Consider the following 138,658-nt stretch of genomic DNA (forward strand, 5'->3'; position numbering starts at 1 on the left):
CACATTCATATGGCCTTAAATACATATTCCAATTTAATACACCCATTATATATGACACACGGCACATCTGGCTTAACACTTCGGAGTCCATGAGTTCGACTCTTACAGTATTAATGAAGACACAAGGCAAATCCAGCCTCTCTCGCTTATCATGCAACTGACACCATTATATTTTCCCCTTTATTATATACCAGGCACCCACGTCGTGTATTAAAACACATTTTAATCTCTCTATCAGGCTAATCTTGCCTTTTTCTCGTAAATTCGTAACAATACCAATTAGCTAGTCTTCTTTGCCGATCTAAAAGATACTAGTTCAACGGTCACGCTGGTTACAACTGCCATAGACTCCTATAAACATGCTACATGCTTTAAAAAAAACGTTCCCTACTGTGCAGCCTTCTTAATAAAAGAGTCTAGATCTTGTTAAAAAAGACTGGAACACACAGTTACCTCTTGACATACGTATCCTCACCTACACCTAATCATTTCCATCTTTCCCATCTAATGAAAAGGAAATAAAATAATATATAAGAAACAATCAATCAATCAATCAATCAATACTGATCTGCATTTAGGGCAGTCTCCCAGGTGGCAGATTCCCTATCTGTTGCTTTCCTAGCCTTTTCCTAAATGATTACAAAGAAATTGGAAATTTATTGAACGTCTCCCTTGGCAAGTTATTCCAATCCCTAACTCCCCTTCCTATAAATGAATATTTGCCCCAGTTTGTCCTCTTGAATTCCAACTTTATCTTCATATTGTGATCTTTCCTACTTTTATAAACGCCATTCAAACTTATTCGTCTACTAATGTCATTCCACAGGGTTTAAACATGCATCTTCCCTGAAACATGACATTAATCTATATAAATAAAATTGTAGGGGGTCCGCTGTCTGTAATTTCTTTTGTTTTGCCAATTTTTCAGATATTTATCCGTTTTAGGTCAACTCAAGACCGAATCGGTGGTTTTTACGTTTCGTGTCTGTTTGTTTGTCTGTTTGTCTGTCTGTTTGTCTGTTTGTCTGTTCCGCCATCACGTCGAAACGGCTGAAAAGATCTCAACCAAACTTCATATTTAGATTATACTCATCCCGGGGAAGGTTTCGATATGCATATCATTTTAAAATCTTTGAATACACGGGGGGTTTATAGGAAAACCAGAATGGTTTTTCCACCATCACGTCGAAACGTCTGGATAGATTTCAACCAAACTTCATATTTACAGTATACTTATCTCGGGGAAGGTTTCGATATGCATATCATTTTAAAATCTTTCAATACACGGGGTGTTTATACGAAAGCCAGGATGGTTTTTTCACCATCACGTCGAAACGGCTAAATAGATCTCAACCAAACTTCATATTTAGAGTATGCTCATCCAGGGGAAGGTTTCTATGTGCATATCATTTTAAAATATTTCAATAGATGGGGGGTTTATAGGAAAACCAGAATGGTTTTCCTCCATTTTCTCTTATACTATTGATTTTCTGTAAACTTCGTTTACCGTACGTGAAACGTCTCTTCATTATAAACAACTTTCGTTATGTTCATAATTGACCTTACTCTTCACATGACGGAGAAATTTACAATTTTCTGCTGGTACCATGCTCTGCATTGAGTGACCGACAGACCGACAACGTCCCCCTGTGGGTGGGGGCGGTAGAATAACACCCACGGTATCCCCTGCCTGTCGTAAGAGTCGACTAAAAGGGGCTCCAGGGGGTCTGAACTTTGGAGCGTGGGTTGGCGGCCACGGGGTCCTCAGCTGAGTCCTGGCATTGCTTCCACTTACTTGTGCCAGGCTCCTCACTTTCATCTATCCTATCCGACCTCCCTTGGTCAACTCTTGTTCTTTTCCGACCCCGACGCTATTAGGTTTGCGAGGGCTAGGGAGTCTTTCATTTTCACGCCTTTCGTGGCCCTTGTCTTCCTTTGGCCGATATCTTCATTTTTCGAAGTGTCGGGTCCCTTCCATTTTTTCCCTCTGATTAGTGTTAGATAGAGGATGGTTGCCTACTTGTACTTCCTCTTAAAACAATAATCACCACCACCACCAGACCGACAACGAACCTACAGGTTACCATGGCAACGTCTCTGACTGCATGCCAGCAGGGAAGTAATGTATTGCCATTGTCCTCATCATGCCTTTAAATTCGTGGTTGTTCCTTGGGTAGAAGGCAAGAGAGGTGTAAATCGGCCATTCTGCGGGATAATGGCGGAATATCGTTGGAGGTTATAACCGTTCTCGAACAGCTTCAGTAGTAACACCATTAGTAATCTTATATGTTTACCTAAGAATCCCTGCGCCTAATTTGCTCCTCTGTTACGGCTTTCTTATATCCATAACTCACACCAGCATAATTTATTGAGGGGCATAAGTAAGAGCAATACATTCACTTGGTATTTACATATTTGTCGTCATCCGGCTCTCCTCAGTTATTATAATCTATTTTCCATTAATGTCAGATTTCTTAACTATTATTTTCTTCCTTAATTACTCCGTATGTATGTTGATTGATTGATTGATTGATTGATTGATTGATTGATTGATTGATTGAATCCCAGCAGAAAGGCGTAATTGTTCAATACAATCCTCCACATTCGGTTGGCCTCAGGAACGGCATACGATCTTAAAATTGGGCCAACTCCCGAGATCTCTCAAACATAAGAACACAAGTCGGATGAGAGAAGAGAGTGGTGATGGTGCTGATTTTTGTTTCAAGAGGAACTACAACGGGGCAACCATCCTATATTAACAGTAATCAGTGACAAAAATGGAAGGAATCCGACTCTTCCGAAATTAAGTTATCCGCGAAGGGCGTGGAAATGAGGCCTCGAATGTTCTAATGCCGTCGGAGTCTGCAAAGAACAAGAATAGACCACGGAAGTTCGGATAATATAGCTAAAGTGAGGAGCGTGGCATAAGTAAGTGCACCTAAGGGTCCGTGGTCGCGAGCCCACTCTGCCAAGTTAAGGACCCCTGGGGCGATTTCAGTCACCTGTTACGACAGGCAGGGAATAACCCGGATGTATTCCTCCCCCGCCCCCTCCCACCTTCACCACGCAACAGGCGGTTCACAGAAACGAACTACGATGCACACGCTACGCAAAATACAGTAGGCCACTATATACACCAACAGCAATATAAGGAAAGAAATTACGTACAGATGTTACATGGAAATCTTTCCTTTATAAGAGAGACGCCTATAAACAAAGAAATAAGATACATGTGCGGTTGTGTGCTACACAGTCACGGTGCTCCTGTGGGGAAAACCAACATCTACTGCGCAACCAATCTGGGCCACCCGTGAGTCACAGGCAACAGCTACTTCGGTCAGCTTCAGCAGTCTATATCATCCATGTCGATAAGCGTAACCGAAATCAATATTGCTCTGAGCAAAAGGAACTTGACTGCTTAATGGTATTCACACTGGTGGCGCTTAGTTCTTCTCTGTATTACATTGTTACTTTCTAACTGAGATTGTTAACATATCTATGTGAGTGTTCATGTCAGTTGTTGCGTTTAAAAATATCTGAAATATTGTTTCCTGTTTCAGAAGCGTTGCGACGGTACGTTAATTTATTTTTACTTTAGAAATTTTCGGATACTCTAATTTCATTGGGAACCGCTGCATCTGAAATTCTCTTCTGGGCGGGGTTTGTGGTTGTTATTTGGAAGCATTTTGCGGCCTTTCCCTTTCTTTTGCCGATATCTTCATTCTTCGAAGTATCGGATCTCTTTCAATTTCGTTCTGATTAGTGATAAGGCAGGATTGTTGAGGAGTTGTCCTTCCTTTTGAAACAATCACCAATACGGCCATTTCAATTCTGTTGCTGATTGCGATTTTTAACCCCTTTGTGGACTTTATCTTCCTTTTCCGATATCTTCATTCTTCGAAGTATCGCATCTCTTCATATTTCGTTCTGATTAGTGTTAACAGAAGATTGTTGCGCATTTGTACTACCTCTCGAAACAATAATCACAACTACCTCTATTTTGTTGACTATTACCCCTTAGTACTTCCTGCCTTCCCAGTTTCTGCTCTGGGAGGGGTTTCTGTTTTTGTTATTTTCGAGCTCATTGCGGCCCTTCCCTTTATTTTGCCGATAACTTCATTCTTCGAAGTATCGGATCTCTTTCAGTTTTCTTCTGATTAGTGTTAATAGAGGATAGTTGCCCCGTTGTACGTCCTGTTAAAACAATAATCACCAGCACCACCGTCACCAACAGAAAATAATCACCACCACATGCACTTTGCTGCCCATTACAGAGTTACTGATTGGGTTTCGACACTTTTGTGACTGTTCCTTTGACCATGCCTGCTAGGAAGCGAATTAACATTGGACGGTCCATATCAAAAGCTAAAAAAGTTAAGATATTGAGGGCTTCCGAGACTGCTTCAGACCGCGAGGCCAGAATCAATGCAGACAGACTGAGGAAGAGCACTCACCGTGATTCGGAGAGTGCTTCTGAGCGCGAGGCCAGGCTTAGCTCACAGAGAGCACGCCAGTCCACATCTAGGGCGTCTGAGAGTGCTTCAGACCGCGAGGCCAGACTTAGCTCACAGAGAGCACGCCAGTCCACATCTAGGGCGTCTGAGAGTGCTTCAGACCGCGAGGCCAGACTTAGCTCACAGAGAGCACGCCAGTCCACATCTAGGGCGTCTGAGAGTGCTTCAGACCGCGAGGCCAGACTCAGTGCAGACAGACTGAGGAAGAGCACTCACCGTGATGCGGAGACTGCTTCTGAGCGCGAGGCCAGACTCAATGCAGACAGACTGAGGAAGATCACTCACCGTGATTCGGAGACTGCTTCTGAGCGCGAGGCCAGGCTTAGCTCACAGAGAATACGCCAGTCCACATCTAGGGCGTCTGAGAGTGCTTCAGACCGCGAGGCCAGACTCAGTGCAGACAGACTGAGGAAGAGCACTCACCGTGATTCGGAGACTGCTTCTGAGCGCGAGGCCAGGCTTAGCTCACAGAGAGCACGCCAGTCCACATCTAGGGCGTCTGAGAGTGCTTCAGACCGCGAGGCCAGACTCAGTGCAGACAGACTGAGGAAGAGCACTCACCGTGATTCGGAGAGTGCTTCTGAGCGCGAGGCCAGGCTTAGCTCACAGAGAACACGCCAGTCCACATCTAGGGCGTCTGAGAGTGCTTCAGACCGCGAGGTCAGACTCAGTGCAGACAGACTGAGGAAGAGCACTCACCGTGATTCGGAGACTGCTTCTGAGCGCGAGGCCAGGCTTAGCTCACAGAGAACACGCCAATCCACATCTAGGGCGTCTGAGACTGCTTCAGACCGCGAAGCCAGACTCAATGCAGACAGACTGAGGAAGAGCACTGACCGTGATTCGGAGACTGCTTCTGAGCGCGAGGCCAGGCTTCGCTCACAGAGAGCACGCCAGTCCACATCTAGGGCTTCTGAGACTGCTTCAGACCGCGAGGCAAGACTCAGATCGCAAAGATTTAGACAGATGCGTTTAAGAGAAACAGAATCAGAGGATCAGCGGATGGCTCGAATGGAGCATGACAGAGAGCACCATTCCCTCATACGCGAAAACCTAGCTGCGGAGGAATATTCTCAGGCGTTAACACAACGACGAAGTACCTACGCATCGTTAAACGAAATGCAAAATGTCCAGCAGGAAGAGAAAAGACAACGTGCAGCAGAAAGACGTTCATAAGAGACCACTGATGAATATCTCAGACGGTTAGATGAAGATAGAGTGAGACATGCCAATGTTAGAGAATTACATTCAACGTCAATTGAATCTAGGTGTCCTAATATGATTCCATGGCATGAAAAGCAGCGAAGTGCATATGCTTATAACCCTCTTATCGACTACCATCCAAGAGCCCATATAGGGTCTTTGAGTAAAGTGTGCCCTTTCTGTAGGGCTCTCAAATGGAAGCAAGAGCCAGAGGGAATGTGCTGCTCTTCCGGAAAAATTAAATTAAATCATCTAACTCCTCTACCGGAACTTCTTATTTCTCTGTTAAATGGGACGCATACTGACTCTCGCCATTTCCTTCAGTTTGTGCGAGCCTACAACAGCGCATTCCAAATGACAAGCTTCGGAGCTACTAAAGTAGTGGAAGGAAATTTTATGCCAACATTCAAAATTCAAGGACAAGTATACCACTTAATAGGTTCACTTCTCCCTGCAAACAATGAAAATTCTAAATATCTTCAAATATATTTCATTGCAGACCACAAAGCACAGGTAGATCAAAGAACAGCAATAATACCAAATTTAAAAACCCATTTAGTTAATGATTTGCAGGGCATGTTACATGATGTGAACCCATATGTCAAGGAACTGAAGACACTTCTAGAGACAATGCCGGACGGTGACACCCACAAGATTGTGATCCACGCCGACCGAGTTCCTGCTGGTGAGCACAGAGGCTGTTATAATCAGCCGACAACAAACGAGATAGCTGTCATATTGGTTGGACACGAATGTGATAAGCGAGACATCGTGCTTCGGACAAGAGACCAGGGCCTGAGACGAATATCTGAAACCCACCGATCATACGACGCTCTTCAATATCCCCTGATGTTCCCTCGTGGAGATGATGGCTACCACTTCCTACTGTACCACGTAGACCCACGAACCGGAGAACTAAAGACCCCTCTCAAGAAAACATCTTCTCTTCAGTTTTATTCTTATCGTATAATGATAAGACAAGGCGAGGTAAACTACTTACATTGTTACCGTCAACTGTCCAATCAGTTCTGGGTAGACATGTATGCTAAAATAGAGACTGAAAGGTTAGTCTATATCAGAACACACCAAAGGGAATTAAGGGCTGAGAGCTACATTCACCTTAAAGACGCCCTGAGGAAGGACGAGGGTAACATGGCAGATTTGGGACGGTTAGTCATTTTACCGTCCACTTTCACTGGAGGACCCCGATATATGCACGAGCGATCTCAAGATGCACTCTGTTATGTGCGAAAATACTCATGTCCAGATCTTTTTATTACAGCTACAACTAATCCAAAATGGGAAGAAATTGGTAATGCCGTATATAATGGTCAGTCAGCGAATGATCGTCACGACATTATTACACGTGTATTTCACATGAAATTAAAATCTCTCATGGACTTACTAACCAGAGAACAAATATTTGGGCCAACTCTTTGTTTTATGTACTCTGTTGAATGGCAAAAGCGTGGCTTGCCTCACGCCCACATATTATTATGGCTTGAGGACAAGATACGACCCGTCGATATTGATAAGGTTATTAGTGCTGAATTTCCAGATCCTGATAAAGATCCACAGCTTTTTAACATAGTTAAATATCACATGGTCCATGGACCATGCGGATCTTTCAACGTAGGCTCACCATGTATGAAAGGTGGACGATGCTCAAAACGATACCCACGAGCATTCGTCAATGAAACTGTCACAGGGAACGATGGGTACCCATCCTACAAGCGCAGGATTCCTTCTATGGGTGGCTTCACTGCACGCCTTATGATAAATGGACAGGATATGGAAGTGGATAATAGATGGATAGTGCCATACTGTCCTGTTTTGTCTAGGGTATTCAAAACACACATCAATGTTGAATACTGTAGCAGTGTTAAGTCCATCAAATACATCTGTAAGTACATCAACAAAGGAAGCGATCAGGCAGTCTTAGGTTTGCAAGACAAAAATGATGAAGTGTGCCAGTATCAGAGCGGAAGGTACATATCCAGCTCAGAAGCAGTTTGGCGAATTCTTTCATTTCCTATCCATGAAAGGTATCCTCCAGTAATGCATTTAGATGTTCATCTACAAAACTTTCAAAGAATTGTCTTTACTGCAGAAACGGCTCATGACATAGTAGAAAATCCACGTAACACCACCTTAATGGCATTCTTTAACTTATGTCAGACAGATGATTTTGCCAAGACACTGTTGTATGAAGACGTTCCCTCTTACTATACGTATAACAAACAGCAAGGTACCTTTGTAAGAAGAAAGAAAGGAGTACCTGTGGTAGCATTTTCGGGCGTTAGAAAGCAGCACGTAATTAGCCGAGTGTATGCAGTCCATCCTAATAATTCCGAGTGCTTCTATTTACGCATGCTTCTGTTCACTTTCAGGGGACCAACATCCTTCACTGACCTTCGCACCGTCAATGGCATACTTCACCCTACATATCGGAGTGCATGCAAAGCCCATGGATTACTCCTGGATGACTCTCAATGGGAAGAGACACTGAAGGAGGCGATAGTTTCACAAAGCCCAGCAAAACTTCGCCGGCTTTTTGGCATATTGTTAGTCTTTTGCAGTCTCTCTGATCCGTTGGATCTGTGGAACAAATATAAGGAGAGCCTAGCAGAAGATTTCTTACGACAACTTTCCCGCTGTAACGACGGTACTGCTCATGAAATGATCGCCCATGTGGAAGACAGATGTCTTCAAGACCTCGAAGAATACGTTCTATCGATTGGCGGTCAGCCTTTGAACATTTACGGCCTTTCTTCCCCTCAGATCTTACAAACGTTAAATGCTGACTATCTCAGGGAAACAAATTACGATAAAGAAGCGTTAAGGTCTTTTGTTCTATTAAATGAACCAAAACTTACAGATGAACAGACTGTAGTATATCGGGAAATATTAAACTGTGTTAGAAATAAGGAAAGTAGAATGTTTTTCTTAGACGCTCCGGGCGGAACTGGAAAAACATTCCTGATTAACTTACTGTTGTCTAAGATCAGACAGGATAGTAAGATTGCTGTAGCAGTAGCCTCTTCGGGGATCGCAGCCACTCTTTTACCCGGTGGCAAAACTGCTCACTCGATGTTTAAAGTGCCTATAGATCTTGACTGCACAGAGTCACCAATATGTAACATCACAAAACAAAGTAAGATATCCAAGGTTCTGCAAGACTGCAGTCTTATAATTTGGGATGAATGCAGTATGGCTCACAGAAAGGCGATTGAAGCAGTTGACCGAACGCTGCGGGACATCCGAAACAGTGATAACTTCTTTGGAGGTGTCCCTATCCTCTTTTCTGGTGATTTTCGTCAAACGTTACCGGTTGTTCCAAGAGGGAGCAGAGCAGATGAAGTGAACGCTTCATTAAGGAGATCATCACTTTGGCCAAATATCAAAAAACTGTCTCTGACACAGAATATGAGGGTACATCTAGGTGGTGATGAAAACATACATACATTCACTGAAATATTGTTGTCGATTGGGAACGGCTCACTGGGAGACAGTAACGGGATCATTACTCTTTCTGATGAATTTTGTTTGTCGCTTTCTAACCTCGAAGCTCTCATTTCATCGGTGTACCCGGACGTAGAAAATATTAGGAGCAAACCCATCTCATGGCTCTGCTGCAGAGCGATCTTAACTCCAACTAATGAACAAGCGGCGTACATTAATTCGACTATCCTCACAATGTTCCACGGCGAGGAGACAGTTTATACGTCTGTCAATGAAGTAATCAACTCTGACGACGCAGTTCACTATCCTCCTGAGTTCCTGAATTCTATAACGGCTCCGGGGCTTCCATCGCACAAAATTACCTTAAAGATCGGCGCACCAATCATACTCATGCGCAATCTCAGCCCACCTAATTTGTGCAATGGGACAAGACTTCAGGTAAACGCCCTCCACAAACATGTGATAGAGGCAACTATCATGACTGGATGCGGTGAAGGAGAGTCAGTTCTTATCCCGCGGATACCACTAATCCCAACCAATTACCCGTTTGAGTTCAAGCGTCTGCAGTTTCCAGTCAGCCTCTGCTTTGCGATGACTATTAATAAATCCCAAGGCCAGACGTTGAGTATTGCTGGACTTGACCTCAGATCACCCTGCTTTTCCCACGGGCAACTGTACGTCGCATGTTCCCGAGTCAGCAGCAGCAAGTCCCTGTTTATATGTGCACCAGAAAATAAAACACGAAACATTGTTTATCAAGAGGTTCTTCAATGACTCTGTTCTTCCTTCGCTTCAGTACGTGTACTGGTGACAAATTAAATGAAATTGATCCCATAAACGAATAGACTCGGAATTATGGGAAGATCATCAGTGTTACTTAATTTTTCCAAGCACACTATTGATTATCTGGAAGTAGAAATGGGGGCATGCCAACATAATGAAAACTGGCCAAATCGACACTGACTGGGAATAGGGAAGAAGACCTACGTTAAAATGGGAATTCTTCGAATTGACTGCGATTGGCCCTAGGTAAGGGGGTCTGCCCTTAAAATGAAAACTCTCGAGCTTGATTGACACTGGTGGTAGGCAAGGGGGAGTGCTATTATAATTAAAACTCCTCAACTCGATTGTGAATTGCAGTAGGTAAGGGGCTTGCTATTATAAAAATCCTTCCCAATTCGACTATGACTGGAAATAGGAAAGGAGATCGGCCGTTATAATAGCAACTTCAAACTCGACTGTGACTAGCACTGGTAAACTCTACCAGCATTGATGATGAAAACTCCCCATTTTGAATGTGACTGGTAGTAGGCAAGGGGAACTGCTACTATAATTAAAACTCCTCAACTCGATTGTGACTCGCAGTAGGCAAGTGGGACTACCATTATAACCAAACCTCGCCAATTACACTATGACTGAATATAGGAAAGAGGGCTGTGGCTACCGATAGGCAAGTGGGCCGGCCATTATAATGAAACCTGCGCAAGTCCATTGTGACAGGCAATAAGAGAAAGTATGCCTGACATCATAACTAAAGGGTGTATTCTGCCAGAAGGCAGGTCCGAACCTCCGCAGAGGTGTGCCTGAGCCGGAGTTTACGTACGGTAGGGTGGCCAGTCCCTTTCCGCTCCTCCATTCCCTTAACCCCCACCAACAGCGCGTGGCAACCCATCCAAATCTTGACCACGTCCAATGTTGCTTAACTTCGGAGATCTCACGGGATCCGGTGCTTCAACACGGCTACGGCCGTTGGCTGTCATCATAACCAAAGCTGCTCAAATCTACTGTCTGTAGCGGTAGGGAACCTTCCACCTCGACTGTGACTGGCAATAGGCAAGAGGATCTGCCACTGTAATGAAAATACCCCACGTCGGTTGTGACTGGCAGAAGGTAAGGGGGCCTGCCAATATAATTTTAACTCCTCAACTCAATGTTTTTCGCAGTAGACAAACTGGAATAATATTACAATGAAAACTGTCCAACTTCGTTGTGACTGCCAATACGCAAGGGAGCCTGGCAATATAATCAAAACACGATAACCGGAAATAGGAAAGAAGATCTGCCGTTATCATGGGAACCCCCAAATTGACTGGGTTTGGCAGTAGCAAGGGGACCTACTTTTATAACCCACACTCCCGAACACATTTTTGATTGGTAATAGGCAAGAAGGCTTGACATTGTCATGAAAAGTCGCCAACTTGATACTAACTGGCCATAGGCAAGCGGAAATGCCATTTCAATGAAAACTTCGCAAATCAACAGTAACTGGGGATAGCAAAGACGACCTATAATGATAATGGGAACCTTGAAATTCGATTGTGACCGCCTGCCCACCAGTGGGCCTGCCATTATATTGAAGAACCCTAAATACATTTCGCTAACAGTAGACAAATGGGCCTTATTTTCTAACCGAAACTTTCCAACTCATCTGACTGGGAATAGCAAAAATGATCTACCGTAATAACGGAAACCCTCCACCTCGACTGTGACCGGCACTAAGTAAGCAACCGAGCTCGATAGCTGCAGTCGCTTAGGTGCGGCCAGTATCCAGTAATCGGGGGATAGTGGGTTCGAGCCTCACTGTCGGCAGCCCTGAAGATGGTTTTCCGTGGTTTCCCATTTTCACACCAGGCAAAAGCCGGGGCTGTATCTTAATTAAGGCCACGGCCGCTTCCTTTCACTTCCTAGGCCTTTCCTATCCCTTCATCGCCATAAGACATATCTGTGTCGGTGCGACCTAAAGCAAATAGCAAAAAAATAAGTAAGCAGAACTGTCATTATAATTAAAACTCCCAACTCGACTCTGACTTCTACTCGAACTCCCCAATTGGACTAATACTGTCGGTAGACAAGGCCGCTTGCCATTATAGTTAAAACTCCCCAACTGATTATCATTGGAAAAAGGAAACAAGATATCCCATTGTAATGGGAACTCTCCAACTCGACAGCGACTGGAAGTACACACGGTGGCCTGGCATTAAAACGGAAAAACTCCATCACGTTTTTGATTGCTAACACCCAAGGCCACCTGCGATTTCATGATACTTCCCCAACTACACTATGACTGGAAATAGGGAAGGTATTTTCATTATAATGGCACGTTCCCTTTACTACTGTCAGTCGCAGTCGAATTCGAGTGATATCATGATGCCGTGTCATAAGAGGCGACTACAAGCCACCTCAGGGGCTGTTAAGTAGGGAGTATGGGTTGGCGATCGCGGGGCCTTAGCTGAGTCCTGACATTGCTTCTGTTTCCTTGTGCTAGGCTTCTCACTTTCATCTATCCTTTTCGACCTCCCTTGGTCAACTTTCGTTCTATTTCAACTCGCACGGTATTACGTGTGGAGGCCTTTCATTTTCACGCCCTTTGTGGCGAGGGGGGGAGTGATATATACAAATAATCGAAAATAGTGTCGAATCCATAGATTTCGGGGTCGCTGACATGAATACTGACACTTCGGATTTTTTAAAGTTCAACTTCAGCCCCCTTTGCGGTGGGGGCGTACAAATATAACCTACTATGTGGAAAAAGTACTGTGGGAGCAAGACGCCCCTAGAACCCCTCGGTAGGGGGGTGAAATATAATATATATATTAATAAATTGAAGTCGCTTTGGAGCGATCTATACACACTGTAATACATATATGTAAAAATTAAGGTATAAAAACGAGACTCACCTAAGGGTCCGTGGTCGCGAGCCCACCCTGCCAAGTTACGGGCCTACTCACTGCCTTTACAGTAGTTTACGGAGGAATCCGTATACAATGTAGAGTACCGTACCGAAGCACGGGTACATTTGCTAGTCTATATAAATAAAATTGTAGGGGGTCTGCTGTCTGTAATTTCTTTTTTTGCCAATTTTTCAGATATTTATCCGTTTTAGGTCAACTCAAGACCGAATCGGTGGTTTTTACGTTTCGTGTCTGTTTGTTTGTCTGTTTGTCTGTTTGTCTGTTTGTCTGTTTGTCTGTCTGTTTGTCTGTTTGTCTGTTCCAACATCACGTCGAAACGGCTGGATAAATCTCAACCAAACTTCATATTTAGAGTATACTCATCCCGGGGAAGGTTTCGATATATATATCATTTTAAAATCTTTGAATATTCGGGGGGTTTATAGGAAAACCAGAATGGTTTTTCCACCATCACGTCGAAACGGCTGGATAGATCTCAACCAAACTTCATATTTAGAGTATACTCATCCCGGGGAAGGTTTTGATATGCATATCATTTTAAAATCTTTGAATACACGGGGGGTTTATAGGAAAACCAGAATGGTTTTTCCGCCATCACGTCGAAACGGCTGGATAGATCTCAACCAAACGTCATATTTGGAGTATACTCATACCGGGGAAGGTTGCAATATGCATATCATTTTAAAATCTTTGAACAGACGGGGGGTTTATAGGAAAACTAGAATGGTTTTCCTCCATTTTCTCTTATACTATTGATTTTCTGTAAACTTCATTTACCGTACGTGAAACGCCTCTTCACTATAAACAACTTTCGTTATGTTCATAATTTACCTTACTCTTCACATGACGGAGAAATTTACAATTTTCCGCTAGTATCATGCTCTGCATTGAGTGACCGACAGACCGACAACGAACCTACAGGTTACCATGGCAACGTCTCTGACTGCATGCCAGCAGCGAAGTAACGTATTGCCATTTTCCTCATCATGCTTTTAAATTCGTGGTTGTTCCTTGGGTAGAAGGAAACGGAGGCGTCAATCGACCTATCTGCGGGATATTGGCAGAATATCGTTGGATGTTATAACCGCCCTCGAATAGATTAAATAATAACACCATTAGTCATCTTCTTATTATTTGTTTACCTAGGAATCACTGGACCTAAATTTCTCCTCTGTTACCGCTTTATTATATCCATAACTCACACTAGCATAATTTATTGAGGGGCATTTGATTTTCCAATACATTAACTTGGCATTTACATATTTGTCGTTATCCGGCTGTCCTCAGTTATAATCCATTTTCTATTACTTTCAACTTTCTTAACTGTATTATTTTATTCCTTAATTACGCCGATGTACGCGAGTGCTACAAACTACTGGATGTATTTCCACCAGGACTCATATTTAGAATACACCTGTCCTTGATAGGTTTTAGGGCAAATATTGTTTCTAAATCCCTGAACTGACTGGGATTTATATGAAACCGAAACAGTGATTTTGCACTTCCACAAAATATACACAACCAACGTTAATTTAAATCTACCTGCCTTGGTAGAAATTAATTTCTAAACCTTTTTTTTCCTCATGTGCATCATTTCGATACGAGGATTAATACGGGAGATATCAATAACGGACCGTTTTTCTGTACAAGTCCCATCGGACTTAACTCACGAGCGGGTGCGTGTAAACCGTATTCCTTACAACTTGAAAACTACTGAAGACATTCGAACCAAAATTTATATTTAGCATCCACCTGTCCAAAGGTAGGTTTTAAACGTAAATAACATTTCATGTTCCGGAATGGACTGGCGGTTTATAGGGAACCGAAATGGTGATTTTACTCTTCCACAATATATACAGAACAAGACCAACCTGACTGGAAATCGACCAAACGTGATGGAATTCCACCTCTAAAGCTTTTTATTCATGTGCATTTTTTCGTCAGGAGGATTAATAAGGGAGATATCATGAATGGTCACTTTTGCAGCGGACATAGCCCAAAAGGTGTTTTACATGGAGCAGATTCCTTATCCATATAAATCAAATCGTAACGACTGTGTGCCTCTACCCTGACTATTTTGGCGAAATTTTCGTACAGCTTTCCGTTTAAGGGGTAATAATGACCATCTGCATAATTTTTGGTTTAGTTTCCTGAAAGTCCTAATTATTACCCGCCTCGCCCAAAATTCAGATTGCGGCATAATCTGCCAGAAGAAAAAGAAGATAATTGAAATTTGACAAAATTATACGTTTTAGCCTGTAACGAACGGAAAACATCCAAGATCATTAATTTTTTCATTTTTATTCCCGAAGAATATCGAAATATGCAGGCAATTTTCATGATGGTGCAGACCTTCGGAAATTCCTATCACATAACGGATTGCACAATCTCCGTTCAATTTGGAATGATCTACAACCTTGGTCTTATGACTTTTTGCTGTATCTGTATCCCTTTTACGTTTGATTTTTCTCTATTAATCGATGTTAAGTCAATTTGGAATTTTCACATGCATAATTCATACTTTCGATTACTTATATGAAATACTGAATCATCAAACTCTTCACGAAAATTGGCCCACCCAGTAGCCATATGTGAGCCAAATGTTATGTATGTAGCTGTCACATAATTATCCGAAAAGTAATGTAATGTGAGATAATCTTACAAAAACGTTACCCTGTTCCACGTTTCTAACTCAATCTGACCCAAGAATAGATGACATATCATAGGACCAGCCATTTAGGCCACTAAATCCGGCGTGTCTTATGGTATAATCCTTTGTCGATATGATGTACGTTTAATAGCAGTTAATCTGTAAATGAAGGTCTTCAATATTGTAAACACGCATATACTTTCGTATGTCGATCTATATATATTCACTGATGTCGATTTGTAGCGATCGAGAAAGGGTGGGTCTGCTATTGTAATCAGTACTCCCCACACCGACTTTGACTGGCAGTATGAAAGGGTTCCTTCTCCAACTCCTGTGTACCTGTCATTAGTAAGGAAGGCCTACAATTGTAATGAATAGTTCACTTCTCGATTTGACTCGCAGAAGGCAAGTGAGCATGCACCCGATTGTGTTTGGCTGTAGGCAAGGGTAGCTGCCCTTATAAACGAATTTATCCATCTAAAATGTGACTGGTATTAGGCATAGTGGCCTGCTATTTTGATGGAAACTCACCAAATTTGTGTGACTGGCAGTAAGCTGGCTGGAAGTAGGAAAATGGGCCTGGCATTATAATGATAACTGCACAACTCAATTTCGAGTGATAGTAGGGTAATTGCCTGCTATTATAATAAAAACTCCTCAACTGTAATCTGTCTGGAAGTAGGAAAGGGGGGCTGCCATTTTAACGAAAACTCCCCAAATCGATTCTGTCCGCGTAGTAGGCAATGGGGCCTGCAATTATAATGTAAACTTCCCAACTCGATTGTGAATGGCAGTAGGCAAGTGAGCCTGCCGTTATATCACAAATCCATAACAAACACTTTACATTGGAAACAACGTACGGGGACCTCCCCATGCTCTTTCTCGGATAATGCTAAGAGACATGCAATTTTAAAACAATCTTATTTACTGCATGTACACTATTTACTTTGATATTCGAATACAATGTAGAATACCGTAGCGAAGCACGGGTACATTCGCTAGTCTATAATAAGAAAACACAGCTCAGCCATAAAGGACTGACATTGATAGTTATACTACTATAGGATCGAATTAGCCTAATTTTTTCTATCTAAACATGCCTAAAAAGTTTTAAGATGAACTTATCTGGTTTTGTCTCAGCTCCTTCATGGTTCCAGGCAGCTGTGTCTGAAAAATTACGCCATTATAGAAACAAAGTGCATGGCGTTACCAAATACACTGCAGGTTCTTTCTTCTTCCATCATCTTTGAAATGTGGTGCTTCGCACACACCATTAAGTTGAACCGAAACGATAAGGACGATTCGCACACGTACTTCGCGTTACCGGACGCGTACCGATCACAATATTTGCACTATACAGATGCAAATTACATATACGGGTTTGGAAATATCGATAGTAACTATCGTCTTAGTTATAGTCAAATCCCGTGCCACAACCGCACTCTGGCATACTGCATCATCATACATGATCTTATATGTATATAGCACAGGTAATTGCTTTCTTACTATACAATACACTTTCGTAATTACATTATAATCACTTGCATTTAGGTAATGTATTCTCATGAAATTACGTTTCAGCTTTCACAAAATTATGTATACTTGTTTGATTAAAACTCGTCACTGTAAAAGTTACTTTCATACAACACTGGCTGAATATAAGGAACACCGACCCGCACGCTTATCAACTTCAAGACAGAGTGAGCTTCCCATCTCCAGAGACTGCTACGTTCACCAAACTTCCGGTATCAGTAATATCATCGGGGATTTCACTGATGTGATGACGCCATGGCTCGGCTGCTTGCTCTGTAAAGCGCTGACTCAATAGAAATATATTAATTATATTATTAGTTCAGAATTAAGTACTGCAACTGTCTACAGGTAGTTTTTAATGTCTAACTTGCTTCTATTTCATATCAAAAACGTGGAGTATGGCTTTATAACAGATTGCCTAATAAAATGAAGAGTAGTGCAGCACTGTAAATCTCAAAGTTGGTAAGACTGACTTCATTTGTTCTGTAGATCCCTTCATTCCGCAATATCGCTTCCAGGGCTGTGATTGGTCTTTTTTTGAATCGGCCGCTCTCAAACACTCTCGTAAATTCCCCGATTGAACCATACGGAATACCCAAGATGCTCGCTGTTGCTATGAAAGATAAGAAGTTAATTCTGAAGCCACGAGCTGCCGGGATACTGCATTACGCAACTTCTATATTGCACCATGACTCCTTCTTGTATTAAATGCACAATATTACATCATATTACCTAATTACTATTTGGGGCATATATGATATGGCACAATACATACATACATACATACATATATATATATACATCATCATTATAGACCGTTATGCCTTTCAGCTTACATGTCTGCAACCCTTTGTGAATTTAGTAAATGTCGCGACAGTCCTCTATTTGCAACTAGTGCTGTGGCCTCATTTACACTAGTTCTATATCTCTTATCTTTAAATCGTTCGAAACTGAGTCTATCCTTTGTCATCTTGGTCTCCCTGTACTTCTCTTACCCTCCATAACCTAGTCCATTATTCTCCTAGGTAACCTATCCTCCTTCATTCGCCTCGCATGACCCCACTACCGAAGCCGGTTTATGCGTACAGCTTTATCGATCGAGTTCATTCCTAACTAAGCTGTTATCTCCTCATTACGAGTACACTCCTGCTATTGGTCCCATCTGCTTGCACCAGCAATCATTCTCACTACTTTCATGTCTATTACTTCTATCCTGAGCCCACCCAACTTTCGCTCCCGTAAAGCAAAATTGGTCTGAAAACAGACCGATGTAAAGATAGTTTCGTCTGGGAGCTGACTTCCTTCTTACAGAATACTGTTGATCGCAACTGCGAGCTCACTGCATTAGCTTTACTGCACCTTGATTCAATCTCACTTACTATATTACCATCCTGGGAGAACACACATCCTAAATACTTGAAGTGTTCTACGTGTTCCAGCTTTGTACCACCAATCTGATATTCAATTCTGTTGAATTTCTTACCTACTGACATCAATTTAGTCTTCGAAAGACTAGTTTTCATACTGTACTCATTGCACCTATTTCCAAGCTGCAAAATATTAAACTTCAGGCTTTCGGCACAATCTGCCATTAAGACCAAGTCGTCAGCTTAGGCCTGACTGCTTACTACATTTCCACCTAAATAAATTCCTCCCTCCCACTTTATACCTTCCAGCAGATGATCCATGTGAACTACGAACAACAAAGGTGAAATATTACATCCTTGTCTAACCCCTGTAAGTACCCTGAAACCAGAACTCATTCTACCATCGGGCCGATGACCTTCGATGTTAGGCCCCTTTAAACAACAAGCATCATCATCATCATCATTCTACCATCAATTCTCACTGCAGCCCAATTGTCAACATTAATGCCTTTGATGGCTTTCAATGATGTACCCTTGATCCCATAGTCCCCCAGTATGGTGAACATCTTTTCCCTCAGCACTCTGTCATATGATTCCTCTAGATCTACGAAAAACACAACTATTTATTCCTCTCGTAGCAATTTTTAATTACCTGGTGAGTACTGAAAATCTGATCCTGACAGCTTCTCTGTGGTCTGAAACCACACTGGTTTTCATCCAACTTCCTCTCAACCACTGATGGCACCCTCCCTTCCAAGATGCCAGTGAATAGTTTGCCTGGTATACTAATCAATGAGATACCTCGATAGTTGTTGCAATCCTTCCTGTTCCCTTGCTTACAGATAGGAACAATTACTGCTTTTGTCCAATCTGAAGGTACGTTACCAACACTCCATGCTAATCTTATTATTCTATGAAGCCATTTAATCCCTGCATTCCCACTATACTTCACATTTTCTGTTCTAATTGCATCTACTCCTGCTTCTTTATGATGATAGAGTTTATATACTATCCTTTTCACTTCCTCAAGCGTAATTTCACTAACATTTTCCTCCTCTCTATGAGCTCCGTTGTTCGCGACACCACCACGAAGATTTCCTTTTACTTTGAGAAGATTTTCAAAATATTCCCTTCACCTGCCCAGTGATTGCCTTGGATCTATTATGAGTTCACCTGAATTACCCGAAATACTGTTCATTTCGTTTTTACTCCCCTTCCTAAGATTATTTATTATTGTCTAGAAATATTTTCCTGTTGATTGACCTAACATTTCCAGGTTATTACCAACATCTTCCCACGACTTCTTTTTTGATTCAACAACTATTTGTTTCGCTCTGTTTCTATCATCTACGTCTGCATCAGCCCTTGTTTGGAGCTATTTCTGATACGCCTTCTTGTTACGTTTACAAGATGCTCTCACTTCATCATTCCACCAAGATGTTCGTTTTTCCCATCTTTACACACAGTTGTTCCTAGGCATTTCCTTGCTGTTGCTACTGCAGCATTCCTGTATGCCACCCATTTTCTTTCTATATCCTGAACCTGTTCACTGTCCACTGTTCGGAACTTCTCACCAATTATATCCATGTATTTCTGTCTAGTTTCCACGTCCTGGATATTTTCTACCCTTATTCGTTTGCAGACTCTCTACAAAACAATAATCAAACCAGTACTTATTTATGGGAGTGAGGCATGTGTATTGACTGAGGCCACAGAGAGGAGATTAAATGTGTGGGAATGGAAAGTACTGAGGAAGATATTTGGACCAGTGAAGGAGGGAGATTTATGGAGAATCAGAACAAATGAAGAAATAACATTATTATAAGGAGACGGACTTGATGACCTCAGTCAAAATGAGACGAATTGGATGGCTGGGGCATGTGCAACGGATGGAGGAGGGAAGACTTCCAAGGAAGGCACTGACAGGGCACCCTGTGGGCAGGCCCCGGATGAGATGGCTGGAGGATGTGGAGACTGATCTGAGAACCGTTCGAGTCAGGAGGTGATGTAGGCGTGCTGAAGACCGGGACAACTTGAGAACTGTGGTCAAGGAGGCCAAGGTCCCAAACAAAGCACACAAGTACGGGGTCAAAAAGCTTTCAAACTTTGCTGTGCAAAAGGTTACACCTGGTATATAATAATATATCTAGGAAAGGTAAGACATGGAGGAAGATCTGTCCCAACAAGCGTAGTTATGAAACTTGCCGAAGATTTGCTAATTTACTGATAATTACTAAACGGGCTTGGAGTTAGCTACGACACTGCTTGATCAACAGACGCATCTTTTGGAAAATCCGAGAAAAAAATAGGAAAGGTATACCAAAAGAAGTTGTTGAGAAGAAACTGTAGAAAGGTGAAGTGATTGCGAAGGAGAATGAAAAAGGCGTAAATGTCCTCAAAAGGAAGGATAAAAGCGACATGCTTATGTTGTCGACAATACACAGTGATGAAACTGTTCGCACTTAAAATGGTTTAATTTTTCGGTAATGACGGAACTACACTTTTAAACCGGTACCACAGTCTCAGTTATAATAATTTATTCCGCTACAACACAGAAAAATATACGAACAAGATTAAATCAAATCTGCTCAAGTAGAGCTTGGAAAATATCAAACAGCACAAGTGATAACAAGTGAGCTTTTTCGGAACTGAATTGTTTGAGGGTTACTACACCTACTTATTAGCTTTATACATTGATGTCAAACAAATGTGTGATAAAAGTTAAAAGTTGAGCAAAATTTGTGCTTAATACGCTCTTAGATGCACTACACATCAACAAAGCATAATTTTATATTTAAAATATGATATTTTGCTATTAATTTTCATGGCTGTGATTAATTTTAAATAATTTGGGGAGGGTCTTTTGTGAAGTGTGTGTCGCGGTGTTGCGAGAGACGGCAAGGTCAAGCATTGTTTACAACTGATGATGATGTTTGTTGTTTAAAGGGGCCTAACATCGAGGTCATCGGCCCTCGTTTTTTCTTTGCGAAGAGTGTGCTGGGCCCTTTATGGGGACCCGGCAGAATGAAAATCGGCAAAAAATGGCATTTTTACTTTTTCATTCCATAAAAATCTGGAGACATTCTCCTTTCATTGGAGCTATCATTCATGGTCATATCTTAATTATAAGTGCTTTGTATTGCGTTTCCAAGACAACACTGCATGGGCGCGGTAATATTATCTGCCGGGAGATCTCGTTGTTGACAACGACAATACACGTTTCCTTGGCTCCCTCCTCATTTTCCCGCACAGTGGTGGTATATGTGTGTAGATGCAACATAATGGGTATTTGTGAAATTTGCTAGCCCATTCGGAGATAAGTGTAATGGAAGCAATAAGACCAGTATTTAGAGATCTAGCAGAGCCACAACTTCTTGAAAAGTGCCTTCATGGACGAACCCAGAACCCCAACGAGAGTGTTAATAATTTGATTTGGACCCGAATTCCAAAGAGAGTGTTTGTAGAGGTCAGTACCTTGCATTTTGGATTGTACGATGCTGTGGCTACATATAATGAAGGTAACATCGTAAAGTGTAAAACCTTAGAAAAATTGGGAATCTCTCCAGAGTATCACATGATAACAAGTATGAAGAAAATCGATTGTGAACGGAAAAGGAAGGTTGAAAGTGCAGAAAAGGACTGTAGAAAAACTGTCAAGACAAACTAAGAGAGCTGTGAGAAGAAGACTAGAGAATGAGATGCAAGACAACCCAGATGATCCATCAAATGGGGCAGGGTTACATTGAAAAACTTTGAAGGCTTTTTTCTGCAAGTTCACTTTTTTCTGCACAAAAGGGACATTTTCTCAAAACCTATTTAGTATACAATCTTGAAACTTTCAGATATTACATAAAGTCATTATATACACACTTTAACACGATGTTTTTGGAGAAAAGTGTTTAGTACAGAAACAAGGGGCTAAAAAGTGAGCGATTTTTTTTCCAAAAAATGTTGCACTGAATAGAAAAATTAAAAAATGGACGAATATCTCTAATGAATAAACCCCTATGTTAAAACACGCAAGAAGGTATAAAGAAAGCATGAGAAAAAATGAAGCCTTTAGAATGAACCGTTTCTGAGATAAATGTACCTAAACACAGTAAATTTAACATTATAGATATAGACCCTACCGGGTCCCCTTAAAGGCTCGGGCAAGGGAGGATTGCAGGCCCTGCAGGCCCTAATATTACGCCTCTGAGCCTCGTGCTTCCTTCGGATTTTGCCATTGTAGAAGGAGTGTTGTTTTAAATGAATCACACTCATGGTTAATGTGTTCACGCAGTGCAGTGCAGCGATGTGCCTACAGCTTTTTCAAAGTATCCTGTCTTGTATTCGCATTCTCCAGTCAACAAATATCTGTAGGAATCGATCTGTAAATAGCATGGCGCATAATTAGCATCGGTATTACTTTTGTTAAGAAACTACTATCCCTAATATGTGATTAACGATGAAATCCGAATAATATAATACCGTTATAAAAAGCTCACAAGCCTCCGTGGCTCAGACGGCAGCGCGTCGGCCTCTCACCACTGGATATCGTGGTTCAAATCCCTGTCGCTGTATGTGAGTTTTTTGCTGGACAAAGCGGAGGCGGGACAGGTTTTTCTCTCGGTACTCCGGTTTTCCCTATCATCTTTCATTTCGTCAGCCTCTGTGGTGTAGTGGTTAGTGTGATTAGCTACCACCCCCGGAGGCCCGGGTTCGATTCCCGGCTCTGCCACGAAATTTGAAAATGGTACGAGGGCTGGAACGCGGTCCACTCAGCTTCGGAGGTCAACTGAGTAGAGGTGGGTTCGATTCCCACCTCAGCCATCCTGGAAGTGGTTTTCCGTGGTCTCCCACTTCTCCTCCGGGCAAATGCCGGGATGGTATCTAACTTAAGGCCACGGCCGCTTCCTTCCCTCTTCCTTGTCTATCACTTCCAAACTTCCTATCCCCCACCAAGGCCCCTGTTCAGCATAGCAAGTGAGGCCGCCTGAGCGAGTTACTGGTCATCCTCCCCAGTTTTATCCCCCGACCCAGAGTCTGAAGCTCCAGAACACTGCCTTTAACGTTGTAGAGGTGGGATCCCTCGCTGAGTCCGAAGGAAAAACAAACCCTGGGGGGTAAACAGATTAAGAAGAAGATCTTTCATTCCAGCAACACACTCGATTATCATTTCATAGCATTTATCAGTCATTAGTAAATCGCTTTGAGAGTGACGACCCTATTGCACTAATAGCCTATACATGGTTCATTCATTACATCCCTGACTCGGTCAATGACTGGAAAACAGGTTATAGGTTTTCACATAAAAAGCCCACATTCAGTTTTACAGGGCACGGCGGCTTATTGATGCTTGTTTCCCTGAAATATTTTCTAATGATATAAATCTCACACTTCTTGTACGTTGGTTATATCGTTGCTACTTGCCAGCAGTTCCCCTTAATAAAAGTAGATCATCTGATGTAGCCTCGGTCCCAGTTTATTTTTCGAAATCCTACGAACACAACAGTCGAAGACGTTCTCCAGTCCGGCAGCTGTCACACCAACTGTGTATTAGCGCTTCTGTTAGGAACGGTACGCTAGGTAACACCCATTCGCATGCTCCCTATACCCATGTGCTGTTTCGGGGGCTTTGCGTCATCTCCTCTGCCATTCTTATCGTACGATTAGTAAATATTACACTTAATATAAAAAGTGTGTGTATCAGTGCATGAGATAAGAAATCACAGCTGTTCAAGAATCAAACGTCAATTGCATCATATTGATTAATAATATGGATAAAGTATAATTAAGGAGAGATTTCACAATTCTTAAGATCCATAAAATTATCAATTTTGAGTTATTGGTGTATCCTTTTGTTTTAGCATCAGCTGAATTCATTGGCGTAGTCGAAAGTTAGCTAAACTTAACATTTGGTGACGTAAAAGTTGGAAGAATTTACGGAGGTTTAACAAAACTTAACACCTACTGACGACGGGTTTTTTACAGAAGTGAACATCTACACTGCACTTTATGAACCTTGATATCTATATATTTAAAGTTAAATCGCATTTGCACTGAACCACTACATAAATGAACTGGAAAATAATTTGAAGAAGGAAAAGAAAAAGAACCATATCCTATGACTATTCTCGGATTCATGTGCCTCACAGAACAAGAATCTACAGCAGGGCCTCTCAGGGTGCATGCGCTTGGTGCATGCACTGTGCACGGTGCAAAAGACGACTTCGCTTGGTTGACCAGAGTGCAGACCCACCACTCCTCGATTTGGAGCAATAGCGCTGTCTCTCTCTTTCCCCACGCCTGTCTCGCTCTCTCCCCCTGTCTCACTCTTCCTCACTTGCTGCGTAGCGCTCCAAATCCGAGCCGAATTGAGCCGAGCTTAGCCGAGTAAACCAGAGATGAAGCGTTGGTCCGAGCCGTGCCGAGCGGGAGCGATGCACAGTGCACGGAGCTCTTGCGCCTCGATTTCCACGCGTGAGATTTTGGGCGTTTGAGAAGCCCTGTTCTACAGTATTGTCTATTATCACGAAAACAGTAGATACTTCTACTCTTCTCAAGAAGATTCTCCATTTTCTTCCATCGGAGGTCACAGTTACTTTCCTCCAGACCGCATCTTTTGAAATATGTAGAAGGAGTATCGAAGAACAGACACGATCACTATACCATCAGAATATCATGCGATATTAGGAAAACATGGGAAGTGCCTTATTCTCGATGGAGACAAGCAAATATTTGATTTTATATCTAAATCTCAGGAACTTTTGAAGAAGAAGCTTCCATTCAAAATAACTGACATCCGTGAAAACAACACATGCAGGGTTCAGTACTGAAGTTGAAGTTCTTATGCCGAGAATAAGTAAAGAAAAGACCATTCATATAGCTGTAAAACTTCCATTAATAAATCACGTTAGTGAAAAAAAGAGTGAGAAGTTACTAAAGTGTTTCGATGTGCCTTCACAAGAAGCGTTAAGATTTTATGATGACGTGTGTCGGGATTGTCAGAAGAATGGTGAGGATAAAAGCAGCGTCTGTGTATTTTGATGAAGAAACTTCATGTGAGTTGATAATATTGTGTTTATCAGTGAAGTGCGCTGTTATTTTAAAACTTTATTACTGACAATATTTTTGGACAATTAATCAATAATACACCTGAACAGAGGCATATGAATGCCTGAGATTTATTATTCTTCCTTTTATTGCAGAATATGCTTTAAATGTCTAAGGATGGTAGGGTTTCCTTGAAAAATCTTGACTAAGGAATTTAGAAACTGATAATAGAAGTACGTAGATGTTGGCTTTTTTAAAAAAATTGTTGATTTTAGGGTTTATTTAGAGACAGTATTTAGTTATAAAAACATTTAAAATATCCACAATCTATTCCATTTATATCCTTTTCTTTAAAATTATATTCGCTGCAAAAGTACTGTGTTTCATTTTTGAGTTAATTTAAAAATTCTCTCCTTTTGTACTACTTTTGTAGATGTCAAGTTTTGTGAGCCCCCTCCCCACCTCAATTATATTAGAATACATTTTTGCATTTAATTATTCCAGCTGTAAGGCGAATATGCAAGTATATTCTACACATTTATCTTCTTCTTCTTTATCTGTTTACCCTCCAGGGTCAGTTCTTCTCTCGGACTCAGCGAGGGATCCCACCTCTACCGCCTCATGGGCAGTGTCCTGGAGCTTCAGACTCTGGGTCGGGGGATACAACTGGGGAGGATGACCAGTACCTCGCCCAGGCGGCCTCACCTGCTATGCTGAACAGGGGCCTTGTGGAGGGATGGGAAGATTGGATGAGACAGGCAAGGAAGAGGGAAGGAAGCGGCCGTGGCCTTAAGTTAGGTAACATCCCGGCATTTGCCTGGAGGAGAAGTGGGAAACGACGGAAAACCACTTGCAGGATGGTTGAGGTGGGAATCGAACCCATCTCTACTCAGTTGACCTCCCGAGGCTGAGTGCACCCCGTTCCAGCCCTCGTACCACTTTTCAAAGTTCGTGGCAGAGCCAGGAATCGAACCCTGGCCTCCGGGGGTGGCAGCTAATCACACTACAGAGGCGGGCCTCTACTCATTTATATCAAAATATAATTTTCTAATAGTTACTGTAACGTGATAAGACGAATAATGCCAAACGCTTACTAGTACGTGCTGGTTATCTTTAAATTACTGGTCAAGGTCAATATGATTTAAGCGGCAGATATTCGCTGTATTCTCCTAGCAGCGACTGAGCAGTTCAGAGCCATCTCCAGCCTGGGCAAGTACGTTGCAAACACACGTATGTACTGTACACAATACTACTACTACTACTACTACTACTACTACTACTACTACTACTACTACTACTACTACTACTACTACCACAAATAATAATAATAGTAATAATAATAATAATAATAATAATAATGATATAATACCGCTACCAAGCCCACTGTTATGGTTGAACTTGACCGATTGCAATGAAACGTGATCGATGTTCACTTAAGATATCAAAACTTGAAGTTCAGTAATCATTATTCGAATAAATATTATTCACAGACACTAAAAATTACTAATTTGTTACTCTAGTTTTAAAGGGAACGTGGTGTACCGAATGTTCATCGATTGATATCAGACTTGTAGGGATGATCGATTAGGGTATAAAAGCATAGCATAAGAGAATGAGTGTCTATGATCAGGAATCCGGCAAATTACCTGTTTATTCTAACGAAATATTATATCAGTAGCATGCACGTTTATACATACTGTAGATGACCAATATTTCATGTTGCATGATATTTTAGTTAATGACGTATCCAAGACGTTGCAGAGGGTAGAACAATGTAGAATTTCTGTTTTAGAATTTTTTTAAAGTCGCTCCGACACAAATACGGCTTACGACGACGACGGACTAGGAAAGGCCGAGCAGTGGGAAGGAAGCGACTGTGGCCTTAATTAAGATGCAACACCAGCATTTGCCTAGTGTGAAAATGGGAAACCACGGAAAACCATATTCAGGGGTACGAACCCTCTATCTCCCGGATGCAAGCTCACAACTTGCCTGGTGAATAAGGTAGAATACTGACGATTAATAAGGACTGTTGGACTAGACAAAACTGTGATTGAATTGGTGGCAACATTTCTAGGAAACAGAACTCATAGATTTAGAATAAGTGAGGCAATATTTGATCTCATATAATTATTAAGGGGGCGTTCCCCAACGCAGTATTACTGGACCTTCATGTCTTCTTACTTACATAAATAATATACCTAAAGAACTGGAATTATATTAAGGCTTTTTGCTCATGATGTTATAGCCTACTGTATAGAGAAATAGAGTTACTGCAGGATTGTGAACGAATGCTAAATGATCTCGAAAAACTTGTGAGATGAACAGCACACAACGATATGATGGTAAACGGGGTGAAATGTCAAGTTATAAGAGTCACCAAGGGGAATAGTTCCCTAAGTTTTAATTTCTGTGTTGATGGATATAAAGTACATCGAGGAGATCACCTTAAGTGCCTAGGTGTTAATGTAAAGGGAGATGTTCATTGGAGTAATCATATTAACGAGGTTGTAAGTTTACAGATCTCTTCATTTGGGTATGAGGGTATTCAGGGTTTGTAGTAAGGATGTAAAAAGAAGACATATAAGTCACTGGTATGAGCCCACTTAGAGTATGGTTACAGTGTACGGGTCCCTCACCAGGATTACTTGATTCGAGAACTGGGAAAGATCCAAAAGAAAGCAGCACGGTTTGCTCTGGATCATTTCCGACAGAAGAATTGTGTTACAAATACCCATGATGCAATATTTGCGCAGGGAAGAACGAGCTGCTCAACTAAGCGGTGTGTTCGGGGCAGCTTATCAGTGAAGGGATAGTGCGGAATGACATTAGCAGGCGAGAGTAAGCTTGAACAGAGCTTTTTAGAAGTAGGAAGGATCATAATATGATGAAAAAGTGGGAGTTCAAAAAGTAAAATTGGTGTAAATATTCGTTCGTTTTATGTAGAGGAATAAGGGGTTGGAGTTCGATACATTTTCAACTTATTTGAAATCATTTAAGAAAAGACTACGTAGACAATTGCTAGGTAATCTGCCAGTTGGGCGACAGCCGTAAATGCAGATTACTTTTAAAACCACCGGGCGAGTTGGCCGTGTGGTTAGAAGCGCGCAGCTGTGAGCTCGCATCCGGGAGATAGTGGGTTCGAACCCCACTGTCGGCAGCCCTGAAGATGATTTTCCGTGGTTACCCATTTTCACATCAGGCAAATGCTGGGGATGTACCTTAATTAAGGCAACGGACGCTTCCTTCCCATTCCTAGGCCTTTCCTCTCCCATCGTCGCCATAAGACCTATCTGTGTCGGTGCGACGTAAAGCAACAAGAAAAAAACAACTTTTAAAACCATTATATTTTGATGTTTTCATATAGTGGACGTGTTATCAAAGTAGGTTAGTACAGCGTGAAATTCTGTTCGTGTTGCCAAAATTCCGCTTTATGTATACATTGTTTAACGTAACATTAAAATAGAATTATTGGTATATTTCTACAGTGCATACGCAAGATCGTACTATACGCCATCATCTACTAACTGCTTCAAGCCGCCCAGCAATTTTTCCGGCAGTTAATTGAAACACTACTTTTTATTTTACGGCAAAAGATTACAGCCATTATATTTTGGAAAACTGCTTGAGTTGACCGTGCGGTTAGGGGCGCGCAGCTGTGAGCTCGCATTAGGGAGATAGTTCGTTCGAACCCCACTGTTTCCCATTTTAACACCAGGAAAATGCTGGGGTTGGACCTTTATCAAGGCCATGGCCGCTTCTGTCGCCATAAGAGCTATCTATGCCGGTGCGACGTAAAGCCGGTCGCAAAAAAAAAGAAAAAAAGAAAAAGTGATCATTCACCCAACATTGATTGAAATCTGTCAGGTTAAACCCAAACAGTTCACTTCTAAATGTTCGACAACATTAGTGCTTGGTAGACCAGTGAACCTTAAATCTATCAACAAACTTCTGTAAGAAGCAACACTTTACTGATACAGGATAAGATAGGATTCTAGTTTTCCGATTCCAGTGGTTGGTTAAGATTTTTTTTTCGCGAGTTGCTTTACGTCGCACCGACACAGATAGGTCTTATACGCAACGATGGGACAGGAAGGGGCTAGGAGCGGGAAGGAAGCGGCCGTGGCCTTAATTAAGGTACAGCCCCAGCATTTACCTGGTGTGAAAATGGGAAACTACGGAAAACCATCTTCAGGGCTGCCAACAGTGGGGTTCGAACCCACTATCTCCAGAATACTGGACACTGGCCGCACTTAAGCGACTGCAGCTATCGAGCTGGATGAGAGTAGGTTGTTAATATGATCAGTATTCATTTCCAATCTCATGAAGACTATGTATCCGATTAGGATTGTCACATCTGAACCGATATCAAGAATTATTTCTGACCAGTAGGCGGACTCTGTGCGTGTCTCCAATGGCAGAAGCGCTGGCCTTCTGAATCCAAGTTGGTGGGTTCAATCCCAGCTTAGTCCGGTGATATTGCTTGCGCTCTTATACACCACTCACGTGTCGACAGATTTAAGAACTACAGTGGCACAATTCAGGCATCTCAGAGTCTTTGAAAAACATAGATGTAGACAGTGGTACTTAAAAACCTATAATATTAATTAAATCTGACAAATTGTACATTATAGGCTCGAGGGAGCGTTTTTAAATCGGGGTAATAAAATGCAAGATACTCTAATCAGCATATTCACACGATAAAAAAATCAGTTCCTGGTTAAAATTCTGCTACCTCTGTATCTTTTAAGACAGACATACTGGGTAGTTGATTGAGGGACGGTCGGAAGTATTATTATTATTATTATTATTATTATTATTATTATTATTATTATTATTATTATTATTATTATTATTATTATTATTATTATTATTATTATATAATTCGCTGGGGCCATCAAGGACCACGTTAAGTCTTGTTGCATTTGACACTGAACTTGGCCTTCTTTAGAGCCCAAATTTCCCTCATTCTTTGTGAGTGGGCCTGCTTACGCTCCTCTGTCCAAGGGGCACCGTGTCTTCTCTTCGGTTGCTCGTCTCAGTTTAGCCCGTTCGTCAATATTTTCTTGCGGAAGAGATCTCTGTTAAGGGCGTCTTCAGCTGAGATATGTAGCATTTGCAGGTCTTCTTTGGTATTTCTAAACCAGGGAATTGTGGTTTTGGGGTTTGAATCAAAAAAGTGAAAGATTTCTTTAGTTAACTTTCTTCCGTCCATTTTTTCAGATGAACGTAAAATCGTGCCCGTCTTTTTCTGATTGTGTCGGCAATTTTCTCTATTTTGCTGTAGACTTCCTTGTTGGATCTCTTTTAATGGATTCGATTTCTGTACTTTGATCCCAAGATTCCTCTCACAATTTTGCGTTCTCTTTTCTCCAGTTCTTCAAGGAGTCCTTTGTTGGCATTTAGAGACAGGGTTTCGGCTGCATATAGAACTACTGGCTTCAGAACTGCTTCATAGTGACGTATCTTGGTGTTTTGGGAAAGGCATTATTATTATTATTATTATTATTATTATTATTATTATTATTATTATTATTATTATTATTATTATTATTATTATTATTAACAGTTGCCCTGTTGTTTGGCTCCTTGTCTGAGTGGTGACTGTCTAGGCTTTCGGTCCTCGTGGCCACGGCCATATCGGGGGATCCTAAACGGTTAACTCCATTTACCCATGGAGTGTTGGTTTTTGCCGTCCCCAACATTACTGCAACTCATATATCTCACACACTACTACACTCCACTTTCCGTGGTTTCCCATTTTCACACCAGACAAATGCTGGGGCTGAACCTTAATTAAGGCCACGGCCGCTTCCTTCCAACTACTAGGCCTTTCCTATCCCATCGTCGCCATAAGACCTATCTGCGTCGGTGAGACGTAAAGCCACTAGCAAAAAAAAACTACACTCCACCATGTACACACGCTTTTTCTTATGCATGACAGACGTCACCCAACCCCGTGAGAGAGTTCGCCGTACAATCACTCCGCAAGGCTAGCAATAGGCACACGAAAGTAAATATTATCGTCCTATTCTAACATTTTATGTCACAGAATCGCATCTTTAGACATACCTTTCTCATAATCTGTTAAGATTTTTACAGAAGTAGGCCCTTATTCGGTTAAAATTTGCTTACTTCGTCGGCTATGTTTTAACGTTTGTTCTTGCCCTTATTTATTTCTTTTGGGCTATATGATTTTAGACTTGTCTACATCGTGCATTTAGAAACCACTGTATGTTTTAATAACAAGTTCAGAAACTGCTGTACAGATTCACAGGCAGATACTTTGTTGCATCTGCTTTACTTTAGAGATTTAAGGTGTTGAGGCAATGAGTTTCCTGTAACTGAGCAAGTATGGTCATAAACTGTGGTATTTCGCCATGCGAAATATCTTTGGTGAAGAATTTGTGGTTTACCCGACCAAATTAATTAAAAATCAGCCATAGATCGCCCGAGATTTCGCGATTCGTGATGTTTGCTCTGGCAGGGTGAAATAAGAACTTCGAAATTGACACACATGTAGTCTACATTGAGTGGCTGCCTGGCCGAGGCGGTAAAGGCGTGCTCGGTTCGCCCGGAAGGACGTAGGTTCGATTCCCCGTCAGGAAGTCGTAAACTTTAAGAAACGAGATTTCCACTTCCGGAGGTGCATATGGCCCTTGAGGTTCACTCAGCCTACACCAAAAATAAGTACCAGGTTAATTCCTGGGGGCAAAGGCGGCCGGGCGTAGAGCTAATCACTCTGCCCCATTACGTGCCGAGGTTAACAATGGTGGAAACCTTTACCTTCCACTCCTCCAAGGGCCTTCATGGCCTGTACGGAGGTGACTTTGCTTTGCTTGCTTGCTTAGACTAGATTGCGTGAAATCGAAATGTTAGTACACGGTAGCTGAGGACATATTTTTTATTATTATTATTATTATTATTATTATTATTGTTATTATCATTATTATTAACAGATATACAGGATGAAGCGAAATTCGCGCACTCGGGCGTCGTAGCGCGACTCCTCACATGCCAGCAATAAAAAAGTATCTAACAAAACTTCGTCCTGCGAGTATATCCGGCAGAAAAAGGACGTTGAAGAGTGGAAATCTGGCAACATTGTAACCACATGTAGGGTAACTTACCTATGTCAGCACACATTAGTCGTGCTCTACAGTGAGCGCAGTGGATAGAGTTTGGGTTAGCATGCATGGGGTCGAGCGGTCGATCCTGAGTTGAGGCGTATGTTTTTTTAATTCGTAAATGTAGTCCAGTTACCCTACATGTGGTTACAGTGTTGCCAGACTGCCACTCTTCAACGTCCTTTTTCTGCCAGATATACTCGCAGGACGAAGTTTTGTGAGAAACATGCCCGAGTGCGCGAATATCGCTTCATCCTGTAGAGTGGGACCAAGGTGGAAACAAATCGAATTTCACGAAAGAGAAAATTTGGCCGAAGCTCTATATGTGTCCTACACTAAATGAGCCGTAGAAATGTCTAGAAATGACGCAGTGAAGTATGTCTATGAAATATTTGCTCTATGATATGGGGTTAAGTGGTGTAGTGGTTAGCGTGTTTAGCTGCCACCCCCGGAGGCCCGGGTTCGATTCCCGGCTCTGCCACGAAATTTGAAAAGTGGTATGAGGGCTGAAACGGGGTCAACTCAGCCTCGGGAGGTCAACTGAGTAGAGGTGGGTTCGATTCCCACCTCAGCCATCCTGGAAGTGGTTTTCCGTGGTTTCCCACTTCTCCTCCAGGCGAATGCCGGGATGGTACCTAACATAAGGCCACGGCCGCTTCCTTCCCTCTTCCTTGCCTATCCCCTTCAATCTTCCCATCCCTCCACAAGGCCCCCGTTCAGCATAGCAGGTGAGGCCGCCTGGGCGAGGTACTGGTCATTCTCCCCAGTCGTATCCCCGACCAAGAGTCTGAAGCTCCAGGACACTGCCCTTGAGGCGGTAGAGGTGGGATCCCTCGCTGTGTCCGAGGGAAAAGCCGACCCTGGAGGGTAAACAGATGATGATGATGATGATGATATGGGGTTAAATGAGTTGAAAGTAGATAATGATACGCTAAACGCAATGTAAAATTTCTGTAAGTTATACGCAAACATGGCCTGAATTTAGGCTACCGAAATTCCTTTCAAAGAAAGTATTTAATAAAGTACAATGGACACGGAAAATATGAACGCACTTCACATACATGAGAAAGAAACTTGAAACCAAAACCAATTCTCTTTGAATAATTCATACCTATACAAAAACCGAGTGAGTTCGCCGTGCGGTTGGGAGCTCGCAGCTATGAGCTTGCATTCGGGAGATAATGGATTCGAACCCCATTGTCGGTAGCCATAAAATGGTTTTCCATGGTCTCCAATTTTCACACCAGGCAAATGCAGAGGCTGTACCTTACTTAAGTCTAGGGCCGCTTCTTTCCCACTCCTAGCCATTTACTATTCCATCGTCCCCATAACACCTATCTGTGTCGGTGCGATGTAAAGCCAATTTAAAAAGAAAACATACACTAAACAAAATCTAAGAACTTAATATTTTTAGATTATAAAATGTCGAAGCTTGATCGGAATTGTTTTAAATTTAACGTAAGCTATGTGTTTATGGTCCCTTTACATATCGGTAAATCATAAAAATATACACGTCCCTTTCTGCAATCGTGTAATCACTGTGTCCATATGTAACACATAAAATATATCACCCAAAGTTTTCCCATTGAGACTTCAAAGAAAAGTCCTTCACAAATCATGCACCTAGCATTTTGGTCGTGCGAGTTATTTTAAGCTTGCTACTCTCCACGTTTAGGAAAGGTTCGTTTAGGGCTTGTGCAATGATTCTAAGGACTCTTGGTCCCTTTTCGAACAGCGTTTTCCTGTTGATGACACTTCGTCACTGGTTGACGCTCTTCCTCCATTTTGTGATTGTAAAATTCTGATATTTTCTTGAGAAGAATCCCGTGTTTCTTTCATTAGCTACTCGACTGGCTTAAAAATTCTACGTTTTCTTGAAGAAGTCCCTTTAAATTGTTCATTCAATGACATAGAGAAAGCTTCATTGAATGATATTTCAACGATACAAGCTAGCCAGTAATTATACCACCCTTCCTGCCAGTAATCGGACCCACTGTATCAGCACAGTTTCAGATGCGTCGTTCATTACTAATAATTATTTAGTTAATATAATAATTTCGTGTGGCTATTTCTAGCCGGCTGCAGCCCTTGTAAGGCAGACCCTCCGATGAGGGTGGGCGGCATCTGCCATGTGTAGGTAACTGCGTGTTATTGTGGTGGAGGATAGTGTTATGTGTGGTTTGTGAGTTGCAGGGATGTTGGGGACAGCACAAACACCCAGCCCCCGAGCCATTGGAATTAACCAATGAAGGTTAACATCCCCGACCCGGCCGGGAATCCAACCCGGGACCCTCTGAACCGAAGGCCAATACGCTGACCATTCAGCCAACGAGTCGGACATTTAGTTAATGTGCGTACTGTATGCTCAGTAATCACATCGAAGGTTGGTTGAATACTCTACAGCTCTGTCATTAGCTGTAATAGATGATCTGGGAGTCACTGATAAGGCATGCTTGGGAAATGAGGAGGGAGTAGTTTCCAGTTGCTTTCCTCGCTGATCCGAAAATTGCTATTACGTATCAGTCTGCTAAACCCGCTGAAATGCAGGCACCAACCGACCCTACCAGAGACCGGGCGAGTTGGCCGTGCGGTTAGGGGCGCACAGCTTTGAGCTTGCATCCGGGAGATAGTGGGTTCGAACCCCATTGTCGGCAGCCCTGAAGATGATTTTCCGTGGTTTCTCCATTTTCACACCAATCATATCCTGGGGCTGTACCTTAATTAAGGCCACGGCCGCTTACTTCACACTCCTAACCCTTTCTTATCCCATCGTCGCCATAAGACCTATCTGTGTCAGCGCGAAAAAAGGAGAGACATTTTCACATCATTCATATCGGGGACCGACTGCATAATATGATCTCACTAGCATCGCTCACAACCCAGTCACTTTCATTTGTGGAAGTCGAGGAAGGACTGACACAGGCTCAGTGAAAGTAACAACTTTGTTGTAACCCATACCAGAAGACAGAGTCACTGTAAACACTAGATTTCTCCAGCTGGCCATGGACGGAAATAAATTAGCTATGTTCACTCCAGAACAAAAATAAAACTTCGACATATCTTTAACTACTTTTACGGTTTTACGGATTTCTTCGACGTGCCAGTAAATCTATTGATACTAGGTTGGGAATACAATGAGACTGAGCAGAGAAATAACCCGTCAACTTGAGTTCAGGAAGTCGGCGCTTCTACTGTTTGAACGATTCAGCACAAGGCAGGCACACTCTTGGTTGATGAACAGAATATCTGCTTAGTAATGAACTACTGAATGTGTGTTCTTCTTTATCGCATCAGCCTTCACTCAGTGACTCTGAGGATCGTAGAGAACAGTTGATGTTCTTCAGATTAATGAGCACTTGCATTATCTCTAAAGATGGACTTATGCAACATCCGCACAGACACCGGGAGAGGTCAGGGGGGGGTCTCCTCCCTCATCGCGCTCACTTGTTTCTCTCCCTGGTCGCTTTCTGCGTGAGGTCATGTGATATGAGACAGCACTCGCCGGTCCTTATTACCGCTACAGTCGAAAATGGCAATAACTTCTGAAACATTCATGCAAATAATATCCTGACAAGGTTATTGTAATCCTTATACAATACTGGAAGAGGTCAAACAATTTATGTAGGTGAGAACTCGAGGGTAATATGGAAATATTTATTTAATTTTAAGGAGTTATATTTTTTACAGCAGACTGTAGCATAAAATCGCTTCTAGAGGCCAGCCGGTTGGAAATAAGTATGTGCCATCGCGGACTTTTTTTGTTGTAGAGGTTTCTATGCTCTATAATTTGTACGCTTACACTTGGGGTCTATCGTTGATGGTTCACGCAGCGTAAGCCAAGAAAGCAAGTGACCGACCGACCGACATTTTTGTCTCTTTCTACGTATTTACTGTAAGTTATATCGGATCACGGATACATAATAATTTTATAGTGGTTCACTTCGTGAACAGTGTTCATGTTGTCAGTATCTGAAGTAAAACCATTGTACTGATTAAAATGCAGTCGACACATTATGGAAATACCTGCGCACTTCCCTGATAGGAAGAGACCCCACCACCGTAAGGAGTCGAAAAAAGCACTCGGAGTTAATCACTTCGTCCTCTGATTAGGGGAAAGACGTCGAGTTTTCATCTACATCCATGAATGCGATGTTGATTTTGGTGTTAAAGTTTAAAAGTGTTTCGCCGCTTAAATAATTATTGGGAGAATAGAACAGTGGACCTTAGAAACTGGCTTTGGTTTTTCAACTGCACAGACCTTTGTTGTTCCCTTCTGCCGGAAGCGCACTCTTCACCCCCATTTTAAGGTTTCCTTTTTAGGGCGGATGGGGAGAGGTTGTAGAGTGGCTTTTCCTATAAGTTGACACATACCGATTTCTTGGTCTCCTTTCCGAAAGTAAATCATTGTGTGAGCCACATGTGCATAAATGCACTAAAAAACTGAATATTTTGAAGTTTCTTAGCGGCACTAAGTGGAGCTGCTGACACGTTGCTCCTACGATTGTATGCGGCACACATCTGATCGAGGTTAGACTACGGTAGTGCAGCATATGGATCATCAAGACAAGGCGTCCTTGTGAAACTGAAGAGCATCAACCGTTGCGGAGTTACGTAGGCAACGACAAAATTCCGTACTAGCAGCATTACCAGCCAGCTCGCTGAATGTGATGTGCTGCCTCTCCATCCGAGGAGCCAACAAAGGCTATTTTTTTATGCTGGTTCTCTTCGCCAGATGTTTCATTCCAGTCTTCTATCTATGTCATACTTTCATCTGTGTGTACTCCCGTTGTTATGCGACTGATTCTGATGTTTCCGTCAGCTTCCGCTTCGAACGCTAGCACTGGACAGCGTCCGATGAGCCATCTGGTGACGAATGAACATACCACTTCTACTTCTATTACAAAGTCTAAATTCAAACCTCATTCCTTGAGAAGCCTTTCTCGTGAACAGTCGAGATTTTCTTCTGATGACGCAGAGCAAAGTTCTCTGTGAAAAGCAAAGAATTTCGTCTTATTTTCTTGACACAATATAAGCCTGAAAGCCTATATCATGTCTATAAGTACGGGCCATGAAGGCATTAATGACAATAGTAAAAATAGTCAAATGTAATTCCTGTATCGAATTTAATGATTTGCGATAAAATACTGCTCTTTCTCAATTTTCAGGTGACTCGGAACTAAGAGATGGGAGTATTCTATTCTCTTCTATTCTATTCTATTCTATTCTGACCGGCCATGCTATAGCAACACACTTCTACTTGCTGAAAGGAGAAGTCCCTTCACCGCTGTGAAATTGCGGCGGCCATCTCGTACAACTAGGGGCCGATGACCTATGTTAGGCCCCATAAACAACAAACATCGTAATCATCGTCATCATCATCACCACCATCATCATCATCATCACAGCCTAAGTTACATATCAAGATGGAAGAAGTACGCAGAGTATATTTTCTGTAGTAATGTAACGAGAGGTCCAGAATTTATCTAAAGAGAATCTGGACGTCGAGCTATATTTTTGACTATTAAAAATAATTAAAACACTGAATAAGTAATAAAAAAACATAATGTAGAAATCGAATGCTCGGGTATTAATAAAATATACAGAGGATATGTCCTTTCTGAAAGTATTACTGTGTGGTAGTTTTGAAATTATCTCTTCGGGCCGTATATGAACATGCTCCTGAGCATGTCCAATACAATACTGTGAAAAGAGACATTTATAGCATTCTGCAAATCTTGTACTTTGATTATACACCATAATGATTGACAGGGTTGCAAATGTTAGAACTGCATGACAACTATGGTAATGTAGATGAACCACGACCAAACCAGCGACGTAGGAATTGGGTATTGTGAAGCATTATGTTGTTATACATTTATACCATATGATAGGAGAGGAGAAGTCCCCTCACCGCTGTGTACTTGCGGCGGCCATCTGGTACAATTAGGAGTCGATGAGCTAGATATTAGGCCCCATAAACAAGCATCATCATCATCATCATCATCATCATCATCATCATCATCATCATCATCATCATCATCACAACCTGAATTACTTATTCAGATGCGAGAAATACTTAAAGTGTATTTTTTGTAGTAATATAATGAGAGGTCCAGAATTTATCTAGAGAGAATCTGGACGTCGAAATATACAGAGTATATTTATGCAACCCAACTAACGTGTGACATGGTTATAATGTGGATATTCCCCTGCAGGCGTACTCTGTAGTACTAATGTCCAGTGAGCACATTTTGCACGCGATTGTGAAGCCTACAGACAGGTTATATCGTCCGCTCGCAAAACATAACGCTTTGAAATCATGTAGTGACATCCTTTGACCATGTAAGTATGGCAATGTGTCGTGTCTCATGGCCGTGTGTAATGAAGAGCGAAATCAATGTATAAAACTAGGTAACAGTGCAGTAATTAATGTCTTAAACGCCGAAACGGATGGCTTATGTACTCTGCTCTCGTCATACTAACAGTATGTTCTCAGCAGCGTAGCGTAGTGGATGTGGTTAGGCGTTAGCCTAACAATCGACAAAATGTGCCATCGGCGGTTGGAATCCTACATCTTTCAAATATTTTTGTATCGGTATTATATTTGAATACGTAAACACAGGTCCATGTTTCCACATTCAAACAGTAGAATGTCGCTGTTATTCATCTTGTGCCCTGCGCATACTCCGCTGGTTAGGGCCTGAATGTACTGTAATCTCTGCTGTAATTCGGCATGTTTTCGACATAGGAATACGTTGACGTGCTCCTCATTTATAGAGAAGCAAGATAAAACGCGTGCGAGGCACTACGTCTGTACCAGGAACAGTATCCCGACAGGCGACAGCCGGCTGCTGCGACATTCTGCCGGGTTGAAAGACGCCTAAGGACAAAATGCCTGATTTCCAAGCAGCCACCAGTCCGCGATAGGCATGTTCCATCGGTTGAAACAGAAGAGGCCATTCTGAAGGCAGCTCGTAATAATCTACACATCAGTACAAGGGCGACTGCACAACAGATGAACACCATCCAACCGTCCGTTTGGCGAATAATCCATGAACATAAATTTCACCGGTACCATCTTAAGCTACACCAAGAGCTCCACTGGCGGGATTTCGGAGCTAGACTGGAGTTCTGTCGGTGGTTATTGGGCATGTTGAACAATGATGCAGTATTCGTATCGCACATCTTGTTCTCGGACGAATCGCGCTTCTACAATAATGGGAACGTCAATCGCCACAACATGCGCTCTTGGAGTCCCGACAACCCTCACTGGGTGTGGCCCATCATGTACGATGAGGAGTGAACGGGTGGTGTGGAATCTTGGGGCATCGCCTGATTGGACCTTATTTCTTTGAGGGCCATTGGACAGGTCCACTCTTCCTACACCTTCTGCGCAAGGAACTCCCACTGCTGCTGGAGGATGTGGCCTTGCACGATCGTTTGACGATGTGGTTGCAACAGAATGGAGCTCCGCCACATTCCTCTTTACCCGTTCGTAACCATCTGAACACGGAACTGCCAGAAAAACGGATAAGACGAGGATGCCCTGATTCTTGGCCCGCAAAATCGCCGGATTTAACGCCGTTAGACTTATTCTTGTGGGGACATTTCAAGAACGTCTTTTACACTCAAGCGCCGAAAAGCCCCGACCAGCTCCGGCAACTCATCACGGACACGTGGAAAAATTCAGCGCACAAGACGTTCTACTGGACACCGGGCCCAAATGTGCATAAAGAAAAACGGTCATCACATCGAGAATTTGAAGCGATAAAACATTGTCAGGGCAGTTGCATTCTTATTATTTCCGGTCCGTATGTGTCCTGCATGTTAACTATTCTCCGGACCACCTTTTGAGCAGACTAAAGCGGAAGTGACGTCATTGTCTCCTCACACTGGCCGTGGTTGCCAAATGAGCCGGCGCGCAATTCAAAGTTGTACTCCACCATTATAATACAGCACAGCTCACGGATTGAATCTCGAATGAATGTAAAATAATGAATACATTAACGTATGCGTGTTAGAATCCCATACAGTTTTTTAACTGCTTACATCTTTAAACAATAAATTTACTGAATTGCATTTTAAATGTGAAAACTTACTATCTGTTTTCCAGTCAATGACCGCGTCAGGGATGGAATAAATAAAGCCCCATCTTGCGGCGAGGATAGGCTGCCGAAGCCTGTCTCACTCATCTGGGACAATGATTAATGACTGGCAGATGAGATTAAATGATACGGGAGAGTAGTGCTGGAATGAAAGATGACAGGGAAAACCGGAGTACCCGGAGAAAAACCTGTCCCGCCTCCGCTTTGTCTCACATGGAGTGACCGGGATTTGAACCACGGAACACAGCGGTGAGAGGCCAACGCGCTGCCACCTGAGCCATGGAGGCTTTCACAATTTTAACCTACTAACTACAGTTTCACGCTTAAAGCATTGCGGACGAATTCTTTTGACATAAACAGTAAGCATTACATTCATTAAATCATTACTATTATTATTATTATTATTATTATTATTATTATTATTATTATTATTATTATTATTATTATTGAGAATATATATATATTGAACCCATGACCTTTGTGCCCTAAGAACATTATGCATAATATGACAATTAAACCTAAAGTTGGATTCTTGATAGCATGGAGTTGACACGTGACGAGGGGGTGATTACCTTCGGTCCCACGCTCTGGGGTACGTGACGTCAACCACACGTGTCGACGGCGGAAGAATCTCAAGTCATTTTTATGAACTATTTCAAACCGCGTGTACATGGCGTGACCACGCCAAGTCAAAAAAATATAGTGCCTATCAAAGGAGGTCAATCATCTCACAAATCGAACCCGTAAAAATTTTAAATGTCCGTGAACACTACCGCCAGAAATGTAGCAAGCATGTAGTCACTTTCAAAACTCTTGAAATTGCAGTTTAGGTAAGTCAGAAAATGTATAGAAATTTTCTTGGCGGCAAAGGGAGAGATCCGAAGAGAGGGGGTAACTGCTATAAATATGAAGGGACGCCATGACGAAGCTTCCTTCTCCGGCATTTGTGATACAAAGCGGACGAAAATTTGTTGAGCTGCTCTGCGAAAGCAAACCAACGAAAGTAGACTGAGCTCAACTGCAGAATTTAGCCATTGCGGCTAAATCTTGACTCCATGAGGAGATAGTTTTCTTGAGTGAAATAATTATACCAGATAGGACGGTCAAAGTACTGAATAAATTCTAATGTGATTAAGTAATTCGTGTGCGGAAATAATTATAGTCCATCGTGTGCGTTCAAGCAAACAAGTGAAGGGTATTTTCTTTTTTTTAATGCTTTATTCCAGGAAACCTGAAGAAATAATAATAAATTGTGAAGCCATGAATGTAAAAATGGCTAAATAAAATGCCAGGGTCGCAGGTGAGCCCTAAGACGAATACTGGCATGAAGACATGAGGTAGGTGACTTTCCATCTTACTACCTCTTATATCCTGTCTCGTGATTTCTTAAAGTGTATTTGAATGGGGATATACGACGCAGTGGTCACCCTACTAAGTTTTGTAAATGTGAGAGTACGACTAAAAGAGTCATTTGTTTTATTTCCACTTGGATAAATTTTTGAAGTCTTGCGAGTGCCGTATAGTGTTGTAAAAGTTATTGAATAGGGTTCCGAAGTGATATCACGTCCAATGTAGATCGTCATCCATGTGAGTGTACTGCCTATATTTTGTGATGTCAAATTAAGATGTTCATTCGACGTAAAATTCTTCTGTCTGCAATTTGACGTTAATAATAATAATAATCCATGGTCACTCATTTTCAATCGAGTGGAAGCGCGCTGTCGGGTGAGAGCCAAGGGTGATGAATTTGGTCACGGAGAGAAACTTTTTTTTTTAAATGCCAATTTTAAACCGTGTCTGACTGACAATAAAAGATCTAGTAGAATGTTTCAGTCATTTCTCGTAAAAATCAAGTTATTAAATACGATATCATTTATGCGAAGTTATTCATGATTAATGCATTGTGCGATATTAGACGTCGGGATTTCTAGTGGGGATTTTATTCCAGTTCTTGGTCGATGATAATTGTGGAGCTGGGAAACAGAGGTTAGTTTTGTGAACCAGGTTGGACCTGTCATTGAAGCCGGGACATGGAAGCCCGAGGAATGATTTATATGAGTTGAGATGAGATGTGCGAATCAGGTTATAGTCCTGTCATTTGAAGCCGGGACATGATAGCCCGAGGAATATTTTATAATGTTGGGAATGGAAAGAAATTCATAGAAATCCATAGCGGTATCAATTGGCGACGCGTATAGTTAATGTGGGCATCTTGAAGCATAATCTGTGTATTTTGTTGGTTAGAATATCGTATTTGTTTAATTATGTCGGCAGAGTTTAAAGGGAGCATTTGGAGAAGTCAGTCAACTGTGAATAAACCAGGTGGTTCCTGTAACTGCCAAGCGAGCTTGGGGGGATGAGAGAGCTCAGCTATGATAGCGGGAAAGGAGTGGACTTGAGATTGTACTGTAATTCTCGGCCAGGGGAAACGTTAAAATGCTGGATTTAGTTGAAATTCATAGCCGGTAATGATCTGAGTATTGTGAAATACTGTAATTGGGGATGTAATGAACTTTTGAAATCACGAACTTTGAGTATAAGGAACAGAGTAACCCAATTTCAGGGTTGTCCAAAATATAGAGCGATGGTCGTGATGATCGGTTTGTCTGTGAGGGGTGTGCAAAATTCATAATGGTAATGACGAGATATGACATCGTAATTATATGGCGAGTTGTTTGGTTTGTGCGTAGATTATTAGGATATCCAAGTGTTAATAACGGTTAGGACTAGATTAGATTTTTAAGCATGATATCACGAGATAGGATATATATAGCTGGACATGAATGATGTAACAATTCTTTTCCAGCCAGATAAACATCGCAATATTGAACTCACATCACAGCTGCGTAGGAATTTGTGAAGAAACCAGAGTCCGCGGAGATAAAATTTACTGATCTTTAACATTTCGTTAAATCATTTAAATTTATTTAATTATTAAATTCAGTGAAACCGCATTTTGAAATAACTTTAATCAAGCGAATAACTTGGAGATGCATTCTGGAAATTTTAGTTTGTTTTCTGGGGAATGTTAACATGTAAAGTAACGATTAAGGGGACATATCCGAAGGAAATGGATTTTTCTGCCACTAAGTTTGTGAGCATTGCTATTGTTGTAATTATTGAACTTTGAATGATTGAGCAGTGAATGTGCTGGGGATAGTAAAGTGGAACTTTGGTCATAAACCGATGTAACTTAAGTGTGTTTAGCCTTCAGCCTAGAAACTTGGATGGTCAGGGGGTCATCAACCTCAGTGACTTAGATTAGGGCCATATGCCATTGTAGCATCATTTCCTTGCGGTCATCATCCACAATGACTTTAAAGTAACTTAGAAGATTAGATGTCGGTCCATGACATAGACGCAGGTCACATCGATTCAATTAAGGGTCCATGCCGTAGAACCACTGTGTGGCACACACCGATTGGACGGCCTTAATTATACTCAGAGTCCAGAGTTCGTGTTACGAGGGCTGGACCATAACGAATCACTATGATGGTACATGTGGTCTCACGTGGAAGCCGAATTTAAGGATTTCCAGACTTTCCTTTCTTAAATGATTAATAATTGAGACAATGGTTTCTAGTAAGAATGCCCATCAGGCAATTACGTTAAAGTCTCACACCAGTGTTCTGACATTTATGTAAAAATGATTGTGGTGTCCAGTGGACACAATTGACTTCTATGATACCATTGACATGCTTCAGAATTTTCCTGAATAAATAGGAATCTTTTAAACAGACCTTTCATTCCGGTAGATAGATTAGAATTAATGAACCCTACCTTTACCTCTGCAAGTGACGAAGAACCCGAAACGACCCAAGAGACAGATCTCATGAACTTTGCTGATAGGTAAGGAAGGTAGGTACCCCTCAATATGGACCTAAAGGGTTCAATATATTATTTAATTATTATTCACTATTATTATCTAAATATATGGCCTGATTCCTGATAGAAATGAGCTGCTACTCACGGGCGATTTATGAATAAGCGAGAGAAGTGAAGATTATGTACTACAAATTATTATTATTATTATTATTATCATTATTATTATTATTATTATTATTGCCGCCTCTGTGGTGTAGTGGTTAGCGTGATTAGCTGCCACCCCCGGAGGTCCGGGTTCGATTCCCGGCTCTGCCACGAAATTTGAAAAGTGGTACGACAGCTGGAACGGGGTCCACTCTTCGGGAGGTCAACTGAGTAGAGGTGGGTTCGATTCCCACCTCAGCTATCCTCGAAGTGGTTTTCCGTGGTTTCCCACTTCACCTCCAGGCGAATGCCGGGATGGCACCTAACTTAAGGCCACGGCCGCTTCCTTCCCTCATCCTTGTCTATCCCTTCCAATCTTCCCATTCCCCTACAAGGCCCCTGTTCACCATAGCAGGTGAGGCCGCCTGGGCGAGGTACTGGTCATACTCCCCAGTTGTATCCCCCGACCAAGAGTCTGAAGCTCCAGGACACTGCCCTTGAGGCGGTAGAGGTGGGATTCCTCGCTGAGTCCGAGGGAAAAGCCGAACCTGGAGGGTAAACAGATGATGATGATGATGATGATGATGATGATGATGATGATGATGATTATTATTATTTGCTTTACGTCCCACTAACTACTCTTTTACGGTTTTCGGAGACGCCGAGGCGCCGGAATTTAGTCCCGCAGGAGTTCTTTTACGTGCCAGTAAATCTACCGACATGAGGCTGTCGTATTTGAGCACCTTCAAATACCATCGGACTGAGCCAGGATCGAACCTGCCAAGTTGGGGTCAGAAGACCAGCGCCTTAACCGTCTGAGCCACTCAGCCCGGCATTTTTATTATTATTATTATTATTATTATTATTATTATTATTATTATTATTATTATTATTATTATTATTATTATTATTATTATTACAATCGTCATGCAGGAGGTTTCAACGTCAGCTTACCTTGTTCCGCAGTAATTCATCTGTGTCACTATCGAGTGGCTGTACACCCAAGTCGGAATCAGAGCCGGGGTCAGCACACGAGGTAAACTAATCCCGCCGTCAATACTATTCGCTCGGAAATGGTTATAATCAGACAGTATCATATTTCTCTAGCCGGACGTAAAAATCTTGCGTTTCTTCTTCAACTGATAACAGTCTGGTGAATTTTTGTTCGGATCCATTGCACAATAATATCCAATAACGAGTAAGAAGAAACCTACAAACGTACAACAGACTACAAGAATTATGAATTAGCACACAATACGCACATACACTGTTTTTGTAAAAGCGAAGCACATTGATAAATTTCTCTCACTGCTGTTTGAAACAGACTATGTTTGGAACTGCACCCACGTGTGAATAAGTATGGCAGCTCCGCATTGACTGCACCATTGCCAAAACTTGCTCTGAGTTGCGCACCCCCCTTGCCCCCTCACCTACCGTGTGACAACACCGTAGGCGCTTCCCCTGTCGCCCGCGCCATCCCCTGGTCTATACACTCACTTCCGCTTTAGTCTGCTCAAAAGGTGGTCCGGAGAATAGTAGGCCCTTCTTAGGACAACAAACACATTCATTCACACACAATTTGCATTGAAGCAGGTACTGAACTTACATTACGTGCAGTAAGTTTTAAACAAATATTTGAAAAGAATGGAATCTTTGCCCCGGACTCGAATCTCCCACCTCAAACGTAAGCCCTTTCCGCCGCGCCTTTACTAACTACGCTACGGTTCCGTACGGCACACTGTGCAGCTTATAGCAAGAATTAGGTTTACTGCGGTCACATTATCAATTTAGTGTTTCATCAGCGTGTCGAGTTCATATGACCTAGAAGGCACACCCATGCCTTCCACTGTTTAATAGGAGTATAATATTACGGTGTACTATCATGGCGAGTCGTTAAATATCAAGATACCCGGTTATGTTGTCTGAGCATACCGGCAGGGCAGATGTTTTCAGGACGGAATTAATATTGCAGATTGCATGAATCTATCTTAGAAGGAGCGGCTGAATCACATGCATACATTTTTATCATATACGTTAATCGACTTCAGCGTTTAGTCTTCAATCCTCTGTAAATTAGGTAAGTGTCTGGACAATCCTCTTTTGCAACTAGCTCTGTGGCCTCATTTATATTCACGCCTCTCGTATTTTAAAAAATTAGTCTAACCATCGTCACCTTGGTCTCCCTGTAATTCTCATACCCTCGCTGATCAGGTCCATACATTTATTGTTCTGGTATTTGTATTCAAACTTTGTTTGATGATGACGGTGCTAGTTGTGTAAAGGGGCCTGACATTTGGGTCATCGGCGCCTAATGGTACGAAATGAGACGAAATGCAATGACAATTTAAAAGTCCAACATTCATCCATTCACCAGAACTCGAAACGTGAGGATGAAAAATGAATGGATGAATACTAATTTAAAACAATCAGTGGATCTGACCACCGAGCTCGATAGCTGCAGTCGCTTAAGTGCGGCCAGTATCCAGTAATCGGGAGATAGTGGGTTCGAGCCCCACTGTCGGCAGCCCTGAAGATGGTTTTCACACCAGGCAAATGCCGGGGCTGTACCTTAATTAAGGCCACGGCCGCTTCCTTCCAATTCCTAGGCCTTCCCTATCCCATCGTCGCCATAAGGCATATCTGTGTCGGTGCGACGTAAAGCAAAAAAAAAAAAAAAAAAAAAAAAAAGTGGATCTGACCCTCAATGCCTCACCTTCCCAGAAACAATATTACTGACCAAAGGGACTGCTTCCAAAGCGTAATCCTAAATCGATGATGCTTGTTGTCTAAAAGGGTTAAATAACCAGGTCAACGGCCTCTCATAATGGTACTTATCGCTAGTAAAGTAGAACCATGGTATTTCTCAAGTTGCGGTGTTAATCAAAGGTAGCGTAAACTCACGGTGTTCCAGAGATTATGATACTATTCACAAGTACTGCACGTCGTACAGGTAACGCAGACGTTAGTGTTTCTCACATAATGGCGCCCCTCGTAGGCAACGCAAACCCATGGTGCACCTCACATAGGTGTACTAATCACAGGGACTCGTACTATACAGTGGTGTTCCTCACATAGTGGATACAAATCACAGGCAATGCAGACCACCAGTGTCGCTCATATAGTGGCACTAATCACAGGCAACGTAAGCCCGTGATGTTCCACATATATTGGTACTAATTACAGGTACTGGAATCCCACAGTGAACCACTCTCTCCTGCTACTAATCACAAACCTAGTGTGTACCTAACGCGTGATGGCACTAATTACAAGTAGTTTCATGGTTCTAATTCAATCATTCCTTGGTCGCCTCTTTTAGTCGCCTTCGAAAAATGAACTAACGGATGAAGAAAGGCAAGGGCCACGACGGGCGTGTAAATGAAAGACTCCCTAGGACTCGAATGCTCTAATACCATCGGGGTCGGAAAAGAATAAGAGTTGACCAAGAGAGGTCGGACAGGATAGATGAAAATTAGAAGGCTGGCACAAGTATGAGGAAGCAATGCGAGGACTCAGCTAATGGCCCCGTCGTCGCCAACCCGCTCCCAAGTTTAGAGTCCCTGGGGCCCCTTTTAGTCACCTCTTACGACAGGCAGGGGATACCGCGGGTGTATTCTTCATCTGCGTCCCCCACCCACAGGGGGTCAAAGTTTGTTTTGTTTCTCCAGAAGTATTTATTTATTTATTTATTTATTTATTTATTTATTTATTTATTTATTTATTTATTTATTTATTTATTTATTTATTTATTTATTTATTGACTTGTGGCGTGGCTCAGGCTATGAAGCGTGCTGTTATGCCAAACCATCTCATATGTACTACATTGTACAAACTACATAGTATTAGGATTTCTAGTTACATATAATTAATTATAAAATTAAACTTAAATAATAGTTATAATCAAAAGGAAAATTTCTGAGAGTCACTTAAAAAAAAAAAACATTAAATACTAATTTCTTAAGTCTATGTACCATTTATAACATGTTTTTTTAAATACATTTCTACTATGTATGTCTCTAATGACAGCCGGAAGGGAATTCCAAGAGCGTATGGTTGTAGGTATGAATGAGTTGCCGTACCCGGTCGTGCGGTAAATTGGGAAGCTCAGCAGGGAAGAGGTTTCTGACCTTGTAGGTATGCTGTTTGGAGATGACAAGTATTTAAGATCCATTCTCAGATAACTTGGTGTGTCTGTACGGAGAATGTTGTGAACAAGCGAAACAGAGTGAAGGTTTCTTCTCTCCGCCAAATATAACCACGACAGCTGTTCAAGACAAGGTGATATATGGCAATACCTGGGCATATTTAATACAAAACGGATGCATGTATTATAAGCCCGCTGAAGTTTAGTGTTAAGTGTGGTGTTTAGGTTGTTGTATATTACGTCACCATAATCGAAGATGGGTAGAATTAAGCTTTGAATAAGTAACTTTCTCGTATTTAGAGGAAGGAGATCCCGTAAACGTTTAAGAGAGTGCAAAGAAAAGAATACTCGTTGGCATATTTTCGTCGTGTGCTCCGTCCAGTTTAAGTACTTGTCAAAAATGAGGCCAAGGTTTTTTACTGTTTCGTTTATTTGTATTGGTGTTGCGTGGAATAGGATTGGGGGAATTTTAACACTTTTCAGTTTGGTATGATTACTTTTGGATCCAATTATGATTGCTTGCGATTTGAATGGATTGACTTTAAGAGAATTATTTTTAGTCCAGTCTTTTATATTTTCCAGGTCATCGTTTAGTTTGTCAATGTCTAGTTGGATGTTTTTCGGGTTTGTTTGTATATAAAGTTGAATATCGTCTGCGAAGAAATGGTATTTACACGTTTTTATATGTTCTGGTAGGTCATTTAAGTACAGTGAAAATAGCAGTGGCGCTAGAACACTGCCCTGAACTACGCCAACTTCAGTTTGTTGCCAGTGTGACACTTTCGTACCTGCTGAAACGCACTGCTGCCGCCCAATTGAATAAGAGTGCAGCCACGTCAGTGCGCTTGAAGAAAATTTTTGTGCTTGTAGCTTAGCTAATAATATTTCTCTGTCCACACAGTCAAATGCTTTACTTAGGTCTAAAAGTACAAGGATAGTCATTTGTCCGTTGTCCATGCCTGCTTGAATGTCATTTGTAACTTTTAGTAGTGCTGTGGTTGTGCTGTGGTTAGGTCTAAATCCTGACTGGTATTTGTCGAGTAAATTGTGTTTGTTAATGTAATTTGTTATCTGATGATGATGATGATGCTTGTTGTTTTAAGGGGCCTAACATCGAAGGTCATCGGCCCCTAATGGTACGAAATGAAAGAACAAAAATTACAAAGGCATCCACTGACCAAAATAAAAATAAAAAATGTCATGAAGAATGAATGGATGGACAGGAACTCAACAACACACAAAACAAACAAACAAAAACAAAAACCAGTGGATCGGATTCAACAGAGAACGAAAATAACATTATTACCGACCAAGGACCCACTCATAAAGCACAATGATGCTTGGTGTCTAAAGGGGGTGCAAAATCCACGTCTAAGGCCCCACAGAATGGTACATGTCGCGAGTAAAATAGAACCATGGTATGTGTCACGTTGGGGTATTAATCAGAAGTAGCGAGGACTCACGGTGTTCCACAAAAGATGGTACTACTCACAAGTATTGTACTTCGTACAGGTAACGCAGACCTATGGTGTTTCGCACACAATGGCGCCACCCACAGCCAACGCAAACCGATGAGTTTCCTCACCTAGGGTACTAGTCACGGGTGCCGGTCCCAAGGGCCCCGTGGTGTTCCGCACAGAGTGAGTACTAATCACAGGCAACGCAGACCCACGATGTCGCTCATATAGTGGTACAACTCACAGGCTACGCCCAGACCCGCGGTGTTGCCCACATGGGTACAACGCACGGGTACTGGAATCCACCAGGCCAGGCTTTTTACTGCAACGAATCACAAACATATTCCGTACCATGTTAGTGATACTACTCGCAAGTACATGCAACCCATGGTGTTCCCCGCATGATGGTACGAATCAAGAGTAGTTTCATGGTTCTAATTCATTCATCCCTTGGTCGCCCCTTTTAGTCGCCTCGCACGACAGGCAGGGGATACCGTGGGTGTATTATTCGTCAGCCTCCCCCACCCACAGGGGGTGTGTGTTTGGTCCGCGAGAGGTATTTTATTTCCCTCAAGTCCGCCGGCAAGCCGGTTAGGACCCCCCTATCCGCCACCTGGGACGCGCCACGTGGGAGTATCACCTCTCCCCCTGCTACGCCTGCGTAGCAGGTTCGTGGATTTGTTATCTGCTTGTGAACGACCTTTTCTAATATTTTACTAAGACAAGGAAGTATGCAAATTGGTCGAAAGTCTTCGGGTTTTGTTGGATTATCGATTTTTCTTATCGGTCGTATTATGGCACTTTTCCATATATTGGGAAAGATTCCTGTCATGAGTGAGGTATTTATTATGTGTGTAATTGTTGGGAGAACAATTTCAGTGAGTCTTTTAATTAATGTCAAATTTATTCCGTCACTTCCTGTAGCCTCTGACTTTATTTCATGAATTGCGTCTCTGGCGTCATTAAGAGTTACATGTGAAAAATAAAATTCTTCTCCATCGTGTTTTGTTTTCGTATGTAGTCTGTCGATTGTTTCCCTTTTAGTTCGTTCGTCTGTATGTGAATTTTGTGAGCAGAAAAATTGATTTAATTCGTCTAATGGCAAGTCAGTGTTGTTTTCGTCGGTTTTATTTTTTGTCAAACCAATGTTCCGAAGAATTTTCCAAACATTGCCAGAACTGTTATTTTTTAGGATTTCATGTGTGTGGCGTATCTTAGCATTCCTGATGGTCTGAGTTGTTGTGTTACGCAATTTTTTGTACTTTTCGAAATTTTCTGCGGTTGGATTTTTTCTATAATATTTGTAAGCTGCATTTCGTTCCTCCATTTTTAACCTTATGTCTTGCGTCAGCCAAGGTGATGGTTTTCGTTTCACTCGTGCAGTCCGTATGGGGGCGTGTTTGTCATACAGTCCTAAAAGTAGTTTGTTAAACAAGGTTATTTTATCGTTAATGTCTTGTACGAGCTGTATGTTGTGCCACGGTGTTTTGAGTGCGTCCTCAATGAACGCCTCTTCGTTTAGGCTTTTGAAGTCTCGATAGGAAATTAATTTAGGCTCATATTTGGGACATTTCAGTGAGTAAGTTGCGTAAATAAAGTCATGTTGGGAAAGTCCGGGAGCTGGCTGTTGTCCGTAAGTCTGCATTCTATCAGTATTGTTTGTAATAATTAAATCCAGTAGTGTATGGGAAGTAGCTGTGTGGTGTGTAGGATTTAGGGGAAGGATCGTCATATTGAGTGAGGTAAGCATGCTTTTGAGTTGTCTAGATTCAGCAGAGTCACATTTTATCATGTCAGAATTAAAGTCGCCCATTAAAATAGCATGCTCATACCTGGGTAATAGGTCCTGTAGTGCTTCCTCCAGGTCTTCGATATATCTCGTCTTCGGTGAACGATACACAACACCCAGTAAACACTTAACACTGCGAATTTGTAATTCAATAAATAGGAACTCCGGCCCGTTGTGAAATTCACTTGGTGTTTTGAGTAATTCTTTGAATTTCATATCTTTGCGCAGATATATCCCTACGCCTCCCCCACCTTTTCCTACTCTATCGTTTCTTATCAGCGCGTAACCCTCCATATGTACTAGTGAAGACGGGATACTTGGTTTCAACCACGACTCTGATATTAGTATGGCATGGAAGTTGTTGTTAGAGAATATGTCTGAGAATTCAGTGAAATGGGAAAGAAGGCTCTGTGTGTTCACGTGGCCCACCTGCAGAGAGCTTGGAGGTACAGGAGGAATGTCGCTGGGGCAGCCAGCAGTGGTTTGGGAAGGGGTGGTTGTAGTTTGACCGGTCTGCGTTTGGGGAGGGGAGGTTTGCAGGCTGTAATTAGAGACATTTGTTTCCTTTAACCTAAGAAAAGCCAACTTGACAGTTTCTAAATGCTAACTGAACTAGTTTCCTGGAATTTAGTTGAGCCTAATCTAAGTTATCAATTAAATTTAACATATATTTACAAATCTAGGTATTTTCCTATTCAATTACAGTTATCGCCTAGTTTTAGCTTAGGCTCATGATTAACTGATGTTGTTTAGTTCTTGACGATTTGTGACCCGAATTTTCCTGTCACCTCGTTTCACTATCACTGTCCCGTCCTTCGACCACGTATTTTTTACGCCGTACTTTGAAATTGCCACCTGGAGAAGCTGTAGTCTCAGGGGAGTGAGATCTTCTCGGATAGTTTTGTTTGTGCCCTTCAGTTTTTTTCTTATTTGTGAACATTGCATTCCTTTTCCGATAGGACACAAACTTCACTATTATTGGTCTCGGACGACCGCCTTCTCTTTTGCCTACCCTGTGTGACCTATCAATGTCTTCTAGACTGAGATCGACCCCAATTTCCTCAGCGATATTTAAAATTATGTTGTCCGTGTTCTCATTTGCGGACTCTGCTACACCGAACACTCGCAAGCACTGGCGCCTCGTGTACTGTTCCAGATCGTCGGTCTTCTCCTGTAACTGGGACTCTAGTCTCTTTATAATTTTGTCCCTATCTTCGAGAGCACTCCGCAAGTCTTCAATTACCTTAGTATTGAAGTCTATAGACTCCTGTAATTGTTCTACCACTACCTTTGTCACTTGCTCCTGTATTAGGTTGGCAAGCGTGCTCAAGATGTCCTTGCTACACAGCGCGTCCTGGACGGCTTGCTTCACCAAGTTCTCCATCGACACTTGCTTTACTTTACGCGGCATGATATTTTTGTCTGCTGGTAGGTGTTGATCACACGTATCACGTCACTAACACTTCTGTATACGCACAACAATGGTAGGAACAAGTATTAGCGTCACAAATCGTTTACACTGCGAAAGTACACCTTCAAACTTAACGTTAATCAGGAGCCTTGCCTTGACCGACTATGCACTGTCCGCCATCTTTATTCCTACTCTATGACTCTATGCCACAGCCTGCCTGGTGGCCATGATCGTTAAGGCGTTCGAATCTATATGGTCTGACACCTTAGCTAGCAGGTTCGAGTTACGTTGGTCTAAATAATGTCAGCATCAGAATATTGACTGGCAGGATAAGGGAGGTGGTGGTATACCATTTCTAATCACTAGATTGCGTGCCAAGTGTCTGGATTAAATTCCAGAACCTCTCCTGTTGATTGTGATTAGTCCGTCGTTAAGCTTTTAGCAGACATCTTGGTGTTATTCGACAAGAGTAGGCTACGAGCCAATACTGGGTTTCGCCCTTTCCCTAGCTCATTATCATCCTCATTCTATATCCAGACTGCAGGTCGCCTATGGTTGTCAAATAGAAAGATCTGCACCAGGCTAGCCGAGCATGACCTCGGACACTCCCGTCACTAAAAGCAATGAGATAAATAAATCTGTATGCAATTCTTCTGAAGTAGGTCAAATATTAGTGGTAATCGTCATTTAGATTTGATGTTTATTGCTATGTTGGTATGAGTAGAAACGTTGTGTTCTGAAATATAAGCACATGTAGCTTGTCTAAATTTTAGTGCATCGTAGCTGCACAAATTAACAATAGCGTAGCACTACATACCATATCATATTCAGTGCGATTTATTTATTATGATATCCCACTTTTCTCCTAAGTGTGATGGAATTACGATTTTGAACTGCTGATATTTCACTGTTCATTCATGCTGCGACAGTAAAATTTGCCACTACCCATTTCAGGTAACATTATCGCTTTTCATAACCTACTGGATCAAGATATGATGAGATATTACTGACTAAAATTTCTGTCTGTCCGCCTCTGTGGTGTAGTGGTTAGTGTGATTAGCTGCCACCCCCGGAGGCCAGTGTTCGATTCCCGGCCCTGCCACGATATTTGAAAAGTGGTACGAGGGCTGGAAATGGGTCCACTCAGACTCAGGAGGTCAACTGAGTAGTGGTGGGTTCGATTCCCACTTCAGCCGTCCTGGAAGTGCTTTTGCGTGGTTTTCTACTCCTCGAGCAAAATGCCGGGATGGTATCTAAATTAAGGCCACGGCCGCTTCCTACCCTCTTCCTTGCCTATCCTTTCCAATCTTTCCATCCTCCACCAAGGACTCTGTTCAGCATAGCTGGTGTGGCCGTCTGGGCGAGGTACTGGTCATTCTCCACAGTTGTATCCCCAGATCCAATGTCTCACGCTCTAGGCTTCGGCCTCTACACTATAAAATTCGGCAGATAAAAATATGAAAAGGAAAAAAAAGAAAGTAACAAAATTTTCAAAAATAACGTGATCACTGCCTATCAAATTAATCAAATTTCGGAAATTTAATAATGTAAAACATCGCTATCAAAATAAACCTCAGCTTCAACTGAGTTGAATTTGGCGGCAATCCCAAATCATAGGACGTAAACATCTGAAACCGATATTCTCGAATTTAAATAATGAGAAATATACGTCATCAATATCACAGATTCGCTTTCAAAATTTACATTGCAAGCTCGCTCCGTTTCATGCCTCCACTCGGCCTCTTATTAGAATATCTCCGAGTGTTATGTCATCCCTGGAAAAATATTCGCGTACTTAAATCTTCCGCCTATAATTATCACATGTACTGTCGTATATTTACCTCTATCATTCATATTGATTATCATTCAATTTTCATATTTATCTCGTTAACCTCAACGTATTATTCATTTCTCAACAAAGCCCTGCTCATTTATCACGCAGGCTCAATAACTTCACCATTTCATCGTGTCGTCCTCATATTCATAAATACGACATTTTTATACGATCTGGTCCACAAGACTCTATTTTCCATTTCACCATTTTTATCCTCAGGGACATTACTGCATCTTTATACTCGGTTTCTTCGATCTTTCACTATATTCACAAGCTGCCATGAATTTCAGAGCCGGCTGGCAACGATTCCTAATTCTAACATGTAATATAAACAAGATTGCCTGCCACACTCAACTGTCGAAAACTCGAAACTGCGTACCCACGAAATAAAAATAAAAATCGTGCATTTAACAACTTACTCCAATCAAAACAAAGGAAAGAAATTCCAAAACTGGATATCAAACCGTGATCACATAATATAACAATAACACAGATACGCAGTAAGATCACGTCAGCTGAATCTATATAAATAAAATCGTAACGACCGTGTGTCTGTACATTGAATATTTTGGCGTAATTTCCGGACAGTTATCCGTTTATCCGTCATTATTAAATGACCATCTGCATCATTTTTAGCTTTGGTGTCTGTTTGTTTGTATGTTTGTCTGTCCTTCTATAACTTGAAAACTACTGGATATATTTCCATCAAACTTCATATTTAGAATCCACCTGTCCTTGGGTAGGTTTTAGCGCAAATATTGTTTCTAAATCCCTGAACTGAGTGGGGATTTTTACGAAACCGAAACCGTGATTTGGCACTCCCTCAAAATATACACAACCGCACTTAATGGAAATCTACCTGCCTTAATGAAAATTAATTTCTAAACCTTTTTTTCTCATGTGCATCATTCGATAATAGGATTTAATAAGGGAGATATCATTAACGGACCATTTTTCGGCACAAATCCCACCGGACTTAACGCAAGAGCGGGTGCGTGTAAAGCGTATTTCTTGCAACTTGAAAACTACTGAAGATATTTGAACCAAACTTTATATTGTACCGTACCCAGGGGTAAATACCCCCTAGGACGATGCCTCCATTCCTGTATGAACATCCGACTAACTCAGGGTTGGGCAGAGCGTGGGTAGGTTGTCGGTTGTGTCAGGATAAAAAGTCGAAGTTCTACTCTAAAATATCAATCAATGACAGGAAATGGAGGTATAACACGAATGAGAAACAATCATAGGGGGTAAGATGGATTTATTGATAAATATCCCCGATCATATTACGAGAAAACAATTAAATCAAGAAAAATAATATGTCAAAATGAACTCAAAAATGTAGAAAATAAATGGAAATCAAAACGTTACTTGAATGATAAGACAAAATTAGAAATAAAAAAAATCAAGTTCAACAAAGAACATTATATACATCAGGACTGAGCTTCTTCTTATATTCCATTGTTTATATTGTCTGGCAACAAGTGTACGCAAACACTGACATGTGGTATTTCCGTATGGAGTTACACACTATCGCATCACAACGATACGGTTTCCAAATTTAAGTTAAAACCGAGAGTCGTCGAAATACTACCGTTAAATAAAAGTTACATTATAAAAAAAGTTACAACGAAAAGGAAAATAATTAAGACGCAATGGACGCTATGTAAGTTATGCAAAATACTAGGGGCATATCCTACACTATATTTACAACAATTGAAATAATCAAAATCAACACATCTATACACATCGGATATCGAGTAAAGTCTTAAATGCTACACAGATTCTAATGTGAAACCCGGTTCACTGCAAAAGATCTAGACAGAACTAAATAAACCACCAATACTTCAGCACTCGGGCTGGATAAAAACAACGAGACAAGTATACAACCACAAATAACAATTTAACACATCAACCTGTAAGGGAAAGACATATAAATAACCCTTGATATCATGAAGAAAGCAATGGGCAACATTGCCTACTTCTGCTGCACTTGAGCGCTCAACAGCGCGGTCATCCGTCATGTACTTCCGGGTAGATAACGAGCTGAAAAGAAATGTTGAACTCAACACTATGCTAAAGTTTATATTCTGTCTCCCGAGGCTGTCACTAGGAAGTTTCGTCTCCTTCACACCTACAGATAAACACAGGCCAGAAATCAGCCTGCCATGAGATAACGCCTTTCGCAAGCTACACGGAAACTCACGTATATTCATACCTTCTTAGCATGCTTTTACCATTGAATATCATCAGACTCAATAGTCTGGAATTATTACTGTCCATTCTGATCACAATATACACTCAGAAGACACTTAGCAGGCACACACATCTGCACAATATTCTTTCTCTTGTCAGGAAAACAATCAGCCTGCATCAATACATTATAATTCGGCATGCAATCTTTATCTCATTATTTCTCACAAATCCCATTGGCCTTCCACATTATGAGACTCAGTTCGTGTCCTTTACAAACCATCAGGTAAAACAGAATCCAACTTAACTCAAAGATATTATTTTAACAACGACGTTCTGCAGCTCCTTCAGTCAGCTTCCGAAAAATCATGCGTCATGCAGAATATCTATACCTGTCTCTCTGAATAACCGAAATGAAATGATCTAATACGTATTGAACGTTATATAAAGATAAACCTGTCAATCTAGCCCTTCTAGCCTATAAATAAGGAAAACTCGGAATATCCTATACTAAGTAACATGCGTAAATAAACAACAACTAATCCAATCAATTCCTCATTTTCCCAATCATCTAATCATAAAGCAAAATGAAAATAAAATAAACATGCATTATTCTAGTATCCGAATCTATCATATTAACAAAATCTAACAAACATATGCCGTCAGGCTTACTTTACATTAAAATTAAAAATTCTATCTACACTGCCCTAGTACCTTAACATAATTTACATATCATGCCATAAATAACACATGCGTCTTAACTGAATTCCATCCAACGACTCTCGAGATGCCAGGATAGCAGCTTACATCCCCGCTGATTGAGGGATTTACTCCATGTTAATCACAGCATTAACATGTGGGAATGCACTTCCTTCTTCTGCATGCATGGATATCATCTTGTTTGAAAATAATCCACTGGAACACAGAAGACTATGGTTGACAATATCTTCGCTGCTTAATGCTACGAGCCGAAATACCCTTTCTCTTTACAAGACCAGCTAAACACACTGATACATTTATCATACACTTCACTTAAAGGGTGAGAATACAGTTTTAAAAGCAGCACACGGTTCGCTACGGAAGTTCCTCGCGAAACGCGCCCGTCGCGAAGTAGTGAAACAATTACACGTTTCCACTACTCTTGCTACATATCGGTCACTAAGCACCGTCTTTATATACTGAAAGTAAACTCTGCCAAAATATACTATTCCATTTACTCAAGAACAGTAAAATCTTCCAACTGCACAATTTAAAATATTATTAAGAACCAGATACTGTTACTGGAATCACGATCACCAATTCAGAGTTTGTGCTTCCGCACTATCCAAGCATTTAACACAGAGTGACGCTCTCCAGAGCTTGGGTTACTGAGGAGGCTTCGGTGACGCTATATTAATACTGGGGTTCCCGGGTGTCTGAACCAACCACCAATCAGAAAATTCGTCGTATATGATGACACAATATTTATTGTGATATATTTACAAAACACAGCTCAAACACTAGCAAATCGCTTCCACCAATTTTTATATTACTTTTCCAAATATACCTGACTTCTGAAACTGTAGAAAACCGATTACTGACAGAAACTGACTTTAGCAACTGAGCACGTTGGTCATTCTGGAATTAAGATTTGGCGCGGTGTGGCCTCCATGTTTCCCAAGTCCTTAATTTCCATTGGCTGAAATATATTGCTTGGTCAGCATCTAATACACGTGTCGATCCTTGCCAGCGCTTGGTTACGCCACCCTTTCTCACGGTCATACGGAAATATGAAGCAATGTCCAGCGACTCACTGTCTTGCTCAACATCCGGTATCAACTATCTTGGGATACGATGCTTTAACATGTTAGACTGTAACTTTTATGAATAAATTTTACATGTTGGGTGAAATAATACTCTAATTATTATTATGGGCCGGCAGGATACGGCTCAATATATAGCATCCATCTGTCCAAGGGTAGGTTTCCTTGGTGTCAGTTAGTTAGTTACTTAGTTTGTTTGTTTGTTTGTTTGTTTGTTTGTTTGTCTGTTGGTCTGTTTGTCTGTCTTTCTATAACTTGAAAACTACTCGATATGTTTCCACCAAACTTCATACTTAGTATCCACCTGTCCTTGGGTAGGTTTTAGGGCAAATATTGTTTCTAAATCCCTGAACTAATTGGGGATTTATACGAAACCGAAACCGTGATTTTGCACTCCCTCAAAATATACACAACCAAACTTAATGGAAATCAATCTGCCTTAATGGAAGTTAATTTCTAAACCTTTTTTTTCTCATGTGCATCATTTCGATACCAGGATTAATAACGGAGATATCATTAACGGACCGTTTTTCGGTACAAGTCCCACCGGACTTAACGCAAGAGCGGGTGCGCGTAAAGTGTATTTCTTACAACTTGAAAACTACTGAGATATTTGAACCAAACTTTATATTTAGCATCCACCCCTCCAAGGGTAGGTTTTAAGGTTTATACCATTTCAAATTCCCGGAATAGTCTGGGATTTTATAGGGGACCGAAATGGTGATTTTTACTCTCCCACAATATATAAAGTACAAGACCAACCTGACTGGAAATCGATCAAACTGTTTGGAAATCCAATTCTAATTTATTTTTCTCATATGCATTTTTCAACGGGAGGATTAATAAGGGAGATAACATGGAAGGTCGGTTTTCAGGCTAAGTCTAGCGGACATAGCCCAAAAGGTGTTATACGTGGAGCAGATTCCTTATCTATCTAGATAAATCATATCGTAACGACCATGTGTCTGTGCATTGACTATTTTGGCGAAATTTTCGTACAGCTTTCCGTTTAAGGGGTAATAATGACCACCTGCATATTTCTTAGCTATAGTTTCCTGGAAGTCTTAAATTTTACCCACCCCCCTCGCCCAAAGTCAATATTGCCTCACAATCTGCCACACGAGCTGAAAAATTGGAATTAAGCAAATCTATACGTTTTAGCCGGTAACCTACGGATAACTTCCAAGATCTTTAAATATTTCACTTTTTATGCCGAATAATATCGAAATATAGGCAATTTAACGATGGTGCAGACCTTCGTTTCGAGGTATTTCGCGGCTGAACGGTAAGTCCGATCACAAACCGGATGACACGATCTCCGTTCAATTTCAAGTGATCTACAACTTTGGTCCTGTGATATTTTGTCGTCTCTCTCTCTCTCTCCCTCTCTCTCCCTTATAGGGTAGATTTGGCTGTATATTTCGATGATTCGTAAATTTTGTGCTTTTTACACGTGTATTATTTTGACACACTTATAGGAAATGTAGAGTCATCGAATTTGGCACGCACATTGACAGGACCAATGCCTATATGCGAACCCAATTTCATGATTCTAGCTTCCACATAAGTAGGTGAAAAATAATGTAAAATTATAAAAATGTACCCAAAATTCACCCCATTCAAATATCGTAACTCAATCGAACCCATAAATATGTGAGATACGAGAAAATGTTTTAACACCAAACATGTAGAACGATAAAGGAGACGTCTGAGGGTGCAAACCGTTTGTTGGTATGATGTACCGTTTAGGAGCAGTAAATCTCGAAATGAAGGTTTGCACTTTCAAACGTGCCCATGCTTATCTGTCATCTACATAAATATAATCGCAACGACCGTCTGTCTATACATTTGCTATTTTGGCGGAATTTCCGTACAGTTATCCGTTTCAGTTGTAATAATGACCATCTGCATATTTCTTAACTTTGGTGTCTGTTTGTCGGTTTGATTGTATGAGTTTTTGTTGTTTGAAAACGACTGAATATATTTCTACCAAACTTGATTCATTTCAATTCAATCACTACTGATCTGCATGTAGGGCAGTCGCCCAGGTGGCAGATTCTCTACTGTTGTTTTCCTAGCCTTTTCTTAAATGATTGCAAAGAAATAGGAAATTTATTGAACATCTCCCTTGGTAAGTTATTCCTTAGAATCCACCTGTCCTTGTGTAAGTTTTAGGGCCAATATTATTTCTGAATACCTAAATATACTGGGGGTTTATCCGAAACCGGAACCATAATTTTGCACTTCCTCAAAATATGCACATCCGAAATCTACAATCCTTAATGGAAATCCATTTCTAAAACTTTTGTTCTCATGTGAATTTTTCGACAGGAGGATTAATAAGTGAGATATCATGAACGGTTGGTTTTGCAGGTTAAGTACAGCGGACGTAGCCAAAATGTGTTGTATGTGGAGCAGATTCCTTATCTATCTATATAAATAAAAGGACTTGTGTGCCTGTACATTGACTATTTTGGTAAAATTTTCGTACAGATACCCGTTTCAGGGGTAATAATGTTCGTCTGGACATTTTTTGGTTTAATTTCCTGAAAGTCATAATTTTTAACCCCTCACCCAAAATCCAGATTGCAGCATAATCTGCCAGACAAGCAAGAAAATTGAAATTTGGCAAAATTATACGTTTCAGCCTGTAACGAACGAAAACCTTCACAGATCTGTAATTTTTTGATTTTTTATCCCCGAAGAATATCAAAATATGGAAGCAATTTTAATGATAGTGCAGACCTTCGTTTCGAGGTATTTCGTGGGATGAACGGGAATTCCTATCACATAACGGATAGCCCAATCTTCGTTGAATTAGGAGTGATCTTCAACCATGGTCCTATGACTTCTTGTCGTATCTGTATCGCTTATACCTTACATTAATCTCTATTTCTCGATTTTAAGTAAATTTTGGACTCTTTACCTATATAATTCATACTTTCAATCACTTACAGGAAGGGTAGTATGATCAAACTCTACACGAACATTGGCCCACCCAGTACCCATATGTGAGCCAAATGCTATGTCACATAATTATCAGAAAAGTAATGCAATGTAAGATAATCTTACACAAATTTCAACCTATTCAACGTTTCTGACTCAATCTGACCCATGAATAGATGAGATGCGAGAAAATATCATAGGACCAGCCATTTAGATCGCTAAATACTAGGCCTTACGGTACAATCCTTTGTCAATATGACGTACCGTTTAGCAGCTGTTAATCTGTAAATGAAGGTCTACAGTATTGAAAACATGCATATACTTTCGTATGTCCATCTATATATATTCATTGATGTCGATTTGTAGCGATCGAGAAAGGGTGTGTCTGCTATTGTAATCAGTACTCCCTACACCGACTTTGACTGCTGGCAATAGGATGGGGTCCTTCTCCAACTCCTGTGTACCTGGCATTAGTAAGGAGGGCCTACCATTTTAATGAATAATTCACTTCCCGATTTGTCTTGCAGAAGGCAAGGGATCGTGCAGTTTTGTTCGAAAGTCCCCTACCCTATTGTGTTTGGCTCTAGGCCAGGGTGGCCACCATTATAAACAAATGTTCCAATCTAAAATTTGACTAGCATTAGGCATAGTGGCCTGTTATTTTCATGGAAACTCACTAATTCTGTGTGACTGGCAGTAAGCTGGCTTGCAGCAGTAAGAAGGGCCTGTTATTATAATGATAACTCCACAACTCAATTTTGACTGGCGGTAGGCAAGTTGCCTGCTATTAAAATAAAAGCTCATCAACTGTAATCTGTCTGAAAGTAGGAAATGGGTCTGCCATTGTTACTAAAACTCCCCAAATCGATTGTGACCGCGCAGTAGGCAATGGGGCCTGCAATTATAATGTAAACTTGCCAACTCGATTGTGAATGGCAGTAGGCAAGTGAGCCTGCCGTTATCATCACAACTCCGCAACCCTCACTTCACATTGGAAACATCGTATGGGGACCTCCCCATGCTATTTCTAGGATAAGGCTAAGAGACGTGCAATTTTAAAACAATTTCATTTGCTGCACGCAGTCTTTACGTCGATATCCGTATACAATGTAGAATACCGTAGCCAAGCACGGGTACATTTGCTATTTTAAAATAAGCTTGGCAACATCCATAAGAAATCAAAATTATTATTATTATTATCATACCTGTTACCATTATTATTATCATCATTATTATTATAATGAGACGTGAAAATACCTTGTGTAAGAAACACCCACTATGAAGTAAAAATATATTTTCATACGTTAACCACACAAAACTCATGTCCAAAATGTCTCCAACAAGATTAACGAGAAACTCAAAGGAATATGATTATTATTTAGTGATTATTATGATTTTACTGAGACCCTGACAATTACATCCCGAATCGTTAGATGTAATTGCCGTGGTCTCATTCCCACAAAAAAATAAGCTCCCTTGGGTACGTGAATTTTTATAGATACAAAAATACCCGATATCACTAACCTAAATTTGACCACGAATTATTCATGTCGTCATCAATTACATATCACATAAATATAACATGCTCTTTACTTTATGTGCCGGCAGATGGGCTGCATCCTCTCAGTCTCCATTATATGGTTTTAAGCCATCTTGATCATCTTGCTGGGAATATATGACACTTCGCACACACGATTTGGACCCATATTATTCTACGTAGCACTCGTAAGATTTTTCCGAAGCACACGCACAATCTTGGATTCTACACCTAAATATAATTTACACAGTATACACGGAATTAGCATACATTGAGTCGGCGTTCATTGTCAGGAACAAGTCACCTGGCTCGTTGATGTCCCTCTCCCTAGCTCTGCACAGCTTGCCCCTTCAGTTATTTGAACAAGGGATTAAAAATTATTCATCTCGCTTTGAAATAGAAAGTGTAGGTCTACTCCTTCTCCCGTTAAATTCTACTGGTAAACAAAAGGTCTCTCCCTCTAAAATAGCACGAGTAGTGCTTGGTTTGAATGTCACAAATGAAATAGTAATTTTTATACAATGTGCAAATTTAATAGCAATGTTTTTTCTGGTCAGTCACAGAGCAAAATTATATAAATGATACTGTCCTACAGAATGAAATAACTTCTAGGCTCAATTACTATTTTGTAAGTGATGTGAGCTAAGAAACTGCGGTGAAACTAAATGTTCTGAAAGGTCCCATAATCCAGACAGTGTTCTCCGTGCAGCATACCACGTTAAGTGTTCATTATCAAACATTCTAGCAAACAAATATCGTATACATCTTTGACTGTATTAGGTGAGTTAATATTTGCTACGACCTGATCTAATATTAACAGAGTTCTCCAAAATGTTCGTCATCTGATTTAACTCACACATCACACTAAGCGGTGACTAAATATGAGTAGCCGGTTCACATACCATCACCCTGCGCTGCACTTGAAGACTTGACTGTAGGCTCGGAAATTGCAACTAAGACTGAGAGATTGTCAAGTGTCGCCACTAGTTTTGTAAATTCGGGAGGATCCGCCTCCCACGTAGTTCCACTGGAGGGGTGTGGCGTAGTGATACGACACCTTGGATTAAGTTTTTAATTGCCCGTAGATTTAATATTCAGTAACTGGATTCTGACGATTTCTAAATTTGGTGCGATTCATCTGCTGCACTCCGCTATCCGAAATGATCGTTGAATTATAAATTGAAATGAGTCATAGGGCCTATTTACTTTCGCACCCTGGCACTTTCGCACCATGACAGTCATTATCATGGATGAAACCATTCTTCCACACAGTACTGATAAATTATTATTTACATAAAAAATTTTCACGTATGCGCATAAATAATTATCCAAATATTATTTCCAGATTAGGACACGATATTTTTCTACTTCTTTCGTCACCAAATCACGAAATACTGGATAAATATTCCCCCTGGAACAAGGCGGTTAAATTTCGGAATTTCTGATTGGCTAAAATCTCGCCGCTTGTCTTGGCTTGGGTTAAACCATTTTCTGTCAAGGGGTGACAGGTATTCGTTCTGTCCTTGTCGCACAATTTAGGTGCGCCGCATTCCTTTCTACCGTTTCCCGTGAGAACACTGTAGAAAGTTCCTTATTTTGCGGTATCATAAACAGTTATTGGGGAAAGCTTTTAGCCACCCAATTTCCTGTACATGATTTTAAGGAGTTTCTGGGGATATACTTCCATCTTGTGAGGTCTCAGCCTGGAACTTTGTGAAACTGCTGACTCTTCCTCGCTATTTGCAGTATTCACATGTATGATTTTTAATAATTTAACGCATTCCTTTAGGCTAATTGGCTTATGGGTGCAATATATATATATATACAATATGAATGAAAACACAGAGTAGAGTTGGACATTTTGACAACGACCAGTACCGTGATATGAAATGTATAAAAAATAGCTGCAATTTAATTTTTTATATGTTCGTCAAATATTATATATTATTATATTATGAAATATTATACACAACGTACAAGGCTAGTCTTTATTACAGCGCTTCACGGGCACTGAATTGTTCCTGATGTCCAGAGTTCACTTTCATTTCAGTTACTTGAGTTATGTTAGATTCGAGACTTAGTTTCGAATGCAAGTTTCGATTCTTAAATATTCTCGGATGCATAGTAATCGATTCAGGAAAGTATTCGATTATGCACTTCACTAATTTATTTACTTACCCATTCATTTCATATCAGACTAAGCCACAGCGAAGCGTGGCCAGGTTTAGCTAGGTTTTTTTATAAATATGAAATTACTTAGTAATAAAGTTTTAAACATACTTCAGAATGCAAATTGTGATATTTTTCGTCTCTAAAATTGAACGCGAATTATTGGTTTTCCTAGAGGGTATGGAGTCGGACCAATGGGCACTCTACTACACTAGCTTTTTACATTGTAAATTTACGTCTTTTCTGCCTTATTGCCATGATCATTAAGGTGTCAAGTCTATATTATCTGACACCATGCTTAGCAGAAAAACATTTCACCATCAGAATATTAGCAGCAGGGTAGGAGAAGTGGTGATACGGTATACAATTTGTAATCAGTATATTGCGTGCCAAAAGCCTAGATTCAATTCCTAACCGCTCCGCATTGTTCGTATGGAACAAGGACATATGGCGCAGCTGGAAAGATGGAAAGATTAAGACTTGACGGTGCTATTGGGCAAGTGTAGGGTATATGCCGGCGCCGAGTTTCACCCTATGCCTTTCTACTATCATATATGAAGTCATTCATTTCGTCTACTAACTCCTCTGATGCAGTTAACTTAGAGAACTGCATCCTGTCATAAAAACTACAAGGATTCATTTCACATCACACCCGATCCAATACAAAAACAGGACAAATATTTGAAACACACTAATTTATGGTTTCTTTTTCTTGTAGGATATAATTATCATCCCTCTCCAACATGGCTAGTGACGGACAAGACGTGACGCCTCCAATACCATCTTGGTTGAATAAGGACTTCGTCCAGAAGGCTCTCCGTTCTGGCGATAACAATCCCACTCTGACTGTCCTCTCATGTGAAGTATCCATGGCCAATTCTGTAGGAGACGGCTACAGCTCTGAAATGTACAGGATAATTGCCAGGTTAGAAGGTTCACAAGAACGTTGTGTGATCGTGAAATGTCATCCCCAGGGAGGATTTAGAGAATCATTGCTTAAGAAGGCCAACATCTTCGATATAGAGACTCGAATGTTGCAGGAAACTCTTCCAGCAATGTACAAACTTCTGAATGATGCCAAGCCAGGAGTATATCAACCATTCGCTGCTAAGTGCGTCTACCATGGAAACGATCCCATCCAATTCATTGTACTAGAAGACTTACGGCATTCTGGGTTTACTCTGGCTAAAAGACATGAGGGTTTGGATTTGACGCACTGCACTATGGTTATAAAAGCCCTGGCGCGATACCATGCAGCTTCCATTGGTCTCCATAATCAGAATCCTTCAGCTGTTGAAAGTTATAACAAATGTTTTTTTAATGAGGAATTGAAGGACGACATGATTAAGGTCTTCGATAATGGAATTCGATGTCTCTCAGAAGCAGCTTCACAATGGCCAGGTTTCGAAAAATACGCCTGTAAATTGAAGAAGCTGGAGACCAAGTATTATGACAAAATAGTAGAGGTCACTAAACGTAAAGATGATGATTTTAACGTTCTTCTTCATGGGGATACTTGGACGAACAACATCATGTTCAAATATGCTGACTGTGTTCTTGAAGATTTACGATTTGTTGACTTTCAACTTGTGCACTATAGTTCACCGGGGCTAGATCTCCAATATTTTCTGTACGCTTGTACCAACCAGGAAATAAGAATGAATTACGTGGACAAACTGATAGAGGAATATCATAGTACATTAGTGGAGACACTGGAGATCCTTGGTTGTTCACACCGATCAGTTCCTCTTGCTGTAATGAGGAAGGCCTTCGATGATTGTGCGTTCTACGGCTTTATGGCTGCAATAGCTGTTCTACCGATTGTTCTTTCAAAACCAGAAGACGGCTTAAATTTTGATGAAGTTGAGTCCGAAAATTGGTCAGAGAGTCAGATGAAGATATATTTGAATGAAACGTACGTCAGTGCAATAAAATGCATGTTGCCACTGTTTGAAGAGAAAGGGTTGCTCGATTGTTAATGGAATGTACAATGTACGAAGTTTTTATTTTAGGAGAATAACTAAATGAAAGTGCTGAGCTTGCCTACACCATGAGGAATTGTAAAAATTCGGGACATTAATGTTGTTGTCACAATTATCACTATTAAATCAATGTTTTTTATTTATCATCTCAAGTTGTTAACGTTAATTTTTTTTAAAATTGTAAATATTTTGCAGTCGATATTTCCAGCAGCCAATCTTCCAGATGAAGTTGCGTACGGAATCCCCTGCCAGTCGTAAAAGGCGACTAAAATGGTTTACCTTGGCATTGTACTGGAAATGAATTGAAATGAAATGAATTTAAATAGGTACTTGTTTTTATGTGAGTGCTGGTTGGGCAATGACCTCTTGCGTGCAATACTACGCCTAAAAGCCTGGACGGTATCTCTACAGCTCATCTCTATCGAGTACAAGGCATCATTTAACACTAAAATCCGGCAACACCTTACTTTGCTGTCTGGTGACTACAAGAACATCCCGTGATCAGAATTGACGGATTAGGACTGGAATACTTTTGAACATAGCTTCCAAAAGAACGATACCTGTAGAGGGTACAGGGTACGATTACTCCTGGAAATAAGCGCAGTGTGAAATTCCGGAAACCAGCTTCTTAGGTTACTGGTGGCTGCCATGACTTCCAGCTGGTGAAGTCTAATTTGTTCAGTAGGCATATGGTAGTTACGCCAAAATAAAAATTCGCAGTCTCTCAAATAAGATGAAAAACCTATGAATAACTGAATTAAATGTAATTACAGCAGGTTGAACTAGGGCAATATATTTTCAAATAATATAAAAAAGGGATTACTCAGTACTGTAAGATTATAAAAATAATGTTTAGGATTTTATTTGACTGTATCCATAGTTGAACTACTACGCTGCTGATATGCGTACCGTACACCACTTAGCTGTTCGTACATAAAATTGTTTTCTTTCAGTAACTACGGAAGCGTAGTTTGTAACCGATACCTAGGTCACATTTATAAAATTATTATATTCAACTACAACACAGAAAAATATACGAACAAAATTAAATAAGCTCTGTTCAAAAATAAAATAAAAATAAAAATGAAAAAACGCACAACTGATAAGCCTGTAATTACCTTCGCTCAAAGGGAACTATTTCAAACTGAGTAGAATCTGAGTTGCAAACCAACTTGTTTTTGGCACTATTGATTTTTGTCGAATTAATGTGTGAAAAATGTTATATATTCAGCAAAAGCTATGCATAACAATATTTCAGGTGCACTACACATAAAGAAATTATAATTTTCTGAATAAAATATTATATTATGGTATCAATTTTCATTGTTGTAATTATTTTTAAATAATTTAATAGTAATAATGTTATTTTGCTTTACATCCCACTAACTACATTTACGGTTTTCGGAGACGCGAGCTGTCGGAATGTAGTCCCTCAGGAGTTCTTTTACGTGCAAGAAAATCTACTAACATGAAGCTTGCGTACTTTAGCACCGTCAAATACCACGGGACTGAGCCAGGATCGAACCTGCCAAGTTGGGGTCAGAAGACCAGCGTCTCAACCGTCTTAGTCACTCAGATGGGCTTCTAAATATTTTGGTGCGGGTCTTTTGAGAGGAGCGTGTCGCAGGCAAGCATTGTTTACAGCTATGCTGTGTTACACTCAACTCTTCTTAATCTGCTTACCCTCCAGGGTTGGCTTTTCCTTCGGACTCAGTGAGGGATCCCACCACTACCGCCTCAAGGGCAGTGTCCTGGAGCGTGAGACTCTGGGTCGAGGGATACAACTGGGGAGGTTTACCAGTACCTCGCCCACGTGGCCTCACCTGCTATGCTGAGCAGGGGCCTTGCTGGCGGATGGGAAGATTGGAAGGAATAGACAAGGAAGAGGGAAGGAAGCGGCCGTGGCCTTAAGTTAGGTACTATCCCATCATTTTTCGTGGGAAACCATGGAAAACAACCTCCAGGATGGCTGAGGTGGGAATCGAACCCACCTCTACTCATTTGACCTCCCGAGGCTCAGTCGACCCCGTTCCAGCCCTCGTACCACTTTTTAAATTTCGTGGCAGAGCCGGGAATCGAATCCGGACTTCCGGGGGTGGCAGCTAATGACACTAAACACTACACCACAGAGGTGGTATACACTCAACTCAATGATTATAACAGCTGCTATTTCTACTGTTTCTACGAAACCAAACCCACCATATCCGTACAGAGAGACAATAGGGCAGACATTATTTTTACTTTTTGCTAGAAGTTTGCGGAGCCCCTTAAAGGCTCGAGCACGCCTGCATTGCAGGCCCTAATATTACGTCCCTGCCTACGGCGAATTTGACCATCTAAACAGCACATTCAGTAGTAGTTTGTTGTTCAAGACGTGCAACGCATCTGATACTTATCGGTTGCTGGAAGGCGGTCACTTGACAATATTCCTGTCAAACTGAAAGAACACAAGTCACTGAATCTGATTCGCGGAGTAATCTTATTTATTTATTTATTTATTTATTTACTCACTCACGTACATCGTACACTACATAAGTGTAGCTCAGGATTTGGCTACGTGGATCCTATGGATGCTGGATGGTACGGTACGGGTTTATTCTGCCCGAAGGCAGGTCAGAACCTCTGCAGAGGTGTGCCTCCGTCGGAGTTTACGTACGGTAGAGTGGTTAATTCCTTTCCGCTCCTCCATTCCCTTACCCTCCACCAACAGCGCGTGGCAACCAATCCAAATCTTGACCACGCCCAATGTTGCCTAACTTCGGAGTTCTCACGCGATCCGGTGTTTCAACACGCCTACGGCCGTTGGCGATTCTGGATGGAGTATTAGTCTAAACAAAGGTGGACAGAAGAATGGGGACAAGCAAACAAGCAAAATAAAGTAACAGCAGCATACCTTAACACTTCCTCTCCAGAAAATGTCCATGTGGAAGACGTGCTGCAGGCACCAAAATCGAAAATTTAAAAAGGAGGGGACATTTAGTGTTTGCTACACTGAGGACCTGTGCCATAATGATGTCAATAGAGTCAATTAATGAATTATTTGGGTCCACCTTTTCAATACAAAATTTAAAGAGTTTAAACTACATAAATGATTAGAAACTAGTTTCTACCTAGTACTAGGTCATCGTCAGCCTAAAGCAAAATTAAAAACACAAATACCGAAGAAATTAAACAATGTAAAGACACGTAAGGTCTCGTAAAAGTAATTTAAACTCTTTAAATTTTGTATTGAAAAGGTGGACCCAAATAATACATTAATTTACTCTATTGTAATCACAGTTCAATACGGATCTATTATTTCATTTAATTCATAATTATGTCACCCTTTCAGTCGGATTCGACCCTCGGCGCTCTCCAAGTTCCCCTGTTCCACACTGCCTCCTTTAGTTGTTCCAGGGTAAGGGTTATATCTGTTTTAATAGTGTCTAACCAACGAGTCCTCTGGCGACCCGGTCTCTTGTAGCGCTGATCATTCCTGGCCAGATTGCTTTTTCCAATGCATCTGATCGCATAAAGTGGCCAAAGTATGCTAGACTCAGATTCATAATCTTACCAACCAATGACATGCGGAGCTTGATGCGTTCTAAAACTGTCTTGTAGGTGATTTTTTAGTCCATGGTATTCATAAGATTCTTCGTGAACACTGGAGCTCAAAAGGGTCGTTTTCCTTTTGTCTGCCTGTTTCAGCGTCCAGCTCACACACCCATACATGAACAGTGGGAATATAATCGCATTGATTAATCTGTACTTGGTAGCCAAACTGATATCTCTGCTCTTCCAGATCGGGGACATAGTCATCATAGCAATATGTCCAAGCGAAATCCGTCTTTTGATATGTCTAATAATAAATATATTTAAATGAGAAAACATATATAACTTTTGAATAAAAATGTAATGTCAAAGTTAAGATCAAATTGAAGTAAAACAGAATTTATACATAATAACTTACAAGAAAAAATAGCAAATATAAATTAAAATATTCCTTTTTTGATAAATAATTAAATTAAACGGAGGAGTCCTTGGAATAAATCCATAACACTCAATTAAATATCTATGTAACAACTATAATTAAATCGAATTAATTAAATGTTTGTGGCATGCTTACTAATTTATAAAGTGCATAGCATAGCATGCATAGCAAACAAATATTTTAAAGAATAGTAATTCCAGAAATGAAGAATAAATACGATAAATCCCAGAGAAAACATAATAAAACCTTGATAAACAAGTATGCATAGCGTTACACGGCATTGCAGGCACGCCGCAATGTATATGACACTAGAAGACGCATGGGATACACGCCCATTCCGTGGCAGTTTCTGACACAACGTCAAGAACAACACATGATGATGATGATGATGCTTGTCGTTTAAAGGGGGCTAACTCTAGGGCATCGGCCCCTAATTGTACGAGATGAAACTGTACCGTTCCCGTCTAAAATACAATCTACCGGCGCCATTCGGAGAGCTGCGTGTTCGGTTCGAAAAAAATATGATTGGGGCAAAAATAAATTAAAAATCTCAGGATAAAATATACCACGGGTATGTGGACGGGAAACAGTAACATAATTCCGAAATAAAATTAAAAATAAGGGGTAAGATGAATTTATTATCAGAGAAAGCATTATTGAAAATCGAAATAAACAAATTAATATGAAAACGACAAAAATGATGGCTTAAATAAATGCCAGAAATTTCAATGTATGCCGTGCACATAATTAGCACAAATATTTTTACATGTTACAAAAGGACGGGCAATTTCCCGTTTTTTAAAATTAAAATATTTACAAAATATAAACAACGACCTGGGGAAGAAATACACACTTCGCATCGAGTCAACGCAGTTAAGTTCATCTTATCGAATCCTGACGGATATCGTTCAATTTACGATCATAGGACATACCGCGACAGAATAAAATTATGCTAAATCCGATCCAGAATTAAAAATTATATGTACAGTACTTATCAACAAATCAATGTTTCAGGGTACCTAAGTTATATCTACACTGACTTTACTAACAGACCGCTCTGTTACAAATTGGATAGCTTAAAAGCCTACTTTCCAATAAAATGAGCACGGCCTCATACTTAAGAACAAGTCTTTATCAACGATGACAATGACATGATCAGCAATAAAACATGTATCACAATTCAATAAAAAGAAAACACTTCAAAGAAACCTGTAAAATTCATGCAAATAAAATAAACAAAAATCTGTGTATCCGTTATCTGAAATACAAGCAATAAGGTGCTAAACTCCTTCATATTAATGGCGGCAGTGAAGAAGTGCATGTGAGAGAGCTCCGTAAACCACCTAGCAAATCAGCAAGTTTAACTGCAATTCGTGTGTACTAGGTCAAGTTTCATAACTAAATAACACTCAGTGGCTACATACATTCATTCACAATGTCTTTAAAGTCATTGAACAAACGGATTTCTTCATTCGAAGAAAAGCTAAACGACATCCAAGCTCGCTTCGAGAAAGCAACGCGCGCCGCCAACAGCAGTGCTACCAACCCCGGCGATGTTTCCCTAGACGCACTCGCCCTTGAGTTCCAGTCTTTCAGAGCTGCTGTCACCGAGGAGCTCAAGGAGGTGAAGTCCGAACTTACCCAAATGCACAACCAGATCTCCAAACAGGACGACCTAATCGACGAAGCAGAGCAGTACAGCAGGAGAAACTGCCTATTACTCCACGGGGTGGCAGAAGCTCCGAAAGAGGACGTCTATGACAAGGTGTTCGGTGTTGTGAAATCCTACCTAAGAATAGACTTGACATTGGACAATTTAGATCGCTGTCACAGGATTGGGAAACCAAGGAGAACAACAGCTGAGGTAGTGACGGGAGGGAAGAGGCCCATCGTAATAAAGTTCACGCGATATCACGAACGTGACCGTATCTGGCGTGCAAAGAAATCGCTGAAGGGATCGGGTATACTGATAACAGAATCGCTAACAGCAACGAGAAAGGACATACTAAACGCCGCGCGTGACCACTTCGGTCAGAAATCTGTATGGACTAAGGATGGACGTATCATTATTCTAAGCTCTGATGGGAAGAAAATTCAAGTGACCACACGAGCTGACCTTAACAATGTTATTCAAGCAGCTAGGGGGTGAAACAGTGTGAAGTAACGACAATGTGGATTAGTTTAAGTTTGTATTATAGTGTTTTATTATTGAGTGTGAATGTGATTGAGTGCATGAAAAGCCGGCGCGATATCAGAGTAAATACGCAGGTAAAGAAGCATGTATTCTTCTTGGTATTCTGCTTTGTGTGATGAGTACTGTTATAACCACTACCAGCTGTGGACCTGACTGTCCCGCTACCCCTAACCTCTCCTATCCGAGAATGGAGACACCCCGCTGCCAAGGCTCATTAGCGAAAGTATTTCAGGCCAACGCACGTTCATTGAACTGCATTCATTTAAATTCTCAATCCCTGCCTGCTCACCATGAGGAGCTAACAGCTCTCCTTGAAAACAGTAATGTACACGTAGCTTGTATCAGTGAGAGTTGGTTACGCGCAACTATCCCTAGTAGTATGGTACACATAACGGGCTATAATATTTACAGGCATGGCCGAATAGATAAAAGAGGTGGAGGAGTAGCCTTGCACTGTAGAGATGATATTAAATGTAAAATCGGATGCACATCTGCCCACTGTCCTGACCCGAGACCTGAGTTCATTTTTGCCGAGATAACTGTGACAACAGTTAAAGCCCTAATAGGAGTTGTTTATCGGCCACCACGGGTAGGTCACCTCTCAGACATTGAAGACATCCTGCAGAGACTATCACCTGCTTATGAACATATTTTAATATTTGGAGACTTCAATACTAATTCACTGGAACAGGCTGGGGATACAAAGCAACTCTTAAGTATTTTCCAGACGTGTGACATGACAATACTTCCACTAAAACCGACAAATCATACCTCATCTTCACATACACTAATTGACTTAATGGTCACTAACAACCCACAGAAAATAGTATCACATGGACAAATACCTACCCCTAGCATATCGACACATGACTTAATATACTTATCTTACTCGCTCAAAGTACCGAAGTATAAGTCCAGATACATCACATTCAGGGACTTTGATCATCTGAGATTTGACGCCTTGAATAGTCCTTGGGATGACGTAAAAAATATAAACGGTATCGATAAGACAGTTGAAACTTTAAGTTCACTTATACTTGGTCTCCTTGATAAACATGCACCTAAGCGTACGGCCAAAGTCTCCCGACCTCCTTCTCCATGGCTGGCCGATGACATTAAACAAATGATGTCTCACCGTGACGCGTTACACCGGCTCTAGAGACGCACACACTCTTCCAGAGCGCTTGAACAGTATAGGACACTTCGTAATAGAATTAAAGTAATAATTCGAAATAAGAAATTTTCTTTTTACAATCACTTGGCTAGAAATTTAAATGTGTCAAACACTTGGAAACAACTTCGTTCCATTGGAATTGGGAAAGCTTTGCCCCAGCCATGTAATCCAGACATCTCTATGGAGAGATTGAATGCTCATTTTTCTGAGGTAAAAATTAAACCGGAAATACACACAATATCACAGACTATAAAATCTCTTCTGAACCAGCCACCACCAAATAGGCCATTCTTTGAATTTCGCGAAGTCACAGGGATTGACGTGAAACGCGAGGTATAATCAATTACATCATCTGCTGTAGGACCTGATGAAATACCCATACTCATAATACAACACATCATTGACATTATTCTTCCTGCCATTACTCATATATACAACACGTGCCTCACAAGTGGCCTCTTTCCAAAAATGTGGAAAAATGCCATTATAAATCCTGTTCCCAAAACTTCCTCACCTGTACTTATAACAGATTATCGACCTGTTTGCATACTTTCATCTCTCTCCAAGCCTCTTGAACGCATAGTACACGTGCAATTAACCGACTATTTAAATAAATACAAACTACTTGACCCTTTACAATCGGGTTTCAAAAAGGGACACAGTACGGCCACTGACCTGCTGAAAGTTACAGACGACATGAGACGCGCTATGGACGAAAGGCAGGTGACGTTTCTTACACTTCTTGATTTTAGCAGCGCTTTTGACACAGTAAATATAGACGTACTGGTTGCTAAATTGAAATCGCTTCACCTTGGACAGACAGTTCTAGAATTCTTTCTCTCATATCTTACGGAACGAAAACAACGCGTAATTATTCAGAATAGGTCATCCGAATGGGTAATGAAATTTTCAGGAGTACCACAAGGCTCTGTACTTGGACCACTTCTCTTTGTTATCTATATTAACGATATATCGACACGGTTAAAACACTGTAAATACCACTTGTATGCTGACGATCTGCAGATCTGTTACCATTCCAAAATTTCAGACATCAATCAAGCAATAGGTTATATGAATTCTGAGTTAAATAATATCTGTGCATACGCTCATGAAAACTGTATTTTAATTAATCCATCAAAATCTAAAGCTATTATTGTTGGGCAGACGAAACAAATCAATGCGGCAAAAAACAAAAACATTCCTCCACTAACTGGGGAGAGCACATTACAAATATCTGTAGAAAAGTGTACGCCTCCCTTCACCCACTAAAATATCATCAAAATATGCTGCCACTAAACATGAGAATTAGGCTTATAAATACTCTTATCCTCCCTATATTTTTCTACTGTGACGTAGTACTAATTGATGCCACGAGAGAACAACTAAACCGATTAAAACGTGCTATGAACTCGTGTATTAGATTTATCTTTTCCTTACGCTATGATGTTCACGTTACCCGTTATTATCGACAACTTTCCCTTCTAAAATTTGAACAATATAGAAACCTCCACGTGGCAGTATTAATCTTTCGAGTATTAAAAGAGAATATCCCATTCTACTTATCTTCACAACTCAATTTCCTATCCTCTTTCCACCAGCATAACACACGCTCTGGCAGTACACTTGCTATCCCTCTCAGCAGGTCAGCAGCATTCAGCCGTTCTTTTGTTGCAAATGGAGCTAGAATATGGAATTCTCTTCCCCACAACATTAGAGCCATACGATCCTTAAATTCCTTCAAGTTGTCTTGCCGTGAGCATCTCCTCGATGTGTGCCGCCAGGCTGAATGAATCTGGTAGAGTGAATGTGTGTATGAAAGTACGTTTACTGTGCCTAGGGTATTTAGTGTCAATCAACTTTTAATTGGTAACGATAGTTTAAGACATGACTAAGAATATTTATAGAGTTTATGTTATTTTGTTTTATATTTTGTTTCTAGTTTGTAATGGTAGTTTTAAGATAATATTATTAATATTGCTCTCAGATGTACAATGTTAATGAAGTGTGGTTAAGTGTAAGAGAGGACCATGAGTCCTAACTTCGCCACTACAAATAAAGGCAAATATAATAATATAATTAAAAAACACGGAACTCCTGGCTCAGCTGTCCATATGTTGGTCTCCACTTGACACGCCATATTATAACTCAAGTAACACTTCTAATGACCCAGCTATGAAGCATCTTGCCTCGCAAGAAAAAGAAACTAACTAATTGGATTGGTAATCCCTGCCTGAGAGATTTTAATATATCAGGGAATATAAATTAACGCTGCCATTCACTTCTCTGTTCATTAAACTAACGTAAGGCCTTGACTCAACTTAAGGCACCACAATTCGCATTCATATGGCCTTAAATACATTTTCCAATTTAACACAGCTATCAGATACACGACACATCTGGCCTAACACTTCGGAGTCCACGGGTTCGACTCTCATAATAACAATAATAATGAACACTCAAGGCAAATCAAGCCTCTCTCTCTTATCGTGCAGCTAACACCATGATATTTTCCCCTATACATTACTAGGCACTTCCGTCCTGTATTAACATACATTGTAATCTCAGTATCTGGCTAATCTTCCCTTTTTCTCGTAAATTCATAACACAATACCAATTAGCTAGTCTTCTTTGCCGATCTAAAAGGTACTAGTTCAACGGTGCATTTTAATGCTGGTTACACCTGCCATCCACTCCTATAAATATGCCACATGCTTTTAAAAAGAAATGTTCCCTACTGAAATTTATCCCAAAACAAGCTTTAGAATGTGCAGCCTTCTTAATAAAAGAGTTTAGATCTTGTTACAAAAAAATGGAATACACAGTTACCTCTTGACATATATATCCCCTCATCTACACCTAATCATTTCCCTTTTTCCCATCTAATAGAAAGGAAATAAAATAAAATATAAAAATCAGGGTTCAAACATGCATCTTCCCCGAAACATGACATTAATCTATAATAAGAAAACATAGCTCAGCCACAAAAGGACTGGCATTTATAGCTAAATTACTATAGGATCGAATTAGCCTAATTTCTTCTATCTAAACATGCCTAGAAGGTTTTAAAATGAACTTATCTGTTTGTCTCAGCTTGTTCATGACTCCAGGCCGCTGTGTCCACAAAATTACGCCATTATAGCAACAAACTGCATGGCGTTACCAAATACACTGCAGGTCCTTTCTTCTTCCATCATCTTTGAAATGTGGTGCTTCGCACACACCATTAAATTGAACCGAAACGATAAAGACGATTCGCACACGTTCTTCACGTTACCGGACGCGTACCGATCACGGTATTTGCACAATCCAAATGCAAATTACATATACGGGTTCGGAAATACCGATAGTAACTATCGACTTAGTTATATTCAATCCCGTGCCACACCCGCACTATGGCATATTGCATCATCATGCGTGATCTTACATGTAAATAGCAAAGGTAATTGCTTTGTTACAGTACAATACACTTTCGTAATTACATTATAATCACTTGCATTTAGGTAATGTATTCTCATGAAAAAACATTTCAGCTTTCACAAAAATATATGTATACTTGTTTGATTAAGAATCGTCACTGAGAAACGTTACTTTTATACAACACTAGCTGAATGTAAGGAACACCGACCCGCACGGTTATCAACTTCAAGATAGAGTAAGCTTCCCATCTCCAGAAGCTACTACGTTCACTAAACTTCCGGTATTAGTCATATCATCGGGGATTCCACTGATGCGATGACGCCATGGTTCGCCCATTTGCTCTGCAAAAGCGCTGATTCAATAGAAATATATTTATAACTTTATTAATCCAGAATTAAGAACTATAACTCTCTACAGGTAGTTTTTAACGTATAACTTGCTTCTATTTCATATCAAAAACGTGGAGTATGGCTTTATAACAGATTGCCTAATAAAATCAAGAGTAGTGCAGCACTGTAAATCTCAAAAGTTGGTAAGACTGACTTTATTTGTTCTGTAGATCCCTTCATTCCGCAATATCGCTTCCAGAGCTGTGTTTGGTCCTTTTTTTAAATCCGCCGCTCTCAAACACTTTCGTAAATTCCCCGATTGAATCATACGGAATACCCGAGATATTCGCTGTTGCTATGAAAGATAAGAAGTTATTTCCGAAGCCACGAGCTGCCGGGATACTGCATTACGCAACTTCTATATTGCACCATGACTCCTTCTTGTATTAAATGCACAATATTACACCATATTACATGATTACTATTTGGGGCATATATGATATGGCACAAAACAAAATGTAATGATGATTCAAATTTTAAAATTTATCCACTGACTAGAACTTAAAATAATAATTAGAAATGAACATGAATTTAGACAATCTGTGGATCACATTCAGAATGCATTTTTTTACAACATTCATTTGAAAACAGATTAAAATATAATAAAATGAAATATGGCATTGTCTTTGAAGTGAAATAATATATTTTATGCAAATTATAAGTTAAAACACATTAAAAAATACACACACACATACAGACTAAAACAAAGTCAACAGAATAAAAACGTACATAACAATGACATACAAATTACAAACAAATAGGGCGTTCACATTTAAACACGATAAATCAAACCACTAGCCCTCATAAAACGGATGACGAGGTTTTCTGACAGGTCGTCAATTCATAGAAAAAGGTACTCAGATGTTTTGACTACGGCATGGATCGGCCAGGTCCGTGTACTCCATAAGAAATTACGTGCGGTAGTAATAAATTCCTCATCGGATCTGTATATCGTTCACCGAAGTCCTCACAAACAATGAACGATGCCTTGCTCTCCTCTCTGGATCGTGTGCAACAAGTACAGAATAATTATGACGCAATTTATATTGCTGGTGACTTCAATCTTGAAATTACTTGGTCTAGAAATGCCGCCCCAGTACCAAACAATCCTCTTGCTAATAGTTTTCTCTCCACCTTCTACGACATTTTCCTCCATCAGTTAGTGTTCGAGGCAACTCGTATTACTCAAAATTCCCGCTCCACACTAGACCTGTTCCTTACTAACTCTCCATCATCCGTCCAGTTTCTGGACGTAATACCTGGATTTTGTGATCACCAAGCCATAATTACAACTTTGAGCTACAGAAAACCCTCCCCAAAACTCCACTCCAGAACAATATATAATTTTTCCCGCACCAACTGGAACGATCTTTCCTCTCTTCTATCAAAACGTCTTCCTATTCCCCTCGCGTCCTTCACCGGCGATATAAATATCAACGAGATCTGGGAAAACTGGAAAAAAGTATTTTTTGAATGTGTCGATCAAGTTGTGCCGAAGGTTTCTATCTCTAATAAGCGAAAAACGCCATGGATCAATAAAGAGATAACATCAGGCATTCGAAAGAGAAATTGTTTATACAGGAAATGGAAGGAAAACCCAAGTGACAGTAGGTGGGAGAAGTACAGACTGGCTAGGAACAAACTCAAATCATTAATCCGTGATCCCTACAGTTCATATATCCACAGCCTTAGTTCCAATAGTAAAGAGCTATGGGCTTTCATTAGAAACAAAAGTGGCAAAAGTGCTCCATCCGTCTTCAAGTACAACGGACTATCAGTTTCCTCTCCCCAAGAAATAGCAGACACATTCAATAGTAAATTTAAAAATAACTTCTCCACTGCTGACAAGGATGAAGACATGTTCACTCCAAGGTCAACCCCTCCCTTTCTGCCCCTAACTAGCTTGTACTTCACTGCTAACGAGGTCGCAACAAGTCTTCGGAGAACTAGACCTCATGCTGCGAACGGCCCAGACAACGCGCCGGCCAGAATTCTCCATCGCTGTGCAGAAGCATTAGCACCTTCTCTCTGTGCAATATTTAACATTTCAATGAACAGTGGGACTGTTCCAGAAGAATGGAAGAAAGCAAATGTCGTTCCCGTATTCAAAGATGGTGACAGGGAAAATGTAGACAACTATCGCCCAGTCTCTATTACATCTGGCTTATGTAAATGCATGGAACGCCTAATTGTTAAACATGTGCTGGATTTTCTGAATGAGAGAAACCTGTTGAATAACAACCAACATGGATTCCTCCCTGGAAAATCCTGTACTACACTTTTAACAACAGTAATTGATGAGTGGCAACATTCCCTGGACCAGTCTAATATATCCCAAGTGGACTGCGTAACTCTCGACTGGAGTAAGGCCTTTGATCAGGTACCTCATCAACGACTGTTGTTAAAACTTAACAAGTATGGCATTCAAGGCAACCTGCAGGCATGGTTTCGATCATTCCTGGTAGGTCGGACGCAGAGCGTTGTGTTCAGTGAGGCCAGGTCAAAACAAACCTCAGTCACCTCGGGTGTGATTCAAGGTAGTGTGATAGGGCCGCTGCTGTACACAATATTTACGCTGGATCTGCCAGGTTGTGTATCGTCTTCTATGGCACAGTACGCTGATGACACCATCATTTACAGAGCCATTCGCAATGAGAACGACGTAAATAAGTTACAGTCAGATCTCGATAACGTGGTTCTGTGGTGCAAAATAAATAGAATGTGTATAAATGTACATAAATGTAAATATATCCGCTTTACTAGAGCAAGATCACAGTTACAACACGAAATTTCACTGTGTGGTAAAAACCTGATGCCTTGTACCTCAATAAAATTGCTTGGCATTCACATCTGCAGCAATTTAAAATGGAATAAACATGTTGAGGAAATAAGGTGTAAAGCATACAGAGTCCTGGGATTCATCCGCAGATCTCTACTGGGAGCCAGGAAGAAAGCCGTTCAGACAGCCTATCTGTCATTAGTACGGCCAATACTGTTGTATGGGCTTCCTTCCTGGCACCCTACTACAGTGGAGAACATGACGAAACTAGAGAGAGTTCAACGCCGAGCAGAACGACTAATTACTCAACACGGTCATTTAAATACAGCCAGGTCACTGCCCTCCATAACATCCCTCTGTAAACAAATAGATATTACTTTCCTGAGAAAATCCCTCGCAGGTAACATTCATATAAACCCTTTCAACCGCTTACAGCTGAACTATCGTTCCGCTCAAAGAGGTCGAGGTGTGTCCCTTTTCCCTCCATTTGCAAGAACAGCATCATATCAACGTGGCTTCTTTAGTCGTTCTGCTCGGTTGTGGAATGAACTCCCACCGCAGATAAAAGAACTACCTGCAGAAAATTTCTGTAAAGACGTAAAACGGATGTATATATAACGAAACCCTCTGTACAAAACATAATTTATCTACTGTGAGAATGTTCAGTATGAGTGGGAGGATGGTTGAAAGTTATGGGGTCCCGAGTGATTGAGACGGTAAATGTGTATGAGTGAGCCGGCCTAGCTAAAATATATGTGGGGTTTCTAGAGAGAGAGAGAGAGAGAGAGAGAGAGAGAGAGAGACTCTGTGTGTGTGTGTGCGTGTGTGTGTGTGTGTGTGTGTGTGTGTGTGTGTGTGTGTGTGTGTGTGTGTGTGTGTCGAATGACTTGAATGTTGAACAGGTCTTGTGAGTATTACTGTATGTAAATATGTCTATGTAAATATTTTAACTGTATATAAGAACATCGTGTAGAATGTAATTGTATATTTGTATATTATAATTTTAAGTGGTGATGGAGGCACTTTTGTGTATATGGGGCTATGCCCTTTCTCCATTCACCATCCCTAAATTGTAACTACAATTAGTGGAAAATAAATAATAATAATAATAATAATAATAATAATAATAATAATAATAATAATAATAATAATAAGAATGTGTAATACGATCAGATGACCACCGCAAGTACACACCTGAGGGGCTTCCCCCTTCAGTAAGTAAGAGGGCGTTTGCCTAGCAATCATCTTCTGTGAATCTATCTTGAGACAGGTATCAACTGGACAGTCTCCATGATCCTCTGTCCTGAGCATCTTGCTTCCGTTGCCCATAGCTTTCTTCCTTGTTTGACATCTGTTAACATTCCAAACCTTCTTCTTGCTCTTCCCTTCCATCTATTTTTCCCTCCACCACCCTAGCAATAGCCTCACGAAATTAAACATCATCGCTCTTCTAACATTTTATATCACAGAATCGCACCTTTAGGTACCGGTATTCCTTTCTTGTAACCTGTTAGATTTGCAAAGAATTATATTGGCTTAATATGTCGGCTGAGTTTTAACGCTTGTTCTTACCCTTATTTGTTTCTCTTAGACAACTCATTATAGATCTACATTCATGGTGAACATAGAAATAACTGTGTGTTTTCATAACGCGTTCAGAAACTGCTGTACAAATTCATAGGCAGATACTGTGTTGACAGGGATTAACGGTGTTGAATTAATCAGTTTCATGTACTTGAGCAAACAGAGAAATGAAACAGAGAAGTAAAGCAACTAAAAAGGAGGTGCAAGTTGGAAATAAATAGACTTAGAAATGGCTGTGGAAGTAAGGAGAAATTGAAGGAACTTACTAGGAAATTGAAATGATGACAAGCATAATTGGCGGTCATATAAACTTTAGTGAAAAATGGAAGAGTGTGTATAGGTACTTTAAGGCAGAAACAGGTTCAAGAAGGATATTCCAGGAATCATTACTGAACAAAGGGCAGTGTGTATGTGAGGACCTTCAAAAGGCAGAAGTATTCAGTCAGCAGTAGGTAAAGTTTTTTTGTTAAAAGGATAATGTTCAGATAGAGGAGGTGACTAATACTAAAGAATTATTAACATTTACCTACGATAACAATGCCATTTACAGTAAGATTCAAAAGTTGAAAAATAAAAGCGTCAAGAATTGATAAGATGTCTGGGGATATAATAAAGGCAATTGGTTGCGGATATAGTACCATATCTGAAGTACTTATATGATTATTGTTTGCATGAAGGAGATCTACCAAATGAATGGAGAGTTGCTATAGTAGCCCCTGTGTATAAAGGAAAGGGTGATAGACATAAAGCTGAAAATTACAGGCCAGTCAGTTTGACATGCATTGCATGTAAGCTTTGGGAAAGCATTCTTTCTGATTATATATTAACTCAATCAATACTGATCTGCATTTAGGGCAGTCGCCCAGGTGGCAGATTCCCTATCTGTTGCTTTTCTAGCCTTTTCCGAAATGATTTGAAAGAAATTGGAAATTTATTGAACATCTCCCTTGGTAAGTTATTCCAATCCCTAACTCCCCTTCCTATAAATGAATATTTACCCCAGTTTGTCCTCTTGAATTCCAACTTTATCTTCATATTGTGATCTTTCCTACTTTTATAAACGCCTTTCAAACTTATTCGTCTACTAATGTCATTCCACGCCATCTCTCCGCTGACAGCTCGGAACATACCACTTAGTCGAGCAGCTCTTCTTCTTTCTCTCAATTCTTCCCAACCCAAACATTGCAACATTTTTGTAACCCTACTCTTTTGTCGGAACGCTACTCTTTTTGATTGATTGATTGATTGATTGATTGATTGATTGATTGATTGATTGATTGATTGATTGATTATATATTAGACTAGCTATTGTACCTGTGCTTCGCTACGGGATTCTCAGAGAGACTGACTTTGTGGTTTTCCTAACGTAAGTCAATATAGGTCATTACATAAACGTCAGTAGAAATGTAGCGATTAAAAGCAATGTTATCATATAAAATACTCGATCAAATGAAAAACTGCACATTTTCTCACTTGTAACGAACAGTACCACGGTGTCGATCTACAGACCTAAGTTCCAGAACTCGAATGACCAGCCCGCAGACAGCCGTGAACACTTCTCTGCCATTATTCCATTGAATTTGCACACTTCTCATTCCAATCAGTGCCTCAGAGTAGGGACTGAATAGCTCGAATGCTATACTGAACCAGTGTGTTACGTACCAGCAGGATCGGAAAATTTGTGAAACAGAGGAATGGCATGCTAAAGAAGAAAGTTACCCATTTCCCCAGCTAATTCCCGCCAATATTTAGGCAGACTGTTACACTCGTGTGACTGGGCGAGTCGGCCGTGTGGTTAGGGACGCGCAGCTATGAGCTTGAATCCGGAAGATCGTGGATTCAAATCCCACTGTCGGCAGCCTTCAGACTGTTATTCCGTGGATTCCCATTTTCACACCAGAAAAAGATTGGGGCTATACTTTAATTAAGGCCAATGCCGCTTCCTTCACACTCATAGCCCTTTCTTCTCCCACCGTTGCCATAAGACCTAACTGCGTCAGTCCGACGTCAGAGAAATTTAAAAAAATACTTGGTACGCAGCAGTAATCCTGTCTATCGGTGATGAGTGACAACAGAAGACAAGGCACATCACAACAAACAATGGCCAATGTAATGCTATTTTTGATCATTTTTATGAGCTTTCTATATTGTAGGCCTTCACATTTAGTTTTCTTTCGACTCTGTGATCTTAGGCCGTCTTATAAATTTTATAGCGTAGACTGTAGTTCCTTATTCTCCGAATTTACATACCGATTTTCATTAAATCCTGTCTACCCATTTTCTCGTGACTCGGCGCTGATAAGGACGTGGTAACAAAAATCCAAATTCATGAATATCTCTGATCATGGCCGCTATGGTAACAATGTATAAGACATAAATGATCGGAAATATAATACTCTATAACTTAAGTTATGTAGTATTTATCGATACGACCAATAATAACATAATTATTTGGGAATTAAATTTTAGGCCTAACCCTAAACTACCATTTCATTTAGCGTGAATAAAATTATTTATGGCCTAGATTATAGCGACTTATTCGTCGACTTTGCATACCGATTTTCATTAAGATAGGACCACCAATAACATAAATATTTGAGAATTACATTGTAGGCCTTCCCCTAAACAACCATTTTACTCAGCGTGAACACAATTATTTAAGTCCTAAATTGTAGCAACTTATTCCTCGACTTTCCCTACCGATTTTCGTTAAGATACGACCATTAATAACAAAGATATGAGAATTAAATTATAAGGCTTTCCCTAAACTACCATTTCACTCAGTGTGAGTAAAATTATTTATGACCTAGATTATAGCGACTTATTCCCCGACTTTGTATACCGATTGTCATTACGATATAACCACTAATAACATAAATATTTGAGAATTAAGTTTTAGGCCTTCCCCTAAACTACCATTTCAGTCAGCGTGAATAAAATTATTTATGGCCTAGATTATAGCGACTTAATGCCCGACTTTGTATACCGATTTTCATTAAATTCTCTTCAGCCGTTTTCTCGTGATGCGAGTACAGACAGACAGACAGACAGACAGACAGACAGACAGACAGACAGACAGACAGACAGACAGACAGACAGACAGACAGACAGACAGACAGACAGACAGACAGACAGACAGACAGACAGACAGACAGACAGACAGACAGACAGACAGACAGACAGACAGACAGACAGACATTACGGAAAAGTAAAAATGGCATTTCCTTCTTACTGTGGGCATGACTAATACAGGAATACCATCCTTTTTAAATTCTGAGCAATGTACAGACAAAACTCTTATTTTATATATATACTAGCTGATGTACCCGTGCTTCGCTACGGAATTCTACATTGTATACAGAACAGAAGGTTAGGTGGAGTACGCGTTATGAGCAAGACTGTATTAAATTGCTTAGCGCTTAATGTTACCCTAGAAACGCGACGGAGAAATCACCAAACGTCTTTTCTCATATGACGACTGCATTAGGAAATTTTCATTGTAATGGTAGGCCCGCTTTCCTACCATCAGTCTCAATCAGGTTGAGGAATTGCATTGTAATGACAGACACTCATTCACCACCTGCCTTTTTACATCCTCAGAAAGATTGTCTTAGTGGGTTTTCCCAACTGAAATGAACATAGGGCATTGCAACTGCGCGAGTAAAGGCAATGATTTCACATTAAATACTCAATCAAATGAAAAACCACACATTTTCTCACTTTTAACGAACAGTAGTATGCTGCCAATATAACAGTCCACACTTCCAGAGCTGGAATGACCAGGCCTCTGACAGCCATGATCCGTGAACACTCTTAGTCTTTTTTCGGGGGGGGGGGTAATTTTAGACCAGGTCATACTACTACTACTACTACTACTACTACTACTACTAAGTAATCCTCTGCCTTGAGAGAGCACACTGATCATTCAAAACAGCGCGTCAGAGTAGGGATCGAATAGCTGGAATACTATGATGAACCAGTGTGTTACGTACCAGCAGTACGGTATCAGAAAATGTATGAACCAGAGGAATGACATGCTAAAGAAGAAAGTTTTCTAACTCCGCGGCTATTTTCCCCAATATTCAGTCAGGCTGTTATACTCGGTACGCAGCAGTAATCCCATCTATCGGAGTTGAGCGGCAGCATAAGAGACAAAGAACATCACCACAAACAATGGTCAATGTAATGTTATTGTTGACTAGCGAATGTACCCGTGCTTCGCTACAGTATTCTACATTGTATACGAATATCGAAGTAAATAGTGTACATGCAGTAAATAAGATTGTTTTAAAATTGCATGTCTCTTAGCGTTATCCGAGAAGAGCATTGGGAGGTCCCCGTACGTTGTTTCCAATGTAAAGTGTTTGTTACGGATTTGTGATATAACGGCAGGCTCACTTGCCTACTGTCATACACAATCGAGTTGGGAAGTTTACATTATAATTGCAGGCCCCATTGCCTACTACGCGGACAGAATCGATTTGGGGAGTATCGTTAAAATGGCAGCCCCCTTTCCTACTTCCAGACAGATTACAGTTGAGGAGTTTTTATTATAATGGCAGGCAATTACCCTACTATCACTCGAAATTGAGTTGTGCAGTTATCATTATAATGCCAGGCCCATTTTACTACTGCCAGCCAGCTTACTGCCAGTCACACCAAGTTGGTGAGTTTCCATCAAAATAGCAGGCCGCTCTGCCTAATGCCAGTCACATTTTAGATGAGGACATTTCTTTATAATGGCGGGCACCCTTGCCTACTGCCAAACACAATCGGGTAGGAGAGTTTTACACAAAACTGCATGCTCACTTGCCTGCTGCAAATCAAATCGAGAAGTGAACTATTCATTACAATTTTAGGCCTTCCTTACTAATGACAGTTACACAGGAGTTGGAGAAGGAACCCTTTCCTACTGCCAGTCAAAGTCGGTGTGGGGAGTACTGATACAATAGCAGACCCACCCTTTCTCGATCGCTACAAATCGACATCAGTGAATAAATATAGATCGACATACGAAAGTATATGCGTGTTTACAATATTGAAGACCTTCATTTACAGATTAACTGCTATTAAACGTACATCATATCGACAAAGGATTATACCATAAGACACGCCGGATTTAGTGGCCTAAGTAGCTGGTCCTATGATATGTCGTCTATTCTTGGGCCAGATTGAGTTAGAAACGTGGAACAGGGTAAAGTTTTTGTAAGATTATCTCACATTACATTACTTTTCGGATAATTATGTGAGAGCTACGTACATAGCATTTGGCTCATATATGGCTACTGGGTAGGCCAATTTTCGTGAAGAGTTTGATGATTCTGTATTTCATATAAGTAATTGAAAGTATGAATTATGCATGTGAAAATTCCAAATTGACTTAACATCGATTAATAGAGAAAAATCAAACGTAAAAGGGATACAGATACGGCAAAAAGTCATAAGACCAAGGTTGTAGATCATTCCAAATTGAACGGAGATTGTGCAATCTGTTATGTGATAGGAATTTCCGAAGGTCTGCACCATCATTAACATTGCCTGCATATTTCGATATTCTTCGGGGATAAAAAGTGAAAAATTTAATGATCTTGGATGTTTTCCGTTCATTACAGGCTAAAACGTATAATTTTGTCAAATTTCAATTATCTTCTTTTTCGTCTGGCAGATTATGCCGCAATCTGGATTTTGGGCGAGGCGGGTAAAAATTAGGACTTTCAGGAAACTAAACCAAAAAATTATGCAGATGGTCATTATTACCCCTTAAACGGAATGCTGTACGAAAATTTCGCCAAGATAGTCAGTGTAGCGGCACACAGTCATTACAACTTGATTTATATAGATAAGGAATCTGCTCCATGTAAAACACCTTTTGGGCTATGTCCGCTGGACTTAACCTGCAAAAGTGACCATTCATGATATCTCCATTATAAATCCTCCTGACGAAAAAATGCACATGAAAAAAAGGTTTAGAGGTGGAATTCCACCATGTTTGTTCGATTTCCAGTCAGGTTGGTCTTGTTCTGTATATATTGTGGAAGAGTAAAATCACCATTTCGGTTCCCTATAAGCCGCCAGTCCATTCCGGAACATGAAATCTTATTTACGTTTAAAACCTACCTTTGGACAGGTGGATGCTAAATATAAATTTTGGTTCGAATGTCTTCAGTAGTTTTCAAGTTTTAAGGAATACGATTTACACGCACCCGCTCGTGAGTTAAGTCCGATGGGACTTGTACAGAAAAACGGTCCGTTAATGATATCTCCCTTATTAATCCTCGTATCGAAATGATGCATATGAGAAAAAAGGTTTAGAAATTAATTTCTACCAAGGTAGGTAGATTTCCATTAAGTTTGGTTGTGTATATTTTGTGGAAGTGCAAAATCACTGTTTCGGTTTCGTATAAACCTCCAGTCAGTTCAGGGATTTAGAAACAATATTTGCCCTAAAACCTATCAAGGACAGGTGTATTCTAAATATGAATCTTGTTGGAAATACATCCAGTAGTTTCTAGCACTCACGTACATACGGCGTAATTAAGGAAGAAAATAATAAAGTTAAGAAAGTTGGAAGTAATAGAAAATGGATTATAAATGAGGACAGCCGGATAACGACAAATATGTAAATGCCAAGTGAATGTATTGGAAAATCAAATGCCCCTCAATAAATTATGCTAGTGTGAGTTATGGATATAATAAAGCGGTAACAGATGAGAAATTTAGGTCCAGTGATTCTTAGGTAAACAAATAATAAGAAGATGACTAATGGTGTTATTACTTAATCTATTCGAGGGCGGTTATAACCTCCAACGATATTTCGCCAATATCCCGCCTCTCTTGCCATCTACCCAAGGAACAACCACGAATTTAAAAGCATGATGAGGAAAATGGCAATACGTTACTTCCCTACTGGCATGCAGTCAGAGACGTTGCCATGGTAACCTGTAGGTTCGTTGTCGGTCTGTCGGTCACTAAATGCAGAGCATGATACCAGCAGAAAATTGTAAATTTCTCCGTCATGTGAAGAGTAAGGTAAATTATGAAGATAACCAAAGTTGTTTATAATGAAGAGACGTGTCATGTACGGTAAACGAAGTTTACAGAAAATCAATAGTATAAGAGAAAATGGATGAAAACCATTCTGGTTTTCTTATAAACACCCCGTCTATTCAAAGATTGTAAAATGATATGCATATCGAAACCTTTCACGGGATGAGTATACTCTAAATATGAAGTTTGGTTGAGATCTATCCAGCCGTTTCGGCGTGATGGTGGAAAAACCATTCTGGTTTTCCTATAAACCCCCCGTGTATTCAAAGATTTTAAAATGATATGCATATCAAAACCTTCCCCGGGATGAGTATACCCTAAATATGAAGTTTGGTTGCGATCTATCCAGCCGTTTCGACGTGATGGTGGAACAGACAAACAGACAGACAAACAGACAAACAAACAGACACGAAACGTAAAAACCACCGATTCGGTCTTGAGTTGACCTAAAATGGATAAATATCTGAAAAATTGGCAAAACAAAAGAAATTACAGACAGCGGACCCCCTACAATTTTATTTATATAGATCAATGTTATGCGCTTTCAATATTGTACGCCTTCACATTTAGTTTCCTTCCGACTCTGAAATACCACTCTTATCATAGTCGGTACGGTAAAATTGAATAAAACATAAATGGTCGGAAATTGTATCCTCTATAACTTTTGTTAAGTAGCACGTTTCGATAGGACCAATAACATAGGTACTTTAAAATTAAGTTTTAGGCGGATTCCCCTAAACTACGATTTCATGCAGGGCGATTAAAATTGTTTTTAACTTAGACTGTAGTTTCTTATTCCCAGACTCTATATACCGACTTTCATTAAATTCTGTTAAACCATATTCTCGTGGCTCGGCGTTGATATGGACATGGCAACAAAAATACAAATTCATGAATATCTGTGTTATCAAAGCCGGTATAGTAACAATGTATGGCATAAATGATCGGAAATTTAATTCTATATAACTTTAGTCATGTAATATTTATCGATAGTACCACTAATAATATAAATATTTAAGAATTAAATTTTAGGCTTACCCCTGAACTACCATTTCACTCAGCGTGAGTAAAATGATTTATAGCCTAGATTGTAGAGGCTAATACCCGGACTTCACATACCGATTATCATTAAATTCTCTTCAGCCGTTTTCTCGTGATGCGTATACAGACAGACAGACAGACAGACAGACAGACAGACAGACAGACAGACAGACAGACAGACAGACAGACAGACAGACAGACAGACAGACAGACAGACAGACAGACAGACAGACAGACAGACAGACAGACAGACAGACAGACAGACAGACAGACAGACAGACAGACAGACAGACAGACAGACAGACATTACGGAAAAGTAAAAAATGCATTTCCTTGTTACTATGGACATGACTGATACAGAAATACCATTATTTTCAAATTCTGAGCAATGTACAGACAAAACTCTTATTTTATATATATAGATATGCTTACAAAATTATAACTGGTTTGATAAAAGGCAGTTCGGGTTTAGGAAAGGTTATTCCACTGAAACTCAACTAGTAAGATTCCAGCAAGATACAGCAGATATCCTGGATTCAGGAAGTCAAATGGACTGTATCGCGATTGACCGATCTAAGGCATTTGATAGGATAGATCATGGGAGACTACTGACAAAAATGAGTGCAATTGAACTTCACAAAAGAGTGACTGAATGGGTTGCTATATTTCCAGAAAATAGATCTCAGAGAATTAGAGTAGGCGAAGCTTTATCTGTCCCTGTAACAATTAAGAGGGGAATTCCGCAAGGAAGTATTATTAGACCTTTATGTTTCCTTATATACATCTATATAAATAAAATTGCAGGGGGTCCGCTGTTTGTCTGTTTGTTTGTCTGTCTGTTTGTCTGTTCCACCATCACGTCGAAACGGCTAGATAGATCTCAACCAAACTTCATATTTAGAGTATACTCATCACGGGGAAGGTTTCGATATGCATATTATTTTAAAATATTTGAATACACGGGGGGTTTATAGGAAAACCAGAATGGTTTTTCCACCATCACGTTGAAACGGCTGGAGAGATCTCAACCAAAATATTTAGAGTATACTTATCCCGGGGGAGGTTTCGACATGCATATCATTTTAAAATATTTTAATACACGGGGGGTTTATAGGAAAACCAGAATGGTTTTTCCACCATCACTTCGAAACGGCTGGATAGATCTCAACCAAACTTCATATTTAGAGTACGCTCATACTGGGGAAGGTTTCAATATGCATATTATTTTAAAATCTTTGAATAGACGGGGGTTTATAGGAAAACCAGAATGGTTTTCCTCCATTTTCTCTTATACTATTGATTTTCTGTAAACTTCGTTTACCGTACGTGAAACGCCTTTTCATTATAAACAACTTTCGTTATGTTCATAATTTACCTTACTCTTCACATGACGGAGAAATTTACAGTTTTCCGCTGGTATCATGCTCTGCATTGCGTGACCGACAGACCGACAACGAACCTACAGGTTACCATGGCAACGTCTCTGACTGCATGCCAGCAGGGAAGTAACGTATTGACATTTTCCTCATTATGCTTTTACATTCGTGGTTGTTCCTTGGGTAGAAGGCAAGAGAGGCGTCAATCGGCCTATCCGAGGGATATTGGCGGAATATCGTTGGATGTTATAACCGCCCTCGAATAGATTAAGTAATAACACCATCAGTCATCTTATTATTTGTTTACCTAGGAATCAGTGGACCTAAATTTCTCCTCTGTTACCGCTTTATTATATCCATAACTCACACTAGCATAATTTATTGAGGGGCATTTGATTTTCCAATACATTCACTTGGCATTTACATATTTGTCGTTATCCCGCTGTCCTCAGTTATAATCCATTTTCTATTACTTTCAACTTTCTTAACTCTATTATTTTCTTCCTTAATTACGCCGTATGTACGCGAGTGCTACAAACTACTGGATGTATCTCCACCAAGACTCATATTTAGAATATACACCCGTCCTTGATAGGTTTTAGGGCAAATATTGTTTCTAAATCCCTGAACTGACTGGAGGTTTATACGAAACCGAAACAGTGATTTTGCACTTCCACTTCATTAACGGACCGTTTTTCTGTACAAGTCCCATCGGACTTAACTCACGAGCGGGTGCGTGTAAAGCGTATTCCTTACAACTTGAAAACTACTGAAGACATTCAAACCAAAGTTTATATTTAGCATCCACCTGTCCAAAGGTAGGTTTTAAACGTAAATAAGATTTCATGTTCCGGGATGGACTGGCGGTCTATAGGGAACCGAAATGGTGATTTTACACTTCCACAATATATACAGAACAAGACCAACCTGACTGGAAATCGACCAAACGTGATAGAATTCCACCTCTTAACCTTTTTTCATGTGCATTTTTTCGTCAGGAGGATTACATGGAGCAGATTCCTTATCAATATAAATCAAATCGTAACGACTGTGTACCTCTACACAGACTATTTTGGCGAAATTTTCGTACAGCTTTCCGTTTAAGAGGTAATAATGACCATCTCCATAATTTTTGGTTTAGTTTCCTGAGAGTCCTAATTTTTACCCGCCTCGCCCAAAATCCAGATTGCGGCATAATTTGCCAGAAGAAAAAGAAGATAATTGAAATTTGACAAAATTATACGTTTTAGCCTGTAACGAACGGAAAATATCCAAGATCATTAAATTTTTCACTTTTTATCCCCGAAGAATATCGAAATATGCAGGCAAATTTAATGATGGTGCAGACCTTCGGAAATTCCTATCACATAATAGATTGCACAATCTCCGTTCAATTTGGAATGATCTACAACCTTGGTCTTATGACTTTTTGCCGTATCTATATCCCTTTTACGTTTGATTTTTCTCTATTAATCGATGTTAAGTCAATTTGGAATTTTCACAGCATAATTCATACTTTCGATTACTCACATGAAATACAGAATCATCAAACTCTTCACGAAAATTGGCCCACCCAGTGGCAATATGTGAGCCAAATGCTATGTATGTAGCTGTCACATAATTATCCGAAAAGTAATGTAATGTGAGATAATCTTACAAAAACTTTACCCTGTTCCACGTTTCTAACTCAATCTGACCCAAGAATAGACGACATATCATAGGACCAGCTATTTAGGCCACTAAATCCGGCGTGTCTTATGGTATAATCCTTTGTCGATATGACGTACGTTTAATAGCAGTTAATCTGTAAATGAAGGTCTTCAATATTGTAAACACGCATATACTTTCGTATGTCGATCTATATATATTCACTGATGTCGATTTGTAGCGATCGAGAAAGGGTGGGTCTGCTATTGTATCAGTACTCCCCACACCGACTTTGACTGGCAGTAGGAAAGGGTTCCTTCTCCAACTCCTGTGTAACTGTCATTAGTAAGGAAGGCCTAAAATTGTAATGAATAGTTCACTTCTCGATTTGATTTGCAGCAGGCAAGTGAGCATGCAGTTTTGTGTAAAACTCCCCTACCCGATTGTGTTTGGCAGTAGGCAAGGGTGCCCGCCATTATAAAGAAATATCCTCATCTAAAATGTGACTGGCATTAGGCATAGCGGCCTGCTATTTTGATGGAAACTCACCAACTTGGTGTGACTGGCAGTAAGCTGGCTGGCAGTAGTAAAATGGGCCTGGCATTATAATGATAACTGCACAACTCAATTTCGAGTGATAGTAGGGTAATTGCCTGCCATTATAATAAAAACTCCTCAACTGTAATCTGTCTGGAAGTAGGAAAGGGGGCTGCCATTTTAACGATACTCCCCAAATCGATTCTGTCCGCGTAGTAGGCAATGGGGCCTGCAATTATAATGTAAACTTCCCAACTCGATTGTGAATGGCAGTAGACAAGTGAGCCTGCCGTTATATCACAAATACATAACAAACTTTTTACATTTGAAACAACGTACGGGGACCTCCCCATGCTCTTTCTCGGATAACGCTAAGAGACATGCAATTTTAAAACAATCTTATTTACTGCATGTACACTATTTACGTCGATATTCGAATACAATGTAGAATACCGTAACGAAGCATGGGTACATTCGCTAGTCATTAATATGTGTAAAGAAGTGGAATCCGATATGAGGCTTTTTTCAAGTGATGTTATTCTGTACAAAGTAATAAATAAGTTACAAGATTGTGAGCAACTGCAAAATGACCTCGATAATGTTGTGAGGCAATGGTGTGATGAGATGAAATGTCGTATGGCTTTTAGTGCCGGGATATTCCTGGAAGGGTTCGGCTCGCCAGGTGCAGGTATTTCTGTTTGACTTCCGTAGGCGACCTGCGCGTCGTGATGAGGATGAAATGATGATGAAGACAACACATACATCCAGCCCCCGTGCCATTGGAATTAACCAATTAAGGTTAAAATTCCCGACCCGGCCGGGAATCGAACCTGGGACCCTCTGAACCGAAAGCCGGTACGCCGACCGTTCAGCCAACGAGTCGGACAATGGTGTGATAATAAATGGCGTTAAAAGTCAGGTTGTGAGTTTCAAAACTTAGAAAATTCCTCTCATTTAAAATTACTGCGTTGATGGGGTGAAAGTTGATTTTGGGGATCATTGTAGGTACCTAGGTGTTTATATAAGAAATTATTTTCATTACGATAATCACATAAATAAGATTGTAAATAAAGGGTACAGATACCTGCGCATGGTTATAAGGGTATTTAAGGGATGTAAAGGAGAGGGCATGGAGTCTCTGGTAAGACTCCAACTAGAGTATGGTTTCAGTGTATGGGACCCTCACTAGGATTACTTTATTCAAGAACTGGAAAAAATCCAATGAAAAGCAGCTCGATTTGTTCTGGGTGATTTCAGACAAAAGTGTAGCGTTACTGAAATGTTGCAAAGTTGGGGCTGAGAGGACTTTGGAGAAAGGAGACGAGCTGCTCGACTAAGTGGTATGTTCCGAGCTGTCAGGGGAGAGATGGCGTGGAATGACATCAGTAGACGGAAAAGTTTGGGTTGTGTCTTTAAAAGCAGGAAAGATCACAATATATTTAAAATAAGAGTTTTGTCTGTACATTGCTCAGAATTTGAAAAGAATGGTATTTCTGTATCGGTCATGTCCATAGTAACACACTTTTTACTTTTCCGTAATTTCTGTCTGTCTGTATGTATGTACACGCATCACTAGAAAACGGCTAAAGCGAATTTAATGAAAATTGGTATGCAAGGTAGGGGAATACGTCGCTACAATCTAGGCCATAAATAATTTTATTCACACTGATGGACATGGTAGTTTAGTGGAAGGGAGAAAAGTTAATTTTCAATTATTTACTGTATTAGTGGTCCTATCTTAATAAAAATTGGAATGCAAGGTTGGGGAATAAGTGGCTATAATCTAGGTTATAAATAATTTTATTCACGCTGAGCGAAATGGTAGTTTAGAGGAAGGCCTGAAACTTAATTCTTAAATATTTGTATTATTAGTGGTCCTATCTCATTGAAAATTGGTATGCAAAGTCGGAGAATGAGCCAATACAATCTAGACTATAAAGCATTTAATTCACCATGAGTGAAATGGTAGTTTAGTGGAAGGCCTAAAATTTAATTCTCAAATATTTATATTATTAGTGGTCGTATCGATAAATACTACATAACCAAAGTTATATAGAATTAAATTTCCGACCATTTATGTCTTATACATTTTTACCGTACCGGCTATGGTAACACAGATATTCATGAATATGTATTTTTATTGCCAAGTCCATATCAACGCCGAGTCAAGATGATGATGATGATGCTTGTTGTTTTAAGGGGCCTAACATCAAAGGTCATCGGCCCCTAATGGTACGAAATGAAAGAACAAAAATTGTAAAGGCATCCACTGACCAAAATAAAAATAAAATATGGCATGAAGAATGAATGGATGGACAGGAACCCAACAAAACACAAAACAAGCAAACAAAAACAAAAACCAGTGGATCGGATTCAATAGAGAACGAAGATAACATTATTACCGACCAAGGAACCACTTATAAAGCACAATGATGCTTGGTGTCTAAAGGGGGTGCAAAATCCACGTCTAAGGCCCCACAGAATGGTACATGTCGCGAGTAAAATAAAACCAGGGTATGTGTCATGTTGGGGTAGTAATCAGAAGTAGCGAAGACTCACGGTGTTCCACAAAAGATGGTACTACTCACAAGTACTGTACTTCGTACAGGTAACGCAGACCTATGGTGTTTCGCACACAATGGCGCCACTTACAGCCAACGCAAACCGATGAGTTTCCTCACCTAGGGTACTAGTCACGGGTGCCGGTCCCAAGGGCCCCGTGGCTGTTCCGCACAGAGTGAGTACTAATCACAGGCAACGCAGACCCACGGTGTCGCTCATATAGTGGGACAACTCACAGGCTACGCCCAGACCCGCGGTGTTGCCCACATGGGTACAACGCACGGATACTGGAAACCACCAGGCCAGGCTTTTACTGCTACTAATCACAAACCGATTTCGTACCGAATTTAGTGGTACTACTCGCAAGTACAGGCAACCTCTGGTGTTTCCCGCGAGATGGTACGATTCAAAATTTGTTTCATGGTTCCAATTCAGTCAGCCCTTGGTCGCCCCTTTTAGTCGCCTCTTACGACAGGCAGGGGATACCGCGGGTGTATTCTACATGTGCGTCCCCCACCCGCAGGGGGTGCCGAGTCAAGAGAAAATGGGTTAAAATGTATGTAGAGTCGGGGAATAAGAAACTACAGTCTAAGCTATAAATAATTTTATTCACCCCGGATGAACCTGTAGTTTAGGGGAAGGCGCCTAAAATGTAATTGTTAAATACGAATGTTATTGGTTCTATCGAAAAGTACTAAATAACAAAAGTTATAGAGAATACAATTTCCGATCATTTATGTTTTATTCAGTTTTAACGTACCGACTATGATAAGAGTGGTATTTCAGAGTCGAAAGAAAACTAAATGTGAAGGATTACAATATCGAAAGGGCATTACATTGATCAACGATGACATTACATTGACCATTGTTTGTTGTGATGTCCTTTGTCTCTTTTGCTGCCTCTCAACTCCGATAGACGGGATTACTGCTGCGTAGCGAGTATAATAGCCTGACTGAATATTGGCGGGAAATAGCCGGGAAGTTAGAAAACTTTCTTCTTTAGCATGCTATTCCTTTGATTCATACATTTTCTGATACAGCTGGTACGTAGCACACTGGTTCATCATAGTATTCCAGCTATTCGATCCCTACTCTGACGCGCTCTTTTGAATGAGCAGTGGGCATAGCTACTTAAGTCAGAGACTCACGTAGTAGTAGTAGTAGTAGTAGTTGTAGTAGTAGTAGTATTATGCATTGAATAACAATTAGGGCTGTTCCAAATTATAGCACCACAATTCACAGAATAACTCATAACTCAACCCTTAAAAGAGCCGCTTCTTCCTCTTCATTTTTATTAAATTCTACGTTCATTTTCTTCCAAATTAGCGGTGATGAGGGGGTTTCTCTTCTGGCTTGGAGGGAACATTTGCCTCCAAGTCAGATAGATTTTTCTGCCGCCAGTGTAGTGAATTGATACTTTCCGACTCATCGGGTACTCGTAGGAAACAGATGTAAATGGGCATAGTTTATGCCCTGGGAGTCGCCACTATTCGAACCCCTCCCCGCCGAAGAGGGACGAAGAATGTTCACGGATCACGGTAGACTTCGGCTTGGTCATTCCAGCTCTGGAACTTTGGATTGTTAGATCAGCAGCGTAGAACTGTTCGTTGAAAGTGAGAAAACGTCTGGTTTTTCATTTGATCGCGTATTTCATATGAAAGCATTGTTTTCAATCGCGCCATTCCTACTGACGTTATTGTAATGTATGTTCATTTCAGTTGGGAAATCCACTAAGACTGTCTTTCTGAGGATTTAAAAAGGCAGGTGGAGAGTGAGTTTCTACCATTATAATGAGAGCTTCTCAACCTGATTGTGACTGATGGTATGCAAGCGGGTCTACCATTACAGTGAGAATTCCCTAACTCAGTCTTCATATGAGAAAATATGTTTGGTGAGTTCCCCGTCGCGTTTCTAGGGTAACGTTAAGAGCTATGCAATTTCATACAATCTTGCTCACAAGGTGTACACTACCTAACCTACAATTATGTATGCAATGTAGAATTCCGTAGCGAAGCACGGGTACATCAGCTAGTCAATAATACACCTGAACAAAGGTATATACATGTCTGAGATTTATTATTCTTCCTCTCACTGCCCAATTTGCTTTAAATGTCTAAGGATAGTAGGCTTCCTTGAAAAATCTTGATTAAGGCATTTAGAAACTGATAATAGAAGTACGTAGGTCCTATATGTTGAATTTTGTAAAAATTTGTTGTTTTCAGGGTTAATTTAGAGAGAGTATTTAGTTATAAAAACTTGTAAAATATCCACAATCTATTCCATTTATATCCTTTCCTTTAAAATTTTATTCGCTGCAAAAGTACTGTGTTTCATTTTTGAGTTAATTTAGAAAAATCTCTCCTTTTGTACTACTTTTGTAGATGTCAAGATTTGTGAGCCCCCCCCCCACCTCAATTAGAATATATTTTTGCATTTAATTATTCCAGGTGTAAGGCGAATATGCAAGTATATTCTACACATTTATCTTCTTCTTCTTTATCTGTTTACCCTCCAGGGTCAGTTCTTCCCTCGGACTCAGCGAATGATCCCACCTCTACCGCCTCATGGATAGTGTCCTGGAGCTTCAGACTCTGGGTCGGGGATACAACTGGGGAGGTTTACCAGTACCTCGCCCAGGCAGCCTCACCTGATATGCTGAACAGGGGCCTTGCGGAGGGAGGGGATGATTGGATAGGATAGACAAGGAAGAGGAAAGGAAGCGGCCGTGGCCTTAAGTTAGGTACCATCCCGGCATTTGCCTGGATGAGAAGTGGGAAACCATGGATAACCACTTCCAGGATGGCTGCGGTGGGAATTGAACCCACCTCTACTCAGTTGACCTCCCGAGGCTGAGTGGACCAAGTTCCAGCCCTCGTACCACTTTTCAAATTTCGTGGCAGAGCCAGGAATCGAACCCGGGCCTCCGGGAGTGGCAGCTAATCACACTCACACTACAGAGGCGGACCCCTACTCATTTATAACAAAATATAATTTTCTAATAGCTACTGTAACGTGATAAGACGAATAATGCCAAACGCTTACTAGTACGTGCTGGTTATCTTTAAATTACTGGTCAAGGTCAATATGATTTAAGCGGCAGATATTCCCTGTATTCTCCTAGCAGCGACTGAGCAGTTCGTAGCCATCTCCAGCCTGGGCAAGTACGTTGCAAACACACGTATGTATTGTAGACACTACTACTACTACTACTACTACTACTACTACTAATAATAATAATATAATACCGCTACCAAGACCACTGTTATGGTTGGACTTGTCCGATTGCAAAGAAACGTGATCGATGTTCAATTAAGGTATCAAAAAGTTAAGTTCTTAATCATTATTCGAATAAATGTTATTCACACAGACTAAAAAATACTAATTTGTTACTCCATCTTAAGGGAACGTGGTGTACCGAAGGTTTATTGATTAAAATCAGATTTGTGGAGATGATCGATTAGGATATAAAGACATAGCTGATTACCTGCTATAGCATAAGAGAATGAGTGTCTATGATCAGGAATCCGGCAAGTTCCTCGTTTGTTGTAATGAAAGATAATATCAGTAGCATGCACGTTTATACATACTGTAGATGACCAATATTTCATGTTGCATAATATTTTAGTTAATGATGTATCCAAGACGTTGCAGAGGGTAGAACAATGTAGAATTTCTGTTTTAGAATTTTTTTACGTCACACCGACACAAATACGGCTTATGGCGACGACGGGATAGGAAAGACTCAGGAATGGGAAGGAAGCGCACGTAGCCTTAATTAAGGCACAACCTCTGCATTTGCCTGGTATGAAAATGGGAAACAACGGAAAACCATATTCAGGGGTACGAACCCACTATCTCCCGGATGCAAGCTCACAACTCGCCAGGTGAACAAGGTAAAATACTGACGATTAATAAGGACTGTTGGACTATACAAAACAGTGATTGAATTGGTGACAACATTTCTAGAAAACAGATCTCATAGATTTAGAATAAGTTAGGTAATATTTGATCCCATATAATTATTAAGGGGGCGTTCCCCAACGCAGTATTACTGAACCTTCATGTCTTCTTACTTACATAAATAATATACGTAAAGAACTGGAATTACATTAAAGCTTTTTCCAAATGATGTTATACTGTATAGAGAAATAGAGTAATTGCAGGATTGTGAGCGACTGCTAAATGATCTCGACAAACTTGTGAGATGAACAGCACACAACGATATGATGGTAAACGGGGTGAAATATCAAGTTATATGAGTCACCAAGGGGAATAGTTCCCGAAGTTTTAATTTCTGTGTTGATGGATAGAAAGTACATCGAGATCACCCTACGTGCCTGGGTGTTAATATAAGGGTAGATGTTCATTGAAATAATCATATTAACGAGGTTGTAATTTTATAGATCTCTTAATTTTGGGTTATGAGGGTATTCAGGGGTTGTAATAAGGATGTAAAAGAGAAGACATGTAAGTCACTGGTAAGAGCTCACTTAAAGTATGTTTACAGTGTACGAGTCCCTCACCAGGATTACTTGATTTGAGAACTGGAAAAGATCCAAAGGAAAGCAGCACGGTTTGCTCTGGATGATTTCCAAGAGAAGAGTTGTGTTGCGAACATAATACAATATATGCGCAGGGAAGAACTGGGGTAAGGAGACGAGCTGCTCAACTAAGTGACATGTTCGGCGGAGCTGTCAGTGGGGAGATAGTGTGGTGACATTAGCAGGCGAGTAAGCTTGAACAGAGTTTTTAGAAGTAGGAAGGATCATAATATGATGAAAATGTTGGAGTTCTCAAGGTCAAATTGGTGCAAAATTTCGTTTGTTTCATGAAGAGGAATAAGGGGCTGGAGTTCGATACATTTTTAACTTATTTGAAATCATTTAAGAAAATACTACGTAGACAATTGCTAGGTAATCTGCCAGTTGGGCGACAGCCGTAAACGCAGATTACTTTCAAAACTATTGTATTTTGATGTATTCATATAGTGGACGTGTTATTAAAGTTGGTTAGTACAGCGTGAAATTCTGTTCGTGTTGCCCAAATTCTGCTTTATGTATACATTGTTTAACGTAACATTAAAATAGCATTATAGGTATATTTCTACAATGCATACGCAAGATCGTACTATATGCCATCATCCACTAACTGCTTCAAACTGCCCAGCTATTTTGCTGGCAGTTAATTGAAACACTGCTCTTTATTTTTAAGGCAAATTATTACAACTGAGTGAGTTGACCGTGCGGTTAGGGGCGCGCAGTTGTGAGCTCGCATTTGGGAGATGGTGGGTTTCTAACCCCACTGTCGGCAGCCTTGAAGATGGTATTCCGTGATTTAGCGTTTCCACTCCGAGCCTTTCCTATCCCATCGTCGCCATAAGAGCTATCTGTGTCCGTGCGATGTAAAGCCAATTGCAAAGAAAAGAAAGGCCAGTGAACCTTAAATCTATCGACAAACTTCTGTAAGAAGCAACACTTTACTGGTACAGTATAAGATAGGATTCCAATTTTCCGATTCCACTGGTTGGTTAAGAATAGGTTGTTAATATGATCAGAATTTATATCCAATCTCATGAAGACTATGTATCAGAATAGGATAGTCACATCTGAACCGATATCAAGAATTATTTCTGACCAGTAGGCAGACTGTGTGCGTGTCTCTAATAGTAGAAGCGCTGGACTTCTGGAGCCAAGTTGGTGGGTTCAGTCCCAGCTCAGTCCGGTGGTATTGTTTGTGCTCTAATACACCACTCACGTGTCGACAGATTTAAGAACTACAGTGGCACAATTCAGGTATTTCAGCGTCTTTGAAACACATAAAATTAGACAGTGGTATTTAAAAACCTATAATATTAATTAAATCTGTCCAATAGTACATTATAGGCTCGAGAGAGCGTTTTTAAATCGGGGTGATGAAATGTGAGATACTCTTATCAGTAGATTCTTCACACGATAAAAAATCATTTACTGAGTAAAATTCTGCTACCTCTGTATCGTTTAAGACAGACGTACAGGGTAGTTGGTGCAGGGACGCTTGGAAGTATTATTATTATTATTATTATTATTATTATTATTATTATTATTATTATTATTATTATTAGATATAGTGTGGGACCAAGACGGAAACAAATCGAATTTAACGAAAGAAAAATTTGGCCGAAGCTGTATAGGTGTCCTGTAAGTTATTTCTGTAAGTTATATGCCAACATGGTCTGAATATAGGCTATCGAAATTCCTTTCAAAGAAAGTATTTAATAAAGTACAGGGAGAAGCTGAACGCACTTCACATACATGCGAAAGAAACTTAAAACAGGAACCCATTAACATTGAATAATTCATACCTATACAAAAACCGAGTGAGTTGGCCATGCGGTTAGGGTCTCGCAGCTATGAGCTTGCATTGGTGGGATAGTGGGTTCGAACCACATTGTCGGCAGCCATAAGATGATTTTCCATGGTCTCCCATTTTCACACCTGGTAAATGCAGAGGCTGTACCTTACTTAAGGCTAGGACCGCTTCTTTCCCACTCCTAGCCCTTTCCTGTTCCATCGTCCCCATAAAACCTATCTGGGTCGCTGAGATGTAAAACCAATGTAAAAACAAAACATACACTAAACTAAATCCAAGAACTAAATATTTTTAGATTGTCAAATGTCGAAACTTGATCGAAATTGTTTTAAATTTAACGTTTGCTAGGTGTTTATGGTTTTTTTACATACGTCATAAAAATATACACACCCCTTTCTGCAATCACTGTGTCCATATTGAACCCTTTGGTCCATGGGTTGAATATGTAACACATAAAATATATCACACAAAGTTTTCCCATTGAGACTTCAAAGAAATGTCCTTCACAAATCATGCACCTAGCATTTTGGTCGTGCGAGTTATTTCAAGCTTGCTATCCTCGTCATTTTATAGGAAAGGTTCGTTTAGGGCTTGTGCAATGATTCTGAGGACTCTTGGTCCCTTTTCGAACAGTATTTTCCTGTTGATGGCACTACGTCACTGGTTGAAGCTCTTCCTCCATTTTGTGATTGTGAGATTCTGATATTTTTTTGAGAAGAACCCCGTGTTTCTCTCATTAGCTACTTGACTGGCTTAAAAATTGTACGTTTCCTTGCCGAAGTCCCTTAAAATAGTTCATTCAGTGACACACAGGAAGCTTCTTTGAATATTTCAATGATAAAAACTAGCCCGTAATAAGACCACCCATACTGCCAGTAATTGGACCCACTGTATGAGCACAGTTTCAGAAACGTCGTTCATTACTAATAATTATTTAGTTAATGTACGTACTGTAACTTATGTTTAGTAATCAGATCGAAGGCTCGTTGAATACTCAACACCTCTGCCATTAGCTGTTATAGATGGCCTGGGAGTCACTGATGAGGCATGCTTGGGAAATGACGAGGGAGTAGTTTCCAGTTACTTTCCTCACTGAGCCGAAAATTGCTATTTCTTATCAGTCTGCTAATCCTGCTGAAATGCAGGTGACGTGCGGTTAGGAGCGCACAGCTGTGGGCTCGCATCCGGGAGATAGCGAGTTCGAGCCCCACTGTCGGCAGCCCTGAGGATAGTTTTCCGTGGTTTCCCATTTCCACAACAGGCAGATGCTGGGGCTATACCTCAATTAAGGCCACGGCCGCTTCCTTCCCATTCCTAGGCCTTTCCTGTCCCATCGTCGCCATAAGACCTATCTGTGTCGGTGCGACGTAAAGCAACTAGCAAAATAATAATAATAATAATAATAATAATAATAATAATAATAATAATAATAATAATATGCAGGCACCAACCGACCCTATCAGAGATCGGGCTAGTTTGCCGTGCGGTTAGGGGAGCACTGCTTTGAGCTTGCATCGGTTGGAATCCCACCTTCGGCAGCCCTGAATACGATTTTTCGTGGTTTCCCGTTTTCACACCAGTTAAATGTTGGGGCTGTACCTTAATTAAGGCCACGGCCGCTTACTTCCCACTCCTAAACCTTTCTTATCCTATCGTCGCCATAAGACCTATCTGTGTCGATGCGACTTAGAGGGACATTTTCACATCATTCATGTCGGGGACAGACTGCATAAAAAATGATCTTACTACCATCGCTCACACCACTTTAATTTGTCGAAGTGAAGGAAGGACTGACACAGGCTCAATGAAAGTAATAAATTTGTTCTAGACCATACCAGAAGACATAGTGCACTGTAAACACTAGGTATCTCCAGCTGGCTACGGACGGAAATAAATTAGCTCCCGTTCATTCCTGCACAATCCACAGGATTCTCACAAACACAAAAAATCTTTTACATATCTCTAACTACTTTTACGGTTTTCGAAGACACCGTAATGTCGGTTTTTTGTCCTGCGGGATTCTACGACGTGCCAGTAAACACCATGAGCGTGAACCGAGGTAGAACCCGTCGACTTGAATTCAGACGCTTCTACTGTTTGAACGATTCAGTACAGTGCAGACACACTCTTGGTTGTTGAATAGAATATCTGTTTCGTAATGAACTACTGAATGTGTGTTCTTCTTTACCGCAGCAGCCTTCACTCAATGACTCAGCGAATCGTAGAGAACAGTTGATGTAAGTCAGATTAATGAGCACTTGCTTTATCTCTAACGTGAACTTATGCAACATTCGCACAGACACGGGGAGAGGTTCTATCTACAACTGGAAAAGTATTGCGGTTATGAGTTCGGTTAAGGCGCAGTCTGATAACATGATTTGTGTGAAAATAGGACAAATGCAGAAAATCATCTTTCGTGCCGTCGACACGATGGACACGATGGACACGACGGTGGGATTCAATCTGTAAGTTTGTTGGTTCATTTTATTGTTCTTTTTTTGCTAGGGGCTTTATGTCGCACCGACACAGATAGGTCTTATGGCGACGATGGATAGAAAAGGCCTAGGAGTTGGAAGGAAGCGGCCGTGGCCTTAATTAAGGTACAGCCCCAGCATTTGCCTGGTGTGAAAATGGGAAACCACGGAAAACCATCTTCAGGGCTGCCTATAGTGGGATTCGAACCTACTATCTCCCGGATGCAAGCTCACAGCCGCGCGCCTCTACGCGCACGGCCAACTCGCCCGGTCATTTTATTGTTAAAAGTGAGTATACCTTTCCTGTTAACTTGCTCAAAACTCTTCATTCTGCATCAGAGAATATATCTCCTGCTGGAAAATATTTCGTTATCGGCGTTTCCGAAATCGTACAAGTTTTGTTGTTGTTTAAAGGGACCTAACATCTAAGTCATGAGACAAATGTAATGGCAATTTAAAAGTCCGAAATCATCCATTGACCAGAATTTAAAACGTGATGATGAAGAATGCAAGGATGAATATGAATTTAGGACAAGCAGTGGATCCGACCCGCACCTTCCCAGAAGCTATCATAAACAATAGCATTACTGACAAGGCACTGCTCCTAAACCACATTCCTGAAAAGATGATGCTTGAGGTCTAAAAGGGTACAAAATCCAGGTCAACGGCCCCTCATAATGGTACTTAACGCTAGTGAAGTTGAACCATGATATTTATGATGTTGCGGTACTAATCAAAAGTAGCGTAGACTCACGGATTTTCACACATTATGGTACTACTCACAAGTATCGTACGTCGCATAGGTAACACATACCTATGGTGTTTCTCACATAATCGCGCCACTCATAGGCAACGCAAACCCATGGTGTTCCTCACATTAGTGTACTAATCACGGGCGCCGGTATTCCCGTGGTGTTGCTCACATAGTTACTAACCACAGGCAATGCAGACTCACGGTGCCGCTCATATAGTGGTTCCAATCTCAGGTACTGTAAACACACAGTGAACCCACTCTCTACTTCTACTAATCACAAACCTGTTATGTACCTAACATAGTGGTACTCTTCGCAATTAAGGGCGACCCATGGTGTTCTCTGGTACCAATCACAAGTAGTTTCATGGTTCTAATACAATCATCCCTTTGTCGGCCCTTTTCGTCGCCTCTTACGCCAGGCAGGGGATACTGTGGGCGTATTCTTCGTATGCGTCCCCCACCCACAGGGGATCGTACAAGTATTTAGTGGACCGTAAAATTAAGCCTATAGTCATTTTTGCACCCAAGTCGGCGGAGGTGGCATACCGATTTTTTGACCACCTTTCCGAAAGTAAATCATCGTGTGAACCACATGTGCGTTCTTAAAAGGTAAGTGCACTAAGGAACTGAATATTTCGAAGTTTCTTAGCGGGCCGAAGTTGAGCTGTTCACACCTTGCTCCTACGATTGTATGGGGCACACATTTTACCGAGATTAGACTACGGTAGTGCAGCATATGGATCGTCAAGGCAAAGCGGCCTTGTGAAACTGAAGAGCATCAACCACTGCGGAGTTAGGTAGGCAACGACAGAATTCCGTACTAGCACCATTACCAGTCAGCTCGCTGAATGTTGTGTGCTGCTTCTCCATCCGAGGAGCCAACAAACGCTATTTTTTATGCTGGTTCTCTTCGCCAGATGTTTCATTCCAGTGTTGTATGTATGTCATTCTTTCATATGTGTGTACTCCCGTTGTTATGCGACTCCCTCTCAGGCTGATTCTGATGGTTCCGTCAGCTTCCGCTTCGAACAATAGCAAGCACTGTACCTCGTTCAGTGAGCAATCTGGTGACGAATGAACGTACCACTTCTATTATCTATATATATAAAAGCAAGTCGGGCTAGAGCGATGTATATATAAATATTTAAAAATGAAAAAAGACGTGAATTAATGAGGCACTTCCAGAAATCTCGGAAATGTGAAACTTGGTACGGGTAAGCTGATGACCCCAAGATATGGCCAGAAAGTTCGGCTTATCGTACAATCTGTTTTTCGATTTGATGTACCGTTTAGCAGCTGTTATTCTGTAAATGATGGTTAACATCCTTATACTTCCGTATGACGACTATATTATTTCATTGACGTCGATTTGTAGCAATCGAGAAAGTGTTTGTCTGCCATTGGTATTAAATACATTGCAAATCGATAGTGACTCTCAGAAGGAGGACTTCTGCTATTGTTTTCAGTCCTCCCCACATCGACTTTGACAGGCAATAAGAATGGGGTCGTCCTCCATCTCTTGTGCACTATTTTAATGCATAAATCCCTTCTCGATTCGACTAGCAGAACTCTAGGGAGCGTGTCTTCCATTTTAAATAAATTGACCCGTCTAAAATGTGACTGACGATAGGCATAGTGGCCTGCTAATTATAATGGAATCTCACCCACTCGGTGTGACTGGCAGGAAGCTGACTGGCATTAGAAAATGCGTCTGCCATTATAAAGATAAGAACGCAACTCACTTTTGACTGGCAGTAAGGAAGGTCCTTGCAAATAAAATAAAAGTTCCTCAACTGTAATCTATCTGAAAGTAGGAATTGGGGTCTGCCATTGTAATGAAACCTCCCCAAATCGATTTTAGCCGCGCACTAGGCAATGGGGTCTGCCGTTAAATGAAAATTACTTTCTTCGTTGTGAATTGCAGTAAACAAGTGGACTTGCCGTTATCATCGCAATTCCGCAAATCACACTTTCATTGGAAACAACATCTGTGGTTTTCACAATACTGATTCTCGGATAAAGCCAAGACAAACCCAATTTAAAAATCTTATTCACTTAATGTGCACTAATTTACTTCGATATCCGTATACAATGTAGAGTACCGTAGCGAAGCACGGGTACATTTGCTAGTAATGTCTAAATTCAAACATCATTCCTTGAGAAGCCTGCATCGTGAACAGTCGAGATTATTTTCTGATTACGCAGAGCAAAGTTCTCTGCGAAATGCAAAGAATTTCATCTTATTTTCTTGACACGGCATAAGCCCAAAAGCCTATATCATGTCTATAAGTACGGGCCATGAAAGCATTAATGGCAATAGTAAAACTGGTCAATGGTAATGCCTGTATCGAATTTAATGATTTGCAATAAAATAACGCTGTTGCTCCAGTTTCAGGTGACCTGGAACTAGTAGATGGGAGTATTCTATTCTATTCTATTCTATTCTTTTTTTGCTATTTGCTTTACGTTGCACCGACACAGATAGATCTTATGGCGACGATGGGATAGGGAATGCCTGGGAAGTGGAAGGAAGCAGCCGTGGCCTTAATTAAGGTACATCCCCGGCATTTGCCTGGTGTGAAAATGCGAAACCACGGAAAACCATCTTCAGGGCTGCCGACAGTGGGGCTCGAACCGACTATCTCCCGATTACTGGATACTGGCCTCACTTAAGCGACTGCAGCTATCGAGCTCGGTCTATTCCATTCTATTCTATTCTATCGTCTTCTGATCGGCCAGGCTATAGCAACACACTTGTACTTGCTGAAAGGAGAAGTCCCCTCACCGCTGTGACCTTGCGGCGGCTATCTCGTACAACTAGGGGCCGATGACCTATGTTAGGCCCATAAACAAAAAGCATCGTCATCATCATCATCATCATCATCATCATCATCATCATCATCATCATCATCATCATCATCATCATCATCATCATCATCATCATCATCATCACACCCTCAGTTACATATCAAGATGGGAAAAGCACGCAGAGTGTATTTTCTCTAGTAATGTAACGAGAGGTCCAGAATTTATCTAGAGAGTATCTAGACGTCGAGCTATTATTTTGTTAAAAATAATTACAATACTGAATAAGTAATAAAAACATAACTGTAGAAATCGAATGCTCGGGCATTAATAAAATATACAGAGTACAGTATATGTATTTTCTGAAAGTATTACTGTGTGATAGTTTTGAAATTTATCTCTTCGGGCCGCATATGTTCATATCATTTTTGACATAAGCCGGAGCATGTCCAATGCAATACTGTTGAAAGAGACATTTGCAGCATTCTACTTTGATTATACACCATAATGATTTGTTGCAAGTGACTAATCTCATGTTTTAATCCGTATTGAAATCTGTTGATATACAATAACAAAGTTTTATTATGAATCCACCTGTTCAATACATTATAATGTTGTCACATTTAAAATATCTTCATTAGTTAAAAAGTTATATATGGGACATGTTTCGCTAGCCTCAACGGGTGCCCAGCTGAGCACCTCTGTCCTATATCTTGGCTTTGGGTTCCGTCAGAATAAGAGAGTTACGTCCTGTTCATTGTACGGTCTGTGGTGAAATATATTACTGAATATGTTTCAGTGCACTATTCTGATGATTTTCATATATTATCAAGTGCATGTAGATACTATAAAATGAAAGAGAAAAAACGAAACGTATACTAGTTTTGAAATCTAATTTCAAGCTTTTAGGTCTTATTACGTATATTTTGTACGTGTTGAAGATATTGTACCCTTACTGGGCAATTAAGGGCAACATGATTTAATTAGGTTTCACAAACAGATGTATAGATGGAATAGTTGGATGAGAACCGCCAGAAGTCACTTACCAGGCTTGAAGTCTCGTCCACCCTACTTTCATTGCGTCACCGGCTGAACTCATGTAGCATACGGGCAGTGGAGTGTTCGAAAAAGAAAAATAGGCATTACCTAAAATATAATGAAAGTAGGATTCTATAATATGAGAGGATCTTTGTACTGTATACTATCCTATACAATATTTCTTTCCTTAATTTTATTTGCACGTAATACGTTATTTAATTTTTCCTTTTCTTTTTCATTTTTCCGTAAAGAATGGATAAGGAGTGCAAGTGTAGGAACTGTGCGTGTGGCCAGGCGTTAAATAGTATGAGGGAGGAGTTGGAGTGATTGAGGGATATAATTAAGATTCTCTCAGAAGACAGGAAGGAAGGCAGGCTTTTCTCAAACAATGTACTTAATATAGTAGGTGTGAAATGAGGATGGGAAGGAAAGGGGGGAATTATAGAAGATAGGTGCTATAAACTGCTAAGAGAGATTGCAGTGTAAGGGCTCTATGCAGGATCAGAATTCAGGGCAGGTGTCTGTGAGAAATCGGTACGAGTCACTGAAGATATAACAACAGAGGGAAGATGAAGAAGAGGGAACTGTTGCTGAGAAGTGTAGAAGTAGGAGGAAGGGAAAAGTTAGGAAAGGGAAATGTAGAATAGATGATATGAAAAGACAGGTGGAACAGGGTCATAGTAGGGGAGAAAAGGGAGGAGGAAGTAGCTTCTGCAGCTGTGAGGAAGGTTAGGGTTGACAAGGAGGGGAGGGGATCATATGAGAGGGGGGGGGTAAGGTTGAAGCACTGGTCATGGGGTATTCCACTGTTATACATGTGGGGAAAGTGTTATCCAGGAATTAGGTTGATGCAGATGTTGAGGAAAGTAGAGGAGAAGGAGGAGGGAAAGGAGAAGGTGGTATAAGTACCAACGTAATTGGGGATGTGTGGGATCTGGAAAATGCAGCACGGGTGGAGTTTAAGGATGAGGAGGTTGTTATCAGTGAAATACTGTGTAGGAGGGATACTGAATGGAAGGTGATTGGGGATTTAAATGAGACTATGGAGTGGGTATGTGTGAAACTGGGAATGAGATTTGTAGATCGTAATGGGTGGGAAGAATATAGGGATCTGCGCTCAGATGGTCTTCACTTAGACCGCAGTGGAAAGTATAAGTTAGGAAATTTACTTAGAAGGGTTATATGGGGGTATATTCATGGAAACGGGGTGGTATAGGGAGAGGTATCTGGAAGTCAAGTACGGATGGCATAACAATGTTAGCGTTGAACCGTAGAAGTATTGTAAAGGAAGGGATAGAATTAATTTAATAGATATATATTTACCAGATATTGTAATAGGAGTTGCATCATGGCTGAGAAATGATATAATGGATGCAGAAATTTTCTCATGGAACTGGAGTGTGTACCGTAGAGATAGGATAGGAATGGTGGAAGGGGGAGTATTCATTCTGGTGAAAGAAGAATTTGTAAGCTATGAAAATATTAAGGACGGGAAAAATGAAATTCTAGGTGTAAGGCTAATTTATAAAGATAATAGGCAACTTGATGTCTTTGGAGTGTACAGACCGGGAAAGAGTAGCGCTGACACGGATTCAGAATTATTTGAAAAGATAATCAGCTGTGTGGGAAACGACATGGAAAGGAATGTGATTGTAGCGGGAGATCTGAATTTACCAGTGTCAGTTGGGAAGCAAATCCGAACGGCAGGAAGCATGACCAACAAATGGCAAATAAGCTAATATGGAAAGTACAGCTGATTCAGAAAGTGATGGAACCAAGTAGAGGAAAGAATATTCTTGACGTGTTGCTGGTAAATCCAGTTGATTTCTATACAGAAACCGAAGTAATATACGGTATTAGTGATCACGTGGCTGTTTTTGTCGTATTTAAAAATAAATATGATAGAAAGGAAGGTCTTAAATGTATGGCTATTAGGCAGTACCATATGGCAGATAAAACAGGCATGAGAGAGTTTAAAAAGTACATAAGATCTTTGGAAAACGGCTAATAAAGCTGGAGTAAAATACAAGTCTCTGGTTAAACCCCAACTAGAGTATGGACCCTCACCAGGATTACTTGATTCAAGAAATGGAAAAATCCAAAGAAAAGAGCTCATTTTGTTCTGCGTGATATGCGACAAAAGAGTAACGTTGCAAAACTGTTGTGAAGTTTGGGCTGGAAAGACTTGGGAGGAAGAAGACGAGCTGCCCCACTAAGTGGTATGTTCCCAGCTGCCAGTGGAGAGATGGAGCGGAATGGCATTAGTAGACGAATACGTTTGAGGGGTGTCTTTAAAAATAGAAAGGATCACGATATGAAGATAAAGTTGGAATTCAGGAGGACAAATAGGGGCAAATATTCGTTTGTAGGATCGGGAGTTAGGGATTGGAAAAATTACCAAGGGAGATGTTAAATGAATTTCCAATTTCTTTGAAATCATTAAAAAAAAAGGTGAGAAAAACAACGGAAGGGAATCAGCCACCTGGGTGACTGCCATAAATGCAGATCAGTAGTGATTTTTTGATTGAACCGTGCACCAGTGGGATCCGAACCCACAACTTCCCGATTTCGACTCAGTTGCTCTACCAATCCAGTTATGATGGGTTGGGTGATTTTTGTTCTATTGGAAACGATCTAAGCTACAGGTCTGGCACTACTGCCATCACACTGTAGAGTCGCCGGTTGTTGGCCAAGTCAATGAATATTGAATATTCGCGACCGCATTGTAATCGAAATCGAATTTCAACCTATTAGGTCGTGTTACGTACATTTAGTACTTGCTGAAGGAATGTTAAGTACAGAACAAAAATGGTCAACCGGACACCAGTGGGATCCGAACCCACAATCTCCCGATTTCACGTTATTTGCTGTACCACTGGAGCTATGATTTGCTAGGTCATGTTTGTTCTGTTGGAAAGTCTCTAGGCTACAGGCCATCACACTATAGAGTCGCCCGTCGTGGGCCAGGTCAATGAACATTGAATTTTCACGACCACATTGTAATCCTTCAACCTCTTCAACAGGTAGTAGGTCGTCGGTTGCTCTACCAATTGAGCTATGGTGGCCCCTTCAACACGTACTAAATGTACTTAACCCGATCTAATAGGTTGATTACAATGTGGTCGTGAAAAATCAATATTCATATACAAGTTTGGAGATAGACAGCAGCCGTTGTTTGGATGAAGGTTTCGATATTCTTATAGCTGATTGTTCACTGGAGCCATGATCTGAATTCCCCATGGTACAATAGCCCTTAAAGGCCCTGGCCTACCAAGCGACCGTTGCTCAGTCCAAAGGCCTGCAGATTACGAGGTGTTGTGTGGTCGACACGAAGAATTACTCGGTCATTATTTTTTGCTTTCTAGGCCGGGGTCGCCGCATCACCATCAGGTAACACCTAAAGTGTTATCACGTAGGGTGAGAGGACCTCGGACTAGCCCTCAGATCCTGGTAAAAATCCCTAGCCTGGCCGGGTATCAAACTTGGGTCAATGGTGTAAGAGACAGGCTTGCTACCCCTACACCAATGGGCCGAATCAATAGTCAGATAAAATATACTTCTTTATTTAGATAGGGAAATAAGCAAGATGAGCTTATATTACGAGGGCTGCATCGTCGATATCGTTATTGGAATCAATTTTTACAACAAGACATTGGGTTATTAAATGAAATGCACAGAACTAGTGGAAATACAAACCTTTATATATAAAAATTCGACCTGCGTAAGTTTGTGATCGCAAGACCCTGAAAGTGGTCGATCGATTGACTAAAAATTTTGACACAACGTTGCATTCGAATACTAGAGTGTTTAGAAATTATTTTGAACGAAATCGTGTAGGTAGTCTTTTATTATGAGTAATTTTATGGAATTGATTTAATTACAAAGTCGCACCAAAAATAGATCGACCTTGAAGGACAGATTGTCGCTAGGCGACAACGACCGACGCTATGTCTTTTTAGTCCGTTAAGAATTCCTGTATATAGGAGGATGGGAACACGCCGCCATGTTTTATGAAGAACCTTTCATGCTAGGAGGTTCATGTAATTAGGTAACTCACTGCCTGTTACTGTAAAAAAATGTGAATGAATGTGCATAAACATGAATAAATGTGTCCTGTGCTTGCAAAGCTCTAAACGTAGCCGATTGTCGTCTGTGTTTTCGCCAGCCATAGTACGAGTTTTATACTGGTGTGAAAATGGGCAACCACGGAAATCCAGATTCAGGGCTGTCGACATGGGGATTCGAACCCAGTCCTTCCCTAACGCAAACTCGCATCCTTGTGCCCCGACCCACTTGGCCACTCTCTCGACGATATTAAATGTTAGTTATCCCAATTGATGTTCACCATATAGTGCTCACAAAAAAGGACCAAACTTTTGGTCGGCTGTAGTACTTCGTATGCTTTTATTTTGCAGACGTAGATTATACAGAACCTAAACATGTTCCTTTATTTGTACAGAAACCAAAAATGAACAAAATGTACACACACGTTTACGCTTGAATGTCCCAAACAGACACAGTGGTCCAAAACCGAAAGTCACGGCTCTTGAATGTAACTGAAAACAAACTGAAACTTACAGTTAACACTTTTTCAGAATTCTGTGTTCCCTCCTGTGGCTCGTAGCACAGCAGCACACCGGCTTGGCATGATTCGGATAAGCCTCCAGACTGCGTCTTTGGGGATGGCTCTCTATTCTTCCAATAATGCTGCTGTCAGCTCCTGGAGTTTGCGGGGTTTCTGTGGGTGATTCTGGATACGCCTACCAAGTTGGTCCCACAGATGTCCGATACAATTGAGGTCGGAGCTACATGCGGGCCAGTCCATTGCTTGATTTCCAGAAGCTACAAGGAAGTCCCTGGTGGTCCTAGCAGAATGTGCAGAGCTCCATCATGCACTAATGTGAAATGTTGCCCGATATTGTCAGCGATCGGTAGTACATGGTTCTCCAGAACCTCATCAATGTAGCGCAGAGCTGTCGAAAGTCCGTGAATGACTACGATGTCACTTTTATGGTTCAAATATATTCCTCCCCAAGCCATGGCTGATCCATCACTGTAAGCGGATTTTTCCTGCACTTTGCAAGGTAAATTCCGTTCTCACTGACGTCACCAGACTGAAATACGACCATCTGACCCAGAAAGCTGGAATCTAGATTCTTCAGTAAAGAATACTGGAGTCCAGTGTCGGAGCTGCCAGTTGACATCCTGTTGTGCAAACTGCAAAAGGCATCTTTGGTGATGAGAGGTCAACCGGGCCACTTTAAGCGGTCTCCGGGAATTGAGCTGACCTTCCCTTGGTCTATTTCGGACTGTCTGTGTACTGACGACAGTCCCATGTGAATTAATTAGTTCACCTCGTAGCTTCCTGGTTGTACTGCGGCGATTTTAGTCACCAGGCTGCGTTGTTTTACGTTTTCTCCCTGGAAAAATCAGTGTTTCACATTGTGTAGCTCTTGATATCGCTGATACTACTTGCAGATGACTAGTTGAGACACTCCAAGCCGCTTTGCCACATAACGCTGAGTGCGTCCTTCCTGCAAGAAAGGTTACTGCACGCAAGAACTGTTCTGGCGGTAAATGCCTTCCCATGTCTTGTGCTCTAACCTGCCTGCGCTGATTACCAATACGACAGCTCACACAGCACTGACAGATCATGCTGTACGTCAAGAACCACTCATGTTCGGGGTGCGGTCACAAAGATAACTGCAACGACTGGAAGATTAAGCACTTGACTTCAATATTCCACCACATTAATGTCACCGAGGGATAAACGAACAACTCTGTAGAACACCATGGATGTGAAATAGCATGTGTGTACTCTAGTTCATACCAAAATTGTGAAACGTTTATTTTGAGCAATGTATATATATATATGTACATAAAATACGAATGTAAACACAGAGTAGAGTTGGACATTTTGACAACGACCAATGGCGTGATATGAAATGGATATAATATTGCTGCAATTTAAATTTTTTATATGTTCGTCAAATATTATATACAACGTACAAGGCTAGTCTTTATTAAAGCGCTTCATGGACACTGAATTGTTCCTGATGTCCAGAGTGCACTTTCATTTCAATTACTTGAGTTATGTTAGATTCGATAACTTGGTTTCGAATGCGAGTTTCGATTCTTAAATGTTTTCGGATGCATAGTAATCGATTCAGGAAAGTATTCGATTATGCATTTCACTAATTTATTTACTTACCCATTCATTTCATATCAGAATAAGCCACAGCGAAGCGTGGCCAGGTTTAGCTAGGTTTATATACATATGATATTACTTTGTAATAAAGTTTTAAACCTATTTCAGGATGCAAATTGTGACATTTTTCGTCTCTAAAACTTAACCCGAATTATGGGTTATCCTAGAGGGAATGGGGTCAGACTAATGGGTACTCTACTACACTAGCGTTTTACATTGTAATTGATACTAATTTATGTTTTTCTGCCTTATTGCCATGATCATCAATGTGTCAAGTCTGTATTGTCTGACACCATAGTTAGCAGAAGAACTTTTCACAATCAAAATATTAGGCACAGGGTAGGATAAGTGGTGATACGGTGTACTATTTGTAATCGCTAGATTGCGTGCCAAAAGCCTGGATTCAATTCCTAACCTCTCCGCAGTGTTCATATGGAACGAGGACATATGGCGCTGTTGACGGGGATTATTCCGTCAGATGGAGAGGTTAAGAATTGAAGGTGCTATTGGACAAGTGTAGGCTATATGCCGGCGCCGGGTTTCACCATATGCCTTCCTACCATCATATATCAAGTCATTCATTTCGTCTCACTAACTCCTCTGATGAAGTTAACTTAGGGAACTGCATCCTGTCATAAAAGCTACAAGGATTCTTTTCACTTCACACCCGACCCAATACAAAAACAGGGCAAATATTGAAACACACTAATTTATGGTCTTTTTCTTGTAGGATATATCATCCCTCTCCAACATGGCTGGTGACAGACAAGATGCGACGCCTCCAATACCATCTTGGTTAAATAAGGACTTCGTCCAGAAGGCTCTCCGTTCTGGGGATAACAATCCCAATCTGACTGTCCTCTCATGTGAAGTTTCCATGGCAAATTCAGTAGGAGACGGCTACAGCTGTGACATGTACAGGATAATTGCCAGGTTAGAAGGTTCACTAGAACGTCGTGTGATCGTGAAATGTCATCCTCAGGGAGGATATAGAGAATCAATGCTTAAGAAGGGCAACATCTTCGATATAGAGACCCGAATGCTGCAGGAAACTCTTCCAGCTATGCACAAGCTCCTGAATGATGCCAAGCCAGGAGTATATCAACCATTCGCTGCAAAGTGCGTCTACCATGGAAACGATCCCATCCAATTCATTGTACTGGAAGACTTACGGCATTCTGGGTTTACTCTGGCAAAGAGATATGAGGGCTTGGATTTGACGCACTGCACTATGGTTATAAAAGCCCTAGCACGATACCATGCAGCTTCCATTGGTCTTCATAATCAGAATCCTTCAGCTGTTGAAAGTTATAACAAATGTTTTTTTAATGAGGATATGAAGGACGACATGATTAAGGAGTTCGAGACTGGAATTCGATGTCTCTCAGAGGCAGCTTCACAATGGCCAGGTTTCGAAAAATACGCCTGTAAATTGAAGAAGCTGGAAAGCAAGTATTATGACAAAATAGTAGAGATCACTAAACGTAAAGATGATGATTTTAACGTTCTTCTTCATGGGGATATTTGGACGAACAACATCATGTTCAAATATGCTGACTGTGTTCTTGAAGATTTACGATTTGTTGACTTTCAACTTGTGCATTATAGTTCACCGGGGCTAGATCTCCAATATTTTCTGTACGCTTGTACCAACCAGGAAATAAGAATGAATTACGTGGACAAACTGATAGAGGAATTTCACACTACATTACTGGAGACACTGGAAATCCTTGGTTGTTCACACCGATCAGTTCCTCTTGCTGTAATAAGGAAGGCCTTCGATGACTGTGCGTTCTACGGCCTTGTGGCTGCAATAGCTATTCTACCGATTGTTCTTTCAAAACCAGAAGACGGCTTAGACTTTGATGAAGTTGAGTCCGAAGATTGGTCAGAGCGTCAGATGAAGATATATACGAATGAAGCGTACGTCAGTGCAATGAAATGCCTGTTGCCACTGTTTGAAGAGAAAGGGTTGCTCGATTGTTAATGGAATGTACAATGTACGAAGTTTTCATTTTAGGAGAACAGCTAAGTGAAAATGCTGAACTTGCCTACACCACGAGCAATTTTACAAATTCGGGACATTAAGGTGGTTGTCATAATTATCACTAATAAATCTTCACTGTTGTTATTTATCATCTCATATTGTTAACGTTAATTTAAAAAATATTGTACATATTTTGAAATCGATATTACCTGCAGCCAATCTTTCAGGTGAAATTAAAATATCCGTCCATCTGAAGAACTTCAAAAGACACCTGTTAGTCCGGGGCACAGAATACACACACGGAATCCCCTGCCTGTCGTAAAAGGCGACTAAAATGTGTTAACTTGGAATGGTTTTGGACTACGGAAATGATTTCACAAGTAGGTACCGGCATCTCTGTGGGCGGGGGCACTGGTAATCGTTAAGGCGATCAATGTTTTATATGAGTGCTCCTTGGGCAATGTCCTCTTACGTGCAATACAACGTCTAAAAGCCTGGACGGTATCTACAGCCAATCTCTATCGAGTGCAAGAGTACAAGGCATCATTTAACACTAGACTCCGCCAACACCTTATCTTGCTGTCTGGTGGCTACAAGAACATCCCGTGATCGGAATTGACGGATTAGGGCGGGAATACCTTTGAACATGGCTTCCAAAAGAACGATACCTGTAGAGGGTACAGGGTACGATTACTCCTGGGAATAAGCGCAGTGTGAAATTCTGGAAACCAGCTTCTTAGGTTACTGGTGGCTGCCATGACTCCCAGCTGGTGAAGTCTAGTTTGTTCAGTGGGGACATGGTAGGTGCGTAACGAATGTGGTACAGGCCCGCGCGCCAAAATAAAGGTTCGGACTCCCTCAAATAAGATGTAAAACCTATGAATAACTGAAATTAAATTACAACAGGTAGAACCAGGTCAATATATTTTCAAATTATATAAACAAAGGGATCATTAAATACTGTAAGATTATGAAAATAATGTTTAATAGGCTTTATTTGATTGTATCCATAGTTTAACTACTACGCTGCTGATATGCCTACCGTACACCACTTAGCTGTTTGTATACAAAATTTTTTTTTTCGGTAAGTACAGAACTATAGTTTGTAACCGATACATAGGTCTCATTTATAAAATTATATTCGAATACAACACAGAAAAATAAACGAACAAAATTATATAAGTCCTTTTCAAATAACAATTTGAAAAATTACAAACCGTACAACTAATAAGCCTGTAATTACCTTCGCTGAAAGACAACTATTTCGAAACTGAGTAGAATCTGAGTTACCACAACAACCTACTTTTTGCACTATTGATTTTTGTCGAATTAATGTGTGAAAAAAAGTTAACTATTCAGCAAAACTATGCTTAAAAATATTTCAGTTGCACTACACATAAATGAAGTATCATTTTCTGAATAAAATATTATATTATGCCATTAATTTTCATTGCTGTATTTATTTTTAAATAATTAATAGTAATACTGTTATTTTGCTTTACATCCCAGTAACTACTTTTACGGTTTTCGGAGACGCGAGGTTTCGGAATTTAGTCCCGCAGGAGTTCTTTTACGTGCCAGTAAATCTACCAACATGAGGCTTGCGTATTTTAGCACCTTCAAATACCACGGGACTCAGCCAGGATCGAACCCGCCAAGTTGGGGTCACAAGACCAGCGTCTCAACCATCTGAGCCACTCTGCCTGGCTTTTAAATAATTTGGTGCGGGTCTCTTGAGAGGAGCGTGTGGCAGTGTTGGGAGAGACGTCGAAGGCAAGCATTGTTTACAGCTATGCTGTGTTACACTCAACTCAATGATCATAAGAGCTGCTATTTCGACTCTTTCTACAAAACCAACCCCACCATTTCCGTACAGAAACAATAGGGTAAACATTAATTTTACTTTTTGCTAGGAGTTTGCGGGACTTCGATCCTGCCTGCATTGCAGGCCTTAACAGGCCCTAACAATACGTCCCTGCCTACGGCGAACTTGACCATCTAAAGAGCACATTCAATAGTAGTTTGTTGTCAAGACGTGCAAAGCATCTGACGCTTATCGGTTGCTGAATGGCGGCCACTTGACGATATTCCTGTCAAACTGAAAGAACACAAATCACTGAATCTGATTCGCGGAGTAATCTTATTTATTTATTTATTTATTCACGTACATCGTACACAACAACAGTGTAGCTCCAGTATTTGGTCTACGTTGATCCTATGGATAGTAGATGGTACGGTATGGGTGGATTCTGCCCGAAGGCAGGTCAGAAACTCCGCAGAGGTGTGCCTGAGCCGGAGTTTACGTACGGTAGAGTGGAAAATTTCTTTCCGCTCCTCCATTCCCTTACACTCCACCAACAGTGCGTGGCAACCCATCCAAATCTTGACCACGCCCAATGTTGCTTAACTTCGGAGTTCTCACGCGATCCGGTGTTTCAACACGACTACGGACGTTGGCGTAGCTGGACGGAGTATTAGTCTAAACAAAGGTGGACAGAAGAACGGAGACAAGCAAACAAGCAAAATAAAATAACAGCAGCATACCTTAACACTCCCTCTCCAGAAAATGCCCCATGTGGAAGACGTGCTGCAGGAACCAAAATTGAAAATTGAAAAAGGAGGGGACATTTAGTGTTTGCTACACTGAGGACCTGTGTCATAATGATATCCCTTCAGTCGGATCCGACCCTCGGCGTACTCCAAGTTGTCCTGTTCCGCACTGCCTTCTTTAGTTGTTCCAGGTGAGGGTTGTGTCTAACCAACGAGTCCTGTGGCGACCTGGTCTCCTTGTACCGCTGATCATTCCCAGCCTGATTGCTTTTTCTAATGCATCTGATCGCATAAAGTGACCGAAGTATGCTAGACTCAGATTCATAATCTTAGCAACCAATGACATGCGGAGCTTGGTGCGTTCTAAAACTGCCTTGTAGGTGATTTTTTTAGTCCATGGTATTCATAAGATTCTTCGTCAACACTGGAGCTCAAAAGCGTCGATCTTATTTTTGTCTGTCTGTTTCAGCGTCAGCTCACACATCCATACATTGACAATGGGAATATAATCGCATTGACTAATCTGTACTTGGTAGCCAAACTGATATCTCTGCTCTTCCAGATCGGGGACATAGTCATCATAGCGATACGTCCAAGTGAAATCCGTCTTTTGATATGTCTCATAATAAATCTATTTAAATGAGACAACATATATAACTTTTATAAAAATGTAATGTCAAAGTTAAGATCTAATTGAAGTAAAACAGAATTTAAACAAAATTCAAGAAAGAAATAGCAAATATAAATTCAAATATTCCCTTTTTTGATAAATAATTAAATTAAATGGAGGACTCCTTGGAATAAATCCATAACACTCAATTAAATATCTATGTTACAACTAAAAATTAATTAAATGGAATTAATTAAATATTCGTAGCACGCTTACTAATTTATGACGTGCATAGCATAGCATACATAGCAAACAAATATTTTAAAGACTAGTAATTCCAGAAATGAAGAATAAATACGATAAATCCCAGAGAAAACATAATAAATTCTTGATAAACAAGTAAGCATAACAGTACACGGCATTGCAGGCACATCGCAATGTATATGACACTAAAGACGCATGGGATACACGCCCATTCCGTGGCAGCTTCTGACACAACGTCAAGAACAATGCATGATGATGATGCTTGTCGTTTAAAGGGGGCTAACATCTAGGTCATCGGTCCCTAATTGTACGAGATGAAACGAAATGTAATGATGATTGAAATTTTAAAATTTATCCTCTGACTAGAACTTAAAATAATAATTAGAAATGAACATGAATTTAGATAATCTGTGGATCTCATTCACAATGCATTATTTTATAACATTCGTTTGAGAATAGATTAAAATGTAATAAAATGAAATACGGCATTGTCTTTGAAGTGAAATAGTATATTTTATGCAAATTATAAGTTAAAACACATTAAAAATACACACACACACATACTAAAAGAAAGTCAACAGAATAAAAATGCACTTAACAATGACATAAAAATTACAAACAAATAGGGCGTTCACATTTAAACACGATAAATCAAGCCACTAGCCCTCATACAACGGCTGACGAGGTTTGCTGCCTGGTCGTCAATTAGTAGAATCAGGTTCTCGGGTGTTTTAGACTACGGCATTGAATCAGCCAGGTCCGTGTAATCCGTAAGGATGTGTAATACGATCAGATGACCACCGCAAGTACATACCTGAGGGGCTTCCCCGCTTCAGTAAGTAAGAGCACGTTTGCCTAGCAATCTTCTTCTTGTGTGAATCTGTCTTGAGACAGGTATCAACTGGACAGTCTCCACGATCCTCTGTCAAGAGCATCTTGCTTCCGTTGCTCATAGCTTTCTTCCTTGTTTGACATCTGTTAACATTCCAAACCTTCTTCTTTCTCTTCCCTTCCTTCCATCTATTTTTCCCTCCACCACCCTAGCAATAGCCTCACGAAATTGAACATCATCGCCCTTCTAACATTTTATATTACAGAATCGCACCTTTAGGTACCGGTATTCCTTTCTCGTAACCTGTTGGATTTGTAAAGAATTATATTGGCTTAATATGTCGGCTGAATTTAACGCTTGTTCTTACCCTTATCTGTTTCTCTTAGACAACTGATTATAGATCTACACTCATGGTGAACATAGAAATAACTGTGTGTTTTCATAACGCGTTCAGAACTGCTGTACAAATTCATAGGCAGATACTTTGTTGACAGGGATTAACGGTGTTGAATGAATCAGTTTCTTGTACTTGAGCAAACAGAGAAGTGAAACAGAGAAGTGAAGCAACTAAGAAGGAAAGTTGGAAATAAATAGAGTTAGAAATGGCTGTGGAAGTAAGGGGAAATTGAAGAAACTGACTAGGAAATTGAAATGATGACAAGCATAATTGGCGGTCATACAAACTTTAGTGAAAAATGGGAGATTGTGTATAGGTACTTTAAGGCAGAAACAGGTTCCAAGATGGACATTCCAGGAATCATTAATGAACAAGGGCAGTGTGTATGTGAGGACCTTCAAAAGGCAGAAGTATTCAGTCAGCAGTAGGTAAAGTTTTTTTGTTAAAAGGATAATGTTCAGATAGAGGAGGTGACTAATACTAAAGAATTATTAACATTTACCTACGATAACAATGCCATTTACAGTAAGATTCAAAAGTTGAAAAATAAAAGCGTCAAGAATTGATAAGATGTCTGGGGATATAATAAAGGCAATTGGTTGCGGATATAGCACCATATCTGAAGTACTTATATGATTATTGTTTGCATGAAGGAGATATACCAAATGAATGGAGAGTTGCTATAGTAGCCCCAGTGTATAAAGGAAAGGGTGATAGACATAAAGCTGAAAATTACAGGTCAGTCAGTTTAACATGCATTGCATGTAAGCTTTGGGAAAGCATTCTTTCTGATTATATATTAAATCAATCAATACTGATCTGCATTTAGGGCAGTCGCCCAGGTGGCAGATTCCCTATCTGTTGCTTTCCTAGCCTTTTCCGAAATGATTTGAAAGAAAATGGAAATTTATTGAACATCTCCCTTGGTAAGTTATTCCAATCCCTAACTCCCCTTCCTATAAATGAATATTTGCCCCAGTTTGTCCTCTTGAATTCCAACTTTATCTTCATATTGTGATCTTTCCTACTTTTATAAACGCCTTTCAAACTTATTCGTCTACTAATGTCATTCCACGCCATCTCTCCGCTGACAGCTCGGAACATACCACTTAGTCGAGCAGCTCTTCTTCTTTCTCTCAATTCTTCCCAACCCAAACATTGCAACATTTTTGTAACGCTACTCTTTTGTCGGAACGCTACTCTTTTTTGATTGATTGATTGATTGATTGATTATATATTAGACTAGCTATTGTACCCGTGCTTCGCTACGGGATTCTCAGAGAGACTGACTTTGTGGTTTTCCTAACGTAAGTCAATATAGGTCATTACATAAACGTCAGTAGAAATGTAGCGGTTAAAAGCAATGTTATCATATAAAATACTCGATCAAATGAAAAACTGCACATTTTCTCACTTGTAACGAACAGTACCACGGTGTCGATCTACATACCTAAGTTCCAGAACTCGAATGACCAGCCCGCAGACAGCCGTGAACACTTCTCTGCCATTATTCCATTGAATTTGCACACTTCTCATTCCAATCAGTGCCTCAGAGTAGGGATTGAATAGCTCGAATGCTATACTGAACCAGTGTGTTACGTACCAGCAGGATCGGAAAATTTGTGAAACAGAGGAATGGCATGCTAAAGAAGAAAGTTACCCATTTCCCCAGCTAATTCCCGCCAATATTTAGGCAGACTGTTACACTCGTGTGACTGGGCGAGTCGGCCGTGTGGTTAGGGACGCGCAGCTATGAGCTTGAATCCGGAAGATCGTGGATTCGAATCCCACTGTCGGCAGCCTTCAGACTGTTATTCCGTGGATTCCCATTTTCACACCAGGAAAAGATTGGGGCTATACCTTAATTAAGGCCAATGCCGCTTCCTTCACACTCATAGCCCTTTCTTCTCCCACCTTTGCCATAAGACCTAACTGCGTCAGTCCGACGTCAGGGAAATTTAAAAAAAATACTTGGTACGCAGCAGTAATCCTGTCTATCGGAGATGAGTGACAACAGAAGACAAGGCACATCACAACAAACAATGGCCAATGTAATGCTATTTTTGATCATTTTTATGAGCTTTCTATATTGTAGGCCTTCACATTTAGTTTTCTTTCGACTCTGTGATCTTAGGCCGTCTTATAAATTTTTTAGCGTAGACTGTAGTTCCTTATTCTCCGAATTTACATACCGATTTTCATTAAATCCTGTCTACCCATTTTCTCGTGACTCGGCGCTGATAAGGACGTGGTAACAAAAATCCAAATTCATGAATATCTCTGATCATGGCCGCTATGGTAACAATGTATAAATGATCGGAAATATAATACTCTATAACTTAAGTTATGTAGTATTTATCGATACGACCAATAATAACATAATTATTTGGGAATTAAATTTTAGGCCTAACCCTAAACTACCATTTCATTTAGCGTGAATAAACTTATTTATGGCCTAGATTATAGCTACTTATTCGTCGACTTTGCATACCGATTTTTATTAAGATAGGACCACCAATAACATAAATATTTGAGAATTACATTGTAGGCCTTCCCCTAAACTACCATTTTACTCAGCGTGAACACAATTATTTAAGTCCTAGATTGTAGCAACTTATTCCTCGACTTTCCCTACCGATTTTCGTTAAGATACGACCATTAATAACAAAGATTTGAGAATTAAATTATAAGGCTTCCCCTAAACTTCCATTTCACTCAGCGTGAGTAAAATTATTTATGACCTAGATTATAGCGACTTATTCCCCGACTTTGTATACCGATTTTCATTACGATATGACCACTAATAACATAAATATTTGAGAATTAAGTTTTAGGCCTTCCCCTAAACTACCATTTCAGTCAGCGTGAATAAAATTATTTATGGCCTAGATTATAGCGACTTAATGCCCGATTTTGTATACCGATTTTCATTAAATTCTCTTCAGCCGTTTTCTCGTGATGCGAGTACAGACAGACAGACAGACAGACAGACAGACAGACAGACAGACAGACAGACAGACAGACAGACAGACAGACAGACAGACAGACAGACAGACAGACAGACAGACAGACAGACATTACGGAAAAGTAAAAATGGCATTTCCTTCTTACTGTGGGCATGACTAATACAGAAATACCATCCTTTTTAAATTCTGAGCAATGTACAGACAAAACTCTTATTTTATATATATACTAGCTGATGTACCCGTGCTTCGCTACGGAATTCTACATTGTATACAGAACAGTAGGTTAGGTGGAGTACGCGTTATGAGCAAGACTGTATTAAATTTCTTAGCGCTTAACGTTACCCTAGAAACGCGACGGAGAAATCACCAAACGCCTTTTCTCATATGACGACTGCGTTAGGAAATTTTCATTGTAATGGTAGGCCCGCTTTCCTACCATCAGTCTCAATCAGGTTGAGGAATTGCATTGTAATGACAGACACTCATTCTCCACCTGCCTTTTTACATCCTCAGAAAGATTGTCTTAGTGGGTTTTCCCAATTGAAATGAACATAGGGCATTGCAACTGCGCGAGTAAAGGCAATGATTTCACATTAAATACTCAATCAAATGAAAAACCACACATTTTCTCACTTTTAACGAACAGTACTATGCTGCCAATATAACAGTCCAAGCTTCCAGAGCTGGAATGACCAGGCCTCTGACAGCCATGATCCGTGAACACTCTTAGTCTTTTTTCGGGGAGGGGGAGGGGTAATTCTAGACCAGGTCATACTACTACTACTACTACTACTACTACTACTACTACTACTACTACTACTACTACTACTACTACTACTACTAAGTATACCACTGCCTTGAGAGAGCACACTGATCATTCAAAACAGCGCGTCAGAGTAGGGATCGAATAGCTGGAATACTATGATGAAGCAGTGTGTTACGTACCAGCAGTATGGTATCAGAAAATGTATGAACCAGAGGAATGACATGCTAAAGAAGAAAGTTTTCTAACTCCGCGGCTATTTTCCCCAATATTCAGTCAGGCTGTTATACTCGGTACGCAGCAGTAATCCCATCTATCGGAGTTGAGCGGCAGCGTAAGAGACAAAGAACATCACCACAAACAATGGTCAATGTAATGTTATTGTTGACTAGCGAATGTACCCGTGCTTCGCTACGATATTCTACATTGTATACGAATATCGAAGTAAATAGTGTACATGCAGTAAATAAGATTGTTTTAAAATTGCATGTCTCTTAGCGTTATCCGAGATAGAGCATTGGGAGGTCCCCGTACGTTGTTTCCAATGTAAAGTGTTTGTTACGGATTTGTGATATAACGGCAGGCTCACTTGCCTATTGTCATACACAATCGAGTTGGGAAGTTTACATTATAATCGCGGGCCCCATTGCCTACTACGCGGACAGAATCGATTTGGGGAGTTTTCGTTAAAATGGCAGCCCCCTTTCCTACTTCCAGACAGATTACAGTTGAGGAGTTCTTATTATAATGGCAGGCAATTACCGTACTATCACTCGAAATTGAGTTGTGCAGTTATCATTATAATGCCAGGCCCATTTTCCCACTGCCAGCCAGCTTACTGCCAGTCACACCAAGTTGGTGAGTTTCCATCAAAATAGCAGGCCGCTATGCCTAATGCCAGTCACATTTTAGATGAGGACATTTCTTTATAATGGCGGGCACCCTTGCCTACTGCCAAACACAATCGGGTAGGGGAGTTTTACACAAAACTGCATGCTCACTTGCCTGCTGCAAATCAAATCGAGAAGTGAACTATTCATTACAATTTTAGGCCTTCCTTACTAATGACAGTTACACAGGAGTTGGAGAAGGAACCCTTTCCTACTGCCAGTCAAAGACGGTGTGGGGAGTACTGATACAATAGCAGACCCACCCTTTCTCGATCGCTACAAATCGACATCAGTGAATATATATAGATCGACATACGAAAGTATATGCGTGTTTACAATATTGAAGACCTTCATTTACAGATTAACTGCTATTAAACGTACGTCATATCGACAAAGGATTATACCATAAGACACGCCGGATTTAGTGGCCTAAATAGCTGGTCCTATGATACGTCGTCTATTCTTGGGTCAGAGTGAGTTAGAAATGTGGAACAGGGTAAAGTTTTTGTAAGATTATCTCACATTACATTACTTTTCGGATAATTATGTGACAGCTACGTACATAGAATTTGGCTCACATATGGCTACTGGGTGGGCCAATTTTCGTGAAGAGTTTGATGATTCTGTATTTCATATAAGTAATTGAAAGTATGAATTATGCATGTGAAAATTCCAAATTGACTTAACATCGATTAATAGAGAAAAATCAAACGTAAAAGGGATACAGATACGGCAAAAAGTCATAAGACCAAGGTTGTAGATCATTGCAAATTGAACGGAGATTGTGCAATCCGTTATGTGATAGGAATTTCCGAAGGGTGCACCATCATTAAAATTTCCTGCATATTTCGATATTCTTCGGGGATAAAAAGTGAAAAATTTAATGATCTTGGTAGTTTTCCGTTCATTACAGGCTAAAACGTATAATTTTGTCAAATTTCAATTATTTTCTTTTTCGTCTGGCAGATTATGCCACAATCTGGATTTTGGGCGAGGCGGGTAAAAATTAGGACTTTCAGGAAACTAAACCAAAAAATTATGGAGATGGTCATTATTACCCCTTAAACGGAATGCTGTACGAAAATTTCGCCAAGATAGTCAGTGTAGCGGCACACAGTCATTACAATTTGATTTATATAGATAAGGAATCTGCTCCATGTAAAACACCTTTTGGGCTATGTCCGCTGGACTTAACCTGCAAAACTGACCATTCATGATATCTCCATTATAAATCCTCCTGACGAAAAAATGCACATGAAAAAAAGGTTTAGAGGTGGAATTCCATCATGTTTGTTCGATTTCCAGTCAGATTGGTCTTCTTCTGTACATATTGTGGAAGAGTAAAATCACCATTTCGGTTCCCTATAAGCCGCCAGTCCATTCCGGAACATGAAATTTTATTTACGTTTAAAACCTACCTTTGGACAGGTGGATGCTAAATATAAATTTTGGTTCGAATGTCTTCAGTAGTTTTCAAGTTGTAAGGAATACGATTTACACGCACCCGCTCGTGAGTTAAGTCCGATGGGACTTGTACAGAAAAACGGTACGTTAATGATATCTCCCTTATTAATCCTCGTATCGAAATGATGCATATGAGAAAAAAGGTTTAGAAATTAATTTCTACCAAGGTAGGTAGATTTCCATTAAGTTTGGTTGTGTATATTTTGTGGAAGTGCAAAATCACTGTTTCGGTTTCGTATAAACCTCCAGTCAGTTCAGGGATTTAGAAACAATATTTGCCCTAAAACCTATCAAGGACAGGTGTATTCTAAATATGAATCTTGTTGGAAGTACATCCAGTAGTTTCTAGCACTCGCGTACATACGGCGTAATTAAGGAAGAAAATAATACAGTTAAGAAAGTTGGAAGTAATAGAAAATGGATTATAACTGAGGACAGCCGGATAACGACAAATATGTAAATGCCAAGTGAATGTATTGGAAAATCAAATGCCCCTCAATAAATTATGCTAGTGTGAGTAATGGATATAATAAAGCGGTAACAGAGGAGAAATTTAGGTCCAGTGATTCTTAGGTAAACAAATAATAATAAGATGACTAATGGTGTTATTACTTAATCTATTCGAGGCCGGTTATAACCTCCAACGATATTTCGCCAATATCCCGCAGATGGGCCGATTGACGCCTCTCTTGCCATCTACCCAAGGAACAACCACGAATTTAAAAGCATAATGAGGAAAATGGCAATACGTTACTTCCCTACTGGCATGCAGTCAGAGACGTTGCCATGGTAACCTGTAGGTTCGTTGTCGGTCTGTCGGTCACTAAATGCAGAGCATGATACCAGCAGAAAATTGTAAATTTCTCCGTCATGTGAAGAGTAAGGTAAATTATGAACATAACGAAAGTTGTTTATAATGAAGAGACGTTTCATGTACGGTAAACGAAGTTTACAGAAAATCAATAGTATAAGAGAAAATGGATGAAAACCATTCTGGTTTTCCTATAAACACCCCGTCTATTCAAAGATTTTAAAATGATATGCATATCGAAACCTTTCCCGGGATGAGTATACTCTAAATATGAAGTTTGGTTGAGATCTATCCAGCCGTTTCGACGTGATGGTGGAAAAACCATTCTGGTTTTCCTATAAACCCCCCGTGTATTCAAAGATTTTAAAATGATATGCATATAGAAACCTTCCCCGGGATGAGTATACCCTAAATATGAAGTTTGGTTGAGATCTATCCAGCCGTTTCGACGTGATGGTGGAACAGACAAACAGACAGACGGACAGACAGACAGACAAACAGACACGAAACGTAAAAACCACCGATTCGGTCTTGAGTTGACCTAAAATGGATAAATATCTGAAGAATTGGCAAAACAAAAGAAATTACAGACAGCGGACCCCCTACAATTTTATTTATATAGATCAATGTTATGCGCTTTCAATATTGCACGCCTTCACATTTAGTTTCCCTCCGACTCTGAAATACCACTCTTATCATAGTCGGTACGGTAAAGTTTAATAAAACATAAATGGTCGGAAATTGTATCCTCTATAACCTTTGTTAAGTAGCACGTTTCGATAGGACCAATAACATAGGTACTTAAAAATTAAGTTTTAGGCGGCTTCCCCTAAACTACAATTTCATGCAGGGCGATTAAAATTGTTTTTAACTTAGACTGTAGTTTCTTATTCCCAGACTCTATATACCGACTTTTATTAAATTCTGTTAAACCATATTCTCGTGGCTCGGCGTTGATATGGACATGGCAACAAAAATACAAATTCATGAATATCTGTGCTATCAAAGCCGGTATAGTAACAATGTATGGCATAAATGATCGGAAATTTAATTCTATATAACTTTAGTCATGTAATATTTATCGATAGTACCACTAATAATATAAATATTTAAGAATTAAATTTTAGGCCTACCCCTGAACTACCATTTCACTCAGCGTGAGTAAAATGATTTATAGCCTAGATTGTAGAGGCTAATACCCGGACTTCACGTACCGATTATCATTAAATTCTCTTCAGCCGTTTTCTCGTGATGCGTGTACAGACAGACAGACAGACAGACAGACAGACAGACAGACAGACAGACAGACAGACAGACAGACAGACAGACAGACAGACAGACAGACAGACAGACAGACAGACAGACAGACAGACATTACGGAAAAGTAAAAAATGCATTTCCTTGTTACTATGGACATGACTGATACAGAAATACCATTATTTTCAAATTCTGAGCAATGTACAGACAAAACTCTTATTTTATATATATAGATATGCTTACAAAATTATAACTGGTTTGATAAAAGGCAGTTCGGGTTTAGGAAAGGTTATTCCACTGAAACTCAACTAGTAAGATTCCAGCAAGATACAGCAGATATCCTGGATTCAGGAAGTCAAATGGACTGTATCGCGATTGACCGATCTAAGGCATTTGATAGGATAGATCATGGGAGACTACTGACAAAAATGAGTGCAATTGAACTTCACAAAAGAGTGACTGAATGGGTTGCTGTATTTCCAGAAAATAGATCTCAGAGAATTAGAGTAGGCGAAGCTTTATCTCTCCCTGTAACTATTAAGAGGGGAATTCCGCAAGGCAGTATTATTAGACCTTTATGTTTCCTTATATACATCTATATAAATAAAATTGTAGGGGGTCCGCTGTTTGTTTGTCTGTTTGTTTGTCTGTCTGTTTGTCTGTTCCACCATCACGTCGAAACGGCTAGATAGATCTCAACCAAACTTCATATTTAGAGTATACTCATCCCGGGGAAGGTTTCGATATGCATATTATTTAAAAATATTTGAATACACGGGGGGTTTATAGGAAAACCAGAATGGTTTTTCCACCATCACGTCGAAACGGCTGGAGAGATCTCAACCAAACTTAATATTTAGAGTATACTTATCCCGGGGAAGGTTTCGACATGCATATCATTTTAAAATATTTGAATACACGGGGGGTTTATAGGAAAACCAGAATGGTTTTTCCACCATCACGTCGAAACGGCAAGATAGGTTTCAACCAAACTTCATATTTAGAGTATGCTCATACTGGGGAAGGTTTCAATATGCATATTATTTTAAAATCTTTAAATAGACGGGGGTTTATAGGAAAACCAGAATGGTTTTCCTCCATTTTCTCTTATACTATTGATTTTCTGTAAACTTCGTTTACCGTACGTGAAACGTCTCTTCATTATAAACAACTTTCGTTATGTTCATAATTTACCTTACTCTTCACATGATGGAGAAATTTACAGTTTTCCGCTGGTATCATGCTCTGCATTGAGTGACCGACAGACCGACAACGAACCTACAGGTTACCATGGCAACGTCTCTGACTGCATGCCAGCAGGGAAGTAACGTATTGACATTTTCCTCATTATGCTTTTACATTCGTGGTTGTTCCTTGGGTAGAAGGCAAGAGAGGCGTCAATCGGCCTATCCGAGGGATATTGGCGGAATATCGTTGGATGTTATAACCGCCCTCGAATAGATTAAGTAATAACACCATCAGTCATCTTATTATTTGTTTACCTAGGAATCAGTGGACCTAAATTTCTCCTCTGTTACCGCTTTATTATATCCATAACTCACACTAGCATAATTTATTGAGGGGCATTTGATTTTCCAATACATTCACTTGGCATTTACATATTTGTCGTTATCCCGCTGTCCTCAGTTATAATCCATTTTCTATTACTTTCAACTTTCTTAACTGTATTATTTTCTTCCTTAATTACGCCGTATGTACGCGAGTGCTAGAAACTACTGGATGTATTTCCACCAAGACTCATATTTAGAATATACACCTGTCCTTGATAGGTTTTAGGACAAATATTGTTTCTAAATCCCTGAACTGACTGGAGGTTTATACGAAACCGAAACAGTGATTTTGCACTTCCACAAAATATACACAACCAAAGTTAATTTAAATCTACCTGCCTTGGTAGAAATTAATTTCTAAACCTTTTTTCTCATGTGCATCATTTCGATACGAGGATTAATAAGGGAGATATCATTAACGGACCGTTTTTCTGTACAAGTCCCATCGGACTTAACTCACGAGCGGGTGCGTGTAAAGCGTATTCCTTACAACTTGAAAACTCCTGAAGACATTCAAACCAAAATTTATATTTAGCATCCACCTGTCCAAAGGTAGGTTTTAAACGTAAATAAGATTTCATGTTCCGGGATGGACTGGTGGTCTATAGGGAACCGAAATGGTGATTTTACTCTTCCACAATATATACAGAACAAGACCAACCTGACTGGAAATCGACCAAACGTGATGGAATTCCACCTCTTAACCTTTTTTCATGTGCATTTTTTCGTCAGGAAGATTAATGAGGGAGATATCATGAATGGTCAGTTTTGCATGTTGAGTCCAGCGGACATAGCCCAAAAGGTGTTTTACATGGAGCAGATTCCTTATCAATATAAATCAAATCGTAACGACTGTGTACCTCTACACTGACTATTTTGGCGAAATTTTCGTACAGCTTTCCGTTTAAGGGGTAATAATGACCATCTCCATAATTTTTGGTTTAGTTTCCTGAAAGTCCTAATTTTTACCCGCCTCGCCCAAAATCCAGATTGCGGCATAATTTGCCAGAAGAAAAAGAAGATAATTGAAATTTGACAAAATTATACGTTTTAGCCTGTAACGAACGGAAAACATCCAAGATAATTAAATTTTTCACTTTTTATCCCCGAAGAATATCGAAATATGCAGGCAATTTTAATGATGGTGCAGACCTTCGGAAATTCCTATCACATAACAGATTGCACAATCTCCATTCAATTTGGAATGATCTACAACCTTGGTCTTATGACTTTTTGCCGTATCTATATCCCTTTTACGTTTGATTTTTCTCTATTAATCGATGTTAAGTCAATTTGGAATTTTCACAGCATAATTCATACCTTCGATTACTCACATGAAATACAGAATCATCAAACTCTTCACGAAAATTGGCCCACCCAGTAGCCATATGTGAGCCAAATGCTATGTATGTAGCTGTCACATAATTATCCGAAAAGTAATGTAATGTGAGATAATCTTACAAAAACGTTACCCTGTTCCACGTTTCTAACTCAATCTGACCCAAGAATAGACGACATATCATAGGACCAGCCATTTAGGCCACTAAATCCGGCGTGTCTTATGGTATAATCCTTTCTCGATATGACGTACGTTTAGTAGCAGTTAATCTGTAAATGAAGGTCTTCAATATTGTAAACACGCATATACTTTCGTATGTCGATCTATATATATTCACTGATGTCGATTTGTAGCGATCGAGAAAGGGTGGGTCTGCTATTGTAATCAGTACTCCCCACACGCACTTTGACTGGCAGTATGAAAGGGTTCCTTCTCCAACTCCTGTGTAACTGTCATTAGTAAGGAAAGCCTACAATTATAATGAATAGTTCCCTTCCCGATTTGACTTGCAGAAGGCAAGTGAGCATGCAGTTTTGTTTAAAACTCCCCTACCCGATTGTGTTTGGCAGTAGGCAAGGGTGCCTATCATTATAAAGAAATGTCCTCATCTAAAATGTGACTGGCATTAGGCATAGTGGCCTGCTATTTTGATGGAAACTCACCAACTTGGTATGACTGGCAGTAAGCTGGCTGGCAGTAGGAAAATGGGCCTGGCATTATAATGATAACTGCACAACTCAATTTCGAGTGATAGTAGGGTAATTGCCTGCCATTATAATAAAAACTCCTCACCTGAAATCTGTCTGGAAGTAGGAAGGGGGCTGCCATATTAACGAAAACTCCCCAAATCGATTCTGTCCGCGTAGTAGGCAATGGGGCCTGCAATTATTACGTAATCATCCCAACTCGATTGTGAATGGCAGTAGGCAAGTGAGTCTGCCGCTATATCACAAATCCGTAACAAACACTTTACATTGGAAACAACGTACGGGGACCTCCCCATGCTCTTTCTCGGATAACGCTAAGAGACATGCAATTTTAAAACAATCTTATTTACTGCATGTACACTATTTACGTCGATATTCGAATACAATGTAGAATACCGTAGCGAAGCACGGGTACATTCGCTAGTCATTAATATGTGTAAAGAAGTGGAATCCGATATGTGGCTTTTTTCAAGTGATGTTATTCTGTACAAAGTAATAAATAAGTTACAAGATTGTGAGCAACTGCAAAATGACCTCGATAATGTTGTGAGGCAATGGTGTGATGAGATGAAATATCGTATGGCTCTTAGTGCCGGGATATTTCTGGAAGGGTTCGGCTCGCCAGGTGCAGGTCTTTCTGTTTGACGTCCGTAGGCGACCTGCGCGTCGTGATGAGGATGAAATGATGATGAAGACAACACATACATCCAGCCCCCGTGCCATTGGAATTAACCAATTAACGTTAAAATTCCCGACCCGGCCGGGAATCGAACCTGGGACCCTCTGAACCGAAAGGCGGTACGCTGACCTTTCAGCCAACGAGTCGGACAATGGTGTGATGATAAATGGCGTTAAAAGTCAGGTTGTGAGTTTCAAAACTTAGAAAATTCCTCTCATTTTAAATTACTGCGTTGATGGGGTGAAAGTTGATTTTGGGGATCATTGTAGGTACCTTGGTGTTTATATAAGAAATTATTTTCATTACGATAATCACATAAATAAGATTGTAAATAAAGGGCACAGATACCTGCGCATGGTTATAAGGGTATTTAAGGGATGTAAAAGAGAGGGCATGGAGTCTCTGGTAAGACTCCAACTAGAGTATGGTTTCAGTGTATGGGACCCTCACTAGGATTACTTTATTCAAGAACTGGAAAAAATCCAATGAAAAGCAGCTCGATTTGTTCTGGGTGATTTCAGACAAAAGTGTAGCGTTACTGAAATGTTGCAAAGTTGGGGCTGAGAGGACTTTGGAGAAAGGAGACGAGCTGCTCGACTAAGTGGTATGTTCCGAGCTGTCAGGGGAGAGATGGCGTGGAATGACATCAGTAGACGGAAATGTTTGGGTTGTGTCTTTAAAAGCAGGAAAGATCACAATATATATAAAATAAGAGTTTTGTCTGTACATTGCTCAGAATTTGAAAAGAATGGCATTTCTGTATCGGTCATGTCCATAGTAACAAGGAAATGCACTTTTTACTTTTCCGTAATTTCTGTCTGTCTGTATGTATGTACACGCATCACTAGAAAACGGCTAAAGCGAATTTAATGAAAATTGGTATGCAAGGTAGGGGAATACGTCGCTACAATCTAGGCCATAAATAATTTTATTCACACTGATGGACATGGTAGTTTAGTGGAAGGGAGGAAAGTTAATTTTCAATTATTTACTGTATTAGTGGTCCTATCTTAATAAAAATTGGAATGCAAGGTTGGGGAATAAGTGGCTATAATCTAGGTTATAAATAATTTTATTCACGCTGAGCGAAATGGTAGTTTAGAGGAAGGCCTGAAACTTAATTCTTAAATATTTCTTAAATATTAAATATCTCATTGGAAATTGGTATGCAAAGTCGGAGAATGAGCTAATACAATCTAGACTATAAAGCATTTAATTCACCCTGAGTGAAATGGTAGTTTAGTGGAAGGCCTAAAATTTAATTCTCAAATATTTATATTATTAGTGGTCGTATCGATAAATACTACATAACCAAAGTTATATAGAATTAAATTTCCGACCATTTATGTCTTATACATTTTTACCGTACCGGCTATGGTAACACAGATATTCATGAATATGTATTTTTATTGCCAAGTCCATATCAACGCCGAGTCAAGAGAAAATGGGTTAAAATGTATGTAGAGTCGGGGAATAAGAAACTACAGTCTAAGCTATAAAGAATTTTATTCACCCCGGATGAACCTGTAGTTTAGGGGAAGGCGCCTAAAATGTAATTTTTAAATACGAATGTTATTGGTTCTATCGAAAAGTACTACATAACAAAAGTTATAGAGAATACAATTTCCGATCATTTATGTTTTATTCAGTTTTAACGTACCGACTATGATAAGAGTGGTATTTCAGAGTCGAAAGAAAACTAAATGTGAAGGATTACAATATCGAAAGGGCATTACATTGATCAACGACGACATTACATTGACCATTGTTTGTTGTGATGTCCTTTGTCTCTTTTGCTGCCTCTCAACTCCGATAGACGGGATTACTGCTGCGTAGCGAGTATAATAGCCTGACTGAATATTGGCGGGAAATAGCCGGGGAGTTAGAAAACTTTCTTCTTTAGCATGCTATTCCTTTGGTTCATACATTTTCTGATACAGCTGGTACGTAGCACACTGGTTCATCATAGTATTCCAGCTATTCGATCCCTACTCTGACGCGCTCTTTTGAATGAGCAGTGGGCATAGCTACTTAAACCAGAGACTCAGTAGTAGTAGTAGTAGTAGTAGTAGTAGTATGCATTGAATAACAATTAGGGCTATTCCAAATTATAGCACCACAATTCACAGAATAACTCATAACTCAACCCTTAAAAGAGCCGCTTCTTCCTCTTCATTTTTATTAAATTCTACGTTCATTTTCTTCCAAATTAGCGGTGATGAGGGGGTTTCTCTTCTGGCTTGGAGGGAACATTTGCCTCCAAGTCAGATAGATTTTTCTGCCGCCAGTGTAGTGAATTGATACTTTCC

General features: G+C 40.4%; 1 protein-coding gene across 1 annotated transcript; it reads left to right on the forward strand.

Moving 5' to 3' along the window:
• Positions 1-26,641: 26,641 nt before the first annotated feature.
• On the forward strand, positions 26,642-119,440 carry LOC136872640 (uncharacterized). The gene is made up of 2 exons (XM_067146448.2): positions 26,642-26,669; positions 117,993-119,440. The coding sequence occupies exon 2, from the start codon at positions 118,014-118,016 to the stop codon at positions 119,247-119,249; it is 1,236 nt and encodes a 411-aa protein (XP_067002549.2). The 5' UTR covers positions 26,642-26,669; positions 117,993-118,013; the 3' UTR covers positions 119,250-119,440.
• Positions 119,441-138,658: the final 19,218 nt, after the last annotated feature.

This window comes from Anabrus simplex, chromosome 4 (assembly GCF_040414725.1).
Source record: "Anabrus simplex isolate iqAnaSimp1 chromosome 4, ASM4041472v1, whole genome shotgun sequence".
Taxonomy (NCBI): domain Eukaryota; kingdom Metazoa; phylum Arthropoda; class Insecta; order Orthoptera; family Tettigoniidae; genus Anabrus; species Anabrus simplex.

Coding starts and splice junctions, on each gene's coding strand:
- LOC136872640 (XM_067146448.2), top strand. CDS start 118,014: ATGGCTGGTGACAGACAAGATGCGACGCCTCCAATACCATCTTGGTTA.